At 38.2% G+C, this 144,179-nt stretch overlaps 1 protein-coding gene across 1 annotated transcript; it reads right to left on the bottom strand.

Annotated features, from left to right (window-relative positions):
* Window positions 1-31,877: 31,877 nt before the first annotated feature.
* YTHDC2 (YTH N6-methyladenosine RNA binding protein C2) lies at window positions 31,878-100,903 on the bottom strand. The gene is made up of 30 exons (XM_052646837.1): window positions 100,720-100,903; window positions 98,851-98,941; window positions 92,094-92,290; window positions 90,585-90,784; window positions 89,266-89,432; window positions 84,521-84,623; window positions 83,543-83,699; window positions 79,253-79,360; window positions 76,698-76,846; window positions 74,231-74,366; window positions 70,526-70,652; window positions 70,075-70,140; window positions 65,021-65,199; window positions 64,681-64,777; window positions 64,519-64,606; window positions 64,352-64,432; window positions 61,921-62,003; window positions 58,934-59,039; window positions 57,140-57,259; window positions 56,549-56,821; window positions 50,934-51,060; window positions 49,674-49,879; window positions 49,145-49,340; window positions 48,449-48,558; window positions 46,600-46,892; window positions 42,229-42,406; window positions 34,149-34,352; window positions 33,243-33,425; window positions 32,102-32,189; window positions 31,878-31,990 (listed from the first exon to the last, which is right to left on the bottom strand). Exons 1-29 carry the CDS (start codon window positions 100,901-100,903, stop codon window positions 32,109-32,111), a joined length of 4,290 nt encoding a protein of 1,429 aa, XP_052502797.1. The 3' UTR covers window positions 31,878-31,990; window positions 32,102-32,108.
* Between the last annotated feature and the right edge of the window lie 43,276 nt (window positions 100,904-144,179).

Raw genomic sequence — 144,179 nt, 5'->3', positions numbered from 1 at the left:
AACATGGGAACCTGATACAAAGCTGCCCTGTGGCTATAATTCACATGTAGTAATAAGCTGTCATCCATTAACTGCATCCCTCGTCTTAGCATCTACTCTCCTACTACAGCAGCATTAGGTAATGTATTGTTTTCTAGAGTCGTCATAACAAGTCACCAAAAACAATGGAAATTGACTCTCTCACAGTTCTAGAAGTCCAAAATCAAGATGCTGGCAGGCCACACTCCTTCCATAGAGTCTATGGTCCACTCCTTGTCTCTCCCTGACTCTGGGCATTGCTGGGCTTGTGGGCACATCACTCCTATCCCTGCCTCCATGGTCACAAGGCCTTTTTTCCCTTCTTTGTCTAATCTGCCTACCTCTTAAAAGGTCACTTGTCATTGGATTTAGGGCCCACCCAGGGCTTCCCTCATTGCACAGTTGGTAAAGAATCTGCCTGCAGTGCAGGAGACCTGGGTTCGATACCTGGGTCGGGAAGATCCTCTGGAGAAGGAAATGGCAACTCATTCCAGTATTCTTGCCTGGAGAATTCCATGGACAGAGGAGCCTGGCAGGCTACAGTCCATGGGGTCACAAGAGTCGGACATGACTTAGTGACTAAATCACCAAACCACAGATAAGCCAAGATGATCTCCTCACTCATCATCTTTAATTTTACCTGCAAAGACACTTTTTTTCCAAATAAAGTACCATAGGAAATGGACATATGTTTTGGGGTGCCACTACTGAGCCCACCACTGGTCACTAATGTCCTTTAAAACCTGTCACAGATCGTAAGAGATCTTCTTGAGGAAACACTCTTGGACATGGTGGTTCGCAAACTCTGCTTACACACTAGAGTCACATGGAAAAGTCCTAACACCCTGCTGGCACCCCCAGGCCAAACAAACTGCAATGTTGGAGAAGGAGAACCAGGCATCAGCAGTTTCTAAAGATTCCCCAGGTCTTTCTAATGTGCTACAAGATTTGGAAACCGCTGCTTTCATAGCAGTTCTTTGCTTCTATATGTTTTCACTATCTTCAAGTTCAAAATGCTCCAGTTTTACTTGTATCTGCATGCTTATTAAAACTCTTAAACTTTTCCCTTGTGGTTATCTGTACTAAAATGAAGCCTTTTATAAAAACAAAAGAATATTTTATTGAATATATGGTTATGTTTTCCTATTGATTGTGCTCTAAGATCTTAGGACCCCAGGGATCCACAAATCTGCTGGTCTTTGCCTCAGAATACATATTTCTGCCAAAGGCAAAGACAAGCTGCTTCAGATCTAATTCCTTTGAGTAGATCATTGTATCCACTGGAAATCCATATCATTTTAAATAATTGCTCTAAAAAGAATGATTAAACATTCAGAGCTTTAAGGTCTATAAAGTATTAACCTCAGAGAATAAAGGAAGAGGTGGGGTTTTAATGGAATCTTGATATGAGTATGGAAAAGAGGTACTCATGCTTTGGAGTACTTTCAAGTGAGGTCCATGATCTTAGAGAGGATCAGAATAGTATTTGTCCTGAGACATGCTAAGTTGATCTTTACAAAGAGAAGTTCATCTTGAGCCACATATGTGGTCAAATTATCTCTTAGATATTGAAACCAGAGACCACCTTTCCATTTTTATTCATCTTTTCATTTTTATTATTAATTTATTATCAAACTTGCCAAAATTCCAGTGAAATATTTTAAGTAAAAATATTTCCCGGTATATATGTCTCTTCACACTAAATCTTAAAGTTCTCCACAAGGATACAGCCAAAAGTTGCATGATTCAAAAGTTCAGAACAGAGAAGAACACAGCTTGTATTTTACCAAAGGAAGAGTTTACACTTTATCTATTTTATATTACTGCAAGTGATTTTTTTCCTGTCATATAAGTTTGAACCCCAGAATAAGGTATTTATCAACATAGTTAATTTTAATATATATTTATAGACTAATAAGATTCTTTTCACTTGGTATACCCACATTTGCTAAAGAGTTTAATAAATCCCATATACTATACTCTCTGTCCTCCAAGATCTTACAGCCAAAGGACATAGAAGGTCACAGATCAAAATGATTAAGCAAATATCTACTGAATGCCTACTTTATGCAATGCATTTTTCTAGGAATAAGATACCAGAGTTCTGATGCGATTCCTAGGCTGCACAGATTTTGCTTGGCCTTGGTTGAAGACTAGGACTTGGACAGGAGAGCTGCTAAGTAATAAAATCAATAGGAGGAAAGGAGCACTGATACCAAAGTACCTGTCAGGGGAGCAGATATTTGGTCATTGTTTGCGCAGCATCCTTTTTCCTTTTTAGGTAATTAATTGTACCCCAGCTTTCTTTTGGAGATTCACTCCTTTTTCACTTTCAGTCTGCCACAGTTTGCAGAGCCTGACAGAAGACACAGAACTCTTGGCTCAGAGTAAAAACACTTGGCTACTCACAGCAACAGCAGTTGCCAGAGTACTTGCATTTTTTTGTGTCAACTCCCTGAGCCCTGGTTCCTGGAAGGCAATGCAAAGAGAGTCAAGGGACACCTGCATATACAGCAGGGTGTGTTGCAGGGACCTTAGCTTTTTTACAAGGATATAAGCTTGCATCTCATTTGTTTCAGAAGGAGACAGTGTCTCTGTCTTCCAAGGCTGTTTGCTATACAAATGTGAACAAAGAACAAAGTGTGATGTTCACCACCCTAGTTCCATTCAGGTTAAGTGATAACCCACTGCTGACCCACAGTGTACTCTGAGAGGAAACTGAGATAACAGCATGAGGCATTCTGTGCTTTGGACAAGGAGGTCCCTTACACAGTTAGATGTGTATCTGACCCCAGGTTCTTGCATCTTCTCATATATAGAAAAGCACTAACATCATTCACTTGAGATATCTGTTTTTGGTGATTAGCAATAATCTTTTGTCAAGATGTATGCTTGACTGTACATATTCCCTAGCCAAAAGTCAGATATAAACTGATTTCTCCCCTACCTTTGCAGAGCAGTTTCCTCAGAGATAAGTGATTGCCTCTTGGGCTACAGTCTTCAGGAATAAAATTTAAAATAATTAAATTATTAAATTTAAAATTCACAACTCTTAAGCTGTGTGTTTTCCTTTAAATCAAGACAAACACTGTAAATAAAACAAAGTCACTCTGTGCCTCTGCCCAGAAGAAATACTGAAATGCATGAGACACAAGGAGAACTAACTGCCTGCTAACATACACAGTTTTTGCTTTTCAGTTCATTCTTCTCAAGAAGTATACTGAGTATCACTTCAGTCAGTTCAGTCGCTCAGTCGTGTCCCACTCTTTGCGACCCCATGGACTGCAGCACACCAGGCCTCCCTGTCCATCACTAACTCCTGTAGTTTACTCAAACTCATGTCCATTGAGTCAGTGATGCCATCCAACTATCTCATCCTCTGTTGTCCCCTTCTCCTGCCCTCAGTCTTTCCCAGCATCAGGGTCTTTTCCAGTGAGTCAGTTCACATGCAACCACTCAATTCAAAACTGCTAGTCATCTGGAGCTTGTTTCCTTAATTTCCCAGTGAAAAGTAAGGACCAGAATATCCACATTATATGCCGTACTTAACAAGGACTCAGAAATGCATAGAAGCCTCACTGAGAAAGTTGGTCCAAGACAACAGTCCCCAAATTCTAACCCCTGAGAGAGAGCTTTGGATTTCACAGTGATAGACAGTACACAGCCATTTTAAGAAAACATCTGTTTTTTACTTGTGTGTAAAGAACAATGTCTTCTGAACTTTGGTAAATAATCTAGCTCAGTTGCCACTCTGCTTTCAAACTATCTCATTTCAAAGATTAGTATGCATCATGAAAGCAAAAACAACATTTTCCTCATTCCTTTTGTCTGAAAACAAAGTGAAACATTTTTGAGAGAGGCGGTTTAATTACAAATAAAAGGAATTTCTACACAGTGTGGGGGGAAACTGAGGGAACTCATCCCCTTTAAGAAATTATGTCAGTGAATTGTTTCAGATTAGAAAAACCCATGGGTAAGAAATGCAAAATAAGTTATGCGTGCTAATTCGCTTCAGTCGTGTCTGACTGTTCGTGACTCCATGGACTGTAGCCCACCAAACTCCTCTGCCCATGGGATTCTCCAGGCAAGAACACTGGAGTGGGTTACCATTCCCTTCTCCAGGGTATCTCCCTGACCCAGGGGTCAAACCTGGGTCTCTTATGTATCCAGCATTGGCAGATGAGTTCTTTACCACTGTGCCACCTGGGAAGCCCAAAATAAGTTATACAGAACACTTAAATATTAAGGGAAATTATATCAAACCATGAAATGAGCTCTAATGTGACATTAAATATACACATACTAAGCTAATTCGTAACTGGTTTCTTAAGTCTTATGCTCATATTCTGATCTCTGAAAGTGGAATTTAATATAATGAAACACAATGGAATTCTTCTTAATGAACTACTCATATTATAGTCTTTTTTTCTGCTCTTTTTTAACTAGGTAAAAGAATGATTCACTACCAACTAAAGAATCTGAAGATTTAGAATAAAGTTGCTGCCAAATATACAAACTCAGGAGACTCAAAAGGTATGCCCCACAGAGAAGCTCCCCTAGCAAGACCTCTATGACTTACTTATTCCTAGACAGTTCTCAAGTTTGTTTTCACATAAGGTAATAGAGAGTCCACATTTTTAAGTGAGAGTGAATATTTATGAGCACTTACTGTGCACGCAGTATGCTCAGTCACTTCCGACTCCTTGCGACCCAATGGACTATAGCCTGCCAGGCTCTTCTAGCCACGAAATTTCCCAGGCAAGAATACTGGAGTGGCTGTCATTTCCTACTCCAGGGGATCTTCCTGACTCAAGGACTGAACTCACGTCTCTTGCATCTTCAGCGTTGGCAGGTGGATTCTTTACCATTGCACCACTTATTAAAGTGCAGCACTTATTAAATATTACACATATTAACCTATGTGTCTGAACGCCACCCTTTGAAGATGTTTGATCCTTCCCATGTTCAAACAGGGACACAGATGCAACCTGGCCAAGTTCCAGTGCAGGGAATGGTGCCGTCTAGACTTGAGCCCAAAGCCTGCACTCTCACCTCTATACCCACTGCCCTTAGGAACAATAGCCCATATTCCCTACCGAGTGGACAGCAGTCAGAACCAACCCTCAAGGTGTTCAGCATTTTCACAAAACATTTCTAAAATTTAAAAATGTCAAGGGTTTTCTCACTTCAATTTGTTGTGGCTGTCATTTGTCATACTATATATCGAGAGTTTTTATTGATTTATTAAGGCTGTCAATTTCCCACCCTTGGTTGAGATAGGCAGAAAAAAATGTGCATTTAAAAAATCCTGCCTATAAGTCTTCTAAAGTGCTGAAACACCCACTAGCTAGTAGCAGAAGGAAGGCATTTACATTTCAGTCCAATCTAGTAATCTGTCTGTCTGAGATCATACTCTGAAGCGTCTCTTGAAGAAACTCATTGATCCCTCCTGGGGTCGTATTGGGGATACAGCCAAACGTCTACTGGGACTCTCAGGCTCAGGCCAAGGCCAGGCTTTCAGAACTCCTCCACCCACCACCCTAGTCCTCAGATGGGGAGCTGCTCATGGCAATGGGCAAAAGGACCTAATAATCTGAGTGGTGTCCTCTTGCTTCTCTGACCTCTAGAATGTCTCTCAGTCTCTACTGTCAACTTAAAAAATATTCACAACATAAAAGTTGAGGGTAATCTTTCATTTGGCAGGAACTTTTAGGACTTCAAGCCTGGAAGGTAGCATCTCAAGTAACACTGAGAAAACTGTTCTGAGGAGTTGAAGGGGGAGCTAAGATATATATGAGTTTCACAACAAAGGGCAGGTAATCAGAACATCAATGGATTACTGTTAAAGAAAACCAGAAATTGCAAGTTAAAGAATGTAGTGCTTTTCTATGTATGGGAAGATGCAAGAGTCTGGGTTTGCTGAAATCATCCCTCTGATATGCATCTCAGCTATTTGTGACCAGTATCCTATGTTTTCGTATCCTGAGGTTCCTCAGGGTTCAGCCATTGGGAGTGGCTGCAGTCTGACGTCCACTAGATGGCAAGTGTTCCTTCTTTGCTGAGTTCTCTCAGGCTCAGTAGCTCTCCACAGGCTGTGGCTGCAGCCACTACTGACAATGATATCTTTTGTTTACCGCTATGGCAGGAAATACTCCATTTCTCACTATTTACCTCTCTCCTCCATCTTTATTCCATAATCCCTCATGACAAGAGGATTTCATTTCATCCTTGAGGCCATATGCCTCATGGAATACCCACAGATGGACATTTATTTTTGTTTACCTTTATTGGAGAAACTCTGATACTCTAATCCAAACCCCTCCTTGTTTTGCTCTTGATGTGCTAAATTTGAGAAAAGTGTCTCTTCCTCAATAAAGTTTGTTTTACAAGCCTGTTGCCTTAATGCAAAATCCTGTTTCATTTAGTGGAAATTGAATGTGAATTCCTTCTTTTTCTTTATATTCCTACTGTAACAATCCTATAAGTTCATCCCCACCATCAGCCATATGAATCCTTCAGGCTGTAGAAGAAAAATACATGCAGGGAGACAAAAACAGAAAAATACAACACACTTTTGAGAATATTACCCCAGTTGCACTCATGTTTAACATCAACATGTATGTGCATATTTTCCATTATTCTTACATGCAAATATTGCTTCCACTTTTTAGAAAACATGTTTCCACACAGCAGAAACTAACACAACACTGTAAAGCAACTATACTCCAATACCTATGTAAGACTGTCTGATGCAGAAATTAAGTTCATTAAAGCCCCTGAGGTTAAAAAAAAAATGTTTTCTTATTCAATCTTTAAGACATCCTTTTATAACATATGCCACTCATGAGCTGTTAAATTGACCTTTCTCTTGATTAATAGTGGATCTGGGTCAGAAAGATATCCTGGTGCAGGGCATGACAACCCACTCAGTGTTCTGGCCTGGAGAATCCCATGGACAGAGGAGCCTGGCGAGGTAGAGTCCATAGGGTCACAAAGAGTCAGACACGACTGAAGTAACTGGGCACATATATACATCTTTACTACTAAGACAAAACTACAAGGGATAGTTACCGTAATGTCAGAAAGTGCTCTTCATTTTATGTCCACCATTTAGCAACAGTTTGCTTAGGTGTCACTTCCTCTCTGAGAAACCTTTACCATGGTCACTGTCATTTACAGTATGTTTAGCTGTGTGGACATTCAGGGGCGATAAACTATCTTCCCATTTTCTCCTGGTATCAGCGACAACAGCAAGCCAGAAGCAAATGCCTAAGATCTCAGCTCTCCTGAAGACAGAAAAAGGAATACAACACACCAAACAGAAGCAGTGTGATCCATGTAAGTAACCATCAGGGAACGGCAAATGAAAACTACAGTGAGATCACTGCATGCTGTCAGAGTGGCTAGCGGCAAAAAGACAACGAATCATAAATGTGGGCAAAAATGCACAGAAAAAGGGAGCCCAGGTACACTGCTGATGGTCATGTAAACTGGCACAACCACTGTGCCAAAAATGTGGATATTCCTCTAAAAATTAAAAATAGAACTAGCTTATGACCTAGCAGTTTCACTTCTGAGTATTTATCCAGAGAAAAATGAAAACACCAATTCAAATAGATACCCACCACGCCTATATTGGCTGCAGCATTATTCACAGAAACAAAGGCATAGAACCCAAGTGCCCATCAGTAGATGAATAGTTAAACATCATGTGCTCCTGGAACCAGAGATAGAAAATGTACAAAAATCCTTACATTTATGTAAGGTCTCTATCACACCTTAGCCCATTGCCCAAGGAAATAGGCTCACACCGCGGTCCACTAGGAGACCGCCTCTGCGAGGTCTTCCAAGCCAGCCCCCGTGATGCTCCCGTCCAGGAGGCTCACCAGCGAGACAGCCACTGAGCCCGGCCAGGTCTGCAACCAGATGCCAGACCTTCGTTGCGTCGTGTCCACTGGAGCTGCGCCACCAGAAGCGACAACTACCGCTCCTGCTGCTCCCTGGTGCGGGGTTGCGCTGCATCGTGCGGGGGGACCTCTGCACCCCAAGCTGCCCAGCTACGGCCAACGCCCTGGTCTAGGGTGTCCTGCATCTTCGGAAGAACACCACGCTGAAAAGAAGCTCCAACTCCGGTACTGCAGGTGGTGCCGGCTGCCCGGAGGCATCCGCCTCATCGTCCCCAGAAGGCGGCAATTTATCTTGATTAAACTACCTCCCGCCCAACAAACGTCAAGAACATCGGTTAGGGTTAGGAAAGTCAAACCAACCAACACGTTCAAAAGCAGCATACTACTCAGAAAGATTTTGTCATCAGAGAAACCTTTGAAACTAGCATTAATTCATGAATTCAGTGCTTCAGAGTACCAGGCCGGACCCAGTTTTTTAGTCAAACAGTTGAGAATCCTCCTTTCTCTCATGCTGGGACATTTTTCAAGGATGAATAACGCGAACCCAAATAGGAATACATAATGCTCCAACCCCAAATTGTACACGTGTAGTTTTTCACGGTACAAACAGATATTTGCAATTTCGTATTCATAGCCGCAGTATTCACAATAGCCAAGAGACCAAAGCAAACCAAGTATCTATTGATAGATGCATTAACAAATTATGGTGATGCATATATATATATGTGTTTATATTTGTATACACACACACATACACAAACTGGAATATTATTTGCCCTCAAAAACAAAGGAAATTGTGACACGCTACAACATGGATACAACTTAAAAACATGAAACAGGCCAGCCACAAAAGGACAAATATTGTATGATTCCACTTCTATGAAGTATCTAGAAGAGTCAAATTCATATAGACACAAAGGAGAATGCTGGTTGCCAGGGACTGAGGAAAGGGAAAACCAGGGAGTCAGTGTTTAATGGGTTCAGAGTGTCAATCTGGGATGAGGAAAAGCTGTGGTAATGGTTGCACAGTATTGTGAATGTATCCAGTGCCACTGAGCTGTACACTGAAAAACTATTAAAATGGAAGAGTTTATGTTATGTATTATTTTACCACAACATAAACACACATGCACACATGCATGAGCACACAAGCAGAGCTGTGCTTGATCTAAATATGAAACATTCCTTATCCATACTCCTATACTAGATTCTGTACTACTAAAAGCCTGATTTTCTTTTTAGAAAAAGTGTGGCATACCTTCACCAGCTGTGAACCCCCTTCTGTGCCCTGAGGCTGTGGTCTGTGGCTACACACACTGGGCAGCCAGACCCTAATCCTGGACTGGAGGAGGCAGAGGGGACCCGAGGACCTGAGCACATCTGACGGAAACATCCACTGCGCTGGGGCACTCTCCCTCTTTTCCACAGGGGATAACTTCCATTCTTGGTGCCAGCTGAACTCGGTGAGCTCCTTGCCCCCTCGGAAAACATCCTAACAGTGAGATCGTATCACGTGGACTTGTGTTAAACATTCGGACGAAGTTGAAGCTTTACACTTTGAAGCAGGGATACAGAAGAGCCAACATCTCGTGGCGCTCACCCCAACTCCTTACTGAGGAAGGGGAGTGGAAGGGCCTGATGGTTATGTTAGAGACTCCTCTAGTTACACTTTCATCTCCCGTCCTTACACCAGATCATATGCGTGCCTTCAGGCGTGGGCTCTGACCTGTCTTGGCAGTATTATATAAAACCTCTCAGCTCAAATGCCTTTCCAAGTGAGTTGGAGTAAAGGTTAAAAACTGAGGTAGTAAGTCCTCTGACTTGCAGCCTTAAAAAGGTTTTTTTTTTCTTTTTAATATGGAATGGGAATATGACTAGAGATATATATTGATATATATTGAGATATATATTGAGGTCCACTTCAGTTCAGTTCAGTCCAGTCACTCAGTCGTGTTTGACTCTTTGCGACTCCATGACTCACAGCACGCCAGGCCTCCCTGTCCATCACCATCTCCCGGAGTTCACTCAGACTCATGTCCATCGAGTCAGTGATGCCATCCAGCCATCTCATCCTCTGTCGTCCCCTTCTCCTCCTGCCCCCTATCCCTACCAGCGTCAGAGTCTTTTCCAATGAGTCAATTCTTCGCATGAGGTGGCCAAAGTACTGGAGCTTCAGCTTTAGCATCATTCCTTCCAAAGAAATCCCAGGGCTGATCTCCTTCAGAATGGACTGGTGGATCTCCTTGCAGTCCAAGGGACTCTCAAGAGTCTTCTCCAACACCACAGTTCAAAAGCATCAATTGTTCGGTGCTCAGCCTTCTTCACAGTCCAACTCTCACATCCATACATGACCACAGGAAAAACCATAGCCTTGGCTAGACGGACCTTAGTCGGCAAAGTAATGTCTCTGCTTTTTAATCTACTATCTAGGTTGGTCATAACTTTTCTTCCAAGGAGTAAGCGTCTTTTAATTTCATGGCTGCAGTCACCATCTGCAGTGATTTTGGAGCCCCCCAAAATAAAGTCTGACACTGTTTCCACTTCTTCCCCATGTATTTGCCATGAAGTGATGGGACCAGATGCCATGATCTTCGTTTTCTGAATATTGAGCTTAAGCCAACCCTTTTGCTCTCCTCTTTCACTTTCATCAAGAAGCTTTTTAGCTCCTCTTCACTTTCTGCCATAAGGGTGGTGTCATCTGCATATCTGAGGTTATTGATCTTTCTCCCGCCAATCTTCATTCCAGCTTGTGCTTCTTCCAGCTCAGCGTATCTCATGATGTACTCTGCATACAAGTTAAATAAGCAGGGTGACAATATACAGCCTTGACGTACTCCTTTTCTTATTTGGAAACAGTCTGTTGTTCCATGTCCAGTTCTAACTGCTGCTTCCTGACCTGCATATAGGTTTCTCAAGAGGCAGGTCAGGTGGTCTGGTATTCCCAACTCTTTCAGAATTTTCCACAGTTTATTGTGATCCACACAGTCAAAGGCTTTGGCATAGTCAATAAAGCAGAAACAGATGTTTTTCCAGAACTGTCTTGCTTTTTCAATGATCCAGCGGATGTTGGCAATTTGATCTCTGGTTCTTCTGCCTTTTCTAAAACCAGCTTGAACATCACGGAGTTCATGATTCACGTATTGCTGAAGCCTGGCTTGGAGAATTTTGAGCATTACTTTACTAGCATGTGAGATGAATGCAATTGTGTGGTACTTTGAGCATTCTTTGGCATTGCCTTTCTTTGGGATTGGAATGAAAACTGACCTTTTCCAGTCCTGTGGCCACTGCTGAGTTTTCCAAATTTGCTGGCATATTGAGTGCAGCACTTTCACAGCATCATCTTTCAGGATTTGAAACAGCTCAACTGGAATTCCATCACCTCCACTAGCTTTGTTTGTAGTGATGCTTTCCAAGGCCCACTTGACTTCACATTCCAAGATGTCTGGCTCTAAATTAGTGATCACATCATCATGATTATCTGGGTCATGAAGATCTTTTTTGTACAGTTCTTCCATGTATTCTTGCCACCTCTTCTTAATATCTTCTGCTTCTGTTAGGTCCATACCATTTCTGTCCTTTATTGAGCTCATCTTTCATGAAATGATCCCTTGGTAAAAAGAAAAACTCTAATTTTCTTGAAGAGATCTCTAGTCTTTGGGGGCAGGAATCCCTCAGAAGAAATGGAGTAGCCATCATTGTCAACAAAAGAGTCCGAAATGCAGTACTTGGATGCAATCTCAAAAACAACAGAATGATCTCTGTTAGTCTCCAAGGCAAACCATTCAATATCACAGTTATCCAAGCCTATGCCCCAACCAGTAACACTGAAGAAGCTGAAGTTGAACGGTTTTATGAAGACCTACAAGACCTTTTAGAACTAACACCCCCAAAAGATGTCCTTTTCATTATAGGGGACTGGAATGCAAAAGTAGGAAGTCAAGAAACACCTGGAGTAACAGGCAAATTTGGCCTTGGAATGCGGAATGAAGCAGGCAAAGACTCATAGAGTTTTTCCAAGAAAATGCACCGGTCATAGAAAACACCCTCTTCCAACAACACAAGAGAATACTCTACACATGGACATCACCAGATGGTCAACGCCGAAATCACATTGATTATATTCTTTGCAGCCAAAGATGGAGAAGCTCTATACAGTCAACAAAAACAAGACCAGGAGCTGACTGTGGCTCAGATCATGAACTCCTTATTACCAAATCAGAGTCAAATTGAAGAAAGTAGGGAAAACCACTAGACCATTCAGGTATGACCTAAATCAAATCCCTTATGATTATACAGTGGAAGTCAGAAGTAGATTTAAGGGCCTAGATCTGATAGATAGAGTGCCTGATGAACTATGGAATGAGGCTTGTGACATTGTACAGGAGACAGGGATCAAGACCATCCCCATGGAAAAGAAATGCAAAAAAGCAAAATGGCTGTCTGGGGAGGACTTACAAATAGCTATGAAAAGAAGAGAGGTGAAAAGCAAAGGAGAAAAGGAAAGATATAAGCATCTGAATGCAGAGTTCCAGAGAATAGCAAGAAGAGACAAGAAAGCCTTCTTCAGCGATCAATGCAAAGAAATAGAGGAAAACAACAGAATGGGAAAGAGATCCCCTCAAGAAAATTAGAAATACCAAGGGAACATTTCATGCAAAATGGGCTTGATAAAGGACAGAAATGGTATTGAGGTCCAGTCATCCAGAAAGCCCCCCACACCTGATCTTCCTCTGGCTCCTCTGTCAACATCTCATCTGAATGGGGGACAAAGAGTTAAGCTTCAGAGATGCACTTCTCCAGTGTCATAAAATATTATTGTGTGCATCCTCATATCTGGCTATTCTTTCTTAAGGGTTTTATAAGCAGTTGGTAAATTTCAAACTTCTTGGGATGCAAACTTCTTCGTTGAATCAATGTAACAAATGGACTTTTTGATAAGTGTAAGTCAGTCCTGGTGTCTTTGCAGAGTTTGTAGATTTCAAATATGTCTTCATTGTTCTAGTGCTCACAGTGACAAGTCCTAGACCTGAGACCTTTTGTGGAAGATTCAATGAATGAGGCAAAAACAACACAAGTTGAAGTGGAATGAAAAAGCATTTGAGGTCAGTTCACTTCAGTCTTGAATTAAACTTCTGAATCTCCTCTAAGCATTTGGCAGCAATTTCACCCACAAACGGCTTACCGTATCATTTAATTTCCCGCTGGAACTTTGGGGAAAACAATGATACTAACAATGAAGTGAAATAATATATGTGTCAGCACCTACCTCAGTGCCTAGTACAATTTCAGTACTTGATTGAACTTGGAAAACAGTGATAACTTCTTTTATTAGACCAGTTGTAAAGCATTTTCTATACTTTATAGCAGTGTTGAATGGGGATGATCATTTGTCTGTTGGTTGCTTCGTCTGCCTGTAAGAGTGGATTAATCTCAAACAGATATGACCTCGGATGTGGGAGTGAGGGCAGGCATGCACCAGGTTTCTACACCCAACCAACAGAAAGTAAACATAGATGACTCAATTCAGCTCTCTTTCCTCAATTCCAAAAATGATAATGCTTCAGAAATGGGACATATCTAAGTTTAGACAACAAGACGAAAAAAAAAAAAAAAAAGAATCTACCTTTCCTCCTCCCCAGTCTGATCCATGATAGAATTAAAAATGCTAAAGATCACATTAGTGACCCCATGGAAACACAACCAACTTTGGCATTATTTATTATCTTCAACTAGCTTAAGGAGTGGAGAAGGCAATGGCACCCCACTCCAGTACTCTTGCTTGGAAAATCCCAGGGACGGAGAAGCCTGGTAGGCTGCAGTTCATGGGGTCACGAAGAGTCGGACACGACTGAGTGACTTCACTTTCACTTCTCACTTTCATGCTTTGGAGAAGGAAATGGCAACCCACTCCAGTGTTCTTGCCTGGAGAATCCCAGGGACAGGGGAGCCTGGTGGGCTGCCGTCTATGGGGTCGCACAGAGTCGGACATGACTGAAGCGACTTAGCAGCAGCAGCAGCAGCTTAAGGAGAGAACTGCAGCCTCCTTACACATCATTTGCACTCTGAGTGCCATCCCAAGTGAAAGGAGATTGATAGAGCAAAGCGCCTTTATTGTTAACGGCTTGCATTTTCAAAGGATTGAAACTTAAATGACAGGACTTAGTTTTATGAGACCTACATGGAAAAAAAAGTTCCCAAACAGATGTTGAATTCCCCCCGCCCCCCCCCCCCCCCGTCACAACTTGCTCAGCAAGATGATATGCTTCTTAAATTCTCTGAACTGCTGGAAAGTTTTTAATTTAACCTTTTTGCTTTGAAAAGGGCTTCATTTACTGTGTGCCTTTGGCATTATTATCTTCAATTTTATTTTCTAAATCACAGTTTTCCTAGATTTTATTCTACCCTGGAGTCTATTTTTATCCTTTAAAGTTGATTAAGTGGTTCATTCGTTCCCTTCTATTTCCTAATTTTAGGTTTAGCACAGATAAAGAATTGTGTTAGGGTATGCCTGATGAGATAATGGTGTCCTCTTACTATTCACATTCTTACTTCGGAAGCCCCTAGAACTATCCTAGAAATGCGCAAGCAGAGAGGGGAGAAATGGTGCAAACCCTGAAAAAAAAAGACTACGCAAGGTATATGTCTGATAAATGTCCAAGGAAAAATATCTGGTGCAATAAAAGCACATAATGGGGATTTGACCAAGCTTGAACTATCTGAGGAGGCTCCAGGAGGAACTTTCGGTCTGAGATCTGAAGATGTGGACTGAAGTGAGCCCTGCTGTGGGGAGGAACACCTCTCAGCTGAAGGACTTTAAGACAGCATGCGGCCAGCGTAAAGGAGATGTCTGGCAAACGTGGACAGACAAGAAGGGGCCAGATCAGATACACTTTGTGCCCACAGCAAAGATCTGAAATAGGGAGTGATGTAATCCAACATGGTTTTAAAGGATCACTTGAGTGGCAGAAAATGGATTGGAATGGAAAAGTGGAAATAGAGAGACCAAGTGGATGGCTACTGAAGTACAGGTAAAATGTGAGTATGGTTTATCAAGGGCAGTGACAATGGAGAGAAACATTTGAAAGATATGAAGTAAATTGGTCAGTTGTGGTTGTGGAAGGTGAAGCAGAAGGATGTCTCCAGATTAAGAATCACGCCCAGCTCCTGGCATATGCATCTAAATAAACTGGGGTATCATTTGCTAAGCTGGGAAATCAAAGGTGGAAGGGGGTGAGGCATGGGGGAAGGGGGAATCCAAATGGTGACCTTGATAGTTTTAGACATGGCAATTTGTTTCCTTGGAGACATCCAGTGGAAATAGTGGGTAGGAGGCAGTGTGGACCTTAAGACTTCTACATGGCCTCTGATCACACTTAGATGTTTATCATAGGAAAAAAAAGAAAGAAAGAAAAGGTATCAAAACAACATTCTTTTCAAGCACCTCTCTCACTCCTTTCTCCATTTTTCAAAAGAAATTAATGAAGCCAGAGGTACTGTTCTTACTAGGACAGACTCACTCTCAAGCCATGACTCTTTCTGAAGGGCACAACAACCTATAATCTCTGATAAACAAAGATTCCTGGTCCCTGAATACTAAAACTAATTATTGTAATAAAATATTTAATGCAAAACAACTTGGAGAAGACCTTTAAAAGTCACTGTATGCATTGAACTCACCATTGGGTGCATACAATTGTACTGAACACTGGATAAATTATTGAGAATGATTATGAAACTATATACAGAGATCTTCCTTACTAAAGGAGAGGGATTATATAGAGGAATAAGACTTTGCACAGTAACAATTTTTCAAAGAAAATGGGAACATCACTTTTCCTTAAAAGGCTGCAGATTTATTCTGTATGAATTTAATACTTAAGCACTAATCATTAATAATTCAGGAGTTCCCATAATACCACTAGCCTGATAAACCAAGATAACGTCCATAGCATCAGTGATCAGTGCTTTAGTGAAGGAGACTCATTTTATCGTCACAAAGGAGTGGGGATAATTAATCTAACATGCTAGCATGTTAGCCAAGGTCACACCACCCTTCAAACTTCCCTTTTGCGCTAATAGCATGTCCCTTACAGCCACATGAATTTCTGACTTGCTGCTTCTGCTTCCTCCTTGCATGATACGTTACATTCCCTTAGTTCCAATTATCAATTTATTAATTATCACCAAGTAAAAGTTGTTTTAAATGCCCAGAGGATGTGTACTGTAGGTTCACAGATGCAGATCTAGCAGGGTTTATGAACTCATTGCCAGTGAATTAGGAGGCTTCCATATGCTCAGAGGCCATTAAATGAGCCAAAAATAAAATTTCTAATTATTCCCATCCATAAAATGTCCAGCGGAATTTTAAAAATGTAGAATAATGTAACAGATGTCATGAGTGGCCTAGCGCCTAGGATGGACAAAATCCTTCAGTGAAGGAAGCATTCTTTCTGGCATGATCATGGTACTTATGAGTTCTCATCATTGTCTTAGCAACAACAATATATTATTAGGACATCCTCTCTGTCCCAGACTCTAAATCAGGTGTTTTCTGTGAAATATTATTTAATCCTTACAACAACCTTATGAGGTATACATTATCTGCATTTTACAAGGGCAAAACCTGAGAACATTGGGAAACTTGCCCCAAGTCACACAGATAAGTAAAGGCAGAGGTTAATACTTTGTCTTTGGACAACAAACTCTCTATAGGAAATAATGGCAAGACAGTATATAACTTCTGTATATTGGAAATCATAGAAGTATGAAAAGAACTCACCCAGTGACAAAGAAACATGATTTTCACCTCCAGTCAACTCTTGATCATCTCAGGATACAGAAAACAGAAATTACCTAAACCATGAAAATCATGGAAAAACTCCAGATTTGATTCACCACTTCCTTTCCTTATTTAGTATAAAAAAGTGTTTAGGGATAAATAATCAAACAGAATTAGAGTAAAAGGAAAAATATAAGCATCTGAATGCAGAGTTCCAGAGAATAGCAAGAAGAGATAAGAAAGCCTTTTTCAGCGATCACTACAAAGAAATAGAGGAAAACAACAGAATGGGAAAGACTAGAGATCTCTTCAAGAAAATTAGAGATACTAAGGGAACATTTCATGCAAAGATGGGCTTGATAAAGGACCGAAATGGTCTGGACCTAACAGGAGCAGAAGATATTAAGAAGAGGTGGCAAGAATACATGGAAGAACTGTACAAAAAAGATCTTAATGAACCAGATAACCATGATGGTGTGATCACTAATCTAGAGCCAGACATCTTGGAATGTGAAGTCAAGTGGGCCTTGGAAAGCATCACTATGAACAAAGCTAGTGGAGGTGATGGAATTCCAGTTGAGCTGTTTCAAATCCTGAAAGATGATGCTGTGAAAGCGCTGCACTCAATATGCCAGCAAATTTGGAAAACTCAGCAGTGGCCACAGGACTGGAAAAGGTCAGTTTTCATTCCAATCCCAAAGAAAGGCAATGCCAAAGAATGCTCAAACTACCACACAATTGCACTCATCTGACATGCTAGTAAAGTAATACTCAAAATTCTCCAAGCCAGGCTTCAGCAATACGTGAACCGTGAGCTTCCAGATGTTCAAGCTGGTTTTAGAAAAGGCAGAGGCCCAGAGATCAAATTGCCAACATCAGCTGGATCATTGAAAAAGCAAGAGAGTTCCAGAAAAACATCTGTTTCTGCTTTATTGACTATGCCAAAGCCTTTGACTGTGTGGATCACAATAAACTGTGGAAAATTCTGAAAGAGTTGGGAATACCAGACCACCTGACCTGCCTCTTGAGAAACCTATATGCAGGTCAGGAAGCAACAGTTAGAACAGGACATGGAACAGACTGGTTCCAAATAAGAAAAGGAGTACATCAAGGCTGTATATTGTCACCCTGCTTATTTAACGTATATGCAGAGTACATCATGAGAAATGCTGGACTGGAAGAAACACAAGCTGGAATCAAGATTGGCGGGAGAAAGATCAATAACCTCAGATATGCAGATGACACCACCCTTATGGCAGAAAGTGAAGAGGAACTAAAAAGCCTCTTGATGAAAGTGAAAGTGGAGAGTGAAAAAGTTGGCTTAAAGCTCAATATTCAGAAAACTAAGATCATGGCATCCGGTCCCATCACTTCATGGGAAATAGATGGGGAAACAGTGGAAACAGTGTCAGATTTTATTTTTGGGGGCACCAAAATCACTGCAGATGGTGACTGCAGCCATGAAATTAAAAGACGCTCACTCCTTGGAAGGAAAGTTATGACTAACCTAGACAGCATATTAAAAAGCAGAGACATTACTTTGCCGACTAAGGTCCGTCTAGTCAAGACGATGGTTTTTCCTGTTGTCGTGCATGGATGTGAGAAGTCATCATATACGGCCTGTGAAGAAAGCTGAGTGCCAAAGAATTGATGCTTTTGAACTGTGGTGTTGGAGAAGACTCTTGAGAGTCCCTTGGACTGCAAGGAGATCCAACCAGTCCATTCTAAAGGAGATCAGTCCTGGGTGTTCATTGGAAGGACTGATGCTAAAGATGAAATTCCGATACTTTGGCCACGTCGTGTGAAGAGTTGACTCACTGGAAAAGACCCTGATGCTGGGAGGGATTGGGGGCAGGAGGAGAAGGGGACAACAGAGGATGAGATGGCTGGATGGCATCACTGACTTGATGGACATGAGTTTGAGTAAACTCCGGGAGTTGGTGATGGACAGGGAGGCCTGGCATGCTGCTACTCATGGGGTTGTAAAGAGTTGGACACGACTGAGTGACTGAACTGAACTGAACTGATGCAAGTAAGAAAATGACTTCCGAAAATTTTCATTCTTCCTCTTTCTCTAAGTTCAAACCAAAATCAGACATTTCCTCAAGATATTATAGCACTGACTAGTACCCTATTTCACTTCTTAATCATTTTATTGTCAAAACTACCTGCTTTAGAGTATCTTTGACACAAAATCACTTTCCCTTCTTGGAGATTTTGGTTTTCTAATTTTTTTTCTTTTGGCCTTTACATAGAAACCTAGGCTTAATATAAATTCTTTTCCTACAAAACTCATTAACTCTCTGTTATATAAACATGTTGGTATTCTCTTAGGCAGAGAAGGCAATGGCAACCCACTCCAGTACTCTTGCCTGGAAAATCCCATGAACGGAGGAGCCTGGTAGGCTGCAGTCCATGGGGTTGCAAAGAGTCGGACACAACTGAGTGACTTCACTTTCACTTTTCACTTTCAGGTATTGGAGAAGGAAATGGCAACCCACTCCAGTGTTCTTGCCTGGAGAATCCCAGGGATGGGGAGCCTGGTGGGCTGCCATCTATGGGGTTGCACAGGGTCAGACACGACTGAAGTGACTTGGCAGCAGCAGCATTCTCTTAGGATACTGGTCATTTTGAAAGTTATCCCAGCAGATCTTCAACAATAAAGTTTGTAGGCAATTGGTACCTTTCAACATCATCTCCTTTGTTGTTTTTGGAATATGTCACTTTTGGAAATGTGGTGCAGTCAACTACTTCTCCTTGATTGACTCATATGATTACTCCTTATAGCATCAAGGTAAACTTACTAATGGGGTTCTTTCTAATCCACTATTTTATATTTTGAAATCTGTCCCTTTCCCAATATCAGAGGACATAAGACTCAGCTCTGAGCATCCCTCTCTAATTTTGTTCAAATTATGTTGTCTCTCAAAGATATTATTTAACCTTAAATAATGTTTAAGGTTAAAGGTTAATGTTTAAGGTTAATAAATGTTTTCAAACTCAGTCTAATAAAACTTGACCATTAACATTCGAACTTGAAAATTCACACATAAATTCAACATCACAAACAGACATTTATAAGGAATTTCATACTATAGAAATTGAATAGTTTCATTGAACAGGTCAGGGTTTTTGGGCAAAAACAGATGAGAAGATTGAAGAGATTGAATTGAAGGGTCTGTTTACAGAGGAGAAGGCAGGGTTAGAAAAAAACAAGGGGGAATGAAGCACCTGATGACTTGTCAGAGCAGGAGGCTACTGCCACCCCTAGACCCAAAGGAACAAGAAGTTGCTGGAAACCACAAAGTCCCAGCGACAGGAGAGACTGATTTGATAGGAGCTAACCAACTGCAGGAGAGAGTTATCTGACAGAAAGTACGACTTCTAGCAAAGGATCGAGGACACAGGGAACCTACCTAGTGACCTAGCAGAGCGTGTGCGTGCTTAGTTGTGTCCGACTCTCCGTGACCCCATGTACTGGGCCCACCAGGCTTCTCCATCCATGGAATTTTGCAGGCGGGAATACTGGAACGGGTTGTCCTGTGTCCCTCCAGGGGATCTTCCCGGCCCAGGGATCCAGCCTGCGTCTCTTGAGTCTCCTGCACAGAAAGGCAGATTTGCTGCCACTGGGCGACCTGGAAAAAGACAGGCAAAGGGAAGTAACTTCTCAGCTCTCTCTCCTCTCACCTTCCTGTGTCTTGCTGTTGCCTCCCACTGGCCAAACCCAGCATGAGGTCAGGGGACATAAAAGCCAGCATCCTGGGCAGAAAGGAGGGTGATCTGTAGAGTCAAGAACTATCCATCATAGTGACCTTCACAGTAGCTTACTGAAATTTAAGACACAACATTGAATTTTAGATATAGTTACATATGTTTATCAGTGCAAATGAAAAGGTTGCTCTTTTAAAAGATGCTTTATTGACTCAATATTATTAGCTTTAGCAGAAAGAGGTTTAAATGGTGAGCACTTTCATTCCGGTCTTGGCTACAGTGTGGCTGAGGATATTACCAAAATTAAAAAGGATCAGAGCAAAAAAGAAAATAAGGAAGTGGAGGGGAAATTAGCACATCTTTTGGAGACTTAGGCACGTCAAGAAGTCTGGGAGGAAAGGGAAGTTCCCAGGCCAATCCGTGGTTAGGAGTCAGGGCTTTCATTGCCATGGGCCTGGGTTTGACCCCTGATAGAGAAATTATTAATATCTTGTAAGCCTCACAACATGGTCAGGAAAAAAAAGAATTTCGGGTGCTCAGAGGTGGGTCCTGAGCACATGCCATAGCTCCTCCTCATAATTTGTTTAGTGGTTTGTACACAAGGATTTCCAGTGGTCATGTATGGATGTGAGAGTTGGACTTTAAAGAAAGCTGAGCACTGAAGAATTGCTACTTTTGAACTGTGGTGTTGGAGAAGACTCTTGAGAGTCCCTTGGACTGCACGGAGATCCAACCATTCCATCCTAAAGGAGATCAGTCCTGGGTGTTCATTGGAAGGACTGATGTTGAAGCTGAAACTCCAATTCTTTGGCCACCCGATGTGAAGAACTGACTCATTGGAAAAATCCTGGTGCTGGAAAAGATTGAAGGCGGGAGGAGAAGGGGACGACAGAGGATGAGATGGCTGGATGCCATCACCGACTCAATGGACATGAGTTTGGGTGGACTCCGGGAGTTGGTGATGGACAGGGAGGCCTGGCATGCTGCAGTCCATGGGTTTCCGAAGAGTCGGACACGACTGAGCGACTGAACTGAATACAAAGGATACTACAGAGAATCTATACAGCCACCTTGCCCAAGTGGTCTGCCCATTTGACTTGAGTTTCCTCTCTCTTCGTGTCTGAGAAGGAATCCAAACATCAGTATGTAGTATGTTCCTTATGTGTCATCAATATTCCGTATACACACGTTTATTGGGTTACCTTTGGCTGTGGAAGAAACATCAAGCACATAACTGCAAGGTATGCAAAGGCAGTAAAGAAGCTTAGTCAAGGAAGGCTCTGGGCAAGCTCCCTCCTCAACCAAAGCCTCTAGGCATTACTAGGATCCCTGCTGCCTCAGGGGAGAAAGACAGGCTTTCGTCACAAATGTTACTAACATATACAAATGTTTCAGTGCCTGAAGAGTCAAAGTCCACAACCAGTATCACTCCAGTCCCTCAGCGGCCAGAGGCACATCCGTACAGTCTGTTATGACTGAAGAGCCCAAGCTTCAAGTGTTCCTTCCCCTCAGGGAATTTTTTAGATTTTTCCAAAGACCTGTTTTCAGTCAGATCTCTCCCTTAACCTGTGGGCAACAGGTTCTTCATCTGTGTGGGGCGGGGTTGGAGGCGGGGGACGGGAATCATGAACTTTGCGATTTCTTAAATTCTTTCCAACCTTAAAATCATCTTGAGAACGTGCCATTTAAATGCACTTTTTCTTTCCTGTCTGTAATAACTTGCGATTGGTTTGAAAACGCCATGCAACACCGCCATCTAGTGGATAAAGGAAGTAATACCAGTGACCATTAATACAAACAAAAGGAAATTTCCTTAGGAGAAAGTAATTATATAGAACGTCCCACGTAGTATTTTTTCTTTTTTTAATACATTGTGGGCCCCTTCGAGATTCCTCCCCCCGCCCCAGTGAAAAAGCCACATGTACCAAAATTCCACATACAATTTCAGGGAACATAATGGCCCTCTCCAGATTTCTCCAATCATGCAAGGGCCACAGTTTAATAAGAGCCTGTACTGTTTGCATTATTTCAACCACTGGGAAAATTTGAAACGATACTGTAATCATCAGGAATCAGAAGATGCTATAACAGATCTATGTCTCCCTGAAAAAATAATAATAATAATAACCGTAATTCAAACCTCCTTATTATTGTTAGGAATACTTCATTGTATTAGGGCTGGTAGGAGGCAGGGTCCCATTTTCCGTGGCAGAAGAGGCCAGAACCTCCCGCTTTGTATTCTTTGACAGGAAGGGTACCCACTTGGCCAGTCATTTGATCCCACCAACTTTGATTCTTGAGAGGGTGTGGCAAAGATACAGGGGAGACTGGAAAAATCACTGAAGAAAGAAGTGGGATCTATATTGTCAGTGTCCAGTAGCAGCAAAGCCAGGAGTAAAATCCTGGACTGACCTTTCTTCGACTGGAACTCCATCTACCCACTCCCCTGGCCATTTCCATATCTGGTTATTCAATCTCATCAGTTCTCTAAACTCTTTGTTTTGACGTGGGTGTGTACGAAGTTGCTTCAGTTGTGTCTGACTCTTTGCAACTCTGTGCACTGTAGCCAGCCAGGCTCCTCTGTCCATAGGATTATGCAAGCAATAATACTGGAGTGGGTTGCCATGTCCTCCTCCAAGGGATCTTCTCCACTCAGGGATCAAACCCACATCTCTTGTCTCCTGCACTGGCAGGCATGTTCTTTACCACTAGTGCCACCTGGGAAGTCCCTTTGACATCCTGTAAATCCTTTTACAGTATAAGCAGAATGTGTTACTTTTAAGTTACATAGAAGTTTTTGATTGATACACACACCAAATTCTTAGAGGTGACCCAAAAGGTAACTTTCATTCAAGGCAACATATTTTATCATTTCCTTACCAGCACTTCTACTTGGTACTTTTCAGTGTGTAAGTTTTCCCACATCTCTTGCAAGTTATTTCTAGGTATTTTATATTTTTAATGTTATTGGTAAGGCATTTCTTTTAATTTACAACTGTTTGGTGTTAATAGCAATACATTTTAAATACTAACCTTGTACCCTGCAACCTCATTAAACTCACTAATTAATTCTAGTAGCTTTTGGTAGTGCATAGCTAATAATTTTGCTTTCCCCACAATCCTTACTCTGGTAACATTACTTTGATATTCCTTTAGAGAGCCATTTCTCTTCTATTCTTGGCCCATGTGTTTGGGGTGAATATTTGACACAGATTTGGCCAATTAGCATAGTAATTGGTGGAAGGAGAAGCAAATGACCAACTGATCCAATGAGAATGATCCTGGAGCTTATGAGGAAGCTAGTGAGAAAATATTATTTTCTTCTAGCTGGTTTAAAGTAGGATGTTACTCATTTCTAACTTAAGTCTATTGTGGTAAGAGAACATTGCATGATTTGAACCATTTTTAAATTTATTGAGATTTTTAAAGATAAAACTATCTTATGATCCAGCAATCCCACTTCTGATATATTAAAAAAATTGAAATCAGGATCTCAAAGAGATATGTGCAGTCTATGAATAACTGTATCATTATTCACAATAGCCAAGATACAAAAACAACTTATCCACAGATTTCTATCCACAGATGAATGGATAAAGAAAATGTCCATCCTAGAGTGAAATATTATTCAGCCTTGAAAAAAGGGGGAAACTCTGCCAAACACATCATGAATGAACCTGGAAAACATTATGGTAAATAAAATAAACTAGTAACAGGAAGACAAATACTGCATCATTCCACTTTATATCTACAGTAGACAAAATCATAGAGAATACAGTGATTGCCAGGGACTAGGTGGGGATTGGAATTGCAGATAAGTTCTACAAATATGCTACACAACACTGTGCCTGTAGTTAACATTGTTGTATTGTACACTTAAGAATTTGTTGAGGGTAGACCCCAAGTTAAATGCTCTTACCACATTTATAAAATCAATTAAGAAATACATGTATTGAGATTTGTGTCATGACCCATAAAGTGGTCTATCATGATAAATATTCTGTGTGCACTTGAAGAGTATATATTCTGCTGCTGTTGGGTGATAAGTTCTGTAAATACTAATTAGATCAAGTTGGTTGATATGACTCAAGTCTAGAATATATTTGCTGATTTTGTCTACTGTATCAGTTACTGAGAGGTATTGAAATCTGACAATACTATGAACTTACCCTTTCAGTTTTATCACCTTTCACTTAAGTATTTTGAAACTCTCAATTAGGTGATTAAATATTTAGCATTATTATGTCAACTGATCCTATTATTACTGTCTTTATCCCTTGTTTATAGTCTTTGTTCTGAATATTACTGCCCTTCTAATTTTTTTTAACTAATAGTAACATGGTATAACTTCTTTCACTTTTTAAAACTTTTAACCTATTTGTGTCTTCATTTTTAAAGTACAGTTCTTATAGGCATCATGTAATTGAGTCTTTTTTTAATCCAGTCTGACAAGCTTCCCCTTTTAACTGGGACTGTGAGGCAATATGATTATTGATGTTTTTAGTTCTATCATCTCATTATTTGTTTTCTATTTGCTATTTTTGTGTGTTCTTTCTTTTTTCCTCTTCTCTGCCTTCTTTTTTATTTTTACAAGTCTGGCTAGTGGGAAGATACTATTCCTGGCCAAGCACCATCTCCTTTAGTCCTTTGAGAGAGTTCCTCGCGTCAGGCAATCCCTGCGTGCATGCGCTGAGGAGCACTCTGATGAGGACTGCAGGGAGCCTACTGGCCGGCTTCCAGGCCTCACCTGCTGTGCAGTTCTACCCTCTCTGCTATTCTGCTCTAGGAACTCTAGCTGCTTGGCTTTCCCCACTCTAACCTCTTGTCTCCTCAACTCAGAAACTCTCAACTTCTGCTTCGGTTGCCCTCCCTGGGCCACAACTTGGAAACCCTCTGAGGCAGTTAAACTTGGGTAATTGTAGGACTCACCTTGTTTCCTATGTGTCAGGATTACTGTCCTTCACCTGAAGTTCAGTGTCTTGAAAACTGCAACTTCATGTATTTTGTCTTTTTTTTTTTTTTTAATGTTTCAGGAAAGAAAGTAAAGGTCCATGTTACTCCCAATCTTAGAGGTGAAACTTCTCACTATCCAATTTCTAAAAATTACCCTAAAATACCAATAATCAAGACTTCAGTATTGGTGACAGGACAGACACATAAACCAATGGGACATAATAGAGAGTTCTGAAATAGAGCCAAAGAAATAGGCAAAGTGATTTTTGTTAAAGGTGCAAAGACAATAAAGATTAAAGTCTTTAACAATAGTGTTGGAACCACCGGACATTCATATGCATTAAAAATCAACCTCAAACTAAATATCACAACTTGCACAAAAATTAACCCAAAATGGGTCATGAATCTAAATATAAAGCTACAGAACTTTTAGAAGGAAACGAGAGAAAATCTTCATGACTAAGGATTAGGTAAAGGAATTCTGAGAAATGACACCTAAATCATGACATAAAAGAAGAAAAACTGGTAAGAAGAACTGGTAATAGTTCATCACAATTTAAAAATACAAAAAAAAAAAAAAAACCCACTACTGTTAAGAGAATTAAAAGACAAGCTACAAATAAAGGAAAAAAATTAAATCACATATCTGACAAATAACTTGTATTTTAAAAACATAATGAAAGACTCAGACTCAACAGTAAGAAAACAAACTGATTTACTTTTTAAATAGTCAACACACTTGGACACTCACTTCACCAAAGAGGATGTATGGATGATGGCTAGAGGCTGGATGTTTATGTGCTCCCAAAATTCTTCTTTTGAAATTCTAATGTCCAATGTGATGATACTAGAAATATTTCAGTGGCTTTTGGCAGGTGGTTAGGTGATGAAGGCTGAGCCCTCATGAACAGGATTAGTGCTTTAATAAAAGAGGCCCCAGAGAGCTTGCTCATCCCCTTCTAACATGTGAGGACACAGCAAGTAGTCAGCAGCCTGCAACCAGGAAGAGGGCTTGTACACTTGGCACCTTGATCTTGGCCTTCCAGCCTCCAGAACTGTGAGAAATAAATTTTGGTTGTTTACAAGCCACACAGTTTGTAATATTTTATTTTACCAACTTGAACAGACTGAGAGCACATGAAAAGATGGCAAACGTTAATAGTCATTAGAGAGCTACAAGGTAAAATGATGATCAGATACTTTACAGATAGCATGGTAGAAATAAATGTATTAGCAACAATAAGTGCTATTAAGTATGCAGAGCAACCAGGAGCTCTTATAGGAATGCAAAATGGTACAGCCACACTGCAAAATACTTTGGCAGTTTCTTATAAAACAAAATATAAACTTACCATCAGTTCAGTTTAGTTCAGTCACTCAGTCATGTCAGACTCTTTTCGACTCCATGAATTGCAGCACGCCAAGCCTCCCTGTCCATCACCATCTCCCAGAGTTCACTCAAACTCACATCCATCGAGTCAGTGATGCCATCTAGCCATCTCATCCTCTGTCATCCCCTTTTCCTCCTGCACCCAATCCCTCCCAGCATCAGGGTCTTCTCCAATGAGTCAACTCTTCGCATGAGGTGGCCAAAGTACTGGAATTTCAGCTTCAGCATCATTCCTTCCAAAGAAATCCCAGGGTTGATCTCCTTCAGAATGGACTGGTTGGATCTCCTTGCAGTCCAAGGGACTCTCAAGAGTCTTCTCCAACACCACAGTTCAAAAGCATCAATTCTTCGGCGCTCAGCTTTCTTTACAGTCCAACTCTCACATCCATACATGACCACTAGAAAAACCATAGCCTTGACTAGACGGACCTTTGTTGGCAAAGTAATGTCTCTGCTTTTCAATATGCTATCTAGCTTGGTCATAACTTTTCTTCCAAGGAATAAGCGTCTTTTAATTTCATGGCTGCAGTCACCATCTGCACTGATTTTGGAGCCCCCAAAAATAAAGTCTGACACTGTTTCCACTTTTTCCCCATGTATTTGCCATGAAGTGATGGGACCAGATGCCATGATCTTCGTTTTCTGAATGTTGAGCTTTAAGCTAACTTTTTCACTCTCCTCTTTCACTCTCATCAAGAGGCTTTTTAGTTCCTCTTCACTTTCTGCCGTAAGGGTGGTGTCATCTGCATATCTGAGGTTATTGATATTTCTCCCAGCAACCTTGATTCTAGCTTGTGCTTCTTCCAGCCCAGCATGTCTCATGATATGATTCAGCAATTCCAGTCCTGGGTATTTACTCAAGAAATGGAAACATATTCCACACAAAATACTGTACACAAATGTTTAGCTGTTCTACTTATAAAAGTGAAAATAAAAAATGGAAAACAACCTACCCTTTGACAAATAAATGGTTAAAAATAAAACGTGTCACATTCTATGCAATGGAATACTACTCACAATAAAAAGAAATAAACTTTGATATACACAACTTGGATCATTCTTAAAGGCACTGAGGGAAAAAAAAAAAACAGACTCAAAAGGTTACACGTTGTATAATTTTTTAATATATTCCTAAAGGAAAAAAACTAGAATGTTAGCAACTAGACCAATGGCTGGCAGGGGTTAAAGGTGGGAGGCATATGTAACTACAAAAGGATAGCATGAGGGAGTTCTGGAGGTGATGGACCTTGTCCTCATTGTGGTATAGATTACATATATTTGTACATGCATGAAAACTCATAGAGCTACATATCTAAGAAACATTTGATTTTACTGTTTGTTAATTTTAAAAGTTAAACTGTTGTTATTCAGACTCTTTGCAACTCCATGGACTGCAGCATGCCAGGTTCCCTGTCCTTCACTATCTCCTGGAGATTGCTCAAACTCCTGTCCCTTGAGTTGGTGATGCCATCCAATTATCTCATCCTTTGTCATCTCTCCTGTCCTCAATCTTTCATCAGGATCTTTTCTAGTGAGTTGTCTCTGCATCAGGTGGCCAAAGTATTGAAGCTTCAGCTTCAGCATCAGTCCTTCCAATGAATAGTCAGGGTTGATTTCCATTAGAATTGACTGGTTTGATCTCCTTGCTAAGAGACTCTCAAGTCTTCTCCAACACCACAGTTCAAAAGCATCAGTTCTCCAGTGCTCAGCCTTCTTTATGGTCCAACTCTCACATCCATACAGGACTACTGGAAAAACTATAGCTCTGACTCTATGGACCTTTGTTAGCAAACTGATATTTCTGCTTTTCTGATACACTGTCTGGGTTTGTCATCACTTTTTTCCCAAGGAGCAAGTGTCTTTTAATTTCATGGCTGCAGTCACCATCCACAGTGATTTTGGAGCCCAAGAAAATAAAGTCTTTCACTGTTTCCATTTTCTCCCCATCTATTTGCCATGAAGTGATGGGACTGGATGCTATGATCTTAGTTTTTTTGAATGTTAAGTTTTAAGCCAGCTTTTTCACTCTCCTCTTTCACCTTCATCTTTATTTAGTTCCTCTTCGCTTTCTGCCATAAGGGTGGTATCATCTGCATATTTAGTTATTGATACAGTTTCTTTAAAAAAAAAAAAAACTTTATAGTAAAGCTAACACTAAATGATGATATAACTATTTGGCCAAACAGATATTCTGAGAAAGGCATCCCAGGGAGAGTGAAGAAGGAAAACTCATCTCTGATGCTGGAAGGTACTTGATATTGAAGGAACAGTGAAGAGGTCAGTGTGGCTAAAGTGGAATCAGTAGAGGAGGAGAGCAGAGGAGAGAGGATCAGAGAAGTAACAGGGGACCAGATCATGGAAGGGGACCAGACCATTATGCCACTATAAGGACTCTGGCTTGAGTGAATCAGGGAGCCACTACAGAGTTTTGAGCAAACAGAATAATACAAACTGATTCACTGTTTTTAAAGACTGACTCTGTTGAAAATAGACTGGTAGCATGAGGAAGGGGTAGAAAAGGGAAGACATCTTAGGAATGAAGGTGGCTCAGTCCAGGGTAGTTGTGACACATGTGGTGAGAAACAGCTGGAGTCTAGATATATTTTGAAACTGAACCCAAGGAAATTTTCTGATGGATTGGATTGAGAGAAATAAAGGAATCACATATAACTACAAGTTTTCTGGTTTGAACAACGAAAAGAATGAAAGTGGCATTAATCAAAAACAGGACAACTTTAAGTGGAACAGACTGTGGTGAAAGAATTGCGGCTAAATTTTGAATATACCAAATCTGAGATTTTATTAGACAGCCAAGTAGAAATTCATATTTGGCTAGAAAGACCACGATGCATCCAGTGGCCTTGGCCAGCCTGCCTGCACTGTGTGGGCCTCTGGGTAGACAGCAATCATGGAGATTTCAGCAGCACAGTGAGGATCTGTGTATGAGAAGCACACTCAGACCAAGACGTGTGGTCACCTGTGAAGTATGTGTCCAGTTTTTCACTCTGGTGTTGATTCAGGTGTAAAGTTCATTTGACTTATTTCTCAACATTTTCTCTGTCTCAGGATATAAGATTTTAAACGGTGAAGAATGAGTCTCTGAGAACAAATTCTTAAATGAACATGTCTTTCCTTGAAGTACTCAACTGAGACTATCCTTTCCTTATTGTTTATCTTTGCTGTAATTGGTAGAGTGAGGCTGGATACAATGGCACAGCACATAATGCATTGTCTTGAGAACAGAAGGTGGACAGCTACATATCCTATTAATAATCAGAAGACTTTATGTTAAAACCTGTCTTGGGAATTTTCTCATGCCCCTATCATAATAAGGTAATTTTTTCTAGGGAAAGGTACTGATATGAGGCCATCACCTTCTACTGCAATTTAGTGTTCTTCAAAGTATATGAAATTCATTAATATCTCAAGGGACAATTGTTGATCATTGATAATGTCAGAAATAACAAAATCTAAATGATTTAACAGAATTTCATTTAATAAGTATATTTAAAGTTCATCTCTCTCAAAAAAACAGCATTTTAATTACATTCAAATTGTGTTCATCTTAAATATCAACAAACTCATTATTTGCATACAGGGATAGATATTAGAAAACAGGTGGAAATTGAAACAAGTTCTATTTTTCAGACATTCTTACTTCCAGATTAGAATACTGTGAACTGCTAAATATATACCTAAATAAATGTATACCTTATCAGAAAACCACAACTTTCTCTAATAGGAAAAGAACTGTAATATACATATAGTGGAACATAATTCATACAGGCTCAATTTACAGGTATGTTTCAAAGTATAAAACAAACAAAATCCCAGTAACTACAAGTACAGGCAAAAGTTACAGCCGGCATTTTAAACTAATGCACCAACATACAATGCTTTCCCAGAGAAAGTAGAGAAGAGGGCCCGAGATTTTATGCTGATGAATGACTTTTCACTTCTTTATTCTTAAATAAAGAAGCGGAGCACTTACTCTTTTTGTGTTTAAATTAGATATATGTTGGTTTTTTGTTATATATCAATGACCCTAATGCATCATGAGAAGTGCTATCAACCCTGTTTCACTTAAAACTCAGTAACCAAGACATTTCTTTCATTTCTCCTTGAACTTCCATTTCCCTTCAGAAAGCCTCTAAGGAAATTTTATAGACAACTGTGGTAAAGAGATCAAACCAAATAATTCTGAGATGGCAAAGAAATGCAAGAGTTGGCACTAACATGGGTTTACAAAGAGTCACTCTCCGTTTATTAAACCACAAATGCAAAAAAAAAAAAAAAAGGAGTGAGAGAGAAATCTTACCCGGAAACATAAGTAGGATAAAAAGTACTAGAAAACCTGTGTTGTTTGGGAGCTTCAGTTTGGAAAACATACAGAAACCAAGTTACCATTAACTGTTATAAGCATTTTTTTTCCAACTTGTATAACTTGCTTAAATTTTTAACTTGTCTAAATAAAGTTTCTCTAGCAAAAATGAAGAGTTCATAATCACTGTTTTTGTATCAGAGATAAGTGAAGATTGTCATGTAGGAGAAAGGTTGGTTTGGACACATCAGGTTAATAGAGGTAGCACCTCGATTAAGCACTTAATCTGATCTGATTCAAGTCGGGAAGGAATTCTGCCTTTCTTCAGTTTTTACTGTGTTTCACATAGTTGTGGAAAAAGAAGATTCTTTCTTCTTCTTCTTTTTTTTTTTTTCCTTAATGTACTTCAGGTTAAAAATGGCAGAATGAATAGTCCTTAATTAGCACACACTTTTTTAAAGGGACATTTTTAGATTTTGGTCACTTGCTTTTCTTTGCTTGTTTCTAACGATAAATCTTTAGAATTGACTCTTCTATAATGGTGCTCAGGTGGACAGATAAAATCAGACCTTTTTTAAAAGTAAACAATTTATCTTGCATTAAAATAAATCACCAATTAGAGATCTAAGTCAGTGTTTCAAACAAATGTTAACTTCAAATATGTTAACTGCTGCTGTGTTAAAGAAACAACTATTTCATTCAATTATAAACATATTAACAAACATATAATCATTCCCTATGATCACAATAAAAATTAAATTATCCTATTCTCTTTTATATGAAGATGGTAGTCCTCAAGCAACACTTTCAACCAGAAAAGCTCATTCATAACACAACCCCATCTCAGTTTTTGAACGTCAGTGCATTCAATGGTTATAAGGAGGCATGATGTTCTTCTGAAGCTAAGAGTTCTGGAAGGGTTAAAAACAAAAAAAGAAGAAGAAAAGAAAATATAAATAATCTGAAAGATTTCCTTAATGATAACAAATAATGCCTGTACTCAAAGTTAAGTATGGTATAACCTGAATATTAATCAGTTGCGGTTTTTTCTCCCAATGGAAGGCGTTCCCATAACTGGAGCAACTGTTCACCAACCTGAGGTTCTAGTTCCTGGAGAAACCAAAAGTCACAATAAACATAAAAACAACTAGATTGAAACCTATACTGATAAAAATGTAAGACAATCAAACTTCATATTTCTACTAAATCATGTGTTATGCCTTCACTGCTCTAATGCTTTTCATGAAGATTTAGCAAAAGTACTCAGCTTTTGTACTTCCAAAGGTTTATGTTAATACTTAGCATATTAGATGTTTGTGTTTTTTCCCTCAAGAAATCATCTTAGATACTATATAATATACTTAAGGAATGAAATTTATTTCAAAATTATCAAATAAAAATTAAAATATTCTTACATAATTGAAAAGAATGTCATTTATTGTCCTCTTGTGACATCATGTGCACTTTAAAAGGACCTTAACGGTATTCATGTGGTTATTTCAATAGTCACACTTGTTCAGATGAAGTATAAGATGTAGCCTTAGCAAGATTAGATAACTCTCTAAATAGATTCTCTGAATCTATTTTTTCCTACAAAAAACTTGGTCAATAACTTATTTTAGGCTTAAGAATTGAACTATCTCATATAAAGAAGCTAGCACAGTCATCAATATATATGTTAATTCCCATCACCTTAACTAGTTTAAAATGCCTATCAGCAGTATCATGAAGACAAAGCATAAAAGAAATAAAACAAGCCACAAAAATATAAAATTGCTATTTATATCATTAGTTATATCAATAAATAACTTAGATACTGTTCTTATCCTTAGACTTTATTGAAATTACTTCAGAATTATACTAGGTTTTGATCATATCAAGTTAGGTCAACAATAGGAACCTCTAAGAACTGACATGAAAGATTATATATACAATGACAGAGCAAAGTCAGGTTTACAAAATGTTAAAAAAAAAAAAAGAGCTCTGTCAGGCACATTTGCAAGTAGGTTTTTAACTAACTCTTCTACAAATTTGAACCATTATCTTCTCATGTATACATGGAATATACAATTTGTATTCTTGCATTTGTTCCTCAAACAAATCACTGAATAACAGCCAAACAAAACAAACAGTGGAAGAAAAATATTAAATGCCGTCATATACCTGCCCATCTCTGCTTATCTGGACTTTCTTGTTGTCATTCCAAGGATTGAGTAAATGGTGTGCAAACTGAAAGGGAAGACTTTCTTTCCGTATCCACTCCACCTTAAACACGCCTCCTAGTCCAGCTGAGCCCCAATCCTGACTCTTCTCTCTTCCTATCTCAGAAGACATTCTAGAAAATCCCTGTGAGTAAAATGAGGGAAAAATGAGAAAGCCCTGAGGTTTTGTACTTTAAAGGTAACAATGTAATATAAAAATAATAGATATCTAACAAAATTCCATAAAGTTACTCATTAAGCATTTCTTATAAAAAGATGAATTAGAAAATTTTAGAGGAAAGACTGATTTCAGCTTTCTAATGTAATTTTAAATACAAACACATATTTTCTAAATAATGTATCATAGTTCTAAACCCACATTTATTCCATTACCATATGAATACTATGTAACTTCTAGGTTTTTAGTTCAAAAAATGGTAACTATATCAAATAATAAATCCACTATTTTATAAATTCAGATATATATCAAGTCAAGGAACACAGTTAAGAAACTGAGTTAAGAAACACAGTTTCTTGATGATCAGACTAATCTCTTGGGCACTATTTAAATAAACATTTTATCAAAAAGTCACACTTCTCATTACTTTTAATCCACCAGAAATCGAAAGTTGTCCTCAGGAGGAAAAAATGTTTATCTAGAGAGACTCTGGGAAAACAAGGCAAAAACAAAGGGATCCCTATATATCATTCCTTTGAAGAGGTGCAATATATTCCTCATCCTCAGTCAAGCACAGTGCATTCTTACATTCCAATGCAATAAAAACCCAGCTTCTTTTTAACTTCTATGATTTAACTGATCTAATCTACAGCCAGAATAATGCCCTTTTACTGTTTCAGGATGGCTCACCTGGAAATGCCCAGATCCTTGAACAGAAAATACCAAGTAAACCACGCTGCTTTCCCAAAAGGCTCGATTTAGCTTCCGCTCATTACTAGGAGTTGTAGACCAGATACCCTTCTGTTGAGAAATTTCAAGGTTTCTCAGATTGCTACTCTTCATTATGAAGTATCGAATAGGCATGTTTGGTTTTGGTGAAGGAGATTTTGAGCCCTAAAAAAGAATAGATATTAAACACTCTCTGACATAAATCACAGCAGGATCCTCTATGATCCACCTCCCAGAATACTGGAAATAAAAGCAAAAATAAACAAATGGGACCTAATTAAAATTAAAAGCTTTTGCACAACAAAGGAAACTATAAGCAAGGTGAAAGACAGCCTTCAGAATGGGAGAAAATAATAGTAAATGAAGCAACTGACAAACAACTAATCTCAAAAATATACAAGCAACTCCTGCAGCTTAATTCCAGAAAAATAAACGACCCAATCAAAAAATGGGCCAAAGAACTAAACAGACATTTCTCCAAAGACATAGGGATGGCTAACAAACACATGAAAAGATAACTCAACATCACTCGTTATCAGAGAAATGCAAATCAAAACCACAATGAGGTACCATTTCACACCAGTCAGAATGGCTGCGATCCAAAAGTCTACAAGCAATAAATGCTGGAGAGGGTGTGGAGAAAAGGGAACCCTCTTACACTGTTGGTGGGAATGCAAACTAGTACAGCCACTTTGGAGAACAGTGTGGAGATTCCTTAAAAAACTGGAAATAGAACTGCCTTATGACCCAGCAATCCCACTGCTGGGCATACACACTGAAGAAACCAGAATTGAAAGAGACACACGTACCCCAATGTTCATCACAGCACTGTTTATAATAGCCAGGACATGGAAGCAACCTAGATGTCCATCAGCAGATGAATGGATAAGAAAGCTGTGGTACATATACACAATGGAGTATTACTCAGCCATTAAAAAGAATACATTTGAATCAGCTCTAATGAGGTGGATGAAACTGGAGCCGATTATGCAGAGTGAAGTAAGCCAGAAAGAAAAACACCAATACAGTATACTAACGCATATATATGGAATTTGGAAAGATGGTAACGATAACCCTGTATGCGAGACAGCAAAAGAGACACAGATGTATAGAACAGTCTTTTGGACTCGGTGGGAGAGGGAGAGGGTGGGATGATTTGGGAGAATGGCATTAAAACGTGTATAATACCATATAAGAAACGAATCGCCAGTCTAGGTTCAATGCAGGATACAGGATGCTTGGGGCTGGTGCACTGGGATGACCCAGAGGGATGCTTTGGGGAGAGAGGTGGGAGGGGGGTTCAGGATTGGGAACACGTGTACACCCGTGGCAGATTCATGTTGATGTATGGCAAAACCAATACAATATTGTAAAGTAATTAGCCTCCAATTAAAATAAATAAATTTAAATTTAAAAAAAGAATGGATAAATTCTGGAAGTGAAACGTGACCTTTCAAAATCAATAGGCTCAATTAAATAACATCTTATAGATATATAAACCAAAATATTTTACCAAATATGCAACAAATATAGGTAGCTCTATCATGGCTGAAAACTGACACAAGGCTCAATCAAAGTGAGGTCAAAGAACCAAAACCAAGTACTGATTTTCAGAGCATTCAGAATAGTCAACTCTGATTTATACTCCAAATGTACTTTCAGAAAATATCTTAATAAATTTGCGAAGACTGAAAACAAAACAAAAACTGCTCCAGCTTACTGCCTGGATACAATTTCCAGGTGACAATGCAGGAAGGGAAACAAACAGAATCCAATGGTCTCACTGAACTTGCAGTTTAGAGGCCACATTAACTAGGTTTTGCATGGCAGTGTACCAGATAGAAGGGAGCTGCATAGGAAGAGAACAGGGGACTACAGAAGGGGTCCTCACAAGGTTCTGGCTAAGTAAAGACCTGAACATAGTAAGAAACGATGAACTGAGGCAAGGAAAAATTCAAAGAAAAAGAGTTCTTAGAGCTCACACATGGTTGGGAATATTTCATCTTTTTCCCAGGCAGAATGGAAAGAACGTGTAATACCTAGCACATCAGCCAATGGAAATCATACCTTAGTACTGGAAATAAATTAGGACCAGAATAAAAACTGCCCTGTGCCCAGACCCACCGTAACACAGCTTAAAAGTAAGTCCTGGAAGGATTACACTGATTGTAACTAACTTAACTGTGTATCAGAACAATGTCTAACACTATTTAAATGAATAAAACAAAAATCTCACATCCAAACAAAATTTTAAGGAATGCAAACAAACAGGACTATGACCACAAACAGGAAAAAAATTAATCAACAGGAACAAATTGAGATATGACAGATGATGAAATTAGGAGATAAGAATTTAAAGAAGCTATTCTCAATACATGGCACTATGTTTAAGAAGGTAGACAAAACATAAATATGATGAGAGGGGAAATAGAAGGTATTTTTTTAGAGACTCAAAGGAAGGTCTGGGGATGAAAATAAAGTATTTGAAGCAAAAATACACTAGAAAGAATGCATATCAGATTAGACACTACAAACAAAAAATCAATGAACTTAAAGAGGCAGCAATGGAACCAATCTCAAATGAAGCAAAGAGACAAAAAGAACTGAAAAAAATGAAGAGAGTATCAGTGACCTGTGGAACAACATCCAATAGTCTTACATTTGTATATCTAGAATTCTAGAAAAGAAGTAGGGAAGAGGTGAGATATAAAAAAACACATGGTGTTAAATTTCCCAAAATCAATGGCAACTATACATACACAGATTAAGGAAGAAATATAAAGAGGACCAGACCAAGTCATATAAAAATCAAATTGTCAAAAAACCAGTGATAAAAAGAAAATCTTAAAAGCAGCTAGGCAGAAAAAGACAAATTATATATGGAAAAAGAAAGATAAGAATGATAGTAGATGTCCCATCAGAAACTATGTAAACTACTAATGTGAAAGTCACTTAATCCTGTCCAACTCTTTGCAACCCCATGCTGGAGCGGGTAACCTTTCCCTTCTCCAGGGGATCTTCCCAACCCAGGGATTGAACCCAGGTCTCCCGCATTGCAGGCCGATTCTTTACCAGCTGAGCCACAAGGGAAGCCCAAGAATACTGGAGTGGGTAGCTGATCCCTTCTCCAGTGGATCTTCCTGATCCAGAAATCAAAGCAGGTCTCCTGCATTGCAGGCAGATTCTTTACCAACTGAGCTATCAGGGAAGCCTATCTGATAGTATTATAGTAATGAAAGAAAATCATCTGTCAACCTAGAATTATATACACAGTAAAAATATCTTTCAAAAACAAAAGTGAAAAAATTTTTATACAAAAGCTAAAATAATTCATTTCCCACAGATCTGTACCTAAAGAAATGTTAAAAGAGGTTTTCAGACAGAAGTATATGATCCAAGATAGAAATTCATGTCAACACAAAAGAATAAAAAGCACAGGAAATGGTAGACATTGAGTAAATATAAAAGACATTTTCTTGACTTCTGATAAAAGGTAATTGACTGTGTAAAATAAAAACTAATATATTCTGACATTTGTAACATGTAGAAATAAAATGTAAGAAACCAATATCAACAAAGGACTGAAGGGTAATATAAGCATACTGTTGCAAGGTTCTCAAACTATAACTGAAAGGGCATAATACTGATTCAAGATACATTAGGTGTTAGGGAACATTTAACAGGAGGATTCCTGCATGCTGTTTTCTATTTCTAAAGGATTCTCTGTTCCTTATCAGTTCCTATTCCAAGAATGAGTAAAGCTGCATGCAGTTCTCAGGACTCAGGTCATGGGATGAGACAGGCAGTGACTCTTTTCAGCGTCTGAGACCTTGTATGTATTAGACTATCCATATTGTGGCTATTGATAAAATTTCATCCTGTGTAATAGCTGAGTAATCATCTTACTAAAGATATATAAGCCTGCCTTTCTGCTAATAAAGCACCTTTGCTCCATCAGAGCTTGGGTCCCTGTGTCTGTCTGTCTGTCTTTCTTTCTGTCTTTCTCTCTCCTCGGCTAATTCTCTGGAAAACAGAAACCCATCTTGCTCAGTCTCCTTCCTGGGCTTCTAAGACTCTCTCGAGAAGGCACCCTGTGTCTTCACGTCCCCCTCGAGAGGGCGCCCTGTGCCTTTGTGAGAGAGGCAAGTCCTGTGTCAAGGACTCTGCGGAAACCAGGGAGTATCAGCCTCTTTCTCTCTTTCACTTTTCTTATTGTTACCTCCGGACCGCCAGGTCCCAGTCCATTAAAAGACCCCAATAATTAGGATAAGGTAAAAATGACTTAAGTAGTGAATTCCATCAAGCACTTAAGGAAGAAATACTATTAAGCCTATACATCTCTTTCAAAAAATTGAAGTTAAAGGACCACTTCCCCACTAACCATAAAATAACCACACAACCCTGATACCAAAATCATACAAAGATAACTAGATGTTATTCTCTAGAATAACATTCCTCATAAACAAAGATCCCTCATTTAATAAAATTTTTGATGGAACAAAATCAAATCCAGCAATATTTTAAAAGGGTAATACATCATGACCAAGTGAGGTATAGCATGCAAAGAGTTCCAACTATAAAATCTCTAGAAGAAAGCACAGCAGAAAATCTCTGGAATCTTTGATTAGGCAAGGGCTTCTCAGGACACAAAAAATATGAACTGTAATAGAAAATACAGATGAAATAGAAAAAATAAATTAAATAGACTTCTATCAAAATTAAAAGCATTTTTCTATAAGAGATAATTGAATCACTTTGATGTACACCTGAAACTAACACAATATTGTAAACCAACTATAACATAAAATAAAAATTAAAAATAAATAAGTAACAAGGACACAATAGAACAGGAAAATATAACCATTATTTTGTAACAATTTTAAATGGAGTATGATCCATAAAAATACTGAATCATGTTGTACACCTAAAACTAATACGATATTGTAAATCAAGTATACCTCAATAAAAAATTAAAAATAAAAGAAGTTAAAAACACTCTTAAATAAATAAAGTGATGGTTACATGAGGACAAAAAAGACACCATTAATAAAATGTAAATGTAAGCACAGACTACTGAAAAAAGTGTTTACAACACAGATAATTAAACTTGTATAGAGAACTCTTAACAGCTAAATAAAAAAAGACAACCAATAAACAATTTTAAAAAGTTAAACAAAAACTTGAACAGATTTTCACCAAAGATTCAGAAATGGAAAGAAGCATGTGAAATGATGGTCAATATAATACTTAATCATTGGGAAAATGCAAGTTAAAACTACAATGGAGCATCACTATACACCTAAATAGCTAAAATTAAGAGTCTAGTAATGTCAAGTACTGTTAAGAATATTGAGTAAATGGAATCCTCATAGATTATTGAAGGGGACAGAGAAAAGTACAGCTATTTTGGAAAACAGTTGAGTAGTTTCTTGTAAAGTTACACTTACCACACAACCCAACAAACATACTCATGAGTATGTACCCAAGATCAGAAAACATATCTGTACATAAAGATTTGTACCTGAATATTATTCATAATAGTCAAAAAGTAGAAACAATCCAAAAGTCCATTAATGGTGAATAGATAAACATACTGTGATATATCTGGAATCAAGATTGCCAGGAGAAATATCAATAACCTCAGATATGCAGATGACACCACCCTTTTGGTACAAAGTGAAGGACTTAAGAGCCTCTTGATAAAAACAAAAGAGGAGAGTGAAAAGTTGGCTTAAAACTCAACATTCAGAAAACTAAGATCATGGCATCTGGTTTCATGGTAAATTGATGGGGAAACAATAGAAACAGTGACAGACTTTATTTGGGGGGGCTCCAAAATCACTGCAAATGGTGACTGCAGGTACGAAATTAAAAGATGTCTGTTCCTTGGAAAAAAATTTATGACCAACTTAGACAGCATATTAAAAAGCAGAAACATTATTTTGCCAACAAAGTTCCGTCTAGTCAAGACTGTGGTTTTTCCAGTAGTCATGTATGGATGTGAGAGTTGGACTGTGAAGAAGGCTGAGCACCAAAGAATTGATGCTTTTGAACTGTGAAGTTGGAGAAGACTCTTGAGAGTCCCTTGGACTGCAAGGAGATCCAACCAGTCCATCCTAAAGGAGATCAGTCCTGGGTGTTCATTGGAAAGACTGATGCTGAAACTGAAACTCCAATACTTTGCCCACCTGATGTGAAGAACTGACTCATTTGAAAAGACCCTGCTGCTGGGAAAGATTGAGGGCAGGAGGAGAAGGGGACGACAGAGGATGAGATGGTTGGATAGCATCAACTCAGGGGACATGAGTTTGGGTAAACTCCAGGAGTCGGTGATGGACAGGGAGGCCTGGTGTGCTGCAGTCCATGGGGTCACAAAGAGTCAGACATGACTGAGCAACTGAAATGAACTGAATAGTTCAATTTATCCACACAATGGGATACTTACTATCCAGCAATAACAAGTAATAAACTAATAATATAATAATTATAAAATAATGAAATATATAACATATATATAATTATATTAATCTTCCACTTATATTATCTTCCATTTGCATAATTAATATAATATTACTAATATGATATATTGTATTATATATTATATATTATATATTTATATATTATACTTATATATATTATTTTATATTATATATTACATATTATATAAAATATATTTCTATATATTTATATATATATCATATAATTGATATAATTATATCATATGATAATATAATATTATATATTATATAATATTAATATATATTATATTAATATTTTTGTGTCTACAATGGTGTAGATTATTAATATAATTTAATAATTAAATTAAATATAATTTAATACAAATTATATATAATTTTATATAACATGTATGGTTTATATAAAATATAATTTAATATAAATTGAATACTTTATATTTATAATATTAATATTGTAGTAACATTAATATAATACCTATATGACTATAATCATATTATATGTTATTATAATATATATTATGTAATAATATATATTTTATATTAATATTATGTTTTATATATAACTAATAATATAATAAACTCAATAATTTACAAATCAATTTCAAAAGTCAAATAAGCCAGTCACAAAAAGTTATATACATTTTATTAACAGGAAGTTCCAAAAAAAGGCAAAACTTAAAGAACAAAGAGCAGTTTAGTGGTTACCAGAATCTGAGGGTAATAGGACTGCTCTACATGAGACTATAGTACAGTTCATGATTACATACACTTGTCAAAATCCACTGAATTGAAGTTTATTTTTTTTAATTTATATAGTTTTTTTTTTTAATTTTACTTTATTTTACTTTACAATACTGTATTTTAAATTGCTGAATTTTATCATGTAAATTATGCCTTAATAAAGGCACTTAAAATTAAAAACAAAAATACTCTTAAAGCCAAAGAATATAAATCTGCAAAAACATTTCTTTTCCTCTTATTTAACAATAGTATTTTAGCAGACATTTTCACCAGAACTACATCACATAGCTAAAAAACACTAACCAAATACTTATTCAAGTATTAAATTAAAATTGTTCTAAATAGTTGAAATCATTCATATCACAAACTTTTTAAAAGATACATAGTTCTCAATTCTTTATCAACATTTCCTTATCTTCCTAACCCCATCTAGCGTTGTATTTTTAACAGAACCACTGAATTGAAGAAATCAATTAAGAATGAAAGAAATCATTGTTTTGAATTCTTAAAGTATGAATCAAAATTAATTTAAGAAATTCCTTTTGTCATTTGTATTTAACAAAAGAAAGGTTCTAAAGATACAGAAAGGGAATCATGAACTGCTTAGCCACATGCCATCAGGGAATGGTCTACTAGTATGAAAACTTTCCCAGATCATAATGACCAAAAATATCTGGCAAGTAGGAGAAACTAAAAAATTTGCTGTTTGCAAACTTTTATTAGTAACTAGAACAGAGGCCAGGGTTAGTGACTTAAAAGCAGAATTATCTATAATTGTGTTAAATATGTAACGCCAGGTGTGCTACAAAGCCCTGACACTCTACCTTCCCTGAGGATGGAGGAGAAGGACTAGCACAAGGGCTTGGGTAATTGCTGCTGTCTGTAGATTTCACAGAAGATTGATCTGACCGGTCCTCAGTGCTTCGTTTAGGATGCAAAATTCCTCTATCTTTATACTTCTGAGGTTGGTGTAGTGTTGGAGCTGGAGATTTCATCAATACTCTTGAGTGAAAAGGAGGAAGCAAAGATCAGTTACACATAAGATCCAAGCAGACTCCATTTCAAACCAAAGTTCAATGATTCTGTGATTTATGGAATAGTATTTTAAAAGGCAATTTCATTCTTCTATTACATTTAGAAGAAAGGGTTGTACTATTAGGGTACACTTACAAAGATAGCATTTTTTAAAAAACAATACAAAAATATATTAAAAACAACCTATAAAAATTTTTAATTTAGATACCAAAGTATTATTTCCCTTACAAAACTCCTAACCTCTTTTATGACCGTCTATAAGAAATCCTAAACAATTATAACATCATATATCGATGCCTAATGCCTTTTAACGTTTTAAAATTCTTTAAACACATCTATGCTAATGGCCATTACTAGAAAATCACCTACTCCACCTCGCTTCCATTTGCATACATCCTAGAACCAAGCAGATTTCAAAAGCATACTGAACATTACAGCATGGCAAAATGGAAATAATACTGGACTAGAGTCAGGAGAGACGATTTTCAGACAGAACTAAATTTACAACTAATGAGGTAGGTGATCCTGGGCAAGTCTTTTAATTTATCTGAGGTTTAATATCCTTTAGCTGTTAAATAAAGGGATTAAACTAGATAAATGCTAAGATTCTTCTGTTTTAAAATTCTATGAATAAATGCAGCAAAAATGGCAGTCAAGAATTTTATAATTTTTTTAAAAGTGTACATCTCAGTGGAAAACCAGACATTAAAAAACAAAGAAGACATTAAGTAATTCCTAAAGCAGTATAATATAAAGTTCACAGCATTACCTATAAATATTCTTGCCAAAAGAAAAAAAAATGTTCTTGCCAAAATACTGGATCTAATCAAGCTTTGAGAGCTAACCACATCCATGAAATACGCAGGGTATAGCAATAAAAAGAGACATATCCAGAATGTGGCACATGTCATAATACCGCTGACCTAGTTTCCTAAGAAAAGTCAACAAAGGAACTAACTGCTCTAGATCACAAGAGATTCAAGAAACAAGACACCCTAATACAGTGCATGAGTGAGTCCTCCCTGAATGCTGTTTCAAATAAATATAGTTTGAGAATTGGGGAAATGATTATTTTATTGGGACTGATTATTGGATTTTGATTGTGTAGGAAAAATGCCTTTATTTTTTAAGAGATTCAAATCTAAATACAGAGAAGTAAAATGACATGATGTGAGAGACTGATTTTGAAATATGTGAACAAAAAAAGAAAGGAAGCAAGAAAAAAATAATTGGGTAGATACAGCAAATAGGTGAAAATCGTCAGAGGATAAGATGCCCAGATGGCATCACCAATGCAATGGACATGAACTTGGGCAAACTTCAGGAGATGGTGGGGGACAGAGAGGCATGGAATATTGCAGTCCATGGGGTCACAAAGAGTTGGACACAAATGGGAAACTAAACAACAATCATTTACTTTGCTGTGTTTACATATAATATATAAACAAAACATAAAAAGAATAAGTCATAAACATTTCATAAACTTCCACTGAGCCTTGCAATTATAATTACTCTGCCTTCAAAATGAGTTAAAATAGCTTATCCCCACATTTTGCTTCTCTTTCAATAAATATCTTGGATTCAATATTTCTTTCACAAATGAAATAAAATAGCTAAACCCTAAAAATGCTAACAAAAATATATAATGAATAAACATGTGAATAATTATTAAGAACTTGATAAATATAAAAAACCAACTTTTCAAGGCTTTTGTCTTTAGGAATTGAAGTTCAATGAATTATCAAGTTATACCTCTAAAATTCCATCATTCTTACCCTAGCAGATTATTTACCTGAAAACTAGGTAACAGAACTTAATTAAGGGTAATATCTTATTAAAATAAAAATGATGCTTCCAATAGAACTAAATGCCCATTTTTGCAGTTTCCAATTTGATCTTTGATTCTGTGCTCTATTCTAGCTTTTCTCTCTTCTTCCCCAAATTTTGGCTCCCCCTCAAATTTCATGCATGTAGAAACAAAGCATTTGTATAAACCTTTCCACCTACAATTTCATTTAAGACAAAGAATTCTGATAACTCAGTTATATCTCATTTTTCTTATAGAAAAGATGTTTATTCTTTGTAAGCAAATTATTATGTAAAAAATGACAATTTAAAAACATTGGTTTAATTTTAACATGGGATATGGGCATTTTTCCATGTTTTAATAGTTTCTTAAACTTTTAAAAATAACTAATAAAATGTTTTTATTAAAAGAAATTAACTGATCTATATTTTGCCATCCTAGTGTGAAAACTCTAACTATAAATACTATGAATACCTTTTCTTCAAGAAGCAATTCCAGAAAGATTATAAAGAAAGATTATTCACCATTCAAAAATACATCTTCAGAAGAGTCCTTAATCTATTCCTCACCAAGCTATATCAGTTTCAGGCCTTGCCTATTAAAACTACAAAGTCTAAAAGTATATGAAATTCTTTATCTCACTGTTCAACAGATAAGAGAATAAAGAAAGCAAAGCTACAACCTATAAGGAAAGGAAAATGGCAGATACTGGTATCACAGGAGAAAAAATGAATTTATAAGATAATCAGTTTCTAAAGCATAACTATTATTATACTTTATTATAATTATGATTTTCTCCTGTACTTCTAATTTTTATTAAACAAGTATATATTACTTTTATAAAGAAAATAGGAAAATTTTCCTCATAAATGCATGTGTATAGTATATATGTATATAAACACATGTGTGTATAAACAGTCCCTCTGAATATATATATATATATACATACTTTTTTTAAAGAGGAGTCTATAAATAAGTCTACCACATAATTTCTATGCAAATGTATTCATGTATTCAAAATCACTCTTATTCAAGGAAATTTTTCAAAAAATCTTTTTAAAAAGAGGAGTATCTAAGTAGAAAATGTATTTTTTACTATTTTATTTTTTGCTTGGCAGTATCTACATAAGAGAAAATGGTTTAGGGACACACATTATTATAAGCAATTGGCTGAATTATTCCTAAAATGTTGTATATGAAAAACTTGGAATCCAGCATGTATTATTGCTTTTTACTGAAATCTTAACTGATAACATGCCTTTAAGCTTCATTCAAATACGTAAAATTTGATCAAAAGATGGTAGGTACTAAATATTCCATCTGAACCTTGAAAAACAATAAGCATCACATATCTTTTATGCCTCCATTATTTCTATTTTCAATTTTTAACAATGAAATAATATTCTTAGCACAAAGATAATATCTACTATATGGTTCAAACTAGCATTCCAGGCAAGAACGTTGTCTCTGTTATCCATTCTATCAAGGTAAAAAAAAAATTTTTAACTGATATAAAGAAATACAAATTGGGTTCTAACAAACATTTTTACAACCAGAAATAATTCTAAATCATGGCCAACCATTCACTATAAATACTACATTACCAAATACATTTTGGAAAAATGATTCAATGTAAGAGCTCTCAATAATCATATGATAAAAAATTCACATCTAATTGCCAAATGATAGAAAGGATAAAAGAATTTAGCTAAATTGTAAGAAATTTTGCCAAGACAGTAAATTTATTTTTAATATATGTATTCCTCTCTTCAACAAAATGTAACCTTTCTGAAGAGATTTGTTTTTTATTTGTTATAAATTGCTATATACCTCACACCAAGAACACTAAGCATTTAATATGTCCCTGTATGAACAAATGAATAAAGTACGTTTCTGTACAAAAACCAGTTTTATTAATACCTAGGTAAGACTTGGAAGGAGACAGTTCTTCTAAATGGCCATAGCCAACACTTTTTGCTGTGAGGTTATCTAGGAAAGATATGACTTGACATATATGAACTAAAATGCACAATAAAAAATGCTGTTATCTTTTTCATAGACCCTAAATTTGTAAATTCTGAAAATTTAACATTTCAAGCTTTTCCCGACAAAAAAATAAAAATTCCTTTTTAAATAATTCAAGACCCCAGGAGCTTGAAGTTCTTTGTATTATCTAACACTTAAAAGAATTATGTTTTAAAAGTAATAAATTCTTCCCATTTTATTGTAACCTTTTTGCATATCTCAGATTATAAGAAAGTAATTTTTAAATATTATAAAAGCATGTGATTCTATGATAAATAACTATTTCCTAGAGAAAATATCTCATTTTAATAAAATGCTATAAATTTACCTTTCTGCAGTAGTAGACTCATCCGAAAATTCAGTATCTGCTGAACTTTTTCTACTATTATTTGACCTCCAAGATGATGCCAAAGGAAGTTCTTCTGAAGACATAGGTCTTGGCCTTTGGCCAATCCCAGATGGCTGTTGTAAACCTGCAGATTGTTCTTCCGTGCTTAAAACAGCTATAATTGCTCTTATAGTAGCTTCATCAACTTGAGACCAAGGTTTGGATGGAGCTCTCATTCGACGTAAAAATAAGCTGTGCCACTTCTGTCTAAGTTGCAGCAATAAACTGGCTGCCTGTAATAAAATAGCTTTATTTCAGTTCAAATGAAAGTGAAAGTAAAAGTCGCTCAGTCGTGTCCAACTCTTTGCGACCCCACAGACTATAGTCCATGGAATTCTCCAGACCAGAATACTGGAGTGGGTAGCCTTTCCCTTCTCCAGGGCATCTTCCTAACCAAGGGACTGAACCCAGGTCTCCCGCATTGTGGGCAGATTCTTTACCAGCTGAGCCACAAGGGAAGCCCAAGAATACTGGAGTGGGTAGCCTATCCCTTCTCCAGTGGATCTTCATAACACAGGAATCGAACCGGGGTCTCCTGCATTGCAGGCAGATTCTTTACCAACTGAGCTATCAGGGAAGCCCTCAGTTCAAATCAGTAACAGCAAAATATGTACCACACTTGCAAGACAATTATTTTTCAGTCTGAAATTGTTTCCAAAGAACACATTTCACACTTTATTATCAATTTCATTCATTTTGTTGCATGAAAAAAATAAAATTTACCATTTTGAGGCACTAGAGACACAAAATCAAGTTACACAGTCCAATGAGAGAGAAAGAAAAACAATGTGTGGTAAAGTGTGATTAATACTGGAAAAGCAACAGCAGGGTAAATAAAGAAAAAATACATTAAATTTCGTTCATACTTTATTTTACTGCCAAATGATGATGTCCAGAAAGCAGCTGAATTCATACAGAGAAAATCCTAAGCTAGAGATACAGGTAAGATATGCCTGGAAGTTATCAGTGTATGAATGATTACTAAATCTACACACAGAGGTTAAGGTCCCTAGAAACTGTGCAGAGACAGTGTAAAGAGTGTAAAGAACATACTACTGGTGAGCATCCAACGTTTAAGGTAGAAGCACATACAAAAGAGTACATGAAAGAACCTAAGAAGGAACAGCCTCGCTAGACAGAAGAAGAATCAGGAAAGAGTAGTATTACAGAAACTAGGGACAAAAAGTTGGACAGGGGTGAGGAAGGAAAATGGGGAAGGGTATGGGCAATAGTGTTAACTATGAGAGAAAGGCCACATTTATCAAGAACAGCAGTCTGGCTTTGACAACATGGAGGAGACAGCATCGACCACGGCAAGCACAGTTTCAGTGAAGGGAAAAATGGATGGGAATGGAAATGAGACTGCAGCAGGGTGAAGCGATCAAGGAATGCATGTAAAAAAGTAAGCTCTAGCCACTGTCAACCTCTGACAGTCCGTATTGTCCTCCAAAAGGATAAAAAATGATCTTTAAAAGTAAAGACAGAATCAAGGGAAGGCTTTGTCAAGAAAAATTTTAATTTAACAACAAACATTCATCTTTTCTACTTGAGAGATATATGTAAAGAGAAAACAAAATGACCTAATATCTTTCCCTTTACACAGAGTTATATAAAATAAAAGAATTTCTTGTGTACCCAGCACTCAGTATTTTCTTATATGCACGAACATATTCGTATTCTATTCTCTCACACCAAGGGCTCAATTTTAAAGAGATAATTTTCATCACACCATGTATAGTTCATACAACTGAATGAAAACAATCTATCACACTGCTAGAAAGCAACTTACCTCTGGCTCTAGTTTGAAACTGAGCCACTCATCAAGTTTTAAAGTTGCCAAATTAGCAGTAGTCCTGTCTTCCATTTCACTATCACTACTGTCATTAGGAATACCATCCACTGTTCAAACACGTATGAAAAGGAAAAGAAATTCACTTTTACTATCTAACATCACAGCAAAAAAAGTAAGCCAACACAGATACTCTGCATTTACACAAATCTTGCTGATATACTAACAATTTGTGTGGAGAGTTCTCTAAACACAGCAGGTCACAAATTAAAACTCAGCATCTGGCCATTCTTTATTTCTCTACTCAAATTCTAAATATCAGAATTTCTCAAATCTTTTTCTCAAATATTAAATATTAAAAAGTGTCTGCATAAAGGTAGTAGGATTATGGGTAACATTTCCTTTAAACAATTACCTTTATTTATGTTAAACTATCATTTAAATTCAAGTGGAAGAAAAAACTAAACTTCCTATCAGCAAGATTAATCAAAAATGCACAAATCAATATCAAGCTACCTTAGAAATCAATTTCAAGAATAGTGGTATATTTTAATATTTTTAAATTAGTCTTAATACATCAAAAGGGAACTACTACCACATAAATTTCTATAATTTCAAATTTTGTTTGGTTTAATAAGAAGAAAAAAACAGATTTTTCTCTCAAATAGATTTGTATTTCTATCATAATATATTTACCACGAAAAGATGAAGGTTCCTGAAGAGCATTACTTGCCAACCTAGCTGGTCCACAAAATACCAACACAGTGACAGGTGTCACTGCTGAACAGCATCTAATATTAGCTATCCTATGAGCTCTAGTCATTTCATCATAAATAAGCCAATCTGTGGGCAGTGCCTGGATTGCTGCAGTTTGACCGTTTGCTGGAGGAATCTATTAGGAAAATAAATTTTAAAACTGTTAACTGAATTTATCACTTATCAGTAATTGTACAAAGTCCCTCAGCAAAATAGATGATGCATATATTACTACTCAAACAAGAATTAAAGCAAATCATTGTTCACGTAGTTTGCACAAAAGTCCCTTAATACTTAACACATTACTTCTTTCGATTCTATCAAAATTTTGTTCCAGTGTTGAACTGTACATTTATAACTAATTAATTTTGCAAAGCATGTTGGTATTGGGAACATTTTTCATTGATTTTCAACTATTTAAACTAGACAAGTTTTACCTCAAGGCCAAAAAACATTCAAAAAGTTTTACCTTTTTATATTGAGGCTGACTGAGAACTGAAGTGGGATGAAACCGTACTTTTTTCTCCTTTGGCCCTGCCAATACTACATTCTCTCTGTCCACATGAACTAAATGAGGATACATGCCTGCAACCAATGCAGCTTTAACAACAGCCCAATTCTCAGAATTTGTGTTAACATCTCGAATGTCACCACCACCTCTTGCTCTCACAAAACCTAGAAAGACGAAAGAAACCACACCAACTTTTTCTACTTCACAAGATATACTTATAAATTTGTGGTTTTCACAAAAAAAATAATGTATAACAGACACAAGTTTAATGATTCAAATTTCACAATAATTCATAAAATTTCTTCTGAAAAGTTTTAACATATAGAAGCAATGTTCTAAGAAAGTTTAGGTTTACTTAGACTGAAGTAAGCAGTAGATAGATACACTGGGAAGTTGTGGACTTAAAAAAAAAAAAAAAAACACACTCTTGCAATAAAGTTCTCCGTAAACAGCTATCAGATGCATCCTAAATTCATACCTAAAAACCTAAAATGTTCCGCTGAATGGTATTAATATGTTGGTTGTGATAGACACTAATCCTGGAAGTGAAGTCAAATAAACTAAAGTATTCTTGCTTGAATTTCAATAGTCCTTCATATCTCCCCATATTTGAAACAACTCTAAATCCTCTGGTTCATGTCTTATATCACTTTGGCCCTTGAGCTGTTCTAGGAATACAGGCTCACGTACTTTTCTTCTATTTCCTCAAGATAAAATGTCACTCAAAAAGAAATTCAAAGAAACAATTCTAAAATGATATAGCAAAATTGGCATTCTCTTAAAAAAAATCAAGTGCCTTCATGTGCTTACTAGTTGTTATATGTTCCAAAAATATAAAGGACAGCATTCATATCAATCTACTTAATTTTTGGCGATTTCTCTTCCATAAAACTATTTATTAATAGCAATAAAATATAACAAGTACCATACCTAAATCTATTTTCCCAAAAAATATATTATAAATTTTTTATTGCCAACATTATAAAATCATTCATCACCCACAGCTTCTACATTATCATTTTTTAAATCAACAAACAAAAGTTAATATTATGCAGAAGTCTACAAAGTTAGTACAAAGCAGTTCATGAACAAAAGATATACAGCATGATACTGTTATAAAGATAATGCAAGATGGCATTAGTTAACATAAGAAGTACTATAAGGCATAGGCAGGGTACTCCCAGTAGTTGAAATAAGTTCTTTGGAGGAAAACTTTACCTGATGCTCTAAGTTGACCAAGCAACTGAGTTCTCATGCCTATGATTATTTCCATGGTAGCTTGTGAAAGAAAATTCTTTTCACAAAAGGCTCGCTCCCACCCATCACTTCGAGCTTTCTGCCATGCCTATAAAAATAAAATTACACAAAAGACACATCAGTTCTCAGTTAGGAAGCAAAGTAACTGAAAATCATTGTATTAACCATTCAAAGTCAATTCTTCTTTTTCCAATTCTCTTACAAATAAAGAAGACAAGCACACAAAAACATAAATATAAAGAACAGATTGATGACTGCAAGAGAGGGGAGGTTAAGGGAGTGGAGAGTAGGTGAAACAAGCGAAGGGGTTTAAAAGGTACAGACTTAAAGTTATAAAATAAATAAGTCCTGGGGATGTATAGTTAATAACACTCTATCGTATATTGTAAAGTTTCTAAGAGAGTAATTTTTTTCATTTTTGACATGAACATTTATTTTTTAAGTAATTTTTACTGGAATATAGTTGATTTACAATTTGTGTTAGTTTCTCTGCACAGCAAAGTGAACCAGTTATATGCATACAAATATCCACTCAAGTCAAGTGGGCCTTACAAAGCATCACTACGAACAAAGCTAGCGGAGGTGATGGAATTCCAGTTGAGCTGTTTCAAATCCTGAAAGATGATGCTGTGAAAGTGCTGCACTCAATATGACAGCAAATTTGGAAAACTCAGCAGTGGCCACAGGACTGGAAAAGGTCAGTTTTCATTCCAATCCCCAAGAAAGGCAATGCCAAAGAATGCTCAAACTACCGCACAATTGCACTCATCTCAAAAGCTAGTAAAGTAATGCTCAAAATTCTCTAAGCCAGGCTTCAGCAATACGTGAACCGTGAACTTCCAGATGTTCAAGCTGGTTTTAGAAAAGGCCAACATCAAATTGCCAACATCCACTGGATCATGGAAAAAGCAAGAGAGTTCCCGAAAAACATCTATTTCTGCTTTATTGACTATACCAAAGCCTTTGACTGTGTGGATCACAATAAACTGTGGAAAATTCTGAAAGAGATGGGAATACCAGACCACCTGACCTGCCTCTTGAGAAATCTGTATGCTGCAACAGTTAGAACTGGACATGGAACAACAGACTGGTTCCAAATAGGAAAAGGAGTACGTCAAGGCTGTATATTGTCACCCTGCTTATTTAACTTATATGCAGAGTACATCATGAGAAACGCTGGACTGGAAGAAACACAAGCTGGAATCAAGATTGCCGGGAGAAATATCAATAACCTCAGATATGCAGATGACACCACCCTTATGGCAGAAAGTGAAAAGGAGCTAAAAAGCCTCTTGATGAAAGTGAAAGAGGAGAGTGAAAAAGTTAGCTTAAAGCTCAACATTCAGAAAACAAAGATTATGGCATCCGGTCCCATCACTTCATGGCAAATAGATGGGAAAACAGTGGAAACAGTGTCAGACTTAATTTTTTTAGGCTCCAAAATCAGTGCAGATGGTGACTGCAGCCATGAAATTAAAAGACGCTTACTCCTTGGAAGGAAAGTTATGATCAACCTAGATAGCATATTCAAAAGCAGAGACATTACTTTGCCAACTAAGGTCCATCTAGTCAAGGCTATGGTTTTTCCAGTAGTCATGTATGGATGTGAGAGTTGGACTGTGAAGAAGGCTGAGCGCCAAAGAATTGATGCTTTTGAACTGTGGTGTTGGAGAAGACTCTTGAGAGTCCCTTGAACTGCAAGGACATCCAACCAGTCCATTCTGAAGGAGATCAGCCCTGGGTCTTCTTTGGAAGGAATGATGCTGAAGCTGAAACTCCAGTACTTTGGCCACCTCGTAAGAAGAGATGACTCATTGGAAAAGACTTTGATGCTGGGAGGGATTGGGGGCTGGAGGAGAAGGGGACGACAGAGGATGAGATGGCTGGATGGCATCACTGACTTGATGGACGTGAATCTGAGTGAACTCCGGGAGTTGGTGATGGACAGGGAGGCCTGGCATGCTGAGATTCATGGGGTCGCAGAGTCGGACATGACTGAGCGACCGAACTGAACTGATCCACTCTTCTTTAGATTCTTTTCCCCTATAGGTCATTACAGAGTACTGAGTAGAGTTTGCCATGCTGTACAGTAAGCTCTCAATAGCTATCTATTTTATTTACAGTAGTGTATACATGTCAATCTCAATCTCTCAATTTATCCCTCCCTCCTCCTTTTCCCTTCGGTAACCATAAACTTGTTTTCAACATCTGTGACTCTATTTCTGTTTTGTAAATGTTCATCTGAGAGTAATTTTTGTTTTATGGCTGCACCACACAGCATGTAGGGTCTCAGTTCCCTGATGAGGGGTCAAACTTGCCTCCCCTGCGCTAGAAGTACAGAGTCTTAACCACTGGATCACCAGGAAGTCCCCAATAGTAACTTTTCCTATTGAGACATAACTGACTGACAACATTAGCTTTAGGTGCACAATATAATGATTCAACACGTGTATATATTGTGAAATGATCACAATTTTAGTTAACAGACTAGAGAGTAGATCTTAAAAGTTCTTATCACAAGAAAAAAATTTTTAGCAAGGAAAAAGACAAGAAAGCCTTCTTAAGGGAACAATGCAAAGAAATAAAGGAAAACAACAGAATGGGAAAGACTTGAAATCTCTTTAAGAAAACTGGAGATACCAAGGGAACATTTCATGCAAAGATAGGCACAATAAAGGACAAAAACGGCAAGGACCTAACAGAAGCAGAAGAGTTTAAGAAAAGGTAACAAGAAAATACAGAAGAACTGTACAATAAAGCTCTTAATGATGCAATAACCACAGTGGTGTGGTCACTCACCTAGAGCCAGACATCCTAGAGTGTGAAGTCAAGTAGGCCTTAGGAAGCATTACTACGAACAAAGCTAGGGGAGGGGTGATGGAATTCCAGCTGAGCTATTTCAAATCCTCAAAGATGATGCTATGAAAGTGCTGCACTCATTATGTCAGCAAATTTGGATAACTAAGCAGTGGCCACAGGACTGGAAAAGGTCAGTTTTCATTCCAATCCCAAAGAAAGGCAATGCCAAAGAATGTTTAAATTACTGTACAACTGCACTAATTTCACATGCCAGCAAGGTAATTCTCAAAATCCTTCAAGCTAGGCTTCAGCAGTATGTGAAATAAGAACTTCCAGAGGTACAAACTGGATTTAGAAAAGGCAAAGGAACCAGAAATCAAATTGCCAACATACACTGGGATCATAGAAAAAGTAAGCGAATTCCCATAAAACACCTACTTCTGCTTCATTGACTATGGTAAAACCTTTGTATGGATCACAACAAACTATGGAATATTCTTTCTGAGATGGAAATACAAGACCCCATTACCTGCCTCCTGAGAAACCTGTATGCAGATCAAGAAGCAACAGTTAGAACTGGACAAGGAACAACTGACTGGTTCAAAACTGGGCAGAAGACTGTATACTGTCACCCTGCTGATTTAACTTGTATGCAGAGTACATCATTTGAAATGCTGGGCTGGATGAAGCACAAGCTGGAATCAAGATTGCTGCGAGATATACCAACAACCTCAGATATGCAGATGATACCACTTTAATGGCAGAAAGTGAAGGGGAACTAAAGAGCCTCTTGATGAAGGTAAAAGGAAAAAGCTGGCTTAAAACTCAATATTCAAAAAACAAAGATAATGGCACCCGGTCCTATCACTTCATGGAGAATAGATGGGGAAAGAGTGTCAGATTTCATTTTCTTGGGCTCCAAAATCACTGTGGATGGTGACTGCAGCCACAAAATTAAAAGATGCTTGCTCCTTGGAAGAATAGCTATGACAAACCTAGACAATGTTTTAAAAAGAAGAGACATAACTTTACCAACAAAGGTCCATCTACTCAAAGCTATGGTTTTTCTAGTAGTCATGTGTGGATGTGAGATTTGGACTATAAAGAAGGCTGAGCGCTGAAGAATTGATGCTTTTGAACTGTGGTGTTGGAGAAGACTCCTGAGAGTCCCTTGGACTGCAAGGAAATCCAACCAGTCAGTCCTAAAGGAGATCAGTCCCGGGTGTTCATTGGAAGGTCTGATGTGGAAGCTGAAGCGCCAATACTTTGGCACCTGATGTGAAGAGCTGACTCTAGAAAAGACCCTGATGCTGGGAAAGATTGAGGGCAAGAGAAGAAGGGGTAACAGAGGATGAGATGGTTGGATGGCATCACTGACTCAATCGACATGAGTATGAGCAAACTCCAGGAGACAGTGAAGGACAGAGAGTCCTGGTATGCTGCAGTTCATGGAATCACAGTCAGACACGACTTAGCAAATGAACAACAACAACATAGTGATGGATCTTAACTAGACTTATTGTGGTGATCATTTCACAATATATACAAATACTGTCATTAGGCTCTACACCTAAAGCTAATATAATGTTATATCTCAATTATATCTAATTTTTTAAGAATAAATAATTTAAAAATAAAATCTAAGACTTTATAATCAAATAGAATTATCATTAGATAATTTGTACTCAAATGCTACAATGCTATAAAAGCCACTGAGTTTATAAAGTCCCAACGAGAATGACGTATCAGGTAACCTAAATACCTAGCTATGTAAAAATATTCACCTTTATAGATGTGCCTGCTAATTTTCCTCCACTAAAGTATGAGAAATCTCCAAATAAGCCATCATAATACCATTGTATCTAAGAATCCTGTCACTCCAGGCCTCTAAAAATAACCTTATATCAACTTCCTACTCTGTGTGAGAATGGAAAGTGAGATTCCTAGAAATTACCTATATGTAGTACAGTAAAGCTTCTCTTTGAAAATGAGTTATCTTGCTTCAGAATATAACTGAAAAGCTGGGGAAAAAACAGACTAGATAGGAATTCTACTCCAAATCTTCCTCCGGTTACAATATTATCACTTAATATTATAATATACAGAATCTAATATACCCAATTAATAACAATGCATCAACTTCTGTTCAATAATGCCCACAAAAAAGCTTACAATTATTTTTTTAATTGCAATATCATTTCCTTTACTCAGGCTCACTATTCTTATCCTTTCTTTCCCATTTATCACTTTCCTCAATTTCTCACATTATCTTAAAATTTGTAAGTGATTTTTGGATTTTGCTTTATAAAATTAAATTCTTAGTATACTGTCCTAAGTACACAAGAAAGAGATATACTCTAAATAAATCAATAAATAGATGTTAAATTCAAAATAATTTTCTTCTAAGTTTTGTTCTATACACTTGGAATAACATACAGTTGTTTCTTCACTAAAATTTTATAGCATTTCTGAATAAGATATGATTAAAGGAATTTGAGCTTATAAAAAATAAATATACATAAAAGTAAAATATATATATATATATATATACACACATATTTCCACAAGGAGAAAGTTGAGAAAATGAAAGAAACTAGAGAAAAATATGATAATTTTAACATATTAGTAGTAGGAAGATATTCTTCTGAGCTATTAATAAAATGTGACTTTATAATGAAATAAAATTAATGGAATCATATCTATTTTTTTAAATTTGTTACACTTACTCTAGAAATGTGTTTAGCAACATTTCAAAAATAAAATGACAACAATATTACCTGGAATGCTCTGAGAAGAGCCATGTGGTCACTGAAAGTTCCTGCGGTGAAACGTTTCCTACAAAGCATAGCTGCACGTTTCTGAGAGGCCTGAGTTGGCAGGACAAAAGGATCTCGATAAGCTAGTGTGCAGGCAATTGTAAGGATGGGATCCAGACACTTCAAAACAACAGCACACAGGACCATTTTACCAAGATGTGGCTCTACTGGCAAGTCAGCCAAATGATATCCAAGTTCAGTGAGATCTTCCCATGCATCCATTGCATCTATTGTCTAAATAAAAGGATATAAAATAGAACTTGACATGATCAAAACTGTTTAATCAAACCCTATACTTAAAAATCCATAAGCAAGATACAAGAACATCAATTTTCTTTTGCTATTACATCTCATAAAAAAATTTCTGCTTCAAATATATCATGTAAAAATGAACTATACCTACTGTTTTACTTTAATTACCACTAAAGAATTATTCAAAATACATGATTATTAAGATAATTTTTTTAGGTACAAAATTAGTTAAGACATATTATCAACTGGTTTAAATTTCAAGTAAAATAGCCAGGTAAAAAAGTCTATAAAGATACCAACCTTAAGCATTTGTACAGCATTTCTTACAATTAAAGCTGGTGGAGGTTCAGGAGCTTTCATAAGGAAATCAGCAATAGCACAATTAACTGGGGCTAACAGCTTGGTATGTAAACACAGTTCCTGTAAATAAAAAGAGCAAATCATTTTGAAATGTTGACATTTATAGATGATTTTCATTTTTTTTAAAATCATAGAAATTATAGATCCCCAACAGAGGCTAGGAGAGTCCCTGATTAAAATGAACAGCAAAGTAAACAATGTCATTCCATGAAAGATCCTTCTATGAAAGATGAGCTCATACTTTAGTGTGAGAATCTTAATAATCATCTTCCATCAACATCTATCAAGATTACTACTGTCCCTGCTGGCAATGTCTTCTCACATAGTCCTTATATATAACAATAGTAGTCACTGTCCAAAAATCTTTCTTTCCCGTTTATACTGCATTCTACAACCTTTTATCCATTTGACAAATATTTAAGTGCTTGATAGATGCTAGGCACTACAGATCAAGTTGGAAAAAAAAGAAAAGCATAAGCAGACACTACCCTCATGGATTTTCATTGTGTGTGAAAAACAGAATAATTATATAATTAACTACTTAATTACACTTGTGATAATGAAGGATAAAAGGAACTAAAGACGTAAACATGAGGTTCAAGAAATGGCAAGAGGAGGTGGCCATGGGAAGTCAAAGACAATTCTCTAAAGAAATGACACAAAGTAAGATGTAAAGATTGTGCGTGCTAAGTAGCTTCAGTCATGCCTGACTCTGCAACCCTATGTACTCTAGCCCTCCAGGCTCCTCTGTCCAAGGGATTCTCCAGGCAAAGATACTGGACTGGGTTTCTATGCCCTCCTCCACAGGATCTTCCTGATCTAGGGATCAAACCTGCATCTCTTAAGTTCCCTGCATTAACTCCCATGTAAAGATTAGTTAATCAGAAAAGGAATAATGGGGTGGATTCTATGGAGACAGGATAGCACATGTGAAGGCCCTGAGATACAAAGAAACAAAATGTGTTTGAAAAATCGAAGCTACCAGTATGAGTAGAGAGAAGAGGAAAGGTATGAATTAAAAATTAAAACCAGAGATACAAGCAAGAAAGATGATTTAGGCTCTGGTTAAGAATTCTGCATTTTATCCTAAGAAGAACAGAAAATGGCACATAAGCATGGAGAAGTGGAAAGTAATCCAGGTATATGGATGCCAATAATATGATCCAGTGTCTCTTTAAGATTTGGAAGCCAGCATGTAGCTTGGCACACCAAAGAATCAAATTAATATACTTCTGATAGTTTTCCCAACAAACTACACAGTGTTTGATTGTTCCATTAAGTCAGAAAACTGAAAGGAAAATAATTAATATAGACTAGGAAATCTCAGTGCACTCAGTTCCAAAACTAACAAGGTAAGCTCAGCAACTTGAACTGAGATTTTGGTATTATCTTTTGGACCTTAAATGATTTGTTTTCTACTTCTCATTGAGAATTTAAAAGGTGAATACGGATGTGGTTGACAGAATCCTAAAATGTTACAGTAACAAACAGTATATTTATAAACTATACCATAACTGAAATGCACTCAAGCAGCTCTTTAAAATTTTGGAGGTTTCTGAATTAAATTTTCTTATAGAAAAAATATTAGTTTTATATAATCACCCTCCATAATATATATTTTAGAATTTTATTTTATAAATTGATTTACTTTTAAGTCCAATTGGTCTAAGTTGAAATGATCCCTCTCCTCCCTCACCCAAAAAAATAGCATTTTAGAACTTAGTAAATTTCCACCTGTAATGGCATTCTCAAAAGTTCTGGAGTCTGAAATTCCAACATATTCTGGAATCGAAGTCTACTGAACAGTCGGAAACAAATTCCAGGTCTGCATCGCCCTGCCCTTGAAATTAAAACACAAAATTAAGGCTCAAACAAGGAATAAAAACCATAACAGGGAAACTGTAAAAGCAATGTGATTTAGGAGACAGAACAATAAACCAGTATCAGGACATCTGAGTTTGAATCTGTACTCTAATACTGATCCCCTAACCTTTGAAAAGACACTTCATAGGTGTGAAATTCAGTTATTTAATTTACAAATGAGATTCATGAATGATATCTACCTGACAAGTAATACTTCTAGAAAACAGTATAAAAATTAATGCATATACATATATATATACACAAATAAAAGTGAATAAAAATAAATTATGAAGAAATACATAGCAATTCAAATTTAATCAGTTTTATGAAGCTGCTACCAAGCACTGTGTTTCAGTTCAGTTCAGTTCAGTCACTCAGTTGTGTCCGACTCTGTGACCCCATGAATCGCAGCACGCCAGGCCTCCCTGTCCACGGGGAGTACCTCTTTCAGTATCCTATCATTTTGCTTTTTCATACTGTTCATGGGGTTCTCAAGGCAAGAATACTGAAGTGGTTTGCCATTCCCTTCTCCAGTGGACCACATTCTGTCAGACCTCTCCACCATGACCCGCCCGTCTTGGGTTGCCCCGCGGGCATGGCTTAGTTTCATTGAGTTAGACAAGGCTGTGGTTTAGGTCCACTGATTAGAGTTGTGGAAGTTATGCATTTATATAACTCTAAAGGAGTGTCATTTACCCGATCATCAGAGACTTGCATAATTTTCTGGAAAGTACCAGAAATATACCTTGAAGAAAAGCAGTGACTTTTAATTTCATTTAATGTCCTTATATCAGCTAATAGCAAGGCTAATACCAAGTGACAGAGATACAGAAATATCCCTATTCCCACAAAGTTCACAATCCAGAGAGACAAACAACTATAATACAGTGTGATACAAGCTAGAAAATCTGCCATTGTTGGACCATTTCTTCCTTCACCATTTCCCTGACTACATACACATTAGTTTGCCCATCTATCTAGCATTCTCTAAGAAATTCCTATCCTTCCACAGTCCTTAAATGCTGATGTTCCTTTGAGGTCAGACCTCAGATCTCTGCTCTCCTTACTCTACTCTCTCTCATAAGTGATATTAATAATCCTCGTAACTTCAAACTTCATCCATATAGGTCTCATTATCCTAATCTGGACCTGTATTTCAGAAGCCTGTTAGCTCCCCCTGGATTTTCCACAGTCAACTCAAACTTAACACAATCAAAAATTAACTGTCCTCATATCACCACTTTTCACATTTCACCTGACAATAGCACCACCATCCACAAAATTATCTTAGAAACCTATAAGACATCCTTCATTCCACTCTATTCCCTACCCCTGAACATACAATCACCAATATGACTCTCCTGAGTAACTCCTGAATTATTCTCAGGCATACCTCAGAGGTATTTCAGGTTCTGTTCCAGACTATGGCAATAAAGCACACATAATGAACATAATAACAAACAACAATAAGCAATAAAACACACAGAGTAAAGCAAGTCACAAGAATGTTTTGGCTTCTAAGTACACAGAAGAGTTATTTTACACTGTACTGTAGTACATTAAGCATGCACTAGCATTACATCTAAATAAACAATGTGTATATCTTAATTTTAAAAATGCTTTATCACTAAAACAATCCTAGCCATCATTTGGGCCTTCAAAGTCATAATCTATTTGCTGGTGGAGGGTCATGCCTTGATGTTGATGGCTGCTGATCAGCTGAAGGCTGGAAGTTATGGCAATTTGTTAAAATAAGGCAACGATGAAGTTTGCCACATTTATGGATTCTTCCTTTCATAAACGATTTCTCTGAAGCATGCCATGCTATTTGATAGCATTTTACCCACAAAACTGCTTTCAAAATTGGAGTCAATTTTCTCAAACTCTGCTGCTGCTTTATCAACTAAGTTTAGATAATATAATCTTTTGTTTTGTCCTCTTTCTCAGTCAACAACTGCTATTTTTTAATATTGTTCTCTGACTTGACAATGCATGTCTAAATACATATATAAACATATACAGATACTTTTTAGCCCAAGAAAATACTAGATATATGCTTTATACCTTACTTTTTCAATTAATATGAGTTTCTGAAAACTTATCCACATAAGACACATATATCTACATATTTCCTTTTAACAGTTACTTAGTAAGACATTATGTGGCAATAATATAATTTGCTTAACCACTTCACTATTTATGGACATTACAGTGTTCCCAGATTTTTCACTACTAATAATATACTGCTAAAAGCATTCTTAAACATATATCTTTGCACACATTTGCAAGTATACTCAAGATAAATTATGGGAAGTGGAACCCACTGCAAAAAGGGACATCTCGATAAATAATTTCAAATCATCCTGTGAAGAAGTCACACCAATTTACACTTTTAATAACAAACTATGAAAGCCTAATGATCTATGTTTTTTCCAACTTAAAAATGTTCATTGATGCCAATCTGATAAGCAAAAACTAGTACCTCATTAATTTGCCCTTCTTCACACATATGTGAGATACATGTGGTATACACGAGGTTAATGTAGTGATCTTTATTTAGCTGATTTATTCTGAGTTTTTTTGTACAGTACAGAAATTCATCTTATCTTACATTGCTTTTATTTTCATTTTTTAAATTTTTTACATGTTCTGAGTGTAGGTTATACAAGGCAAAAATTTTTACTTTTAACATAACCTAAATTTGACTTTAAAATAAGTATTAAAATTGTCTGCTTTGAAAAAATAATATAAAAATTAAGACAAACATGAAGATTTCAACATTTTATAGAAAGTAGAATATACATTAAATATTCCCATTTGAATGGGAATTGAATGAATGTTCATTAAATATACATTACCTGCCTTTTCGTTGTATGGCGCTAGCTTTGGAAATCCATACCATTTTTAACATTGTAACAAAATTCAGTGCATCAAAGGATTTCTGTAATATTTAAATCACCTTCATGTTAACACATAAAAGGTATTTAATAAGAAATAGAAAACATTATGAATATATTTTAACATGCCAAGTTTAATTCAGACTCCCTTTTGACTAATTAGCACAGGGTACTGATTTTTTAAAAAATCCAGATTTCTGGTTATAATCATTCTAAGGGAAAAAAAGGAAAACTAAACTCTGAAGAGCTGTAGAACTTCCTCATGCTGTGCCTTGCTAAGCTATTTGTTTTACTCTACTACACTTGAAAAATGGCAGTCAGTTCTCCTAAAGCATCAAGACTGGAGAGAACTGATCTATTCTCTTAAGGTCATTTTCTATCAGATTTACATCATTGTGGGGAATAGGAGTCATCAGGGAAAGACATTTTCTGACATCCTTTTCAGGAAGCTGATTGGAGAGAACAGTAATAATCACTAAAATAATCCTATTCCCAAATGAAAAATTTTCAACCCCATCCACTTTATCTCTTGCTGAACTACTAATGTATTAGCTTATCCAGAATGACAAAAGAGAAAGTAAAAAAGAACCACTACTAATCCCATATTCTCACTACTAAAGTGAAAATTTACTATAGAGAAATATTCATTTTTAACTAGAATATATATACTCTAGTGACTTTATACCATCCTTTTCATACAATAACTACATAGAAAAATATAAATGGGTTCTCTTAATAGTTTATTATGACTTTTTTAGAAAAGATGCTGCTTATTTTGATTTTTAATATTACATTTATCAATTTTGTGTATAAAATAACTTTTGACACTACCATCAGTTTTCTTAATAACACACAAAGGTAACTTCTTTTCACATTAAAAATGATCATTTATATCCACTAGAGCAAACATGATTTGTTTTCCCAACATGGATAGCATTTATTTCCTTGAAAACCAAAAATTTTCAATTCTTTCATGAAAGTGAAAGTGAAGTCGCTCAGTCCTGTCCGACTCTTTGCGACCCCGTGGACTGTAGCATACCAGGCTTTTCCCTCCATGGGATTTTCCAGGCAAGAGTACTGGAGTGAGTTGCCATTTCCTTCTCCAGGGGATCTTCCCAATCCAGGGATCGAACCCGGGTCTCCCACGTTGCAGGCAGACACTTTAACCTCTAAGCCACCAGGGAAGCCCCTCTTTCATGAAAGGACTGACCAACATTGGGAATACTGAGAACTGGTGGGCACTGCAATACTACACGGAAAAGGCAATGGCACCCCACTCCAGTACTCTTGCCTGGAAAATCCCATGGATGGAGGAGGCTGGTAGGCTGCAGTCCATGGGGTCGCTAGGAGTCGGACATGACTGAGCAACTTCACTTTCACTTTTATGCATTGGAGAAGGAAATGGCAACCCACTCCAGTGTTCTTGCCTGGAGAACCCCAGGGTCAGGGGAGCCTGGTAAGCTGCCGTCTCTGGGGTTGCACAGAGTCGGACACGACTGAAGCAACTTAGCAGCAGCAGCAGTAGCAGCAATACTACAAGGAAATAAACACTGACTTTTATTTATATCAGGTGTTAGCAGAAATTTTTAGCCTTTGCAGAGGGGCTCTGTTGCAACTACTCAAATCTGCCATTGCAGTGTGAAAGCAGTCAGACAATGGGTAAAAGTGGACAAGAACATGGCATTATTCAAATAAAACTTATTTTTACAAAAGCAGTTGATGGGCCCAATTCTTCTGGTAGCCATCATTTGCTGAAGCCTGGTTTTATGTTTGTGTTCTTGAACTAAAGAAGGCTTTTTTGAACTAAACATTTTTTGAATACCCATTAAAACTACATGCAGAGCACTGGAAATGTAACAATGAACAAGAAGGACACAGTCCATGCCCATAAGTAGAAAGAAAAGATAGAAAATATGTAATCAAATTTCCACATTGACAAAACTTTCAGTTACTAGCCAAATGCTTCATTTCCTTCCTAATATTTAGTGTGTGTGTTAGTCACTCAGTCATGTCCAACTCTTTGCAACCCCATGGACTCCTCTGTCCATGGGATTCTCAAGGCAAGAATAGAGGAGTGGGCTGTCATTTCCTTCTCCGGGGGATCTTCCCAACCCAGGGATCAAATCTGGTTCTCCTGCATTGCAGGCGGATTCTTTACCATCTGAGTCACAGGGAAGCTGCAGAAGCTAAACTGTTAGAATAACAAGACAACCCTGCAAACTGAATTGTTTAAGGTAGAATATTCACTTCAGTGAAACTAACGTTTACTATGTCAAATTCATCCTAGAACCAGAAGTTTCCCCATTAAGATGAATTCTGCTCATAAAAATATTTATTGTTATGGAACTTAACGTTCTTCATTTAAGTAAAAATACAATGTATTCATACATACCTCTTTCACCTTACCAGAATCAATAACAAAGACAACATCATTGACTGTGATGCTGGTTTCAGCAATATTGGTGGAAAGGATCTGCAATGGAATATTATATCATAGTTAACATGAACACAAAACCAATGACTAACAAAATGGAAAAATGAAGATTTTATGAAGCTTACTATTTTCCGAACACCTGCAGGTGGGTTTTTTAATACCTTCTTTTGATCAGATGTTTGCATATTTGAATGAAGCATAAAGACTTGGAATCTGTTGACAAGAGAAAATATACTGTGGTACCTAACTGCTATTAAAAGTAACAAATGCAAAGTGTTAGCTTTTACCTATGTGCATTATCAGCAAACCGCTTGTCATCAAACAGGATGCGATCCCTCAGACCAACAATTTCATCATATCCAGGTAGAAAAATCAATATTGCACCTTGAAGAAGAATGATTTTTTTAACATTCAATCTCTTTGTAAAACAAGAATCAATCAAAACAACTAGATATAATGAACTATATATGTGTTTTCAAGTACTGATAAGCTCTAATACTTATGACATTTAAAGAGGTTGTGCATTATTATCAATGGAATTATATAAAAATTTATATACACAAAATATTAATTTCTAAATCAAAGAATATATTTCTATTCCAGTTCTTTTAGACAATACTCATTTACCAGCTTCACAACTATGGCAGATATTGTATAGAAGATGCATAATCAAATCCAAGTCTACTTTTTCATCATCAAAACTATGGTGATAAGCTTTCAGAAGTTCTCTGTCTTCTGCACTGAGATCACTCCCATTTGTTTGAACCAAAGAGCTTTCATCCAGATTTCCAAATTCCAAAGAAGCACTAGAAGGAAAAAAAAAAAAAAGATCAAGTTGAATTCCATTAAAAAGAGTAACCCTTGCCAATTATTCCCATTATGTCCACCTTCACATTTTCAATATACTCTAAGAGGTGAAGTGGCAATTAATGCTCTAGCTATAATGTAATTCATATTTTGGTTTCAAGTATATTATTCAAAGTAAAACTTGGCAACAGGTGCTTTTTAAAAAGCTCAACCTGAAGACATTTCTTCAAAGCAAATATACAAACAGCCAACTAGCACATGACATCATTAGTCATCAGAAAAATGAAATTCAAAACCACAGTGAAATACCACTTCATACCCACTAGAATGACTATCATCAAACGACAAATAATAATAAGTGTGAGAGAGGATGTGAAGAAACTGGAACCAAGTGGAAATGTAAAATGATGTAACCACTTTGGACAACAATGTGGCAGTTTCTCAAAATGTTAAACACAGTGTTACCATGCACCCTGGCAGTTAGACTCCTAGGAATATAGTATAAGAAGAAATTAAAATATCTGTCCACATAAAAATCTGTACACAAATATTTATACCAGTGATTATTCATGACATCCCCAAAGTGGAAACAACTGAACTGTTCATCATTTAATGAATGAATAAACAAACTGTAGTCTACCCAGAAAATAGAATATTACTCAGTCATTAAAAGGATGTCACAACATGGATGACCTTTGAAAACATTATGCTAAGTGAAAGAAGCCAATTATAGAAGACCACAGATTATATAATTCCATTTATATGAGTTGTCCAGAATATTAATCTATAGAAAATGGAAGTAGATTAGTGGTTGCCTAGGGCTGGGAAAGTTGAGGAAAATAAGAAGAGACTTCTAATGAGCACAGGTTTCTTTTTGGGGTGATGCAAATGTTATCAAAACTGACTGTGGTGACGACTGCATAACTCTTTGAACATACTAAAAACCACTGGAATACACACTAAAATAGGTGAATTATATGATATGTGAATTGAATATCAATAAAACTTAAAAAACACAAACTTTTGGTCATCATTTATATTTTAATAGGTTGTTTCTAACTACTCATTATTATAAACAATAGTCTGAAAAATAGTTCTCATTAAAAATAAAAGGATTGTACAGGTACCAGCTTAACATGACTGTTAATTTGGTTCTCCTATACTAAAAGTAGGCTTCCCTAATAGCTCAGTTGGTAAAGAATCTGCCTGAATTGCAGGAGACCCTGGTTCAATTCCTGGGTAGGGGAGATCTACTGGAGAAGGGATAGGCTACCCACTTCAGTATTCTGGCCTGGAGAATTCCATGGACTGTATAGTCCATGGGGTTGCAAAGAGTCAGACATGACTGAGCAACTTTCACTTCACTTCAAACTGAAAGTAGGTTGATTGTGCTATGTCCCAAAAGCCAGCATCAGCAGAAATTACTGGAATAACCCACTTGTTTCTTCATGCTGTATGTAAAAATATAGACTACTGCCATCACTAGAAATTATCAATATGATTTCTAGAAAGTTCAGTTCAGCTCAACGTCTCTTAAAGAGCTTAGGAGAAAAATAAGACTGCTTTCAATAGGAAAAACATGAACCTTTTTCAACTTTATAACAGTAGTATTTAAAATTTTAAAGTTCAATTTAAACCATTTCAAGTTTATTGTTTTACTTTTGTGCTGTTTAAAGCTATAAACTTTCTCAATCCAGGAAACATAATGAATTTAATTTAAATATTTTAAATGTATAATTGATAATATCATGATCTATTGAACAAAAAGAAAGCTGACTTAGCTGGGATACTACAATATTATCCAGATAACTGCTTTACATGGTAATCTGTAGTATCCAGTAAGCTATACCTAACACCGTAAGAATGGAACTTTCAAAGCGTTAGCACTAAAAGGAATGCAAGTTCTGGGTGCAATTAATGAAATGACAAAACTCACCACACCAGAATTAGCATTTGGATCTGCAGAGAATTTTGACACACTACATTATCATTTAATGATATTAAAATGACAAAAATAATTTGATCCATCAAATGTTTACTTCATCTAATAAATATTCAAGATTAAATCTATAGATGTTCAGTTCAGGTGCTCAGTCATGTCCGACTCCAAGTGACTCCATGAACCTCAGCAAACCAGGCCTCCCTGTCCATAACCAACTCCCGGAGTCCACCCAAACCCATGTCCATTGAGTCGGTGATGCCATCCAACCATCTCATCCTCTGGCATCCCCTTCTCCTCCTGCCCTCCATCTTTCCCAGCACCAGGGTCTTTTCAAATGAGTCAGCTCTTCACATCAGGTAGCCAAAGTATTGGAGTTTCAGCTTTAACATCAGTCCTACCAATGAACACCTAGAACTGGTCTCCTTTAGGATGGACTAGTTGGATCTCCTTGCAGTCCAAGGGACTCTGAAGAGTCTTCTCCAACACCACAGTTCAAAAGCATCAATTCTTCGGTGCTCAGCTTTCTTTATAGTTCAACTCTCACATCCATACATGACTACTGGAAAAACCATAGCCTTGACTAGATGGACCTTTCTTGGAAAGGTAATGTCTCTGCTTTTTAATATGCTGTCTAGGTTGGTCATAACTTTCCTTCCAAGGAGTAAGTGTCTTTTAATTTCATGGCTGCAATCACCATCTGCAGTGATTTTGGAGCCCCCCAAAATAAAGTCTGACGCTGTTTCCACTGTTTCCCCATCTATTTGCCATGAACTGATGGGACTGGATGGCATGATCTTCGTTTTCTGAACGTTGAGCTTTAAGCCAACTTTTCAACTCTCCTCTTTCACTTTCATCAAGAGGCTCTTTAGTTCCTCTTCACTTTCTGCCATAAGTGTAGTATCATCTGCCTATCTGAGTTTATTGATATTTCTCCCGGCAATCTTGAAGCTTGTGCTTCCTCCAACCCAGCATTTCTCATTATGTACTATGCATACAAGTTAAATAAGCAGGGTGACAATATACAGCCTGGATGTACTCCTTTTCCTATTTGGAACCAGTCTGTTGTTCCATGTCTAGTTCTAACCATTGCTTCCTGACCTGCATACAGGTTTCTCAAGAGGCAGGTCAGGTGGTCTGGTATTCCCAACAAATATTCAAGACTTAATCTATAGATGTAATATAATACAAAAACCCAAGTCAAATAAATATTTTGTGTTCCTGAATAATAGACATTTTAATATATTTTAACTTCATGTTCTGGCATTCTCATCTCTTTAAGAATTTTCCACAGGTTGCGGTGATACACATAGTCAAAGGCTTTGGCACAGTCAATAAAGCAGAAATAGATGTTTTTCTGGAACCCTCCTGCTTTTCTGATGATCCAACGGATGTTGGCAATTTGTCTCTGGTTCCTCTGCATCTTCTAAAACGCACTTGAACATCTGGAAGTTCATGATTCACATACTGTTGCAGCCTGGCTTAGAGAATTTTGAGCATTACTTTACTAGCATGTGAGATGAGCACAACTGTGTGGTAGTTTGAGCATTCTTTGGCATTGCCTTTCTTAGGGATTGGAATGAAAACTGACCTTTTCAACCTGTGGCAGCTGCTGAGTTCTCCAAATGTGCTGGCATACTGAGTGCAACAACAGTGCAATCACCTCCCCTAACTTTGTTCATAGGGATGTTTCCTAAGGCCCACTTGACTTTACATTTCAGGATATCTGGCTCTAGGTGAGTGATCACACCATCGTGGTTATCTGGGTCATGAAAATCTTTCTTGTATAGTTCTTATGTGTATTCTTGCCACTTCTTCTTAGTATCTTCAGCTTCTGTTAGGTCCATACCATTTCTGTCCTTTATTGAGCCCATCTTTGCATGAAATGTTCTCTTGGTATCTCTAATTTATTTTAAGAGATTTCTAGTCTTTCTCATTCTATTGTTTTCCTCTATTTGTTTGCATTGATCGTAGAGGAAGGCTTTCTTATCTCTCCTTGCTATTCTTTGGAACTCTGCATTCAGATGCTTATATCTTTCCTTTTCTCCTTTGCTTTAGCTTCTCTTCTTTTCTCAGCTATTTGGAAGGCCTCCTCAGACAACCATTTTGCCTTTTTGCATGTCTTTTCCTTGGGGATGGTCTCGATTACTGCCTCCTGTACAATGCCACAAACCTCTGTCTATAGTTCTTCAGGTACCCTATCATCTAATCCCCTGAATCTATTTGCCACTTCCACTGTATAAGGGATTTGATTTAAGTCATACCTGAATGGTCTAGTGGTTTTCCCTACTTTCTTAAGTCTGAATTTGGTGCTAAGGAATTCGTGATCTGAGCCACTGAAAGCTCCCAGTCTTGTTTTTGCTGACTATATATAGCTTCTCTATCTTTTGCTGCAAAGAATATAATCAGTCTGATTTTGGTATTGACCATCTGGTGATGTCCATGTGTAGAAGCATCTCTTGTGTTGCTGGACAAGGGTATTTGCTATTACCAGTGCATTCTCTTGGCAAAATTCTGTTAGCCCTTGCCTTGTTTCATTTTGTACTCTAAGGCCAAATATGGCTATTACTCCAGATATCTCTTCACTTCCTACTTTTGCATTCCAGTCCCCTATAATGAAAAGGACATCTTTTTGGGGTGTTAGTTCTAGAAGGTCTTGTAGGTCTTTGTAGAACCATGCAACTTCAGTTTCTTCAGCATTACTGGTTGAGGCATAGACTTGGATTACTGTGATACTGAATGGTTTGCCTTGGAAATCTTATTAGCAACCTACAAAGTAACTGAAAACTATTATTAGAAAAAGTTCTTAGAACTACAAATATATATATAGCTGGAAAAGAGACTATAAATAGCTTTTTTATAGGTCACATTCTATGATTTATATGGCTAATCTTTTTCAAAAGGAGTTAGAATTAAAAATAGCAAAATGTTTTACCTGTAAGATTCTAGAAGATCCACAATTTCAGTCTGGCCAAAGTGTTTAGCCCAATCTAAAGCCATCCTGACAAAATTCAAAGGTATCAAATTTAAAAAGACAAATCATGTTCTCAAAATTAGGAAACTAATTACTCAAAGTTATTCATTCATCAATTAAAGTAGATATGTATGAACAATTTTACACAACAGCTTTCTTTTTTTTTTAAGTTTTTCCTTTTTGTAAGCAACTTTATTTATTTACTGGCTGTGTTGCATGGTCTGTGGGATCTTAGTTGCCAACCAGGTATTAAACCCATGTCCCCTGCAGTGGAAGCTCAGAGTCTTAACCACCAGACCAGCAGGGAAGTCCCCTCACAATAGCTTTTAATATAAAGGCAAATGTAAGAAATCAAAAAAGATATATGTAGCTATACAAAGGTATACAAAGAACAGATGCAATTAAAAATTACCAGCCATTTGATGCTTTACTATGAATATTGGCTCCCATACTAATTAACTGTTCTACTTGACTTGAGAAACCTCGTCCTGCAGCAACCATCAGAGCTGTTGCACTGGTTTCACTATGTCTATAATCAACTAAAAGAAAGAAAAGACATGTAAATGTTAAATTTTCAAATTATTTAAATACATTTTAATTTCTTTGAATGTTAGGGGAATTAACCTAGGACATGGTCATTTACCTAAATATATAACAGCACTGTATAACCCTTAACTCAGATCATCTAAGATCTGATACTGATATGTCATTAGTATAAGCAGGATAAAATAAGTACCACAAGTTGAAAGGCAGGAGAAGGAAAGATAGTGTTAATCAAAGCAGAAAGGAAAGCTACTAACTTTGTTGAACTCTTAAGTAACCTTCTTAAATCTAGATTCTGCCTTAATCAAATGGTAAGATATAATTAAAAAGTTAATCATCATCAGAATCTGGTAGTGAAAGTTAAAAGGGCAAATGAAAAATTTTAAATGATTTTTTGACATCCTTTTATTTTGCTTTTATTCCCCCATCAATCCAGGGTCTTATTATAAGATGCTTAAAGAGAGTAACACTGGCAGAAAGTTTACTTCCCATAAAAACCATCCATGAGAAAAAAAATAAACTTGTATTGAATTTAAATTCCATCTTAAAATATATTTCAAGCAATGCAATGCATTATAATTACTTAGAACTAATGTTCACAAAGTACAAAGTTGGTAATTTCAGAAAGAAATCACTACTGAGAAAAACTATAGTAAAACAGGTTAACAACCCTCTAAAACATGGTATCAAATATTAATATAAACCAATGGTTCTTAAGATAGACAGGGGGACTTATAAGAGAATTACCTCAGGCTTTTTATTTCTGATAGCACAGATAGCTATGCCTTACTTCTAGATTCAGATTCAGTAGTCTCAGGTGAGAAAGCACATGCATTATTAAAAAGATCTGCAAAGATTATGATTTGTGTTCACTATATGAGAATTTTGGAATATTCAATTAGGGGTACAGATAAGCATGGGAGTTAGAAAATGACCAAAAATTCACTAATACTCTTTCCTTCAAAGGGTGGAGCCTAATTCCCCTCTCCTTGAGTGTGAGCTGGACTAAGCAACTCATTCTAGCAAATAGAATAAAGTGGAAAAAATGGTGTGCAACTTTGGAGACTAGGACATGAAAGGTACCTACAATTTCTTGCTTGCTTTTCCTTTTTCCCTTTTGAATCAAGCACGCTGGGAAAAGCCAGCTGTCACATTCTGAGAAGAACAAGGCAATCCTATGGATGGTCCAGATGGCAAAGAACAGAGGCCTTCTGCCAACAGCAGTGACAAACTGAGTTCTCTAGCCAACAGCCATGACAGTGAGCCATCTCAGAAGCAGATCCTCAGTCTTAGTAAACTTTCAGATCACTGCACCCCTGCCAACAGCTTAATTACCAGTCTATGAGTGACTAGGAACCAGAACTAATCAGTTAAGCTGCTCCCAGATTCTTGACTCTCAATAACTATGTAAAATAATAAATGTCTTAGGTTGCTAAGTTTGGGAATCATTTCTTATGCAGCAATAGATGACTAGCATCCAGCATTCCACAGAAAGCCTAGTCCTACTAAACCAGCTAATTACTACCTGGCTACACAAGATCACACAGGAAAATTGATACAGTTAAAAAGAAATCTATGAAGCCAAAGGTTTCCTGGATCACATGAAGTATTTTCAACTTCTGGTGCCTTAAAATTAAGCATTGAGATTTTAGAAGAGAAATAAAAATATGGAAAGTAAATTACTGTTCATAGAGATATGCTAACATTTTAGTTCACTACACATGGCTTAAGACATTAGAATACTGGACTCTGGCAAATGTCCAATAAAACTATAAAGGAGAAATGACCATTATCAAAGTAATAGTCTAGTAGTCACAAAAGAAATATCTAAAAAGAGGGTCAAAGATAATACAAAAATACTTTAAAATGTTTCATAAATGTTTTAAAGCAATGTGTCTCAAAATACAAATTTCCTAACTTATGGATAGAAACCTAAATGAAGTAGGCATATTAGATCATTTCAAGCATAAAAAAAACAACAAAAGCAAAGGCCCAAAGATGGGAATGAGACAGCATATATGAAGAGCAAGAAGATAAGAGTGGCTAAATTACAGTGAACAAGGCAAACAGTAGAAAATGAGATTTAAAAAGAATATCAGAGACTAAATCAGGGGAAAAGACTTTGATTTTTATTCAAAGTATAACTGAAAGCCATCGGAAAGTTGAGAGAAGAGAAGTAGCATGATCCAATTTCCTTTTCGAAAGGATCAATCCAACTGTTCTCTGGAGAACAGACTATAAGTAACATAAGAACAGAAGCTGTTAATAGGTCAGTGTAACAGTCCAGGAAAAAAATGTTGACTTGGGCTAGGATGGCAGCAGTATAGGCAGTAAAATATGGTGAGATTCAGGATTTATTTATAAAGTAAAACTAACAAGATTTGATAATGGATTACACGTGAGGTATGAGAGCAAAGTCAAAGATGATTTTATATTTTGTTACCTTAGCAACTAGGTGAGTGGTAGTACCCTAAGGTTAGATTCAGTGTGCCTGGGATGGCCAAGCACTTGCATTTTTAATGGGGTCTAAAACTGACAATGATCACTAGAGGAACATTCACAAAATAGCACGTTGAGAGAGAGGTTAGGAGATAGAAAATCAAGTTGTTTGGCGTAAATCTATTTTTATTCCTCTAACAGACTTCCAACTGGAGGTGTCAAGTAGTGAGGTATATTGAAGTGAGAGGAGCGGTCAGGATTGGAGATGACATAAAGTTAGGAGTCATTTTAAATAAATATTTAAAGCTACGACTAGATGAGATTCAACTCAGGAGTAAGCGTAAAGAGAAGTAATTTAAGGACTGAGGGCTAGGACATTCCATATTCGAAGGTCAAGAAAAAGACAAAAATCCTGCCAAGGGAACCAAGACCTACCAGTCAGAGAGATGAGAAAAAAATAAATCAAGTATGGAATATCAGAAGTAAACTGAAGAACACGTTTCAAGAAGGGAGTGGTCAATTATAATAATGCTGAGAAGTTCAATTTGACAACTAAGTCCCTTTCAGTACTGATCTTCCATTACCATCATTCTACCTTTTGCCTAAAAGCCTTTAGGGTTCTAAAACTCACCTCTGATTATTAATATCCATTATAATCAATGAATGAAATCAGAGTAAATCATTAATGAAAATATGTAACATGATATAATGCAGGTACATGTGATTCAGAACTTGAGCCTAAATAACTAAAGGTATACTAAAATTTTTCATTTATTGAATGAATGAGAGCAAAAGATATTAACATTTTTCCCTGTTTTGAAATTATCACAAATCTTATACACATAAAAACACTTTTGCATATAATTATCATATATTCACAGACCCCATAAAACTGTTCTGGCGACATTACGTTAAGAATCCTTGATTTAATATAATACTATTCTATTGCACAATATCTATTCTACTATGCTACTAAGAAAAATCCTCACTTGTACATCTGAAATAAGTACTCCAAAAGAACAAATTATTGGTGGTGAACAAAAAGTGAATCTTGAATTTTATTAATTAAACTATATCTCTATCATAATAAATAGCTGCAAGAGTAATTTAAAAAACTGAAATAATTTACACTTACCACTAACATTTTCAGTTAAAATAAGGTGAAAGACCTGAGCAAAGGCATCAACATCTTTATGCAGCCATATGTCAGAAAGACAAGCATCCATTTCTTTTATTAACCATGGTTCAAGGCAATTCACATCTTTTTCTGTCTTCAAAAAGAAACAAAGATTATAAATTACTTAACCTTTGCTGGCAAAGAACACAAGATGGCCATAATGACCATAAGAACTATTAGTCATACAGTGTAATATCAAAGGATTTGACATAAAAGTTTGTCATTTCATCATAAACATTATCATTTCCAATACTGTATCTTGTTTTCACATTCATCTTTTACCTGAGAATAAGCTTGTCAACAAGGCAGTATGATCTAGTCACAATATTAACTGTGCTTCTGACACAATGTTGCTAAATATACCTGCAGATTAGTGGTCTTTTCTCCCAACTGTCCCACAAAGGAAACGTCACCTGGAGCTTGTCAACAATGAAGCCAAGACCCACCCCAGAGCAAATACATCAGAATCTCTGATGGAGGCCAGATTCCACAGGATTTTAAATGTTCCTCAGTTCAGTTCAGTTCAGTCGCTCAGTCGTGTCTGACTCTTTGCGACCCCATGAATCTCAGCACGCCAAGCCTCCCTGTCCATCACCAACTCCCGGAGTTCACTCAGACTCGCGTTCATCGAGTCGGTGATGCCATCCAGCCATCTCATCCTCTGTCGCCCCCTTCTCCTCCTGCCCCCAATCCCTCCCAGCATCAAAGTCTTTTCCAATGAGTCAACTCTTCTCATGAGGTGGCCAAAGTATTGGAGTTTCAGCTTTAGCATCATTCCTTCCAAAGAAATCCCAGGGTTGATCTCCTTCAGAATGGACTGGTTGGATCTCCTTGCAGTCCAAGGGACTCTCAAGAGTCTTCTCCAACACCACAGTTCAAAAGCATCAATTCTTCGGCGCTCAGCTTTCTTCATAGTCCAACTCTCACATCTATACATGACTACTGGAAAAACCATAGCCTTGACTAGACAGACCTTAGTCGGCAAAGTAATGTCTCTGCTTTTGAATATGCTATCTAGGTTGGTCAGGAGATGCTAATATGTAGCCAGGCTTAAGAATCACTAATTTACAGAATCAAAATGCCATTCACTGAACCAAATGGATATTCCCAACATTAAATAACAATTTTAAGGCAATGGCACCCCACTCCAGTACTCTTGCCTGGAAAATCCCATGGGCGGAGGAGCCTGGTAGGCTGCAGTCCATGAGGTCGCTGAGGGTCAGACACGACTGAGCGACTTCACTTTTACTTTTCACTTCCATGCATTGGAGAAGGAAATGGCAACCCACTCCAGTGTTCTTGCCTGGAGAATCCCAGGGACGGGGGAGCCTGGTGAGCTGCCGTCTATGGGGTGGCACAGTCGGACACGACTGAAGTGACTTTGCAGTAGCAGCAGCAAGCATTCTTTAAAAGTATACATTCTTTACAAGAAGAGTTCATTAGTATGCATCAGAACTTTAAACAATGAGAGAAAACTGCCAAGCATATCTGCATTCTCATGCTCAATACAGTTTAATTCCTTTTCTAAAAAGTACACAGTCCCAGCCATTGCTCTAATCACCAATGCCTTTTTAAGAACTCTGAGTGAAAGTCGCTCAGTTGTGTCCGACTCTTGTAACCTGTGAGGCTCCTCTGTCCATGGGAATTCTCCAGGCAAGAATACTAGAGTGAGTTGTCATGCCCTTCTCCAGGGCATCTTCCCAACCCAGGGATCGAACCCAGGTCTCCCGCACTGCCTGCAGGTTCTTTACCATCTGAGCCACCAGGGAAGTCCTTTAGAATTCTAAACCACAATCAAAGACAAGAAGGAACCTAGGAAATTCATTAGTTTGTTTTCAAATAGACTCCATGGAACCCAAAGTAGCAGAAGCCCCACCTAGGGGCTAGAGCTGGAGAGTGAGGGATGAGCAGGCAGAATGTCTACAAAAAAGATTTTGTGAAAGATTCTGTGGCAAAATAAAAGGGAGAAAAGAAGAAACTGAGTTCTATAATGGGTAACTGACTTTACAGTCACATAGCTTTCTGGTGGAAACCCTGGTCTTGATTATACTTGCCTTAATACCAACAGTCCTTTCTCAGTTTTTTCCTAACTTAGCTAATCTTATATTGTTTAGATCATAGGTCCTTAAATTTTTGACATGACAAAATATCAAGCAATGATAATGTATATACATAATAACTATATTTTCTTGAAACAATTTATAGAAAATATTGAAATAATATTCACTCAGAATGAAACAATAAAAGATGTCACATTACTTGAAAAAAAGTTTATAGAAAGTTATTCTGAAAAATGTGTTGCAGTCTAAGATAAAGTAAGGGAATTATGCTTTAATAATGCAATAAAACTTATAATCTCATAAAATATTGTTTAAAGTACACAATTTTCACTCAAACTATCAGTGTAAAACCACTGAGGTCTTACCAGCTGACTGAAGACAGCGTCACCACCATCATCCAATAAATCATACTCTTCAGTCACATTTGGGATAGCTCTCTGTCTCTGAGATTCAGGCTTGAAAGTATTCTCTTGAGCTGAGTACCATTCTGTAAGTGTGGTTTGCTGTTTTTCCTCTAAATTAATTACCAAAGAAAATAAGTTGATACATTCTTTGTTTTATGAAATACATTTCTTTAAAAGAATTAAGTGAATTTGAAAACATCTAAAAGTTGGCCTCATTTTAAAGTTACTTTTTTAAAAATTAATTAATTAGAAACATTCAATAAAACATGTTCAGTTCAGTTCAGTTCAGTTCAGTTGCTCAGGCATGTCTGACTCTTTGCAACCCCATGAATCGCAGCACACCAGGCCTCCCTGTCCGTCACCAATTCCCAGAGTTTACCTAAACTTATGTCCATCGAGTCGGTGATGCCATCCAGCCATCTCATCCTCTGTCGTCCCCTTCTCCTCCTGCCCCCATCCCTCCCAGCATCAGGGTCTTTTCCAATGAGTCAACTCTTTGCATGAGGCGGCCAAAGTATTGGAGTTTCAGCTTTAGCATCAGTCCTTCCAATGAAGGTCTCCTTTAGGATGAACTGGTTGGATCTCCTTGCAGTCCAAGGGACTCTCAAGAGTCTTCTCCAACATCACAGTTAAAAAGCATCAATTCTTCGGCACTCAGCTTTCTTCACAGTCCAACCCTCACATCCATACATGACTACTGGAAAAACCATTGCATTGATGAGACGGACCTTTGTTGGAAAAGTAATGTCTCTCCCTTTTAATATACTGTCTAGGTTGGTCATAACTTTCCTTCCAAGGAGTAAGTGTCTTTTAATTTCATGGCTGCAATCATCATCTGCAGTGATTTTGGAGCCCAAAAGATAAAGTCTGACACTGTTTCCCCATCTATTTCCCATGAAGTGATGGGACCGGATGCCATGATCTTCATTTTCTGAATGTTGAGCTTTAAGCCAACTTTTTCACTCTCCTCTTTCACTTTCATCAAGAAGCTTTTTACTTCCTCTTCACTTTCTCCCATAAGGGTGGTGTCATCTGCACATGTGAGGTTATTGAGATTTCTCCCAGCAATCTTGTGCTTCTTCCAGCCCAGCATTTCTCATGGTGTACTCTGCATATAAGTTAAATAAGCAGGGTGACAATATACAGCCTGGATGTACTCCTTTTCCTATTTGGAACCAGTCTGTTGTTCCATGTCCAGTTCTAACTGTTACTTCCTGACCTGCATATAGGTTTCTCCAGAGGCAGGTCAGGTGGTCTGGTATTCCCATCTCTCTCAGAATTTTCCACAGTTTATTGTGATCCACACAGTCAAAGGCTTTAGCACAGTCAATAAAGCAGAAATAGATGTTTTTCTGGAACTCTCTTGCTTTTTCCATGATCCAGCAGATGTTGGCAATTTGATCTCTGGTTCCTCTGCCTTTTCTAAAACCAGCTTGAACATCTGGAAGTTCATGGTTCACGTATTGCTGAAGCCTGGCTTGGAGAATTTTGAGCATTACTTTACTAGTGTGTGAGATGAGTGCAATTGTGCAATAGTTTGAACATTCTTTGGCATTGCCTCCAAAGAATAAAACATGTTATGTTGAACCAAAAGGAGACATGAAACTGCTTTAAAAAACTTCATCTGTTCATCTACTGGTAAGAAGTTTACTTCTATAAAAGTACAAAATTTAATGAACCGTATTTTATCCATGTAACAAATATTGTTTAAACCAATGACTAATATCCACATAGCACTTTGAAGGAAATCATTTACTGAACTTCTACCACCATGCTCGTTGTTTGAGATACAAGTTATATAATCAGAGCCAGAAATTTTATAATGTACACATTAGTGATTCAACATTGCACTGTGAAACAGGCATTGCTAATTGCTTTTTTTAGCAAAATCCAAAGAATTTAAGATTATTTGTCCAAAGTTATACTAACTAAACAAAGGAATCAAAACTTGAAGTCAAGTATTCCATCATGAATAATGTAGTTAAAAGTAACCAGAAGGAACTTAACCTTAATTCAAAAGTGGACATATAGCATAAATCACAAGAGATGTATTAACAGGCAGATCATGCTACATTCAAAATTCAGATGCAATTGATAACAATTTCAAGATTTGAAGAACTCAACAGTTATAAGAAAGATGAGCCTTTCATCACTCACATACACCTCTCTTCCTTCTTCACCCACCTCTTGCTCCCACTCTGTAACATATGCTGGGGGACAGCCAGCATATAATCTTCTCCCTCCTTAAAACTGTGGCTGAATCTCTGGATGCAGACACTTGGCCTATCCAGCTCTGGCATTCCTTTTCAATTCCTCTCCATAGATTATAACTTTTGGGCATAAACCACAATATAAAAGGTCCATTTGGGACAGTAGTCTAATATAATATTTTACAACTATACACAGAGAGAAATACTTTCAAGTATCTTTGTATATGTACAGTATAAGACTGGAGTACTCTAAAAAGTCAGTATCAATAGTAATTTTCTTTTTTATTTGTTTGATAAAGAGCTTACCTCGTTGTTTTTCCTTTTTGTATTTTAACATTTCTTTGTTTGTATATCCAGTAGTTTTTAAAATGTCTTCCAAAAACATTTCTTTTACTTCAAATGGTCTTCCTTGTACTAAATAATAAGAGTATTTTAAACAGTCAACTTGCATTTTAGAGGTAATTTGCATAAAAACATGAGATTCTCAAATTAATAAATCTGAGTATTAATCCAAAGGCAATTCCATAGATCAGGTAATCCTCATATTGCCCTTTAAATATAACTTTGATAGACAACTGTTATTTGCATGTTTTTTCCAATGTTTGCTATTCACTTGTGTGTTTGGCATTATACTAGGTACTAGGAATATAAACGGCAAGTAGAAACAGAGTTCCTCCTGTTCTCCTGAAGCTTAAAGACTGCAGTCTAGCAGGAGAGTCAGACCTTAATCCAGTAATTCAGAACAACAATGTAAAAATAAACTTGTGAAAAGTCCTGTGAGAGAGAAGTACAAGATACCATGACAGTACATAATAGGAGAACTTGAATGAGACGAGAAAAACATCTTCACTGTGAAAAATGAGAACCAAGAGAAGGAGGTAAACAAAATAATTAAGCTACACAGAGAGGAAAGAGTGCAATATGAAGAAGGAAAAAAAAAAAACACAAAACTATGCACAAAGGCCCTATCGTGTGAAAGAGTATGATGTTCTCAAGGATCTAAAAAGCCAAGCTATTTGGAACATGATGCGAGGAGTGGTTATAGTTCAAGATGAGGCCAAAAAAACAGGTCTTATTAAGGGTTTAGGTCTTTGTTCTGAGATAAAGGTCGTTCAAAGTTTTAAGCTCCTGAGAGTATTTAAATCATCAAAATTACACTTCAGAAAACAACACTCTGGCTGAAACCTGGGGAATGGATTTAAGAGAGCACAGTAGATGGAACAGACCAGGTAGGGGCAATTACAATTGTTCAGGATGAAGAGGACAATAACCTGAATAAGACTGGTGACAGTAAAAATGGGAGGAGACAGACAAACTCTAGATAGACAGGAAGTAAAATCCACAGAACTCAGCATTAGATTAAATATAGAGGAATGATAAGGAAGTGTCAACCACAGCTCTTAAAAGTCTAGCTTAAAAAAACAGATACAGGAAGATGTCATTCTCTGAGGTTGACAGGAAAGCTAAAGAAAAACAAGTTGGCTTATGGGAGTCGGGGTTTGGTTTTATATATGTCAAATGTTAGTTGCCAAAATGAGCTTCCATTAGCAGATGCATAAATTTTATGTGCCTTCAGTTCAGTTGCTCAGTCGTGTGCGACTCTTTGTGATGCCAGGGACTGCAGCACGCCAGACTTCCCTGTCCATCACCAACTCCCGGAGACTGCTCAAATTCATGTATATCGAATCAGTGATGCCATCCAACCGTCTCATCCTCTGTCATCCCCTTCTCCTTCTGCCTCTAGTCTTTCCCAGGAATAGGGTCTTTTCCAAAGAGTCAGTTCTTCACATCAGGTGGCAAAAGTATTGGAGTTGCAGCTTCAGCATCAGTCCTTCCAATGAACATTCAGGACTGATTTCCTTTACGATGGACTGGTTGAATCTCCTTGCAGTCCAAGGGACTCTCAAGAGTCTTCTCCAACTCCACAGTTTAAAAGCATCAATTCTTCAGTGCCCAGCGTTCTTCATGGTCCAACTCTCACATCCACACGACTACTGGAAAAACCATAGCCTTGACTAGACGGACTTTTGTTGGCAAAGTAATGTCTCTGCTTTTTAATATGCTGTCTAGGTTGGTCTTATGAACAAAAAGTCCTACAGGTTGTGACCTAGGTCATTTGGTCAATGGTATGATTAACTAAAACAGGCAACACAAAAGAAGCAGATTTTTTATCTATTTTTTTAATATATTCTTTTAATTTTTTTAAATTTATTTATTTTAGTTGGAGGTTAATTACTTTACAATATTGTAGTGGTTTTTGCCATTCATTGACATGAATCAGCTATGGGTGTACATGTGTTCCCCATCCTGAACCCCCTTCCCACCTCCCTCCCCATCCCAACCCTCAGGGTCATCCCAGTGCACCAGCCCTGAGCACCCTGTCTCATGCATCAAACCTGGACTGGCATCTGTTCATATATGATAATATACATGTTTCAATGCTATTCTCTCAGATCATCCCACCCTTGCCTTCTCCCACAAAGTCCAAAAGACTGTTCTATACATCTGTGTCTCTTTTGCTGTCTCGCATATAGGGTTATTGTTACCATCTTTCTAAATTCCATATATATGTGTTAGTATACTGTATTGGTGTTTTTCTTTCTGGCTTACTTCACTCTGTATAATAGGCTCCAGTTTCATCCACCTCATTAGAACTGACTCAAATGTATTCTTTTTAATGGCTGAGTAATACTCCATTGTGTATATGCACCACAGCTTTCTTATCCATTCATCTGCTGATGGACATCTAGGTTGCTCCCATGTCCTGGCTATTGTAAAGAGTGCTGCGATGAACACTGGGGTGCATGTGTCTCTTTCAACTCTGGTTTCCTCGATGTGTATGCCCAGCAGTGGGATTGCTGTGTCATATGGCAGTTCTATTTCCAGTTTTTTAAGGAATCTCCACACTGTTCTCCATTGTGGCTGTACTAGTTTGCATTCCCACCAACAGTGTAAGAGGGTTCCCTTTTCTCCACACTTTCTCCAGCATTTACTGTTCGTTGATTTTTGGATAGCAGCCATTCTGACTGGCGTGAGATGGATGGTACCTCATTGTGGTTTTGATTTACATTTCTCTGATCATGAGTGATGTTGAGCATCTTTTCATGTGTTTGTTAGCCATCTGTAATCTTCTTTGGAGAACTGTCTGTTTAGTTCCTTGGCCCATTTTTTGATTGGGTAATTTATTTTTCTGGAATTGAGCTGAAGGAGTTGCTTGTATATTTTTTAGAAAGGATTAGTATTCAGTTAGGGCATATTAGATGTGAATTGCTTATAAACTTCCTAAGTCCAAAGCTCTGGAGAACAGGTTGAATTGGGAAATAAAGATTCAGGAGTCATCTATATAAGAGGAAGTAGAAGTCAAGGGCAAGAATGAGATCTTCCAGGGAAACAAACTATGCATTCCCAGTATCAAGTAGAGAGCAGCATAGAGCGGAAAGAGAAAAAGCAAAGAAGTCAAAAAAGGAAGGGAAAGGAGGGAAAGGGGAGGGAAAAGAAGAGAGGAAGAGAAAAAAAGAATGGATCATGGGAATAATCCTCAAAAATACCAATATTTAAGCACCATGCAAAAGAAGCCCACAGAGGAGACCAAGAAAGTACAGGCTATAACAGAGAATGAGACTTAGGAAGCAGTGCTGGCAAACAGATGAGCATTCCACCAAAAGAGGGGGAATGATTACGAGAAATACTATAGCAATTTTAAGTAATATTTTTATATAAAATTTGAATAACAGGCTTGGCAATTAAATCAGTTTCAAAACATCACTGTTAAGAATGCATAAATGAACAGCCCCATAAACTTCAGAAATGTAAATCATTTCAGCCTTTTGGAAAAGTAAAATGGTAAAACCATATTACTGCTAAAATTAAAAACAGACATACTTTTTTACTCAACAATTTCACTTTTAAGAATCTATTCTCAGAAATAAAAGCACATATATATACATATAAAAGAATATGTGTATGAGGATGCTCATAACAACATGGTTTATAGTTGGCAAAAGGAAGGATTCAGGACCAATGTGAATGTCTATAAATTAAGAAATGGTTAAATAAATCATGGTACATTCATATTAGGAAATATAAAAGCAGCTGTTCAATATAATGAACTATATCCTACATGTTTGAACTGAGGTAAACACACCGAAGTAAACACAACTTTTTCAATTTTTGAGAAGAAAATTAATAATTTTTTTTAAAGACTGGTGGAAAAATCAGGTATGATTAAAGGGTAAAGACAAAAGTTCAGGGGCAACATATTCAGAAGTACATTGGAAGTAAACATGGGAATACAATTACTCTGTTAAAGAGTCTAGCAATAAAGGTGAAGCTGTAAGACAGAATTTAAAGAGGAATACAAAATTAAAACGTATCTCCTTTTAAGACTAGAAAAATGGCTCACTACACAATACCAAAGAGTGAAAAAGGAGAGGATGAAAATATACGGAGATGACCAATTAAGCACATCTCAGAGAAAACAGAAAAGGATGCCCTATACATCAGAATATTCCTTAATATTTCTATTTCAATAAATAAAATCAAGCCAAAAGAGAATTCTTTTGTAAAATCCTGAAGAAATCTGATAATTTTACTTACTATATATCACTGGACAGCTCCCAAAATATCTTATAAAAAGATTTACATCTAAGGCAGCACTAGAAAGAATTAGTTTCAAAGTTGGGTGCTTCTGCAGTAAATCTCTTAACTTCGTAAGTAAAAAATCACTAAATCGATCCCTTTCATGAACTTCATCCTGCAGTAAACAAAAACAAACCATGGAACAGTTAAAACATAAAATAAGTGAAATCTTTAAAACTGTGGCGCTGCTGAGTTTCACACTAAATCAAGTTAAATGTGGAAACAGTCAATTAGTGAAAATTTTGTTTTACGGACAATTTAGAAATACTCAGATATTAACAATCCTCTGTGGGTAACGTATTGCCCTTTTTCCCACAGAATGTAAAACTGCAGAAACTAAAACAAATTCTGAATTAGCACAGTCTAATTTAATATACTTTTAATAAATATAAAATCTATTTAAATATGCTTCTGTTAGCATCAGGACCAGGTGCATATTGTGGTTTGAATGCAGAGAACTAATAACTTTCCAACAGCTGCTTACCAAAGCTTATAAAACTTAATCTAAGTTTTCTGACACAAACTGGATAAAAGCTTAGAATTCTTTAATAAGGTACTAATTCATCTACTTATTTCATCAGCAGCTAGTTATTTAGCAGCATACCAGGAAGTTAGCTGACTTTAAGTATTCTCCTAAGATATGGAAGCAAAAATAGATGACTAAGCACAGAGAAAAAAGAAAACTTTCATTATTCTGGAGACTCTCGAAATACATGTATCATTTTTATATATAAGAGGCACTTTTTACAAAGCTATCTATTTTCACTCATGAAAACTAATGGCAAAAATATCTTTAGTTAATATAAATATTTATTTCTAATAATTATGGAAAATAAAAAGTAACTTGATTAGAACAGCCTGCTTTAAAAAAGAATTGGTTCTCACTTATATCCTATTCCAAAATCTTAATTACCTATTTAAATTTAAATAACTTACCACAATAACATGTGTCACAGTTGACAATGTACTATCTCCTGCCATCAGTGTACGAAGCAGTACCCCATTTGTGCAAAATGTCAGAAGTGTCTTTGGAGAAACCCTTTTTTTAAAAAAAAAATGTACAATTACAAATATTTTATACAATTAAAACACGGCCATATTAAAATGCTAGTATCCTTAGTATTTTAGTAAGTATTACTAACATAACAGTGTACTGGTTCAGTTCAGTTCAGTTGCTCAGTCATGTCTGACTCTTTGCAACCCCATGGACCACAGCACGCCAGGATTCCCTGTCCATCACCAATTCCCAGGGTTTACTCAAACTCATCTCCACTGAGTCAGTGATGTCATCCAACCATCTAACCATTTGTTGTCCCCTTCTCCTCCTGCCCTCAATCTTTCCCAGCATCAGGGTCTTTTCAAATGACTCAGCTCTTCACATGAGGTGGCCAAAGTGTTGGAGTTTCAGCCTTAACATGAGTACTTCCATTGAATACTCAGGACTGATCTCCTTTAGGATGGACTGGTTGGATCTCCTTGCATTACAAGGGACTCTCAAGAGTTTTCTCCAACACCACAGTTCAAAAGCATCAATTCTTCGGCACTCAGCTTTCTTTATAGTCCAACTCTCACATCCACACATGACTACTGGAAAAACCATTGCATTGATGAGACGGACCTTTGTTGGCAAACTAGTGTCTCTGCTTTTCAACATGCTGTCTAGATTGGTCATAACTTTCCTTCCAAGGAGTAAGTATCTTTTAATTTCATGGCTGCAGTTACCATTTGCAGTGATTTTGGAGCCCAAAAAAATAAAGTCTGACACTGTTTCCACTGTTTCCCTATCTATTTGCCATGAAGTGATGGGACCAGATGCCATGATCTTAGTTTTCTGAATGTTGAGCTTTAAGTCAACTTTTACACTCTCCTCTTTCACTTTCATCTAAAGGCTCTTTAGTTCTTCTTCACTTTCTGCCATAGGGTGGTGTCATCTGCATATCTGAGGTATTGATCTTTCTCCCGGCAATCTTGATTCCAGCTTGTGTTTCTTCAAGCCCAGCGTTTCTCATGATGTAATCGGCATATAAGTTAAATAAGCAGGGTGACAATACACAGCCTTGACATACTCCTTTTCCTATTTGCAACTAGTCTGTTGTTCCATGTCCAGCTTTAACTGTTGCTTCCTGATTTGCATACAGATTTCTCAAGAAGCAGGTCAGGTGGTCTGGTATTCCCATCTCTTTAAGAGTTTTCCAATGTTTATTGTGATCCACAGTCAAAAGCCTTGACATAGTCAATAAAGCAGAAATAGATATTGTTCTTGAACTCTCTTGCTTTTTCCATGATCCAGCAGATGTTGGCAATTTGATCTCTGGTTCCTCTGCCATTTCTAAATCCAGCTTGAACATCCGGAGGTCAAAGTTCACATACTGCTGAAGCCTGGCTTGGAGAATTTTGAGCATTACTTTACTAGCGTGTGAGATGAGTGCAATTGTGCAGTAGTTTGAGCATTCTCTGGCATTGCCTTTCTTGGGGATTGGAATGAAAACTGACCTTTTCAGTCCTGTGGCCACTGCTGAGTTTTCAAATTTGCTGGCATATTGAATGAAGCACTTTCACAGCATCATCTTTTAGGACTTGAAGTAGCTTAACTGGAATTCCATCACCTCCACTAACTTTGTTCAGAGGGATGTTTCCTAAAGCACACTTGACTTCACATTACAGGATGTCTGGCTCTAGGTGAGTAATCACACCATCGTGGTTATCTGGGTCATGAAAATCTTTTTTGTACAGTTCTGTGTATTCTTGCCACCTCTTTTTAGTATCTTCTGCTTCTGTTAGGTCCATAACATTTCTGTCCTTTATTGAGCTCATTTTTGCATGAAATGTTCCCTTGGTATCTCTAATTTTCTTGAAGAGATCTCTAGTCTTTCCCATTCTGTTTTTTTCCTCTTTCTTTGCACTGATCACTGAGGAAGGCTTTCTTATCTCTCCTTGCTATTCTTTGGAACTCTGCATTCAAATCATCTTTCCTTTTCTCCTTTTCCTTTCACTTCTCTTCTATTCACAGCTATTTCCAAGGCCTCCTCAGACAGCCATTTTGCTTTTTTGCATTTCTTTTTCTTGGGGATGGTCTTGATCCCTGTCTCCTGTACAATGTCACAAACCTCTGTCCATTGTTCTTCAGGCACTCTAGCAGATCGAATCCATTAAATCTATTCATCACTTCCACTGTATAATTGTAAGGGAATTGATTTAGGTCATACCTGAATGGTCTAGCGGTTTTCCCTACTTTCTTTAATTTACGTCTGAATTTGGCAATAAGGAGTTCACGATCTGAGCCAGTCAGCTCCCGGTCTTGTTTTTGCTGACTGTGTTGAACTTCTCCATCTTTGGCTGCAAAGAATATAATCAATCTGATTTCAGTATTGGCCATCTGGTGATGCCTATGTGTAGAGTCTTCTCTTGTGTTGTTGGAAGAGGGTGTTTGTTATCACCAGCGCATTCTCTTGGCAAAACTCTGTTAGCCTTTGCCCTGCTTCATTCCGTATTCCAAGGCCAAGTTTGCCTGTTACTCCAGGTGTTTCTTGACTTCCTACTTTTGCATTCCAGTCCCCTATAATGAAAAGGACATCTTTTTTGGGTGTTAGTTCTAGAAGGTCTTGTAGGTCTTCATAGAACCATTCAACTTCAGTTTCTTTAGCATTATTGGTCGGGTCATAGACTTGGATTATCGTGATACAAACGATTTGCCTTGGAAATGAACAGAGATCTTTCTGCTATTTTTGAGATTGCATCCATTACTGCATTTTGGACTCTTTTGTTGACTATGAGTTCAGTTCAGTCGCTCAGTCGTGTCCATCTCTTTGCGACCCCATGAATCACAGCACGCCAGGCCTCCCTGTCCATCACCAACTCCCGGAGTTCACTCGGACTCACCTCCATCGAGTCCGTGATGCCATCCAGCCATCTCATCCTCTGTCGTCCCCTTCTCCTCCTGCCCCCAATCCCTCCCAGCATCAGAGTCTTTTCCAATGAGTCAACTCTTCACATGAGGTGGCCAAAGTACTGGAGCTTCAGCTTCAGCATCATTCCTTCCAAAGAAATCCCAGGGTTGTCTCCTTCAGAATGGACTGGTTGGATCTCCTTGCAGTCCAAGGGACTCTCAAGAGTCTTCTCCAACACCACAGTTCCAAAGCAATTCTTTGGCGCTCAGCCTTCTTCACAGTTCAACTCTCACATCCAATCATGACCACAGGAAAAACCATAGCCCTGACTAGACGGACCTTAGTTGGCAAAGTAATGTCTCTGCTTTTGAATATACTATCTAGGTTGCTCATAACTTTTCTTCTAAGGAGTAAGTGTCTTTTAATTTCATGGCTGCAGTCACCATCTGCAGTGATTTGGGAGCCCAAAGAAATAAAGTCTGACACTGTTTCTACTGTTTCCCCATCTATTTCACATGAAGTGATGGGACCAGATGCCATGATCTTCATTTTCTGAATGTTGAGCTTTAAGCTAACTTTTTCACTCTCCTCTTTCACTTTCATCAAGAGGCTTTTTAGCTCCTCTTCACTTTCTGCCATAAGGGTGGTGTCATCTGCATATCTGAGGTTATTGATATTGCTCCTGGCAATCTTGATTCCAGCTTGTGTTTCTTCCAGTCCAGCGTTTCTCATGATGTACTCTGCATAGAAGTTAAATCTACTCCATTTCTTCTAAGGGATTCTTGCCCACAGTAGTTGATATAATGGTCATCTGAGTTAAATTCTCCCATTCCAATCCATTTTAGTTTGCTGGTATACATGTAGTGTATTGGTATCCATATATATTTAGTGTACTGGTATATATGCTTTATTAGCAAAGTTATATGAAATATATATTTTATGTTTGATAATATCACAAATTTATTATTACTAACAGTGTTTTATTAATTATTTTGTTAAAGAGTTCAAAGAGATTGTTTTTAAGATCTTAAACATTTTTAATTTGAGGATAAGAGTATATCATAAATGAGATCAACTTTTTGAATCATTATACGCAAATAATTATGAGCAAAGAAACAGTACTACTTGTCAAGCAGGCACTACTAAGTAGTACAATATCAATAACAATAATAATAATTCAGTCACTAGCACTTATTGAGTACTTTTGTAAACTTCACATCAAACTTGTGCTCTAGATGGTTTCATTAACCGCATTCTACAAATGAGGAAACTCAGGCTCAAAGAGATGATACAACTTGCACTTTATCATGAAACTATGAAACAGGATTTCTTTTCAAACTATTTATTTATTCAAAACCTCAGTAAGTTTAGACATGACCTCAATGTTCTGTTTGCAAACTTACTTGAAGCAAAATGACCACCTCATTTTTCAACTAACACATTCTCTGCTGCTGCTAAGTCACGTCAGTCATGTCTGACTCTGCAACCCCATAGAGGGCAGCCCACCAGACTTCCCCGTCCCTGGGTTTCTCCAGACAAGAACACTGGAGTGGGTTGCCATTTCCTTCTCCAATGCATGAAAGTGAAAAGGGAAAGTGAAGTCACTCAGTTGTGTCCAACTCGGCGATCCCATGGACTCAGCCTACCAGGCTCCTCCATCCATGTAAGTTTCCAGGCAAGAGTAGTGGAGTGGGTTACCAGTGCCTTCTCCAAACATATTCTCTCTGTTGAGTGTAATACAAATATTTAGTCTTTTCTAAGAATGATAAAAGGTTACAGGTGAATTGTCTTTACCTGCTTTCTAAACGGATCTGATATCCAATTGTTTGACCAATCCTTTCTCTCCTTTCTGCAGCAACTCTTTCAGCCACAGCAATAGCTGCTAATCGTCTTGGTTGAGTACAAAATATACGGCAGGGAATACCATTTTTAAAGCAATCATCTAAAAGGAACTGAGGAATCTGAAACAAATTTTAAAGTACTATAAGATGACATAACTGTATATCCAGAAAATCCATGTCAACTGAAAAATCATTAGAACTAAATAGTTATGTAATGGGTCCAAACATTAAAACAAAAAAAAACACCTTTCATATTAACTGCTAATAATCAGCTAAAAAGTGTAATTTAGAAAGATTTTGTTCACAATAGAAACTAAAACACTTAAAAACAAAAGTATAAAGAAACAGCTAAGGTTTACATGAAAAAGATTATAAAACACTAGTGAAAAACATAAAAGATGGGGATATTCTAAAAAAATATGACATATTCCTGGGCAGGAATAATCAATATTGCAAAAATGTCAATTATCTCCAAAATATCCTATAAAGTCAATGAAATAAAATTCTGTTGGAATCTTTTAAATAGTGAAAAGTATAAAGAAATCAGAAACAGCCTAATACCAGGACTGCAAACACTCTTCTATAATTAAATTCAAACAGGTCAAAAAGACTTAAAATATAAGGTAAAAGTCTTGCCAACCCCTACCATTACCAACAGTCCTCTCCACAAAAGTAACTACTGTTAAGTTTCTCATAAACTCTTTAGGGGGAAAAATATGCTTATACAACTTAAAATATTTGTGTATATAAACAGGTTTTTATTCACACAAAGTCATTATTATACTTAATGTTTGTAATCTGCTGATATCACTTAACAGCATATCAGATCTACCCAATCCATTTTAACATCTGCACATGCCACCTAATGGATGTGCTATAATTTAACAAATATGACTACATACAAAGTAATGTCCAGCTTTTTTAGGTTTGTTATTATTGATTTTGTTGCTTGCTATAAAGAATACTGTAGTGAGTATCTATCCTCAAATACTTTTGCAAAGACAAAAATATGCTGAGTCAAAGAGTATATAAATTTAATTTTCATAAAAATGATCAATCAGCCCTTCAAAACAATTTATACTTTTATCAAAAGAGCAGAAGATGCTGTTTTCTCAATACCTATGCAAATGCTGGATTTCATGAATTTTTAAATTTCAGCCAAACTAGTAGTTTAAAAACTATGTTTACTTTGTATATATAGTATAAATTTGATGCAAAACTATCACATGAAGTAAAATATTTTCTTCTGTAAACAACAAAGTAGAAACAAACCTGTGTAGTCTTTCCAGATCCAGTTTCTCCTACAATCAAAACTACTTTATTTTCCTTAATTATTTTAACAATTTCCTCTTGTTTTTCAAACACTGGCAGAGATTGTCTGAAAGAATCAAATTCAGATTCTCCTCTTTTTACTGGAATCTGAGGTATGCCGTTGTTGAGTCGCCCACTTGTCTTGCTCATTTCTCGATTTTCTTTGAAAATGAATAAGAGAATGAAAAAAAAATGTATATCAACAATACAGTTAAAAACATAAGTAATTAATACCTTCTATGTGTTTCTTCTCTACTCAGTCAACATAAAATTAACAAACAATACCTCAGCTGCTTTACTCCTACACAATATTCTTAGAACATTTTACACATTTTGATGTAAATTTGAAGGCAAATTTCTCAGAAGTATTCCTAGTGTATAACGTTTTAAAATGAACAAAAATCATTAAAAATAAAATCCAATTTTGATATCCTAAAATGATTCTCAAACTTGTTTCTATTGATTAGAACAAAATTTTAGAGTAGGAAACAATATACATTATACTTGTAAGGTCTATTACATGCAGTATGAAAACATGTATGAAAAAGAAAATACCCTTCTTGAAGTTAGCATGTAAGTTTATGTGATCAAACAGAATAACGTGTAAATTTAAGGCCTTAATGCTTAACAAATCTCCTAATTGGGCATTTTAGCCAACATCTATATTTAAGCAGATAGTAATAAAAAAGGCATGATGTGTTTTATATTCTTCACATAAAATATTTTTGTGTGAATGTATTTTTATTAATAAAACTCCTTGATAGCTAGGACCATGCATTTTCTACATTCTGCAAACCTACTTCACAAATAGAAACTCTGTCACTGGAGATAATAAAAGAAATAAACTTTGGAAAATTATTTTTCCAAACAGTAAAATTACAACTTCACTTTATAACTAAATATATATATTTATCTACCTCTGAGCAAGTTAATATACTGAAGACTCTGTCCTATCTCTTCCCAGAAGCTGAAGCCCTAATTCAAAATTCCACTCATAGTGTATCACGGCAGCATAATATATAATAGTAAAGTCCAGAATTTGGAGTCAAACCCCAGCTCTGCAGTTTACTAGCTGATTGAGCGGCCTTGAACAAATTATTAAACTTCTCTGAGCCCAGTTTCTTCACGTGTGAAATAGGGAAAATTCTTACCTTGGAAGGGTTGCCATGAGGCTCTGTATCAAGTTTACTATACTGTCCAGCACACAATAAGTGCTCAATAAATGGTTAGCTATTACTGTAACATGCAAACAAAGAGACAAAAACAAAAACCTCGTCTAACTTAATAACATGCTTTAACACTGCATTTCATTACAAAATTTTTACAAATGCTAATCATTTCAAACAAACTTATTCACAATGAGAAATCTTAATGTTGTTTTAAAATGTTAAAAAAATTTTAATGTAAAGTGGAAAAAGAATAGTCATTCAATAAAAGGATAAACAAGGAATCTCCCCAGAAAATACATACCAGCTTCAACAGCAAACACATTTCCTCTTTCTGTTTTAGGCAGAAGTTCAGTACGCTCTTTATTGGTGACAGGAAATCTCTGAATTAGGCTCCTAACAGCATGTTTTGTATTATGAGTCAAATTACAGGTCATCATTGCATGAGCTGTTTCTGATCCATCTTTCTTCTTCACAGTTAGGTATCTATTTGCTCCCTTTCTGAATATTAATAAAAATCATTTATTTACTATATAAGTCAATTTGTTCACATATGATGTATGGCTACTTAGAAAACATGTCTCAAGCAAAACACTGAAAAAGATCAAAATGCTTTGAGATAAGATGCTGAAAATCTCCAAAAATTTCAGTAAAAGGAATTGAGTGCCAAAGAGGCCACAAGACCATTTTCAATTAAAATTTCAAAATGCTGCAAATCCAATTTTAATCAGCAAAAAAATGCTTACTTACCCTTAAAGTTTGTCTTAGCAGGCTTCATGGTGGATGAAACATCACCAACTAATACATGCTGGGAAATATACAGAGGGAGAAAATCAATTTGAACAAAAGAACTAAAAATGATAATGAAAATGCCATGGTGGTCCAGTTATGACAGTGATCCAGACTAATATATCCCACTGAGCGTTTTCCCAGTATGCTGGTAATGTCACACTCCCATGAAAAACCTGTTAAGAAAGACAAGTTTAGTGGCTGAACAAAAAAAAATCAGCATTATTGATAAGCATTTTCAGATGTATACTGGAAAAAATAAATAAAAAGAAATCTTTCAAAGTTTCAGGCTCCAGCTTTTGATTATAAGGCAATGATGATTTATAACTGTTCTCAAGTTACTAGATTCTTCAACTAGTCCTAATTATATTTTTGATGACTTCTGTAGCTTCAAGAGTACTAAGTACAATGTCACACACAAAGAAAGTCCTCAGATGTATCTTGAAGGATTTAATAATACATGTCTATAATCTAGTACAATTGTAGTATTGGTAAAGAGCTCAGGCTCTGAAAGCACATAGCCTTGGATTTGAATCCTTCCTCTACCACTTACTAGCTGTGGGACCACAAGCAAATTATGTAATAGCTCTGAGTCTAAGATGATGATGATGATGATGATGATACCTGCCTCAAAGAACTATTAACATGATTAAATAAGATAGTGCATAAAGGGCAGTATCTGTTACTGTGTACATACTAAATATAATAAATGAAAGCAAATATTATAGCCAGGAAAAAATATCATTTCTTATACCAAAAAAGTTAACCAAAACTTTATAATAAAATTTTTGCAATTTGTTAATGCCACTATCACCGTACAAAAATGAGCAACAAAGCCACAATGAAAAGTACATGTATAATTTTTCTAATTCTCACTAGATTTAAAATTTTTTCAACAATACCTTCATTATAAAATGACATGAAACCGAAGATTAACCTATAGTTTTAGCTATAAGTCTTCTAAGTCTTGGTCTTCAATTTACCAAGATTTTTAATTTCTGAAACTTCCTCAATGAATCATAACCTTTCTATGCCATCATCTACTCCTGAACAAGTGCTTGAAGGTGAAGATGAAGTTGCTCAGTCATGTCCGACTCTTTGCGACCCCATGGACTGTAACCTACTGGGCTTCTCCGTCTATGGGATTCTCCAGGCAAGAATACTGGAGTGGATTGCCATTTCCTTCTCCAGGGGATCTTCCCAACCCAGGGATCAAACCCGGGTCTCCTGCATTGGAGGCAGACGCTTTAACCTCTGAGCCACCAGGGAAGCCCATACAAGTGCTTAGTGATGCTTAAATGATGACATAAAGATGAACTTATTAAAATTTAATCTTATCTAGAAATTTTAGTCAATTCCATGGTAAATCAGAATTATTGGGACAGGGGACCTGGTGGGCTGCCATCTGTGGGGTCACACAGAGTCGGACACAACTGAGGCGACTTAGCAGCAGCAGCAGCAGCAGAGATGTTCTCCGTAGTAGGTTCTTTTCCCATCAGTCACTCACTCCCCTTCTCCCCCGTTTACTTCATAAAATTTTAACTATAGAAGGCCAGAAGTGTGCTGAAATGAGCACTAGAGCAAGAGTCGGGAGGCCTGTGTTCACCTAGTAATAATCTTCCAAGTAACAATGTGATCAAAAATAAATTAATTTACTTCTCTGACACAGTAGAACCATTAATTTTAAAATCTCGAATATGTCTATCAGTTCCAAGATGTTTTAATTTTCTCAAAAATCATCTCAGCGAAATTTTCCTAGATTTTACTTTTAATTCTCTTTTATTCAATCATTCATCATATACTGAATACCTACTGTATGCCAGGCACTATGCTAGAGGCCAGGATTACAAAGTTGAGAATATACTCTTTCCTCAGTAAACTCACAACTAAATTAATAGGTTAGATTGAAACTTTCCTAACATAGACTGCCTAATAATCATACAGAATTAATGTATAAGAATGAGCTTCCCTGCAGGCTCAGTGATAAAGAGGAGATGCAGGAGATGCCACTCTGATCCCTGGGTCAGAAAGATCCCCTGGAGAAGAAAATGACAACCTACTCCAACATTCTTGCCTTGAAAATACCATGGAGAGAGGAGCCAGGTGGGCCTCAGTCCATAGGGTTGCAAAAGACAACAAAACAATGTATAAAAATAACTCATACTAAGCAGTGGGAGTACTTAGCCACTACCATTTAAAATTTACTAAATTCGGTTTGAACAGATGGTGGACAGAAAGATAATACCAACTTGCTAGTTTTTTTGTTTTAGTAAAAAATTCTATTTGTCAATATTAGTGCTGTTCCTATACCATTCAACACCACAGTGGCACTGATATATAATTCAAAAATTAGTGAAATTTTGGCAAAATATTCACTTTTTTATTGTGCAGATGAAAACATTCTATACAGCAGCTGTCCTAGGTAAATTAATACAACGAAATCTCACCATGACTTCATTTCAACGTAACACATTACCATGGGAGTCTAGCAGTCCCTTTACAAAGCAAAATTAACTAGAAACTACCTGCAAAATGTGGAAAAGATGCTAGATAAGTGACGTTCACAAGAAGTTTTAAAAATATAGTAACATGCAAGCCACATATGTCATATTTAAGTATAAATGGACTGAAAGTACAGGTGAGAACATTGTAACTTCTAATTTTCAAAGGGAAAAGTAATCATACATTATAATGAAGTTCTGCTATTTCAATAGCTTCTTCCTTTTAAAGAAATGATATAACTAATTATATCAAATGATGATGTAACTAATCAACTGCATATAACTACTGCAATTTTAATATTAATAAATTGTGGTGACCCAAGGATGAAAGAGCAGATAAAACCAAGGAGGGCCTTGGAATGTAGGAACAGAAAAACCAGACCCTTATTGTCCTTCCCTCCCACACCCATGTTGTAACTATTAACGAATTTCAGGTCCTCCTGAGCAGTATAACCTGTCTCCCCTTCTACCCCACAGGGAGAAGGTATTTGCCTTATTCTTCCCCTACTCAGTATATGGGCCTCATCCAATCAGCTAATGACTTGCAAGGCCCCTATTCTGCTCCTTGTGCCCTGGCTATAAAAATAGACCACGGACCTGTTCAATGTCCGTTCTCTCTTGGGCCAGCCCACTGTTCTAACAGCATCCCCCACTCTAATAAACTTTATTTCCCTCTCATTCTGTCTCATGTCTAGAAATTCTTTTCCAACCCACCAATGGACCGTGACATAAATGTTGCATTTACATAGTATGTTACTGAATAATTTACCTCAAATACAACCAGACAGCTATTTCCCACTTTACAAACCTGAGAACAGTTTAAAAATCTGCTGAAGAGCCAAATCTGAAATCACTACTTAAAAGTTCTCAGCCACCAAGGAATTAATGTCTTTATACAAAGATTCAAAGTCTTCCCTTATAACTCAGTTGGTAAAGAACCCACCTGCAATGCAGGAGACCTTGGTTCAATTCCCAGGTTAGGATGATCCCCTGGAAAAGGGACAGGCTACCCACTCCAGTATTCTGGCCTGGAGAATTTCATAGACTGTGTAGTCCAGGGGGTCACAAAGAGTCGGGCACGACTGAGTGATTTTCACTTCACTTCACAAAGATAATACACATTTGTTTAATGTCTAGCAAATACCTGATTTCATTTCCCTTTAATCTGTACTTCCACTAGGCAGAGAGAGGGGCTTCCCCAATGGCTCAGCAGGTAAAGAATCCACCTGCAGTGCAGGAGACACAGGAGATGCCAGTTCAATCCCTACGTCAGGAAGACCCCCTGGAGTAGGAAATGGCAACCCACTCCAGGATTCTTGCCTGGAAAATCCCATGGACAGAGGAGCCTGGTGGGCTACAGTCCAACGGGTGACAAAGAGTCAGACACTACTAAGCAACTAAGCACAGGCAGACAGATGCAAAGACCTAACTCCAAACCATTTTATCTTCAATACTGCAATACAAATATACAAATTTATTGAAGTTCACACCACACAAATCTATGCTTTTTTATGATTAGCTCAGAAATAATAAACCGAGTTAATTTTGTCACTAAACACAATTATTTCCATGTCATGCTCACTATGTTCGTGACCATTTCTTTTTCTTTTTGTGACTTAATGGACTATAAACAACTTAGAAATGAGCATTATCTAATATTTCTCTCTTAACTACTCATAGCTCCTAAAACATTGCTATGAATTCACTACAAACAACAAAAATTAATTAGCTAAACACTAACTATGTTTGATTGTTGGCTCTTCCGCTTGCTAGCTGTGTGAACTTGGGAAAACTTATATCTCCAACCTTGACTTGCCTCATCTGTTATATAGGAACCAGGTATTAAAAAAGTAGAGCCTACCATACAAGAATGTTGTGAGGATCAAATGATAATTTACTTAAAGCACCTAGCACAATGCCTGTCTCACAAGAGCACTTAATACATGTTAGCTACTGTTACACTATTATTTCTGCACATCACAGGGTTTTAATGGATTTCCAAAACTTCACTAACAGGGTTCCTCACTTTTAACCCAATTTTCTTATTTTAGCTGGGGGAAGAGAGGGGGAGTGCAGCATTCAGTCTTTGAGGGCAGAAGGTAAGGGAGGCAATAATTCAAATCCGAAAGGGAGGTCTTGTTGTAGGGTACAGCGTCCTGGTCAGGGTGAGAAAAATACTTGCATGCATGCCTGCATGTGTGCGTGCTCAGTCGTTAAATCATGTTGGACTATTGTGCCTCCATGTCCCACCAGGCTCCACTGTCTAAGGGATTTCTCAGGCAAGAATACTGGAGTGGGTTGTCATTTCCTCCTCCAGGGGATCTTCCCAAGCCAGGGATCGAAACAGCGTCTCCTGTATATCCTGCATTGGCAGGCAGATTCTTTACCACTGAGCCATCTGGGAAGCCCAAGTGAAATACTTGGATACCTGCTTAAGCAGCACCTTCAGCAATCACAAAATTAAAAACCTGTACTTGGAAAACCTGTTTTCATATACTTTATATCTATTCTCTCTACAAGTTTTTAAAGAGTTCACTTTGTAAGTTTCATTTTGTCTAACTTGGACTAAGACGAATAGGAAACAATTTTGTTTTATTCATGAACAAATTAAAGACTCAGAAAAGTGTGCTCTTAGAACCAAAACATAGTGATACCAGTTCAGGAAAAATGAAACAAATTATAAGGAGGTAAAATCTGGGGTATGGGAATACTTGACTGGAATTTCTAAGAAAATATAAGGATATAGTAAACAACACAAAACAAGTGCTATTCTAACAAGAGTATTTTCACCAAAAGGTGAACAGTTATTTAAAAAAAAACAAAATCAATTCAAAGCAAATTCAACTCTCTAAAAGGATATAAAAAACAAAATCCAACACACATAGCTTCATTTCAAAAGAAAGGATATTTTTTTAAAAAAGTGATCAGAAAAACAACTGTAAATTATCACACAGGAATTCTGCAATCTGTTTTTAAAACTCAAGTAAGAAGCTCAAAATAAACTGCAGGATCACAGAATCTCAACTAGCACAAAGAGATTAACTCTTTCATTTTTTTACATTAAAAAAAAAAAACTGGCATTTAAAGTTCAAGGACATGATCAAACTAAAGAATGAAGCACTGAGAGGCTGGGAGTAGAATCCAGGTTTCTTGCCCTTTTCTCCATACCTCTCAAATAGGTATAATGGAACCATAATACCAGGCACAAAAGGGAAAAAAAAAAGAGAAAGACTAATTTGCTAAATTAACAGAGTTAATTCTAGGAAATTTAAAAAAAAAAGATCTTTACTCAGGAGTGAACATAAGTTCCATTTCATTTAATCATTTCTAATCATCAGCTTTGTGACTTGGTATGAAAGAAAACAATAAGCATGTGTTCTAAAGCATACCATTATAGTACAGTAGCTTTGAAAGAGTTAAGTTCTGTTAATAATTGTATTTATTATTTTAAGACTATCCATTCTTCAAGAAAAAAAAAGAGCTTTGGTTTCTATAAAAAAGAAAATATCTTTCTGAATGCAATCAACTTCAACTTTTAAACCATTCTGCTAACATCTTAAAATTGATCTTCTCTCACCCTCTCCCAACCAGGGAAAACAAAAAAAGGTGGATAGGAAGAAAAGCAAAGAGTTGAGTTTGGTACAAACATAAATCAGATCTTCTATATACAATATAATTAAAGATGTGAATCTAAAACAGTTTAACTATTTAGTCAAAAACATTTCTCTTTTTCAATAAAGTTTTTTTAATTAAGAAAAGTTATCAGCTTACCCTTTACTTTTAGAAACCAAACCAAGAGACTGACTCAACCGATGAATAAAGGCTCTTTCTGTACTGGTCAAAGAAGAAGGAAATTCCATTTCTACATGGGAAAAAAAAAAAAAAACACACACACAAAGCATCATTTGCTGATAGGCAAATTTCTTTCAAAGTATTTCAGCACACATATATTCATAAAATTTGAAAAAAATCATATAAGCACATTTACCATATTTTATGTGAAAAGTAGATACAGGTATACCTCAGTGAGATTGTGGGTTTGGTTACAGACTCTTGCAATAAAACAAATATAATAAAAAATAATAAAGCAAGTCATACAAAATGTTTCAGTTTCCAGGGCCTATGCTGGTTTGTTCCTGGGCCTATTTATGGTTACACTACATTGTAGTCTATTAAATGTGCAATAGCATTATGTATTTAAAAACAATGTATACACAGTAATTTAAAAATACTTTATTGATAAAATATGCTAACCATCATCTGACAACAGAGAATTGCCACAAACCTTCAATTGTTTAAAAAAGAAAAAACTATTTTAAAAATCTGCAAACTAAAATAAAGTGTAATAATCAGCTATACCTGTACTAATTAATCACTTAATGTCTACCAGAATTCTGATATCAGTAACACTTAAACCTAAATATGATAAAGGACTCTGATGTTCACCAAAGATTACTACTCTTACTTGTGCTGAAATCTTGAGCTCCTATAAAAACTGATGAAGTTTACTATCTTAACTTACTTCTTATTTAATTAACAAAATGCTTATTTCCTTCAGTGAGGAGGTATGCTCAAGAATTATGAACGCTCAGCATCAGATTCCATTGTCTTTGCCTTCAAAACTGCACAGAATTAATATTTTACTGTCTCAGATAGTAAAATGTGGATATGCTGCGTATTTCTGGGGCTTCATACCTGTTTTCTTCTTCCTTTTTTTTAAGACGCTTTTAATTAAGCTTCCAGAGTAAGGGGCCCTTGCATTTAGACCCGCAAATCAGAATGAGCACTTAATATATACTGTACTGATCACAGGTCGACTGCTGGTTCTGCACTGTGTGACTCAAGTCGCTTTCTAACCTTAAGAGGTATGGAAGATGCTTTGTCTACCAGGAATTTAACTCCTTTTTTTTTTAACTGTTCAATAGAGTGATGCTTCCAGGATTTAAGCAAAGGACTACATGTTGCCACTTCATTTATCTGTACAGTCTCCTTCCGCTCCTCTACTTCCTTAACTCAAACTAAACCTACCTCGATTTAGAAAAAAAGAAAAAAAAAAAAGCAGGGGCTCAATGGCACCCCACTCCAGTACTCTTGCCTGGAAAATCCCATGGGCAGAGGAGCCTGGTAGGCTGCAGTCCATGGGGTCGCTAAGAGTCGGACACGACTGAGCGACTTCACTTTCACTTTTCACTGTCATGCATTGGAGAAGGAAATGGCAACCCACTCCAGCGTTCTTGCCTGGAGAATCCCAGGGACGGGGGAGCCTGGTGGGCTGCCGTCTCTGGGGTCGCACAGAGTCGGCCACGACTGAAGCGACTTAGCAGCAGCAGCAAACAATACCTAAAAGTTGTGGCAAAGCTACCGGAAGGCCTCTCCCTAGGGAAAGAAATGCCTCCTGCTACGGAGCAACCTGATTTTTGCGCTTTCGGACGCCACGAAGGGTCCCGAAACTTGGCTAAGCCGCAGGACTCTGCGGCCCCTCACGTCCCGGGAGAGGGCGACCACGCCGGCCGCCGCCCCCCGCCCTCCTCGCCTGGGCCGGGCCGTCTGCCCTCCCACGCGGGAGGCAGCCCCTGCCCACCAAGGGGCCGGGCTTCCGGGAGGTGGGGCAGCCGGCGGGGTCCCTGTCAGGAACCTCACCTCTCTGGTCCCCATAGCGGAAGCGCTCCAGAGCGATATTGACTGCGATCTTCACCTCCTCGTCTATACGAATGTCCTTCAGCCCCTTGGCACGGCCGCCGCCCCCAGGGCAACAGGGCGCGGGGCCGCCCCCGCCCCCACCGGGAGCCGGCGGCCGCGGGGAGACGCTGCTCGGCCTAGACATGGCCCTGAGGAGACGGTCTCCCCGCGACAGAGCCGCCAGGCCTGCCGGCTGACAGCCAACGAGAGTCAGACTGGGCCTCTCGCGCCCTTGCCGGGGCCGGACGGCCTCACAGGCGGCCTGCACTGCGCAGGGCGCACCAGAAAGCCCTCGGTCTCCACAACAGCCGGCGAGGCGCCGGCGCCCGGGAAACTCCAGCCCGGCAGACAGCGCGGCCGTGATGACGTCACCGGAGCCGGCGCCCGTGACCTCAGCGCGCAGGCCGCCCAGGCCTGGGGGCGCTCCACCCCAGTCTCCAGCTCGACAGCTCTGTTTCTCCCGGTTGTCTCCGGTCTGCAGCTACACCCTCACCGAGGAGCTCTTACTCGATCGCTGTGTGGTTAAATCCTTTGTTAATTCATTCAATAAGCATGTGTGGGCTCCTACTCTGTGTCCTAGATATACATTGGGAAACCAGACAGAAGGAGTTCCTGCCCTCAAGGAGTTTGTGTTCTATTGGGGGTAGTGTTGCCAGATTTAGTAAATAAAAATACAAGATGCCCCATTTATTTGAATGTCAGATAAAGAACAAAATTTTAGTATAGGGCTGCCCCATGCAATATTTGGGAGCACACAGACTAAAGAATTCCCTGGGCTTCCCTAGTGGCTCAGACAGTAAAGAATCGACCTGGGAGGCAGGGGGTTTGATTTCTGGCTTGGGAAGATACCCTGGGGAAGGGAATGACTACCCACTCCAGTATTCTTGCCTGTAGAATTCCGAGGACAAAGGAGCCTGGCCAGCTACAGTCTTAAGTTGGACACAACTGAGAACACAAGAATACTAGGAGTAAAGAATTACTCAGTATCTGAAATGCGAATTCAACTGAGTGGCCTTATTTGGCAACCCTAGATGGGAAAAACAGGCGATAACCAAAAAAAATGATTAAATGATAATTGTAAGTGCTATGTGAGGTAATGGAATAGGAAGATGGAACCTTTAGTCTGCGAAGTCAAGAAAGATTATGAGAATGTCCGTTTGCATTTATACAGTTACACTGACACAAACCTAAACCTAGCCACACTGCTTCCACTCTGGTTTTCCTATTATCCATTCTCCAGAAAGCAACTAGAATGATCTTTTTAAAAACATATTAAAAAGATCTTGGTTCTCAGTATCTTTGAGTTCCTTATCCACTGTTTCAACCAAACACTAAACCAAATTTTTTTTTCAATTCAGAAAGTTCCAAAGAGCAAAACTTGAATTTACTAGGCATTGCAACTATGTACACAGTATTTATATCCTATTAGGTATTATATGTGATTTAGAGATGATTCTAAGTATATAACAGGATGTCTATAGGTTATATGCAAATACTACTATTATTTTAAGGGCTTCCCTGATAGCTCAAGTTGGTAAAGAATCTTCCTGCTATGCAGGAGACCCTGGTTTGATTCCTGGGTCCAAAACATCCCTTGAAGAAGGGAAAGGCTACCCACTCCAGTATTCTGACCTGGAGAATTCCAGGACTGTATAGTCCATGGGGTCACAAAGAGTCAGACACGACTGAGCGACTTTCACTCAGTGCCATTTTATTTGAGGGACTTGGATTTTTGTATCCTCAAGGGGTTCTGGAACCAACTGCCTGCAGACAGAGAGACAACTGTACAAGCCAAGTAGGATAACATCCCTACACAAAGCACTCTTATCAGTCCCCACTGCAACTCTAAAATACCCTCATTTCCTTACTAAGACCCTTAAGACTGCATGATCCGGCATCTGTCTACCTCCATAAGGCTCATCTGTGACCATTCTCATCCTCACAGTGCTCAAATGCACTGATTCATTCCTGTCCCTTGAACATATCAAGCTCATTACTATCAGGGAAACTTTCCACTTGAACAGTTTCCTCCTGCACATGATTCATTCCTGTCCCTTGAACATATCAAGCTCATTACTATCAGGGAAACTTTCCACTTGAACAGTTTCCTCCTGCACATGACAGTCTCCCTCCCAATACTTCATATGAATGCCTCTTTCTCATCATTAAAGCCATCGTCATTATCCCTTACCTAGATAGGCTCTCCCACGGTAATCCATTATCATTTACTATTGTTTGAAATTACTTTATTTATATATTTATTATTTGCTCTTCCCACACAACATAAGCCTTTTAAGACCAGGAACCTTGTTTATCTTCTCTGACAATATTTCATCAGCAGCAAGAACTGTATGGTCATACAATAATTATTTATTGATTTTCCATATTATATAATAGAATCTGTAATTAAGATTTGTCATCTCTATCCTCTAGAAATTTTCTTCATAATTCTTGGAATCCTAATCAATTTGATTGATTAGGCAGGGGTGGGCAGTGGCCTGCTGCAGGGCTGGGGGCACTGAGTGTAGCAGGGCATGCATGGGACCTTTTGAAGGAGGAAGCCATTATCTTCATTACCTCCACCATAGTTTGGCCCCAGGTAAATAACAGGGATTTGATTTAGGTATATCTGAATGGTCTAGCAGTTTTCCCTACTTTCTTCAGTTTGAGTCTGTGGTAATAAGGAGTTCATGATCTGAGCCACAGTCAGCTCCTGGTCATGTTTTTGTTGACTGTATAGAGCTTCTCCATCTTTGGCTGCAAAGAATATAATCAATCTGATTTCAGTGTTGACCATCTGGTGATGTCCATGTGTAGAGTCTTCTCTTGTGTTGTTGGAAGAGGGTGTTTGCTATGACCAGTGCATTTTCTTGGCAAAACTCTATTAGTCTTTGCCCTGCTTCATTCCGCATTCAAATTGCCAACATCCGCTGGATCATGGAAAAAGCACTATGACTCTATGCAGATGACACTACCCTTATGGCAGAAAGTGAAGAGGAACTAAAGAGCCTTCTTGAAGCAGGGTGATAATATACAGCCTTGACGTACTCCTTTTCCTATATGGAACCAGTCTGTTGTTCCATGTCCAGTTCTAACTGTTGCTTCCTGACCTGCATACATATTTCTCAAGAGGCAAGTTAGGTGGTCTGGTATTCCCATCTCTTTCAGAATTTTCCACAGTTTCTTGTGATCCACACAGTCAAAGGCTTTGGCATAGTCAAGAAAGCAGAAATAGATGTTTTTCTGGAACTCTCTTGCTTTTTCCATGATCCAGCTGATGTTGGCAATTTGATCTCTGGTTCCTCAGCCTTTTCAAAAACCAGCTTGAACATCAAGGAGTTCACAGTTCACGTATTGCTGAAGCCTGACTTAGAGAATTTTGAGCATTACTTTACTAGCATGTGAGATGAGTGCAATTGTGCGGTAGTTTAAGCATTCTTTGGCATTGCCTTTCTTTGGGATTGGAATGAAAACTGACCTTTTCCAGTCCTGTGGCCACTGCTGAGTTTTCCAAATGTGCTGTCATATTGAGTGCAGCACTTTCACAGCATCATCTTTCAGGATTTGAAACAGCTCAACTGAAATTCCATCACCTCCACTAGCTTTGTTCGTAGTGATGATTTCTAAGGCCCACTTGACTTCACATTCCAAGATGTCTGGCTCTAGATGAGTGATCACATCATCATGATTATCTGGGTCATGAAGATCTTTTTTGTACAGTTCTTCCATGTATTCTTGCCACCTCTTCTTAATATCTGCTGCTTCTGTTAGGTCCAGACCATTTCTGTCCTTTATCGAGCCCATCTTTGCATGAAATGTTCCCTTGGTATCTCTAATTTTCTTGAAGAGATCTCTAGTCTTTCCCATTCTGTTGTTTCCTCTATTTCTTTGTATTGATCGCTGAAGAAGGCTTTCTGAACTGTTCTTGCTATTCTTTGGAACTCTGCATTCAGATGCTTATATCTCTCCTTTTCTCCTTTGCTTTTCACCTCTCTTCTTTTCACAGCTATTTGTAAGGCCTTCCCAGACAGCCATTTTGCTTTTTTGCATTTCTTTTCCATGGGGATGGTCTTGATCCCTGTCTCCTGTACAATGTCATGAACCTCATTCCATAGTTCATCAGGCACTCTATCTATCAGATCTAGGCCCTTAAATCTATTTCTCACTTCCACTGTATAATCATAAGGGATTTAATTTAGGTCATACCTGAATGGTCTAGCGGTTTTCCCTACTTTCTTCAATTTGAGTCTGAATTTGGTAATAAGGAGCTCATGATCTGAGCCACAGTCAGCTCCTGGTCTTGTTTTTGTTGACTGTATAGAGCTTCTCCATCTTTGGCTGCAAAGAATATAATCAATCTGATTTCAGTGTTGACCATCTGGTGATGTCCATGTGTAGAGTCTTCTCTTGTGTTGTTGGAAGAGGGTGCTTGCTATGACCAGTGCATTTTCTTGGCAATACTCTATTAGTCTTTGCCCTGCTTCATTCTGTATTCCAAGGCCAAACTGGCCTGTTACTCCAGGTGTTTCTTGACTTCCTACTTTTGCATTCCAGTCCCCTATAATGAAAAGGACATCTTTTTTGGGTGTTAGTTCTAGAAGGTCTTGTAGGTCTTCATAAAACCGTTCAACTTCAGTTTCTTCAGCGTTACTGGTTGGGGCATAGACTTGGATAACTGTGATATTGAATGGTTTGCCTTGGAGACGAACAGAGATCATTCTGTCGTTTTTGAGACTGCATCCAAGTACTGCATTTCAGACTCTTTTGTTGACTATGATGGCTACTCCATTTCTTCTGAGGGATTCCTGCCCGCAGTAGTAGATATAATGGTCATCTGAGTTAAATTCACCCATTCCAGTCCATTTGTGTTCCCTGATTCCTAGAATGTTGACGTTCACCCTTGCCATCTCTTGTTTAACCACTTCCAATTTGCCTTGATTCATGGAACCCTTATAAGAAATGGAGTAGCCATCATAGTCAACAGGAGTCCAAAATGCAGTACTTGGATGCAATCTCAAAAATGACAGAATGATTGCTGTTCATTTACAAGACATACTATTCAGTGTCACACTAAACCAAGTCTATGACCAGACCAGTAATGCTGAAGAAGCTGAAGTTGAACGGTTCTATGAAGATCTACAAGACCTTCTGTTAGGGGAAGCACACTGATTGAAACTGCCCACCCTGGCCAGGTACCATAGTAACCATTTGCATGAGTTGTTTTATGACAGGAGATCCTGATAAGGAATACAGAATTAATAAGCCATCACCAACCGGAAGAGTTCGGGAAAGGTCTAAAGGAGACACTGCATGTCTGTCCCCTTCCCAGAATTGCTCTCGCAAGCATCCATCTTGGCTGAGCAATATGTGCGACACCAGGAAAGACTCTGAATTAGAATGATTGGTCAAAGACTACCCGGAAACTAATCCCATCACCATAAAACCCGACATTGCGAGCCACGTGGCAGAGCAGTTCTCCTGGGTTCCCTTACCCTACTGCTCTCCACCCGGGTGCCCTTTCCCAATAAAATCTCTTGCTTTGTCAGCAGATGTGTCTCCTCGGACAATTCATTTCCAAGTGTTAGACAAGAGCCCAGTTTCAGGCCCTGGAAGGGGTCCACCTTTCTGCAACAAATGGCGACTCTGGTGGGGACTCATCTTCACTGAAACTGACATCCTGACCACTCGGGGTACTAAGGAGCAAGCTTGCCTGCCAATGGACCAGACCCAGCGGCCGCAACTGGGACCCTTTTGTCCCTGGTCTCCTCCTGATGTGGACAACTGGCCAGAGTGCCTGGAATGGATAAGGAACAAGAGACTTTATTGACCTCTCTCCCCTTCCCTCTCTCTTTCCTCTCCTTAACCCTTCCTATCCTTCCCTGTTTTTCTAGTCCCCTGGTCCTGGAACCAGGAATCTGGTTGAAGTGCCTTCAGCCTGACCTAAGGATTGGAGACTGATCACCTCCTCTTGGCAGAGAACTCGAATTCTGGTTCTGGTCTGGTCTGATTTCTGGTAGGGCCAAGTTCCAGTCCTCCCTTCTCTGGAGGCCCAGGGGAAAGTCACATAACTCCTGGGTATCTGTAGGTGGCAGGAGACGTCTGTAAGGCCACCCCTTTCACCCCCCTCTCCCCCTTCCTCCCCCTTCTTCTTTCAACCTGGCTTCCTTTCCTTCCTTGAAATCTTCGAGGTCTTCTGAGAAACTGTATTCTTGTATTTAAGGTCTTCCCTGGTGGCGCAGAGGTTAAAGGGTCTGGCTGCAATGTGAGAGACATGGTTTCGATCCCTGGGTTGGGAAGATCCCCTGGAGAAGGAAAAATGGTAACCCACTCCAGTATTCTTGCCTGGAGAATCCCATGGATGGAGGAGCTTGGTGGGCTACAGTCCACGGGTCACAAAGGGTCGGACACGACTGAGCGACTTCACTTTCACTTTCACGTTGATGAGGACTGCCAAGTTTATATGTGCGTGTGTTAACTCTGTGTTCTGTGTTGTGATTTTTGATGGCCATTTTGCTTTGTTTGGCCACCATTTGGTTTAGACCTGCCGCCATTTTGTTAGAACTTGATTTTCTTTCCCTGTGCCTTGAGACCAGGGCTTTCAGGAACACTTATCTAGACCATCTCTAACTCCTGACACTGAGGAAAAAGGGAAAAAAGACTTGAAGCTAGATTTTGCAGTGTCTGTCTAAATATGTCTTGGTATGTCTTTGTCTCTGGGTAATATTTTTGAGGTTAATTTGTAAATGAGTTCTATTTATTTGGCTTAAAAAAGGTCCAGTTCAGTTCAGTTGCTCAGTCTTGTCTGACTCTTTGTGACCCCATGAATCTCAGCACACCAGGCCTCCCTGTCCATCACCAACTCCCAGAGTTCACCCAGACCCACGTCCATCGAGTCAGTGATGCCATCCAGCCATCTCATCCTCTGTCATCCCCTTCTCCTCCTGCCCCCAATCCCTCCCAGCATCAGAGTCTTTTCCAATGAGTCAACTCTTCACAGGAGGTGGCCAAAGTACTGGAGCTTCAGCTTTAGCATCATTCCCTCCAAAGAAATCCTATGGCTGATCTCCTTTAGAATGGACTGGTTGGATCTCCTTACAGTCCAAGGGACTCTCAAGAGTCTTCTCCAACACCACAGTTCAAAAGCATCAATTCTTCAGCACTTAGCCTTCTTCACAGTCCAACGCTCACATCGATACACAACCACAGGAAAAATCATAGCCTTGACTAGACGGACCTTAGTTGGCAAAGTAATGTTTCTGCTTTTGAATATACTATTTAGGTTGGTCATAACTTTTCTTCCAAGGAGCTAGTGTCTTTTAATTTCATGGCTGCAGTCACTATCTGCAGTGATTTTGGAGCCCAAAAAAATAAAGTCTGACACTGTTTCCACTGCTTCCCCATCTATTTTCCATGAAGTGATGGGACTGGATGCCATGATCTTCATTTTCTGAATGTTGAGCTTTAAGCCAACCTTTTCACTCTCCGCTTTCACTTTCATCAAGAGGCTTTTTAGCTCCTCTTCACTTTCTGCCATAAGGGCGGTGTCATCTGCATATCTGAGGTTATTGATATTTCTCCCGGCAATCTTGATTCCAGCTTGTGTTTCTTCCAGTCCAGCGTTTCTCATGATGTACTCTGCATATAAGTTAAATAAGCAGGGTGACAATATACAGCCTTGACGGACTCCTTTTCCTATTTGGAACCAGTCTGTTGTTTCATGTCCAGTTCTAACTGTTGCTTCCTGACCTGCATACAGATTTCTCAAGAGGCAAGTCAGGTGAGCACTTACAAATCAAATAATTCTAAAGTAAACAATAAATTCCAGGTTCATGTGAACTAGAAAATATTCAGTATTAAATACCTGATATTAATGTTTGTTTGTTGACCTATCTAATACAGACATGTCTTAGAGTAATTAACACTAAATAGAATATTTTCATTGTACCTAGGTTTAATATAAGTTGTGAAGAACGCTGAGCACCAAAGAATTGATGCTTTTGAACTGTGGTGTTGGAGAAGACTGTTGAGAGTCCCTTGGACTGCAAGGAGATCCAACCAGTCCATTCAGAAGGAGATCAGCCATTGGATTTCTTTGGAGGGAATGATGCTAAAGCTGAAACTCCAGTACTTTGGCCACCTCCTGTGAAGAGTTGACTCATTGGAGAAGACTCTGATGCTGGGAGGGATTGGGGGCAGGAGGAGAAGGGGATGACAGAGGATGAGATGGCTGGATGGCATCACTGACTCGATGGACGTGGGTCTGGGTGAACTCTGGGAGTTGGTGATGGACAGGGAGGCCTGGCGTGCTGAGATTCATGGGGTCGCAAAGAGTCGGACACGACTGAGCAACTGAACTGAACTGAACTGAACTGAAATATATCTTTTACAAGTTTGTCAACAAGGAAATTGCCTCAAGTGAAGAAATTTCTAAAAAAATGTAAATGAGATATGAGCTTTTATATAAACTCTATTAAGAATAATTATTCTTTAGAAATATCTGTCTAAAATAGTCTCTCCAGATTGGCATAACTTAAATTTCTAAGGGTTGTGCTAAGTGTGCTAAGTGTTGGAAGTCTATTGAATAGTTAGGTCATTTCCAAATAAAATAAGATTTTGAAACATTTACTACTAAACGCTAATTTCCTTTTACAGTGAAACTAAAGAGTTTTGGGACTATAAATGAATAGTGTTTGGTGCCATCCTAAAATGTTCTAAGAAAACAAGGGTTTTAGAAATTATCAGTGGTATTTATGCTCACCAATCTATAAAATGCTAATATAAAAGTTGGTTCTTTGTTGCTAAAGGAAAGTAGGAAGTGTGTTTTCAGTATTAAAAAAAAAGAAAGAAAGAAAAAGTTGTGGAAAATACTAAAGAGTTATGCATGATCAGGATTTTCTAAAATTGGATTACAATTAGTTAGATAAATGGATTTTGTTAGGAATGACATAGCCATAAGCAAACTGGTTAGAGTCAACTAGGTCCAAGATGGCAGAGCCGACTTTCACTAGACCTTGAGCCTTGGTATTATTGTGACATATCAACAAGCTAAATGATACACCCATCAACACTGACTAAATCTGACCAAATGTTCTGAATGCTTTTAATTGATCTTTTTGATAAAACTTCCTAAATCGAATTCTTTTGAAGTTCCTTTGACCTCTAGCTAAATTTAGGGTGCTTCAGAGGGCCCCTGAAACATCCCAAAGAGGGATATTAAACTGTGTTTATTTGGTTGGTTAAATTACATGAAAAAGATTATGAAATGAGTAATAAATCTGCTCATGTTATAATGTATGGTAAAATTACTAATACAGATATCCTAGAAATTATATAGAGTTCTTAACATTCTGATATGTCCTGGTATTCCAATGGAAAACCTGATGACTTCACAAAAGTTAACAAAAGGACTGAATGAACCAGTGAATGTGCTTATAATTTTTATGGTTTGTATCTGAAAAATTACAGGTTTGAATCTTAGGTTTTCAGGGAGTAGGGAAAACCTTCCTCTCAAACTAATTATGACAATACTTTGGTAAAATTAAAAGCTATAAACAAAACAATTATATTTTCTCTCTGACTCCTCCAAAAATTGGAAATTCTTAGGTTTCCACTAAGTTTATCAAATGAGTTAGGAAGGTTATCTCACGGGCTCAAAAATCTCAAGAACTTTTTGAGACCTTAAAAAGGGAAGAATTCACCTAGATTTGTTAGGCAAAATCTGTGATAAGCCTTTGGTGTGAGTTTCCCAGCCCTGTTTTATTTTAAAAGTTCAGTCTGAGACTCTATAAATGTTTCAGCAAAATAAAAAGTCTATAATCAATTATGGTTATATAAATCATCAGACCCAAATCAGTGAGAACAGACGTATTTTGCAAACAAACTAGCCTTAATTTGGTTATATTTGATAAAAATGAGGGTCACTTTAGGGAGAAAAAGATATTTCAAAAAATGTTAAATCCCAGTTTGTTAATGAAGGTCTGCATCTAGTAAGACTCATCTCTTAGATAGTTCTTTCCTGTTATGTGATATTAATGTAAAATTTAATTGAATTCTTAAAAAACACCCTAAGTTTGTTTCTAAAGCTCATCTCAGTAATCTGTCTTTGGATGAAGATCAGGATGTCTCATGATCTGCAACTAGGACTAGAAAAAGATATAATTTAAGGGACTGTCTCCAACTTGGATGGAAGGACTTTTTTATCAGGAGAAACTACACTACACCAGGATGAAAAGACGATGACATCAGAGGTAGACAGCTTGCCCAAGATGCTGGACCTGATTTGTATGATCATTTATGTTTTCTTGACTTCTTAGACCTTTGCATATAAATCAAATGCTTTTCTATCATAGGCCTGATTCTATGCTAGTTTTAGAAATCAATTCAGTTGTGTGTTTGTGGCCAATTACCTGTGTCTAGTTCTGGGTTACCTTGGTAAATTTCTCTACTACAAGACTCTAACTGGTTGGCCCTGAGGAAATTTACTTTAAAAAAAAATTACAGGCATATTTGGGTCACTGTGATATTACTAGATGGGATCCCCTCACCAGGCCAATTAATAATGCCTGCTCTGACTCTGGCCATAAATTTGAGCTTTTTTCCTATTATCCAAGCTCAGTCAGAGCAACAAGAAAAGTTTCAGCAAAGGAGGAAAAAAATCTCCCAGAATTATGGGATGGATTTATATAGATAACACCAGGCTATGGTAATTTAGGTTTAAAGTCTCCTCTGTGTTGGAAACAATTAAATCATACTAAGGATAATCAGTCTAGTAACACTAAAAAACTGGGCTATGTGCCTTATAGACGGTGGTGCCAATATATAATTTCCCTGGAAGATAAAGATTCTACAGAGCTAAGTCAGATGACCTGAGATACATCTAAGATGACTGGGCTATATCTAATGGAAGCTCTTAAGTCTTACTTGTGACTTTACTAATATACCTGGCTATGTTATTTGTATTTCACTTGTTTTACAAAACTGCTATTTCTTACACTGTCAAATGTGTGTCTGAGGCCTCTAATAGAATGGTATATAGTCCCATATGAGATCGATGATGGTAACAGTGTAACTCTAAATACGGGAAGAAGCAACAAGAGGGAATATTTTCCTGGACCAAGAGGCTAGTAAGACAGGTGGTCCAGAGAATTTTGGATACCATTTTATGGCCTAGTCCAGTAACAGCACATTGAGTGGCCTGTCAACAAAATCTTTGCCAAGCCTGAGAATGGACATTCTCAGCACCATGGGATAAAATGGTCATGAAATGCCCCCCTCAAAATCACGGTCAAGTTTATGAGCAAAAAGGGGCTCTGCCAACTAAAGACTGATACTTGCCATCTATATCTACAAAGATTAAATCATGGCTGCTGCAACTGTTGACTTTCAACACCCCTGAAAGGAGTTCAGGATGAAAATCAGGAATGAGGCACTCTGTGCTCTGGGAAAAACTGGCAGAACAGGCCTTCAGATAGTTAGATCTTTCAGGAGAAGATGTTATGAGTCCCAATTCTTGCATCTTCTCATACCTAGAGAAACTGACATCATTAATGGTGAAATCTGCTTTGGCTATTAAGGAAAAGTTTACAATTAAAAGTCAAAATAGAATAGCTATGGTTCAGATATCCTGGGAAATAGCTAGGTGATGCTATGGGTGTACTTTCAGATTAGACCTTGTATTGCTGAACACTTGAGTTTTCTGAGTTGTGTCAGGCTTGGATGCCACCATTCTCAAAACAATATCTGCTGGAAGCTAGTAACTACAACCTTACTTTTTATAAAACTAGGCAATTGGCTACCTGGCTACAAGTCTCCCTGAAGTGCCAGGTTCAGACTGGGTTTCAGGCCTATTCTTCTGAAAAGAAATGAGATTTATTTTGTCTACTAAATTCCAGTTATCACTCCTCCAACTACTTCTAATTGGGTCTATTACACCAAAATGGCAGACCAAGGGATTGAGATTTTAATCATACAAGACTCAGATCTAGAACTTGGAACTCAGAAATACTTCCAATTCAGTGTCTACACCCCAAGCTGAGGCAGTCCTATGCTCCATTTTCACAGGAAGTTATCAAGTCATAGCTGCCTAGTTCCCTAAATTAAAACTGAGTGGGACTCTGTGGGGCTCTGGAGTAGAGAGCTGTTCTGCGTTCTCCATTTCTTGTCTGTAGGATATAGGCTTCATTCAGCCTCCTTGACCTTCCCTGAGTTCCAAAGGGTGGATTCAAACAATTGCTAATCAGGGAAGGGAGGGGATACAGGAACAGGAGAAACAATCAAAGGTTGGTACAACCTCCAGACAGAGTCCTGGTTCCTACTCAAAGAAATATGCATAACAATGTCTTTGAGTTCTTCTACAGAACTGGAGGGTCCTCCCCTTACTCCTCCCACCCCCCCCCCCCCCCCACGCCCCCGACCCAGGTAAAGGATGGTAACTTCAGACTGAAGACAAGACTCCCCGGAGCACAGCTCTGTTGCCTCACCACCAACCAATCAAAAAAGGTCACAAACCCTGCAACCCTCACCCCAAATGTTGCCTTCTGTTTCTGGGGACCAGAGATAACTATCCTGTTAGGTCTCCTGTTTGGCCCCTGTCTATTTCATCTCTGAGAGGGGCCAACAGTTTCTAACTAAATTGCCGTTATTACAAGGGTGAATGCTGGTTTCAGGCAAAAAAAATACCTTGACTGAGATCTGGTAGAGAGAGACTTCTGCTCTGCTAGGCAGGCCTATGCCCATGCACAGCAGGAAGAGGTTACAGAAGAAAGAGACCTTCACCCCAATTCCCAAGAAGTATCTTGAGTATGAAGTCTCTCAAGGGGGAGTTGTTAGGGGAAGCACATTGATTGAAACTGCCCACCCTGGCCAGGTACCATAGTAACCATTTGCATGAGTTGTTTTATGACAGGAGATCCTGATAAGGAATACAGAATTAATAAGCCGTCACCAACTGGAAGAGTTCGGGAAAGGTCTAAAGGAGACACTGCATGTCCGTCCACTTCCCAGAATCCCTCTCGCTAGAATCCATCTTGGCTGAGCAATATGTGCGCCACCAGGAAAGATTCTGAATTAGAATGATTAGTCAAAGACCACCCGGAAACTAATCCCATCACCATAAAACCTGACATTGTGAGCCACGTGGCAGAGCAGTTCTCCTGGGTTCCCTTACCCTACTGCTCCCCACCCGGATGCCCTTTCCCAATAAAATCTCTTGCTTTGTCAGCAGATGTGTCTCCTCAGACAATTAATTTCCAAATGTTAGACAAGAGCCCAGTTTCGGGCCCTGGAAGGGGTCTGCCTTCCTGCAACACTTCTAGAACTAACACCCCCAAAAGATGTCTTTTTCATTATAGGGGTCTAGAATGCAAAAGTAGAAAGTCAAGAAACACCTGGAGTAACAGGCAAATTTGGCTGAAGTATAGAATGAAGCAGGGCAAAGGCTAACAGAGTTTTGCCAAGAGAATGCACTGGTCATAGCAAACATCCTCTTCCAACAACACAAGAGAAGACTCTACACATGGGCATCACCAGATGGTCAACACCAAAATCAGATTGATTATATTCTTTGCAGCCAAAGATGGAGAAGTTCAATACAGTCAGCAAAAACAAGACTGGGAGCTGACTGTGGCTCAGATCATGAACTACTTATTGCCAAATTCAGACTCAAATTGAAGAAAGTAGGGGAAACCACTAGACCATTCAGGTGTGATCTAAATCAAATCCCTTACAGTTGTACAGTGGAAGTGATGAATAGATTCAAGGGATTATATCTGATAGACAGAGTGCCTGAAGAACTATGGACAGAGGTTCATGACATTGTATAATGAAGTGAAAGTCACTCAGTTGTATCTGACTCTTTGTGACCCCATGGACTACATATAGTCCATGGGATTCTCCAGGCCAGGATACTGGAGTGGGCAGCCTTTCCCTTCTCCAGGGGATCCTCCCAACCCAGGAATAGAACACAGGTATATTGTATAGAACACAGGACATTGTATAGGAGGCAAGATCATCCCCAAGGAAAAGAAATGCAAAAGGGCAAAATGGTTGTGCGAGGAGGCCTTACAAATAGCTGTGAATAGAAGAGAACAAAAGGCAAAGGAAAAAAGGAAAGATACACCTATTTGAATGCAGAGTTCCAAAGAATAACAAGGAGAGATAAGAAAGCCTTCCTTAGCAATCAATGCAAAGAAATAGAGGAAAACAATAGGGAAAACAAATGTGAAAAACTAGAGATCTCTTCAAGAAAATTAGGGATATCAAGGGAGCATTTCATGCAAAGATGGGTGCAATAAAGGACAGAAATGGTATGGACCTAGCAGAAGAAAAGATAGTAGGAAGAGGTGGCAAGAATACACAGAAGAAATACAAAAAAGATTTTCATGACCCAGATAATCACGATGGTGTGATCACTCACATAGAGTTAGATATCCTGGAATGCAAAGTCAAGTGGGCCTTAGGAAGCATCACTATGAACAAAGCTAGTGGAGATGATGGAATTCCAGATGAGCTATTTCAAATCCTAAAAGATGATATTGTGAAAGTGCTGCACTCAATATGCCAGCAAATTTGGAAATCTCAGCAGCGGTCACAGGACTGGAAAAGATCAGTTTTCATTCCATTCCCTAAGAAAGGCAATGCCAAAGAATGCTCAAACTACCGCACAGTTGCACTCATCTCACACACTAGCAAAGTAACTTGAGAAATCTGTATGCAGGTCAGCAAGCAACAGTTAGAACTGTAATGGAACAACAGACTGGTTCCATATAGGGAAAGGAGTTGTATAATGTCACCATGCTTAAATAACTTATATGTGGAGTACATCATGAGAAACCCTGGGCTGGATGAAACACAAGCTGGAAACAAGATTGCCAGGAGAAATATCAATAACCTCAGATATGCAGATGACACCACCCTTATGGCAGAAAGCAAAGAAGAACTAAAGAGACTTTTGATGAAAGTGAAAGAGGAGAGAAAAAAAATTGGCTTAAAGCTCAACCCTCAGAAAACTAAGATCCAGTTAGAACTGGACATGGAACAACAGACTGGTTCCAAATAGGAAAAGGAGTATGTCAAGGCTGTATATTATCACCCTGCTTATTTAACTTATATGCAGAGTACATCATGAGAAACGCTGGGCTGGAAAAAGCACAAGCTGGAATCAAGATTGCCAGGAGAAATATCAATAACCTCAGATATGCAGATGACACCACCCTTATGGCAGAAAGTAAAGAAGAACTAAAGAGCCTCTTGATGTAAGTGAAAGTGGAGAGTGAAAAAGTTGGCTTAAAGCTCAACCTTCAGAAAACAAAGATCAAAAAAAAAAAAAAAAGAAAGAAAACAAAGATCATGGCATCCGGTCCCATCACTTCATGGCAAATAGATGGGGAAACAGTGGAAACAGTGGCTGACTTTATTTTTCTGGGCTCCAAAATCACTGCAGATGTTGACTGCAGCCATGAGATTAAAAGACACTTACTCCTTCGAAGAAAAGTTATGACCAACCTAGACAGCATATTGAAAACCAGAGACATTACTTTGCCAACAAAGGTCCATCTAGTCAAGGCTATGGTTTTCCCAGTAGTCATGTATGGGTGTGAGAGTTGGACTGTGAAGAAAGCTGAGCGCCGAAGAATGATACTTTTGAATTGTGGTGTTCGAGAAGACTCTTGAGAGTCCGTTGGACTGCAAAGAGATTCAACCAGTCCATTTGAAAGAGATCAGCCCTGGGATTTCTTTGGAGGGAATGATGCTAAAGCTGAAACTCCAGTACTTTGGCCACCTCATGCGAAGAGTTGACTCATTGGAAAAGACTCTGATGCTGGGAGGGATTGGGGGCAGGAGGAGAAGGGGACGACAGAGGATGAGATGGCTGGATGGCATCACTGACTCAATGGACATGAGTCTGAGTGAACTCTGGGAGTTGGTGATGGACAGGGAGGCCTGGCGTGCTGCGATTCATGGGGTCGCAAAGAGTCGGACATGACTGAGTGACTGAACTGAACTGAACTGACTGAGAAATTTTTGTTGCTTAGGGTGAAACACTGCAATTCTACTTTATACATATGATTTGTGAAAAAAGTTAAAATTAGAGAAGATATGGAATATTTACAAATGATTTCAAGTTGAACTTAGTGTAGACAGACCTAAAGTTTTAGCGTTTGATTTTGCTGTTGTATAGTTATGATCTGTGGAAGGACTTAACTTCCCTATGTGTGTGCCCCTGCTCAGTCATGTCCAACTTTCGGTGACCCCATGGACTGTAGCACACCAGGCTCCTCTGTCCATGGGATTTTCCAGGTAAGAATAGTGGAGTGGGTTGCCATTTCCTTCTCCAGGGGATCTTCCTGATCCACATTGTTATTAATATTATAGAAATTCAGTTAGACTACATTACCTTTATGCAAATGAAGTACTTAGTACAATTCTTGGGTTATCCTTAACAGTCAGCACTAACAGCTAGATGCTTTTAACTTCAAGTAACAGGAAACCCAAGTTAAAAAGAAAAAAAAAGGCCCCAAATAAGGACATTTCTTATCTAAGGTAGCACAAAGTCACAGGATAGGGTGATTCCAGGATTGATTATTTCGACAGTGTATACCAATGTTGTCAGTCATGCAGAATCTGTTCACCTTACCAGCCTGCCTCCTTAGGGCTTGACACTACCGTTTTGGTTGTAGGTCCAAGTAAGCAAATCATTACAAAGCCCGAGATAAAGACAAGATAAGTGCCTCCTGTCTGATGTTTCTTTTTAAGATAAACTTTCCTAGAAGTTCCAGAAATATATATGCTTATGTATCCTAGTCACAACATGGCTAAACCAATAACCAGCAAAGAAAAATGGGATTACCATGGCAAAGGATGAGATGGTTGGATGGCATCACCAATTCAACAGACATACATTTGAGCAAACGCTGGGAGATAATGAAGGACAGGGAAGCCTGGCGTGCTGCAGTCATGGGGTCACAAGAGTAGGACACAACTGAGCGACTGAACAATGAGCGTGGAAGGTCTGGTCCATGTTGAACAAGGTGCTCACCTAGCAGAAAATGGACTAAATTTATGTTCTCGTAGCAACTAAAAAAGGGTGGAGAATGACTGTTGTGTAGGCAACAAAAGATAGTATGTCAGTCAACAATGATTTCATTAAATATTTCTGGTTTCCTTCCTTTCCAGGGATGTCTCATAACTGTCCTCCCTGGCCCTGTTGCAGTTGGCTGGGAACATTTGATTAGTTCAGGCCAGTGAGAGGTGAGTTGAAGTGCTATGTTTCACTTTCATTTTGACCTCACTTTTCACTGCAATTAGCTGCAAACAACTAACAAAACATGCCTAAGAAAGAAAGAAAATTATCCTACTCCAAGTTGTTTAAAAACCCTAACACTATAAAAGAATATTTCTGAGAAAAATTAAACACTTAAACAAATGAAAACATATACTGTGTTCAGGGATGAGAAAACTCAGTAGAAATAAGATAGCAATTCTCCTCTTATCAGCATCAGTTCAGTTCAGTTCATTTCAGTCGCTCAGTCATGTCCAACTCTTTGCGACCCCATGGACTGTAGCACGCCAGGCCTCCCTGTCCATCACCAACTCCTGGAGTTTACTCAAACTCATGTCCATCAGTCGGTAATGCCATCCAACCATCTCATCCTCCGTCATCCCCTTCTCCTCCTGCCTTCAATCTTTCCCAGCATCAGGGTCTTTTCAAATGAGTCAGTGCTTCGCATCAGATGGCCAAAGTATTGAAGTTTCAGTTTCAGCATCCATCCTTCCAATGAATATTCAGGACTGATTTCCTTTAGGATGGACTAGTTGGATCTCCTCACAGTCCAAGGGACTCTCAAGAGTCTTCTCCAACACCACAGGTCAAAAGCATCAATTCTTTGGCACTCACTTTTCTTTATAGTCCAACTCTCACATCCATACATGACCACTGGAAAAACCATAGCCTTGACTAGATGGACCTTTGTTGGCAAAGTAATGTCTGCTTTTTAATATGCTGTCTAGGTTGGTCATAACTTTCCTTCCAAGGAGTAAGTATCTTTTAATTTCATGGCTGCAATCACCATCTGCAGTGATTTTGGAGCCCAGAAAAATAAAGTCAGCCTCGTTTCCCCATCTATTTGCCATGAAGTGATGGGACCAGAGGCCATGATCTTAGTTTTCTGAAGGTTGAGCTTTAAGCCAACTTCTTCACTCTCCACTTTCACTTACATCAAGAGGCTCTTTTGTTCTTCTTTGCTTTCTGCCATAAGGGTGGTGTCATCTGCATATCTGAGGTTATTGATATTTCTCCTGGCAATCTTGATTCCAGCTTTTGCTTCTTCCAGCCCAGGGTTTCTCATGATGTACTCTGCATATAAGTTAAATAAGCAGAGTGATAAGATACAGCCTTGATGTACTCTTTTCCCTGTTTGGAACCAGTCTGTTGTTCCATGTCCAGTTCTAACTGTTGCTTCCTGACCTACATATAGATTTATCAGGAGGCAGGTCAGGAGGTCTGGTATTCCTATCTCTTTCAAACATTTTCAGAGTTTGTTGTGATCCACATAGTCAAAGGCTTTGGCACAGTCAATAAAGCAAAAATAAATGTTTTTCTGGAACCCAGCATAATTTTTTTCTAAAACAGTAACAAGCTGATGCTTCATATGGGAATGCACTAAAATATCCAAAACAACTTTAAGTAGAAAAAAGTGTTTGAGGGCTACCGCAATCTGATTTACAGACTTATTAAAAAGCTACAATAAGCTATCTTGTGAAAACAGGATAGTGTGATGCTGACCTAAATGTGAACAAATAGATCATTGCTACCAAATAGAGTTTAAAAATAAACCCATATATATTTGGACAACTGATTCTTGACAAAGGTAAAAGCTAACACACTGGAGGAAAGCTGAGCTTTTCAACAAATGGTGCTGAAACTGAATGGCCAAATGCAAATAATTCCAAACCTTATCTCACTCCATATAAAAAATTAACTCAAAATGGATCATAGGCATTGCCTAAGTATAAAAACTAAAACTATAGAACTTCTCTAAGGATACATCAAAGAATATCTTTGTGACCTTGGGTTAGACAAAGATTTTTTAAAGATATAACACCAAAAAGCATAAATCATTAAAGGAAGAAACTGCTAAATTGGATTTTATCCAAGCTAAGAACTTTTGTTCTTTCAAAGACATTTTCAAAAGATAAAACACAGACTGGGGGAAACTATTTATAAATCATATATCTGATAAAAGATATGTCCAGAATATATGAATAACCCTCAAATACCATATAAGAAAACAACCAACCAAATATTTTAAACTGGTCAAAGTTTGAATAGACACTTGACCAAAGAAGTTATATGGGTGGCAAATAAATACAATAAAAATGCTAAATATCATTCATCATTTAAAAAATGCATCTTAAATCCACCAAGGGATGCCACTACATACTGATCAGTATGTCTAAATCTAAAATTAACTGATTTTACAGATTATCAGAGAGCAAGCCAAGGAATTGGAATTTCCATATTCTAAGATGGGAAACAAACCACTTTGGAACAGTATGGCAGTTTGTTTAAAAAATAAAACACAGGGTTTTCCTGGTGGCTCAGTGGTGAAGAATTTGCCTGCCAATGCAGGAGACATGAGTTCGAGCCCTGATCCAGGAAGATCCCACATGCTACGCAGCAGCTAAGCCTGGGTGCCACAGCTGCTGAGCCTGTGCTTTAGAGCCTGAGAGCTGCCAACTCCTGAAGCACCACAATGAGAAGCCTGCATGCCACAGCTAGAAACGAAGCCCCACTCTCTGCAACTAGAGAAAACCCATGCATAGCAACAAAGCCTGAGCATAGCCAGAAGTTAATTAACTAGAACACAAAACATATAGCTACAAAAAAATCCAGCCATTCTATTCCTAGGTATTTACCCAAGAAAAACAGAAGCATGTATCTGTACAAAGACAAGAGCACAAATGTTCATAGCAGCTTTGTTCATAATAGCCCAAACACTGGAAAGAATACAAACATTCATCTGCAGGTGTATGGATAAAGAAATGGTGATACAGGCATACGGTGCAATACTGCCCAACTATAAAAAGAGTGAGCTATTGTTACACACAGCAACATGGATGAACATCAAAATAAATACACCAAATAAAAGAAGTCAGACAAAAAGAGTACAGCTATATAATTTCATTCATGCAACACTCTAGAAAGTGTAAACTAATCTATAGTGACAGAAAGCAGATCAGTTGTTGCCTAGGGATAGCGTAGACAGGAAGGAATTTCAAAGGGACATGAGAAAACTCTGGGGTGATGGATATATTCATTACCTTGATTTGGGTGATGGTTTCACTTATGTATACATATAGCAAAACTTTTAAAATTATACACTGTCAATATATGTCCTATTGTATGTCAATTATACCTCAGTAAATTTGTTTTTTTTTTTTTAAATAACCTACAAGACTTAGAATGTAATACTATTTTTTCCTACATAATAACAGAAGGCATAGGTATACTGGTTTTCCTTCTTCATAAAAGTCATTCTTGGACCTCCAGATAAACAGAGTTGTTATGTGATTTTTTTATGTTTTAAAATGAAATATAATTTCAGTTCAAATTGAATGATCAAATCTTCTTTATTAATTACATAGTCCCTTATACCAGGTACTAACTTGCAGCTCTGTTTAGTTCAGATAATTAATTTATCTCAAGTAAATATGTCCAATTTTCCACAAGCAAATAACAGAGATACGGTCACACGAAAAGGGGAAGAACAGCTATCTTTGAGGGTAGAATATTTTAATTCCCAGAAGGTGCATTAAGACTTCATAAGAAATTAGAAAGTAAGCCACAGAAAGTAACTGTCTCCTTCACTAAAGTAGAAAAGACCACACAACTCCTAATACATCCACATAGAATTTGAATTGGCAACCCAGTATCTGTTAAACAGTAATTATTATTCTACCATGTTAGTCACTTTCTTACAGATTTCACAGGCTGTCACAGAGTCACAAATAATACTTTAGAAAATAAACCCAAAAACCTAACACAACAAATAGACTTATATACATAAACACTCAGATTTCTATTTGTCTTAGAGATTAAGGTAAAAATATGTGTTCTGAAATGAAACCTTGAGCTACTTATTACACTTAACTTTTGATGTTTTTCCACTAACTCTATTCTTTACTTTTCAAAAATATTCCCTAATAATAATAATAATAAGGCTATGGTTTTTCCAGTGGTCATGTATGGATGTGAGAGTTGGACTCTAAAGAAAGCTGAGTGCTGAAGAATTGATGCTTTTGAACTGTGGTGTTGGAGAAGACTCTTGAGAGTCCCTTGGACTGCAAGGAGATCCAACCAGTCCATCCTAAGGGAGATCAGTCCTGGGTGTTCATTGGAGGGAGTGATGCTGAAGCTGAAACTCCAATACTTTGGCCACCTCATGCGAAGAGTTGACTCATTGGAAAAGACCCTGATGCTGGGAGGGATTGGGGGCAGGAGGAGAAGGGGACGACATAGGATGAGATGGCTGGATGGCATCACCGACTCGATGGACATGAGTTTGAGTGAACTCGGGAGTTGGTGATGGACAGGGAGGGCTGGCGTGCTGCGATTCATGGAGTCGCAAAGAGGCGGACAGGACTGAGCGACTGAACTGAACTGAACTGAATAGTAAAATTGTTGCGCTCAGCCCTAATTAGATAACATCATTTAATTGGAACAAATCTAGTGGATCCTTAATTTTTACAAATCATTGAGTCTCTCTAGATTAGTACTTTCCAAACTTTTCCACTTCATAGCACACTTTGAAAATTACAATATTTGTGTGGCACCATGTATATGGCAAAGAATGTTCATGCTCATAAATTGTCATGTTTCTCCTCTTCTTTCTAAGAACACTAGACCTTATTTCTCCCCTATCCTCTCATGTGTCTGCCTCTATTTTTGTCTTGAAATTGTGAAGCCAAATGGCTAAGTTCTAGCCAATGGAATGTTTACAGAAGTGATTTACCTTCTCTGTCTTGTGATTTTCCCTCTTCTCTAATCTACAGCTGGATTTTGGAAGAAGGAGTTACAAATAAGAGGGAAAATCAGAATGAGGTCTGTGGTATTGGATTCGAATTAGCTGTATCTGGCTCTTAATATATATACACAGAGGGATGCTGCTAAGTCGCTTCAATCATGTCCGACTGGGCGACCCCATAGACGGCAGCCCACCAGGCTCCCCCTCCCTGGGATTCTCCAGGCAAGAACACTGGAGTGGATTGCCATTTCCTTCTCCAGTGCATGAAAGTGAAAAGTCAAAGTGAAGTCGCTCAGTTGTGTCCCACCCTCAGCGACCCCATGGACTGCACCCCTCCAGTCTCCTCCATCCATGGGATTTTCCAGGCAAGAGTACACAGAGGGATAGATAGACAAAAATAAGTGTGTGTGTGTGAGTGTAAACATTGAGATGGCCTAGAAGAAATGACATCCCAATACCTTTGAGTGCACCTAGCACTCATATCCTAGTTTCTAAATACCACTCTCCAATAAAAGGAACCAAGGCTCCCTAGAAAGAAAAGGCTTGATTCTAGGGCTTGGAAAGGACAGAACAAGATGCACCTGAAACATCTTTATGTATCAGAAAGTAACGAACTGCTCAAAACAGGGTGCTTATCAAAAGAATGCAGGAGACAACCTCAAGGAGCTCCTTCCTAAGAGTGCTGGTATAATTTGACAGATAAAATAATGATGGTATTAGAATATAATCCATAAAATAAACGTCCACTATCCCAAAGTAATATTAATATATAATTGAATATATAAATAAATGAGGGAAAGGACAGCTCTTCCTTACAGGAGTATTCTAATTATAAATGGTGTTGAGAAAACTGGACAACCACAAGCAAAACAAAGAAACTAAATTCCTATCTTATACTATACAGAAAAACTATTTCAAAATGGATTAAAGATTTAAACATCAGACATGAAATTATAAGCCTCCTGGAATAAAACACATGGACTAATCTCTTTGACATTGGCCTTGGCAATGATTTTTTGAATTAGGTAACAAAAGCAAAAATAATAATTAAATAAGTGCAACTACATCAATCTAAAAATCTTCTTCTCCGCAAAGGAAACAATCAATGAAATGAAAAGGCAACCTATGGAATGGGAGAAAATATTTGCAAATCATATATTCCATAAGGGGTTCATATTCAAAATATATAAGAAGCTCACATAACTTATTAGCAAAACAACAAATACCCAAGTAAAAATGGGCAAAAGACCTGAAAAAGCATTTCTTCATTTGTATGAAGACTTACAAACGGCCAGCAGGTACATGAATGATGGAAATATAAACTGGTACAGCCACTGTGGACAAGAGAATTGGTGCCTCTCAAAAATTAAAAACAGAAATACCAATTTGGCTTCCCTTGTGGCTCAGATGGTAAAGAATCTGCCTGTACTGCAGGGGACCCAGGTTCAATCCCTGGGTTGGGAAGTTCTCCTGGAGAAAGGAATGGCAACCCACCTCAGTACTCTTGGCTGGACAATTCCACGGACTCAGGAGCCTGGCGGGCTACAGTCCATGGGGCTGCAGTCAGACACAACTGAGCAGCTAGCATTTTCACACACTTTCACACCAGATGATCCAGCAGTCCTACTTCTAAGTATAAATGCAAAGGAAACAAAACTATTACCTGAAAAAGATATCTGTACTCCCGTGTTCACCGAAACATCCTTCATTATAGGAGACAACCTAAATGTTTGTCGATGGATGAATGGATTAAGAAAATATGGTGTATGTGTACGCATATATATATATATATATATATATATATATATATACACACACACACACACACACACATACATATACAAAATGGGATGTCATTCACATTTTTTAAAAAGCAAGGAAATATCTTTTTAAAAAATAAGGAAATTCTATCATTTGCAACAATATGGATGAACATGGAGGACGTTAAGCTAAGTGAAATAAGCCAGACAGAGAAAGACAAACATTGCTTGTGGAATTATAAGCACTTAAAGGTGATTTTTTTTTAAGATATTAAAAAAATAAGGTCAAACTCAATGAAACAGAGTGGAAAGGTGGTTGTTAGGGGCTGGGAGGTGCAAGAAATGGGGAGACTTGGGGGAGGAAGAAGTCACGTAGTAACATGCTAGTGAGTCACTAAAAAGGATCCCTGGAGTTCCAGTGGTTAGGACTACACGCTTCCACTGCAGCGGGCACAGGCTCAATCCTTGGTCTGGGAAGTAAGATCCGGCATGCTGCGCAACACGGACAAAAGTATTTTTTTAATTTTAAAATATAAGAAAGTAAGAAATAAAAAGGATCTTGAGCTCTATCCTCCTAGAGGAGGACAAAACAGAAACTCCACATGGTCTGGGAGACCCTAGACGAGCCTGACCTGTGCTCCTTTCTCAGGTGGAGCCCCAGGGAGGCAGCCTGGGAAAGAGTGGTGGTACAGGGTATCCGGCCGGGTGGGACTCAATGTGGCACAGAACACCAGATACCTGGTGTCCAAAAGGAGCCCGGAATTGGCAGAGATATACACCAGACCTGCAGGTATTGTGCAGCTCAGAACAAGTAATAAGACGACAAAGGATCAGAAACCATTCCCACATTTTCTAACACCATGGCACCCCTTAAGTCCTCCATAGTTTAAAAGCAAGCCTAGGGGTGGAATAGGGGCTGCTGACTTAACTGAAATTAAGTTAATTACAAAGAAATTAAGTCCTGCATGTCAAAATCTATGTAATGAAATCTGTCCCCAATACCTAAGTGTTCAGTAATTGTGAAATTTCTTCCAGCTCTATCATTTATTAGAAGCATATTTACATATACATCACAAATATTTATTTTGCTAATTCTCTCTATATGTATCTACCTTCCTGCCTACATAGCAATCAGCTTAAAATGTATATCAATAAGTTGGCCACAAGGTGGTACTAGAAAACTATCTTTTGCCCTAGCCCCTCCTTGCCTATCATTAGTTTCAACCTGTCAATACAACTGTGAACAACTGTAATTGCAGTAATCAGAGCAGAGGTTGAGATGGCAGCCACTGAGTTCATGTGAGGCAACGCTCATACTCAAAAATAAAAAGATAAACTCTCTATGAAAGCTGCTATCAATTATTTTATATTCTTGTTCTTTTTCTTATAAAGTTGATAGCAACTATTTTGTATTCTTCTTCTTTTTCTTATCTACTATCATATCACTGTAGAATATCCCAACTGTTACCTGAAATATCAAACACTATATATTTAGCACTTGGAGGAAAATTGAAATATGCATGGCATTTTAGGTCTCAGAGTGTAAATTTTAAATGAATATTTTACAGGATATTCCTCCAAAATATCTAGGACACCCTTAAACCTCTCCCAAACACTAAAGCTCAGCACCAAAATGTGAACACATTAGGCCAGCAAATGCACTGTATAACTCACAAAGCATATGCTATCTCATGCTGAGCATGCCTGAGGAGAAGAGGAAGATCACCTTCCAGGCTGAGCTTCAGCATCAGGCCTTCCAATGAATACTCAGGACTGATTTCCTTAAGGATGGACTGGTTGGATCTCCTTGCTATCCAAGGGACTCTCAAGAGTCTTCTCCAATACCAGAATTCAAAAGCATCAATTCTTCAGCATTCAGCTTTCTTTATGGTCCAACTCTTACATCCATATATGACTGCTAGTTTTTTAAGTAGTTGTAATTTTAAAGAGACACACAGTAAAAGGGGAAGAAGAGGTATGGAAAAGCTCACAGGGAAGAACTTTCTAAGCAAAGGAGTGTTGAAGATAAAGTACCATGTCACAACCCTGAAGACTACCCTCTGGGAAAAAAGCAAGGCAGGTTGAAGGAAGCAAGGAAGAAAGCAGTGATCCAAGGGGAGACATATGAGTCCAATCTGTGGTCTTGAAGCAAAGGAAATCGAGTTTACTGGGAAGTATAAACCCTATACTGTTCGGAAGATAGAAGTGATAAAAATATGTCCCTTGGCACACATCTTTGTTGAATTTTAAGGAAATGATGCTGTTGGGGGGCCAGTAAGAGTAGAATGTAAAAATCAAGCTAGGATTTAGTTGTGATTATAAAAAGAATCAGATAGAATCTATGAGAGAATGCAGTAGGGTGGGGAGAATGAGACTCCCAGGTGGCTCAGACGGTAAAGCATCTGCCTACAGTGTGGGAGACCCAGGTTCAATCCCTGGATCGAGAAGATCTCCTGGAGAAGGAAATGGCAACCCACTCCATTATTCTGGCCTGGAAAAATCCCATGGACGGAGGAGCCTGGTAGGCTACAGTGCACAGGGTCACAGAGAGTCAGAGAATGAATGCCCCTAGGTTTCTCCCTCAGAAGAGTGTTCAGATGAACTCAGATATGAAGAGAAAGAACCTATCTATTTGTGCAACCCTCTCCTGGAAACCCTCTCCTAGGATCTTCTAAAGAGGAAAAAATATCAAGAATCTACTGACGGAGAAAAGATTTCTTGGGAATTTCCTGGTGACCCAGTGGTTATGCTTCCACACTTTCACTGCTGAGGGTAGGGGACTAAGATCCCTTAAGCTACAGAGTGCAGTAAAAAAAAAAAAAAAAAAAAAAAAAAAAGATTTATCACTGAATTTTAATGTTTGCATTTTATTAAAGAATCTAAGGTGTTTTTTAATTAAATTTTTATTTTTACTTTATTTTACTTTACAATACTGTATTGGTTTTGCCATACTTTGACATGAATCCACCACAGGTGTACATGCGTTCCCAAACATGAACCCCCCTCCCACCTCCCTCCTCATAACATCTCTCCGGGTCATCCCCGTGCACCAGCCCCAAGCATGCTGTTGTATCCTGCATCGGACATAGACTGGCGATTTGATTCTTACATGATAGTATACATGTTTCAATGCCATTCTCCCAAATCATCCCACCCTCTCCCTCTCCCTCTGAGTCCAAAAGTCTGCTATACACATCTGTGTCTTTTTTGCTGTCTTGCATACAGGGTCATCTAAGTTTTTAGAGCTTAGGCCAAATTTACCCTTGCATATAGTTGAAGAAGAATTAGATATATGCTTTTTTCTCTAACTTGATAGTATATTCACATCCCACAAAATACTGAGCTTACTTTCCCCATATCATGCTTAAATATAATACAAATAAATACAATCCTTTGTCACTCATTGGTATTTTTCTTTAAAATCTTCAGTAGCAAAATCCTGGTAATCACTGAATTTGGATAATGGGTATATGGGTTCTCTTTGTACCATTCTCTTTACTTTGGAACATGTTTGAAAATGCTGATTTTAAACAAAATAATTCTAAGTCTTTTCAGTTCCAACAGATATCAAGTTAATAAACCCACTTCACATGTGGGACAGGTTAAGAGAGAAAAATTTCTTTAAGTAATGTAACCACCATGTTTGAATAGACTATCTGAAAGTAGTCAATGTCAGCAACAGTACCACAAGAAAACTAGCCTGGTAACCTCTGCTTGAGGAATAACATTAGAGAACAATCCTGGACAGATGTCTTAAGGCCATTTCTTTCATGTGTACTCTGGCAAATTGGTTCATGGCTAACATTGGAAGGGAAAGGGGCTACATGATTAAAAGGAGATTGTATTAGCTGGCTCATGCTGACAAGACAAAGTGGCACAGACTGAGGCTTTAACCAGAAATTTAGTTTCTCATAGTGCTGGAGGCTGGAAAGCCTAGAATCTATATCCAATAGGATCCAGTTCTGGTGAGAGCTGTTTTTGCAGTTTGCAGACATCCACCTTCTCACTGTATGCTTACGTGGCCTTTTCTTGATATGTATGGAGAGAGAGAGAGCAAACTGTGTGTATGGAGGGAGAGAGTAAACTCAAGTCTCCTAATTTCATCATGAGGGCCCCATCCTACATGGCCTCATTGAACCCAAATGACCTGCCAAAGGCCCCATCCCCAAATACCATAGCATTAGAAGTTAGAGTTTCAACATGTGAATTTCAGGGGACACCAATATTCAGTCCATAACAGAAATGAAAGGAATTCGAGAGTGGGGTGCTAAAATTCATGTTGACTCCAGCTGGTTCAAGTCCCCCCAAACAACTATCTCATCTTAATTCCCCTATATTCCCTTTCCTATAACAACTAATCCATCCTTCAGAGTAGTGGAGTGCAGGAAGTGTACTGGATTCACACTGGTGTTACTCTTCTTCACCCCTTCCTCTCCTCCTGCCCAAAAGACCTACCTAATAGACTACTCTCATAAAGTTTTAAATCAGTGTTAAGGGCTGAATATTCTTCCAAGTGCATTTCTGTTTAATAATAAAGTCTTGAGGAATCTCCAAAATATAAAGAGACAAATCTAATGTAATATCAGAAAATGCTAGAGATAGTGGGGATTTGCAAACTTCAGATTCTATCTCATTGTGCCCTAAATCACCACATAGAAGTAATTATTATTTTCTCTCCTTGTGAGATTGACTCTTATCTGAAATTAACAAGTAGTATCAATCAGCTTACTCCTTGGAAGAAAAGTTATGACCAACCTAGTTAGCATATTCAAAAGCAGAGACATTACTTTGCTGACCAAGGTCCGTCTAGTCAAGGCTATGGTTTTTCCTGTGGTCATGTATGGATGTGAGAGTTGGACTGTGAAGAAGGCTGAGCGCCAAAGAATTGATACTTTTGAACTGTGGTGTTGGAGAAGACTCTTGAGAGTCCCTTGGACTGCAAGGAGATCCAACCAGTCCATTCTGAAGGAGATCAACCCTGGGATTTCTTTGGAAGGAATGATGCTAAAGCTGAAACTCCAGTACTTTGGCCACCTCCTGCGAGGAGTTGACTCATTGGAAAAGACCCTGATGCTGGGAGGGATTGGGGGCAGGACGAGAAGGGGATGACAGAGGATGAGATGGCTGGATGGCATCACAGACTCCATGGACGTGAGTCTGAATGAACTCCGGGAGTTGGTGATGGACAGGCAGGCCTGGCGTGCTGCGATTCATGGGGTTGCAAAGAGTCGGACACGACTGAGCGACTGAACTGAACTGAACTGATAAATCAACTATACTTCAACAAAAAAAATTAGGTCACACATGAGCAGAGAACGATTTTGCCTTATTGATAATTCACCCATGTAATGGGTGAGTGAAACTTTAACTATGGCAAATGAATCATGGAATTTTAGAATAAAAGGGACTGTTAAAATACAACCATATTTCCTCCTGAAAGTATAACTTAGCTGAATGGATTGTCCAACAGTGTACATTTACTAGAAGACCCACGACTAGAACACCTTTCTGCTACATCATCCACATCAGTGCTCCAGTTCTGCTGCCTGTCATTAGACATCCAGATCGGCCTCTGGCAGCACACCCTCACTCTGGACCTGTTAATGAGGAGGCAGATGAGGGGGACCACTTCCCTACTAGCAAGGCTTTATATTCTTAGCGCTGAGAAAGCAATTCGGCAAGTTTCATGCTGTGTTGGGTCTCAAGGATTAGTTTGTGGCTTCCTGTTAGAGCAAACCTCATGCGTTGCCATCCCACCTTCTCTGTCATCATTTACAACATCAGGTACTTGCTAGGTAGCTACAGGTCTTATTGCCTCCTTAATTATCAAGGCACAACAGAGATAACAAGCACAAGTCTCTTCTTACCTCCACAGACTTCTGGAAAGGTCTGACATTAAACAGGCCAGTCCAGGTTCCATGCATGAGACAGGATGCTCAGGGCTGGTGCACTGGGATGACCCTGAGGGATGGGATGGGAAGGGAGGTGGGAGGGGGGGTTCAGGATGGGGGACACATGTACACCCATGGCTGATTCATGTCAATGTATGGCAAAATCAATACAATATTGTAAAGTATTTCAGTGAAGTCGCTCAGTCGTGTCTGACTCCAGTTAAAATACATAAAGAGATCTGTAGAGTCAATGGAGAAATGCTGGATGTAATAAATTTTCAGACACAAATCTATTGTCTCTTTTAGATCTCTTCTGATTGTCCAGTGTAAATGTGGTAGCTATGCTTCTCCTGGAGAGCTTTGTCCATCTTGACCTCAGGACTTGGCTGTTGGGAGCAGTTAAGAATGTGGAAAAGCATAGCCCATTCATTGCTTCCATGTTGGTTAGAGGTTATGGAGAAAAACATAATATCAGCCCTTGGAGGGATTAATAACAAGACTACTAACAGCTTTCAAGATATTGTGGAAATTTTCAAACACAAAGTAAACAGAATAATATCATGAATCCCCATGTACTCATCACCCAGCCTTTATAATCAACCGTTCTTGACCCATATGTACCACCATACACTTTCCAGGTCTCCTTCATTGCAGGCAGATTCTTTATCATCTGAGCCACCAGGGAAGGCCCATACACTTCCCACTCTCATTCAATTTTACATATATATTTCTGTTGTCATATATATATATATGTAGGACGTCTTTACCAGAGGACCTCAAGGTCTAAATTTATTAAGGGGACCTCTTGATGTCTAATTTATTTCTCATGATCCTCTCCAGAATCATGAGAAATAAATTTCTGTTGCTCTGTCTCTCTCTCTCTCTCTATATATATATATATATATATACACATAAATTTGACATATATATATAAATTTGACGTATATATGACAACAGAAATTTATTTCTCATGGTTCTGGAGGCTGAAAGTTCAAGATCAAGGTACCAGCATGGTCTCCTTCTCTGGTGAAGACCTCCTTCCTGGTTCATAGCTGGAGCCTTCTCACTGTACCCTCACATGGTGGGAGGGATCTACTTTTTTTTTTTAAGTAAAATGTATATGCATTGAAATGCACAATTAGCTACATAATTTGGAAATGGATATGCCCATGTAACACATACCTCCATCATCTCCTTCTGGTCATATTTAAAATACGTAAATATGTAGATAAGGAAAGAGCTTACAGATTTTTAGTTCTTCTCATTTTCAGATCATGAAGCATTACTATGGCTGTTTCTCATTTGGGGAATTCTTCCCCTTAACCTCCCCTCTTCCCATTTCAACACTGCAATATCAACCCTTCCTCCTCTACTTTGCTTTAAACACTGTTTGTCTCTGCACATTGGCTCCAGATTTCTGCCTAGCAACCTAGGTTTAAGGATCCAAAGGAGATTTTCTGTAATTTTTTCACTGACGTCATCTATCTCAGGTAAGAAGGCTACTCCAACCCCTTTCCAGAACCCAGCAGTCCACCTCACTCTTGATTGCTTTGCCCCAGAGGAGAGAGAAATGGAGCAGTCTAGCCTTCTAGACCTACCTGGGCACTGCCTGAAATTGAGAAGGAGCATAGGAGGAGCAGAAGAAAATGTTTTCTTCCTCGATTATCCCAAGTAGGATGAACAGAAGATGAATGAAAAGGACAGCATTAAGATAAATGTCTCAAACCCTTCCTCAAAAAAAAAAAAAAAAAGAAAGAAAGAAAGAAAGAAAAGTAAGGCTTCTGGACTAAGAGTGTCAGGGTAATTGTTTTTATTATAAGTCTCTCCTCCCTAAGGTTGTGTATTTCAACCAGACACACAAATAAATACACACTCTTTCTACATTGTATTCCAGAAAAAGACAATACATGAACAAATGAAAACGTTTTCTGAAATAGTAAGATTATGTAAGAATAATGTAAGATTATTAAGTTACATATTAATACATTCAGATATTTTATATTTCTTTAGCTCATTCAAAGGGGAAAAAAAGCTGGTCACATCCACTTAAATAAATAAAATGGTTTTGCATTTTATGGGTTGCAGTCCAAAGCCGCTGCCCTAGGGACTTTACCTAAGATGCTGGATTGGCGTGCTCCTCTCTGGGGCAGTTGGCCTCACTGTTTCCTTCACGAGGGGCCAGTCTGATCCCTCAACAAATTATGGTTACTCAGCTTAAATCCAAGGTGCCTAGGCTCCTTACAAAAGGTGATGTTTAGCTAGGGATTATTTAAAATCAACCAACATTGAGTACATGCCCAATAGAAGGTTCCTCTTCACAGATAGCTGAGGTGGAGGTTGCTGGAGAGCCAGTCATCATCTGGGGTCATGAGAAAATGATGATGTCCAGCCATCCCCACACTCAGCCTGCCCCAAGATTCTATACTGTGTTTGCCATATCCTTTAGCGGTGAGAAGAAATGCAAGCCTCCTACATATAAGAGAAGCCGTGTGTGCAAGAAAACACCAGACTACTCCAGAGATGTGAATCTAAATACTGTATTGCTAACTCCTTATTGTAAAATTCAGACTTAAATTAAAGAATGTAGGGGAAACCACTAGGCCACTCAGGTATGACCCAAATCAAATGCCTTATGATTATACAGTGGAAGTGACAAATAGATTCAAGGGATTAAATCTCTTGGAGTACCTGAAGAACTCAGGACAGAGGTTCATAACACTGTACAGGAGGCAGTGATCAAAACCATCCCAAGAAAAAGAATTGCAGAAAAGGCAAAATGTTTGTCTGCGGAGGCCTTCCAAATAGCCGAGAAAGGAGAGAAGTGAAAGGCAAAGGAGAAAAGGAAAGATATGCCCATTTGAATGCAGAGTTCCAAAGAACAGCAAGGAGAGATAAGAAAGCCTTTTTAAGTGAACAATGCAAAGAAATAGAGGAAAAAACAGAACCGGGAAGCCTAGGGATCTCTTCAGGAAAATCAGAGATATCAAGAGAAAATTTCTTGGGCAGATGAATAATGAATAATAAAGGACAGAAATGGTATGGACCTAACAGAAGCAGAAGATATTAAGAAGAGGTGGCAAGAATACCTGGAAGAACTGTACAAAAAAAGATCCTCAGACCCAGATAACCACCATGGTGTGATCACTCACCTAGAGCCAGACATCCTGAAGTGTGAGCTTAAGTGGGCTTTAGGAAGCATCACTGTGAACAACGCTAGTGGAGGTGGTGGAATTCCAGCTGAGCTGTTTCAAATCCTAAAAGATGCTGTTAAAGTGCTGCACTCAATATGTAAACAAATTTGGAAAACTCAGCAGCGGCCAAAGGACTGGAAAAGGTCAGTTTTCATTTCAGTACCAAAAATGTTCAAACTACTGTACAATTGCACTCATCTCACATGCTATCAAAGTAATCCTCAAAATTCTCCAAGCTAGGCTTCAATAGCACAGGAATCGAGAAATTTCAGATGTTCAAACTGGATTTAGAAAAGGCAGAGGAACCAGAGATCAAATTGTCAACATCTGTTGGATCATCAAAAGAGCAAGAGAGTTCCAGAAAAACGTCTACTTCAGCATCCTTGACTATGCTAAAGACTTTGACTGCGTCAGTTCAGTTCAGTCGCTCAGTTGTGTATGACTCTTTGTGACCCCATGGTCTGCAGCACGCCAGGCTTCCCTGCCCATCACCAACTCCAGGGTTTACCCAAATTCATGTCCATTGAGTCAGTGATGCTATCCAACCATCTCTTCTCTGTTGTCCCCTTCTTCTCCTGCCTTCAATTTTTCCAAACATCAGGGTCTTTTCAAATGAGTCAGCTCTTCACTTCAGGTGGCCAAAATACTGGAGTTTCAGTTTTAACATCAGTCCTTCCAATGAACACCCAGGACTGATTTCCTTAGGATGGACTGGTTGGATCTCCTTGTAGTCCAGGAAACTCTCAAGAGTCTTCTCCAACACCACAGTTCAAAAGCATCAATTCTTCTGTGCTCAGCTTTCCTTATAGTCCACCTCTCACATCCATACATGACTCTGGAAAAACCATAGCCTTAACGAGATGGACCTTTGTTGGTAAAGTAATGTCTCTGCTTTTTAACACGCTGTTTAAGTTGGTCATAACTTTCCTTTGAAGGAGTGTCTTTTAATTTCATGGCTGCAATCACAATCTGCAGTGATTTTGGAGCCCCCAAAAATAAAGTCAGCCACTGTTTCCACTGTTTCCCTATCTATTTGCCATGAAGAGATGGGACCAGATGCCATGACCTTAGTTTTCTGAATATTGAGCTTTAAGCCAACTTTTTTCACTCTCCCCTTTCACTTTCACCAAGAGGCTCTTTAGTTCTTCTTCACTTTCTGCCATAAGGGTGGTGTCATCTGCATGTCTCAGGTTATTGATATTTCTCCTGGCAATCTTGATTCCAGCTTGTCCTTCTTCCAGCCCAACATTTTTCATAAGGTACTCTGCATACAAGTTAAATAAGCAGGGTGACAATATACAGCCTTGACATACTCCTTTTCCTATTTGGAACCAGTCTGTTGTTCCATGTCCACTTCTAACTGTTGCTTCCCGACCTGCATACAGATTTCTCAAGAGGCAGGTCAGGTGGTCTGGTATTCCTATATCTTTCAGAATTTTCCACAGTTTACTGTGATCCACATAGTCAAAGGCTTTGGCATACTCAATAAAGCAGAAATAGATGTTTTTCTGGAACTCTCTTACTTTTTCAATGATCCAGCGAATGTTGGCAATTTGATCTCTGGGTCCTCTGCCTTTTCTAAAACCAGCTTGAACATCTCGAAGTTCATAGTTCATGTACTGCTGAAGCCTGGCTTGGAGAGTTTTGAGCACTGTGTAGATCACAAGAAATGTGGAAAATTCTGAAAGAGATGGGAATACCAGACCACCTAACCTGCCTCTTGAGAAACCTGTATGCAGGTCAGGAAGCAACAGCTAGAACCAGACATTGAACAACATACTGGTTGAAAATTGGGAAAGGAGTATGTCAAGGCTATATATTGTCGCCTTGCTTATTTGACAAATATGCAGAGTACATCTTGCAAAATGTTGGGCTGGATAAAGCACAAGCTGAAATCAAGATTCTTGGGAGAAATATCAATAACCTCAGATATGCAGATGACAGCACCCTTATGGCAGAAAATGAAGAGGAACTAAAGAGCCTCTGTAAAGTGAAAGAGGAGAGTGAAAAAGCTGACTTAAAACTCAACATTCAAAAAACTAAGATCATAGCATCCAGTCCCATCACTTCATGGTAAATAGATGGGGAAACAATGGAAGCAGGGACAGACTTTATATTGTTGGGCTCCAAAATCACTGCAGATGATGACTGCAGCCATAGAATTAAACGTTGCTTGCTCTTTGGAAGAAAAGCTATGGCCAACCTAGGCAGCATATTAAAAAGGAGAGACATTATTTTGCTGACAAAAGTCCATCTAGTCAAAGCTATGGTTTTTCTAGTAGTCAAATACAGATGTGAGAACAGACAACAAAAAAAGCTGAGTGACAAAAAACTGATACCTTCAAACTATGGTGCTGGAGAAGACCCTTGAGAGTTCCTTGGACAGCAAGAAGATCAAATCAGTCAGTCCTAAAGAAAATCAACTCTGAGTATTCATTGAAAGGACTGATGCTGAAGCTGAAGCTCCAATACTTTGGCCACCTGATGTGAAGAGCCAGCTCACTGGAAAAGACCCTGATACTGTGAAAGATTGAAGGCAGGAGGAGAAGGGGATGACAGAGGATGAGCTGGTTGTATTGCGTCACTGATTCATGAGTTTGAGCAAACTGCAGGAAATGGTGAAGGACAGGAAAGCCTGGTATGCTGCAGTCCATGGGGTCACAAAGAGTCGGACATGACTGAGAAACTGAACAAAAACAACTCCCTACGTCTAAACTCAAAGAAAACTAGCACACATTTTAAAAGGAGAAGGTCTGATGCTAGCTACCCAACAATTAAGGTTCTGGAAGCACTATGATGCACAGCCTGATGTAGTCTTCTAACTGAAAAATAATAGTTGAGTTTCACCGGACTCTTCCTAATGACCCATATAATGTGCTTTACATGAATTATGTCCTAGAAGTTCACAATATCCCTAGGAGATAAGTAACACGGTGACTCCCAGTTTACAGATGAGGAAATTGAAATACAGAACAGTTAATTAATTTATCCAAGATCGCCCAGGAAGTAATGAGACAGACAGGATTTGAGTCCAGGCCCTCTGATCCTGTGTGGACACAGAAACGTGCCACCCGATCCCCCTGCAAGAGAAGACTTGTTCAGATTCTGGGAGTCTCAGCAGTTGCAACCTTCAGCTGTCTAACTGTTCAGAGTTTGACTCAGCCTCACAGAAACTCCTTGACAGAATCATGCCTTTCTCAGAGCAGCCTAGACCCGGTGACTAATTGAGACGGAGATATGAAGGCCCAGCCACTACAGAACAGCCTAGCACAACTTTAAAAGTTCATTTTAGTTTCCTATCAGATTGCCATCAGGCCCATAACAAGCTGTCCTTCTCCCCCTACCTAATCTTGCTTCCATTCTCTTTTTTCCCCACAGTCCTTGCAAGGAAATCAAGGAAACTCCCTAATAGATATCCTGCACACCTTTCCTGAGAACCCAAACTGTGGCAAGCCAAAATCTTTCCAATAAGCAAAACTTCAAGGGGTCATCCACTTTGTATAGAGAGAAATGGCCCAAGTTAGAATATATGCACAGCTCGCAAGTAGAGGCCAATGGCCCAGCCAGATGGCCAGGAGCATGAAAGCAGGAAGATTAGAAAAACGAGGAGACCAGGAGGACTAGGTGGAGACACATGAAAGCACCCAAGGGAGTGGGCAAAACAGAGCATTCTAGCACACTGCAAAGTCCACCAAAGGGCGCCAGCGACACAGAAGAGGCGCCAGCCACAAAGTAGACACAAGGACTCAGCCCGGCAGCACCAGCAAGGCCGTGCCATCGGCCACTCCCCTGCCAACACCGCGGACACACGCATGAAGCAGTCATGAAGACAGACACGGAGGCTATGCCCGGGCCCAGCCAGCCAGGCACCCCCTCCACAAAGGCTGGCGCTGCTGCCACTGCTGTGTGATGTGCAGCCTGCCATGGACAGACACTACCGCTTCGACTCCGATATGGCACCATCCTTTGAGGAGGTGAACTGACCATCTGCTGGCAAGCTGACTACATCGGGCCACTTTTAGTCTGAAAGGGCCAGACTACAATGATCATACTAGACACATATTCCTGGTGTGGGCTTGCCTCTCCAACCTGCAGGGCTTCAGCCAGTGTTATTAACCAAGAGCTTGCAGTGTATTTGTTCTATGGACCCACGAGCCCCATAAAACATCAAGGCAAATCAGTGAACTCAATGTTACCTGAAGCACAGGAAGGGCCCATGACCATGGGATTCACTGGTCCCATCTCATACTCCACACTAAGAAGCTTCTGGGAACAAAGTAGGATAGCCTCCTGAAAGTATAGCTAAAATGCCAGCTGGAGGGCAACACTTCATGAGCCTGATGGACCACCCTCCAGGACACAGGACATATCTTGAATCAAACGGTTCATTTAGTGTGGCATCCTCATTCGGAAGACTAAAAAGATCTAGCAGCCAAGGGGTAGAAGCCAAAGTGACCACACTTACCTTGACTTCAGTGACCCATTTGAGAAATGGGTGCCTCCTGTTCATAAGGCACTTGGCTTTGCAGGGTTAGAAATCTTGATCTTCAGTGGAAGAACTCTTCCACCAAGCGATACAGATAGCAGCAGGAAAGAAGAGAAGTCACCATCTTGGCTAAAGTAATTGATCCCAGTTATTCAGAAGAGGCAGGGCTACAAGTATACACCAGGGGCAAAGAATATGTTGAGTGATTCATGTGGGCACCAATTTCATACTCCCTTGTTCAGTTATAACATTAAATGAACAAGTGCTTTGATCAAAAAGCAGGATCTACATTGTGCCATGAGGTGAGCCAGGGCTGACAGGGGTCTAGACTTGCTAGTGGGGAGGGAGAAGATGAGTGTCAGTTGGGATCTGCAGCAGTGGTCAGAGTTGTGCTTTTCCCCACCTCTTGTTCTGAAACTCTCCCAGACAGAAAGACTCACCAGAATCCAAGAGGAGCTGTTCCCAAAGCAGTTTTGAAGAAGTGAATCCAAATGGCTCAAAGAGTGAACTCTGATGAACTTGGAGATACACCATACAGTTCTTCCTTCAAGAAAGGAGCTTGTTGCCCCAGCTTCTAAGAGTGCTGTCAGCAGACAACCCTGAGCGATCAGCCTGTCAGGAACCAACTCTGCTGCAGAGAGCTCACCCAGGTCACAATCTTTCAATCCTTCCAACCGGTTGGATACAATGGGATGATTGAGACAAAGGTAGAAAGATATAGCCACTTCAGTTTAGTAAAGCTAAGCTGCTGGATCATGTGGTAAGCAGAATGATGGCCCTCAAGATATCCACATACCAATCCCCAGAGCCTGTGAATATGTCATGGACATGGTATTGGGGCTCATAGAAGATGGGAAGTGAGGGGCAGAGGGAGGCAGGGATTCTAGGGCTTTTGGCTTGGAAGACTAAGTAAATGATGGACATGGTAAGAGGAGCCCCCCGTGAAGAAAGAGAATAAACTCAGTTTTAGACGCTTGTGTATTCAAGTGCAGATGTGAAGCTATCCAGTGGGAGGCTAGATGTATAGATCCAGAACTCCACTGAAAGATAGGAGTTGCTCATATAGATCTGGGGAGTATTCGTATATGAAGATACCCAGGGATAACGGGGAAAGAGATCGGAAGGAAGTTAGAAAAGAGGATCCCGGGAAGCACCAACGTTAAAGAGAAAGGCAAAGCCAAAGGGAGAGCTGGAAACCAGGAGAGAAATGTTCTCAAATTATGGGGTGAAATGATTTTAAGAAAGGAGTGGTTGTCTATGTTGAAAGCAATGGTTCTCGTTTTGACAAGAAACCTAAACAGCTTTGGAAATTTTCCACAGATCATAGAGTAGAATACTGGGGAAGCCCATTTGTTTCATGTTTTATTCAACTCAGTACACGTTCATTAGACCACTCCTCTGTTGCTAACAGTGTCTTGAGAAAAATATAATCTAGATACAGTTTGTGCTCAAGAAGCTTAAGATCAAAGAGCAGACCCTGAAATCAAATATAAAAATGACTGCAAGAAAAGCCAGATATGCTGGACTGAATTCTTCAATTTTCATACGAGTATTTATATTGTTAAATAGAGACTTTGCCTCTATTATGTCAAAAATGTGACCAATGAATGGAAAAATTAGGCTCTGCAATGTCATTTTCTAAAAAAGCAGTTATTTTGGAATTATATAGATAGCGTCATTATATATTCTTATTTGAGATTATAGCACAGTTTGGTTGTCACTTCATTATATAGTAGCAGATCTTGCCAACGTTTAAATGCTTCCTAATTATATTTATTAAAAAGTTATACAATTTTGTAAAGGGGCTTTGAAAAATTCTATAAATCAGTCTGTTTCTGCAGGGCCTATTTCTCTAGTACTTAGATTTATCACATTCCTACATTGTACAATGAAGAGCATTCAAACAGTAGTCAAAGAACCCCATTTTAACTCAATTACCTATTTGAAGAAATTTCTGAGAACATTTATCAATGTTAGTATAGTGGGGAAGGATTGTCGAATCATGGAAACTGGGTTTTCAGTTCCAATTCAGTCATTACTATTTGGGTAACTTTGGTCAAGACCCTCAACTGCGCTGACTCCAAGTGTCTTTATCTATAAAATGGTAATCATAGTAGGGTTTCCCTGGTGGTTCAGACAGTAAAGAATCCACCGGCAATGCAGGAGACCTGGGTTCGACCCCTGGGTTGGGAAGATCCCTTGGAGAAGGGCATGGTAACCCACTCCTTTATCCTTGCCTGGATGATCCTCATGGACAGAGGAGCCTGGAGGGCAACAGTTCTTGGGGTTGCAAAGAGTCAGACACGGCTAAGCACACATATACACACAATCACAGTAGGATTGTATTCAGGCTGTAACAAGGTACAAAATGAACTATATCAAATATGTATGTAGAATTTCTTTAAAAACTCTAAATTCCTTTACAAATATTTATCATGTTATCATTATTATTTCCTTGAGAGAAAGGCTAATGTGAAAAAATGTTCAAATATGAAATATACTTGAGGCTTATAGATGCATATTTACATAAATTTAAAAGGTGGATAGAATCATTGCCAAGTTGTAGATGGAATCACCAAATAATCAATCCCTTATGGTAGTAAATGGAATAAGAGATAGTCACTTAGGGTATTTTGCTGATGTTAATAACCACATATCACTCTTTGGCACTTGTCATTCATGGTGGATGAAAGAAATCAATTGATACCGAAATCAATTGATTACATAATTGAGATCTTAGAGTTTCTCAAATCACTTCATACATAGGAGTACATGAATATATGTGACATATACATGAATATTTATCCTAGCTTAGATAGATAGATCAGAGAAGGCAATGGCACCCCACTCCAGTACTCTTGCCTGGAAAATCCCATGGGCGGAGGAGCCTGGTGGGCTGCAGTCTGTGGGGTCGCGAAGAGTCAGACACAACTGAGTGACTTCAGTTTCACTTTTCACTTTCATGCATAGGAGAAGGAAATGGCAATCCACTCCAGTGTTCTTGCCTGGAGAATCTCAGGGATGGGGGAGCCTGGTGGGCTGCCGTCTATGGGGTCACACAGAGTCAGACACGACTGAAGCGACTTAGCAGCAGCAGTAGCGGATAGACAGATAGAAATAAGATAGAAATAATATATATTCACATAGCATAGCTACATCAAATTCCATCAATATTTTTATGAAATCTTTTTACTTAAGAAAGATAGAAATTGAAGACATAAACAGAGTTTTGAACAAGAGAATAAATTTTGAATAATTTTAAAGATGTGAGACAATATAAGATAACATTTACCATAGAATCTTTGAATCTTAGAGTTGGAAGGGATCCTAGATTTTGTATATTTATGCCACCCACTAGATTCCTTATCAGTGCTTTTCTGGCCTCTGCTAGCACAGGAATACGAGAGTAAATATTCTGCAAGGTACACCATTCTTTTTTTTTTGTTAAGTTTTCCTTTTCCACTTTTAAACAAGACTATTTTAAGAAAATTCTTCTTCATACTGAAATGAGATATCACTCCATACTCTTAAAAGTTTTTGTTGACATTTTATAGGGCAAGAATGTCATTCATTCACTGAACATTAACTGCCAGTTACCAGCTGGCATTCATACAAGTAGAGCCCACTCATAAGCCAAGGTACAGCCAAGTTAGACATAGGAGTAACTCAATTATAATTGATTTCTTCCAACATCAAGCCCCTTACTTCATTGGAAAACTTCTTTCCCTACAACGAATTTATTTGCCTCTCCTGAAATACTTCCCTCAGTTGATTTTAAAATTGAATCATTATCACATTTTACTGTTACTTCTCCAAACCAAATTTTGAGGTAAAATGGGGGTATCCAGAGAGTAGCAGGCAAACAAAGCAGTTCTTACCTCTTCCCTTCTAGGTTTTCTCTAGCTCTATATACAATAAAAAGTAAAATGGATAAGCCTGCGGTAATTTTACTTGTCCCTCAAGACATAGTGCTCTGAAAATTTAGGAAGTATATCTTCTCTTTGTTTTCAGTCCATTTTACCAGAAGGCTATTTGACCAATTGGAAGTTCACCCAACCAGTCAGAAAAAAGTTCTACAATTTTAGGGGCCAAGGAGGAGAACCACTCAAGAGCAGAGGGAAGAGGAAGGAGGCAGGATTTTTGGCAGACAACAGCTTTGCACAAACTAGCTGTGAGATGCTTCTTGCTTCAGTCTTCTCATCTGTAAGGGTGGTAAGTAATAAGGAATATTTCAAGTGCCTTACAGTTTTAAAAAATCTATTATTTCAACTCTTATTTGAATATAATTAAATAAATTTGGGAAAAAGTGCACTTCTAACATTCCAAGTTATGGCAAAGGTTATTAAGAACTTTTCAGCTTGTTAATACCTTGGAGCAGATTTCTTGACACATATTCAAACTAGATATTATTACTGGAGAGCGTCATCAAGTGGACATGGCTGTCTGTTGACCTGTAAGTTGAACCCAGGCAAATGGAGGCTCCCCATCCCTTTCCCCTCCTTGGAATATACATTCTGCCCACCCACCGTTCCCACAGCTGGAGCCATTTTCCAGCATGCAGCCCCAAGAGATTATGCGGAAGGTATATGTGACTGTGAGGCCTCCAGGTCGGGAAGTGCACTAGTCTTACAGGCGCCCGAGACCAGCCTCTTCTGTAAGCTTCCTTGCCTATGAAAACTGCCGCCACCAAGCTGGGGGAGTCTGCCTCTTTTTCCCATTCTTCCTTTGTGCTTTTGAGACTGGCTTCTCGCAGCATAACGCTTTCAAAAATTTCCCAAGTTTTTCAATACATCAATAGTTATTTTTTTTCCCTTTTGACTATTTAGTTGTGCTCCATTGTATGGATATACCACAATTTGCTTATGCCTTCATTCATAGAAGGATATGGGATATTTCCAGCTACTAGTTATTACAAACAAATCTACTGTGAACACTTGTATGGAGGCTTTCGTGAGAACAATATAAGTATTCATTTCTCTAGGGTAAATACTCAGGAGTGGAGTTTCAGGGTCAGTGGTTGGAGTCTGTTTAACCTCATACAAAATCACAAAACTGTTTTTCAGAGCGGCTGTACCGTTTTGCATTCTTATCAGTGATGTATGACAGTTCCAGTTCCCTGTCCGCATTTTTTCTTCCGACCACTCTGATAGGGGGATATCGGTACCTAACTGATGTCTGCATCGACGTTTGCCTAATGGTAATGATGCTGAGCGGTTTTCACGCGTTCACATCTATTCTTCTATCCCCTCTGGGAAAGATTCTGTTCAAGTCTTTTGCCCACTTTTTAATGGGTTGTTTGTTATTGTTGAGTTTTGATCTTTTAAAAAATATATCCTGAACACATGACCTTTGTCAGAAATGTGATTTGCAAACATTTTCTCCCCATTTACAGCTTGTCTCTCTATTTTCTTGGTGGTATCTTAAGTCGAGCAAGTTTTTTAATTGCTGAGGTCCAAATTACTAATTTTTTCTTTTACAGACCCTATGTTGGTGACATTTTTAAGCACCCTTTGTCCAACCCTAGGTCATAAAAGTTTTCCCAAGAAAATAATTTTGAAGAAAGAAAATCCTATATGCCTAAGGACATTCTTTATGGCACTATTAGTAAATGGTGAGAAACTGGAAATAATATCATGGTGCCATCACAGTATAATGGGTACATAAACTATGACCCTGTCATACTACAGGCATAAAAAGTATTTATGGAGAGTATATAATAACTTTACAGGGTAACAATTATGACTTTTAAAGTCATATACAAATGCTGTGTGCCATATGCCACAATTATAGAAAAAAACACACAAAATATTGCATAGAAAAAGAGATAAAGAAATATGTTTAAAAATATTATCAAAGGCTACAGTGATTCTGGGTAACTTTTTAAGTTCTGTCTACTTTTCTATATTTGTTTTTCTACGTAGGTTTATAAAATAAACCAAATAATATAATTTTATGCTTAATCATCCATTCTTGACATTTTGTCTCTGTTGTGATGCTAAGTACTTTGTCCTATATCTTGACTGCTCTGTCCTGGAGGGCTGCCCGGCACAGAAAGCTCTTCCGGCCGGGTT

Source organism: Budorcas taxicolor, chromosome 10 (genome assembly GCF_023091745.1).
Source record: "Budorcas taxicolor isolate Tak-1 chromosome 10, Takin1.1, whole genome shotgun sequence".
Lineage (NCBI taxonomy): Eukaryota > Metazoa > Chordata > Mammalia > Artiodactyla > Bovidae > Budorcas > Budorcas taxicolor.
Note: the sequence above shows the minus strand (reverse complement) of the source record. Positions and strands in the feature narration are given on the sequence as shown.

What these genes read in the sequence shown, in the direction of transcription:
- YTHDC2 (XM_052646837.1), bottom strand. Translation starts at nt 100,903, where the DNA reads ATGTCTAGGCCGAGCAGCGTCTCCCCGCGGCCGCCGGCTCCCGGTGGG. An exon ending in GTCAGCCTCAATATAAAAAG is followed by an intron (nt 49,341 to 49,673) that starts GTAAAACTTTTT and finishes TTTTCCTAATAG; the next exon opens with ATTCCTCCAGCAAACGGTCA. An exon ending in CTCCTCCATCCTCAGGGAAG is followed by an intron (nt 34,353 to 42,228) that starts GTAGAGTGTCAG and finishes ATTCTTTTTTAG; the next exon opens with GGCTCAAAATCTCCTTCACC.